Consider the following 139,086-nt stretch of genomic DNA (forward strand, 5'->3'; position numbering starts at 1 on the left):
GATTTAGTAACAGATGATCATATTATGAGTATTATAATTCATTAGGTAGGAAGTGATATTGATAACACAAGACAAAACCTGATACGAAAAAGAGACAAAAATAAAAATTACAACAACTTAAACCTAAAAATAAAAATATAATTTCATATCCTTAAGAAAGTGTAGGAAGTGAAGTGATTATGGAGATGAGAAAAGAAACACCGTATTGAAATTCTTATCTAAAGGCTGGACCAATCTTAAATAACATAAATTCATACTTTATTTTATAATTAAATAAAAAACCTATTTTTAAATTTTAATCCTTAATACATTTGTTTTACAGCAGTTAGGTTTCCTAATTTATCTTTCAAATAATATTTTTTTAAAATTAAAATAGTTAATTTTCTTTGACCTATTAACTAACTGTTTTATCAAATTTATAATTATTTTTTCAACCTGACCATTTTTTTTAACTTAATATCTTTTTAAACTAAAATAATGATAAAAAATTATCTACAAAACTAATAAAAAGTATCCACAATAAAATCATAATTTTTCATATATATGCCATTATAATAATAATGATTTTTTATTATCATAAAAAAATAAAACATGTATTTCCACTGATAACAATAATAAAGAAAATATGTCATTCAATTTATATATTTCGTTAAATTATTTTACTTTTCCAATTTTCGTTCAAACCAACTTATATGTTCAATATTTAAGCTCAAATTAAAGATAAAAAAAATGTAAAAAAGAAATGAAATTTAATATTTTTCTGAAAATATTTTGGACTGATTTCCCGAAAAAATAAAAGAAAAGAAAAATGAAAAAAAGAAAGAAAATGGTATGATCCCAAACTGCAAAAACCGAAAGAAACTGAGGACATAATAGCGATTTCAGATTCTGTAAATCCCCGCCCCCGAGTTGTATCGTTTTCTGTTCGCTTTCCTCTTCAATTTCTAGAGAGAGAAACCAAGAGAGAGAATCGCACTCACCATGGACCAGGCTGTTCGCCTCCGACCCTCCACCACCACCCCTGCGGCGGAGAATCTTCACCTTCCTAAGCTCCCTACCAAAACTAGAGAGGAGGGCGAACTCTCTTCCGACGCCGACGACGATGCCGATGTATTCTTCTTCACCGAACCCTATTTTTCTTCTTTTTTCATTCTCCAATTCTCTGTTTTCGTATGGTACAATCGCTGACTTTGTTCTTCTTCTTTTCCTCTTCTTCTTCTTCAGTCCCGCCATTTGTTCTGTTTGTCTCTCAGTCACACTATTTTATTTATTTATTTATTGTTTTTTTTTTATTATTATGAATTCATCGAAGATGGAAGAGCGTGAAATTTTGATTGCATGTGTTGCTATTGACTTCTTGCTAATTTAAATTTATCATTTCTTTGTTTAGTTTTGTCTAATGTGTAATTTGTGTGCACCAGGATAACGTTGAAAGCTCTAATGTGCAATCCACCCATGCCGTTGGGACTGGTTCTGTCCCATCGGTGCGAAAGAATACACTGGGCGTTCAGGGTGGTGAGATTTGCTAATTTTCTATTAAAGGAAAAATCGAGTGTGCTATCAGCCTTATGTTGTTGGATATCTGAATAGTTCATACACTCTTTTCTACTTAGAGCTTCACTCTTCTCTTCTTGGCGTCATCTTGAACTCCCCGTGGGTATATATGACTTGTACGGGTACTGGTCTGGTTTATGGATATGAAAACATCATCTGGAGTTTTGCAAGATTTGGAAATGGGTGTATCTGATGATATATGTATCTATGATTGCTTATATGATCTTAAGTTTTACAACTTGATTGCTTATATGATCTTAAGTTTTACAACTTGATTGCTTATATGGGCTTTTCAATGTATTTTTCTTGGAAACCTTCTTGGTTTTTTTTGTGCATCAAGGATATTTACTCTTGGTTTACTGTGCATATCATCTTCCAAAAATCATTTACCGGCTCATACAGTATCTAAAGGATAAACTTTTATGGCAATATTTTACAGGCTCCACTAATGTACAGTTGCAAACTACCGGACAACCAACTACGCAGAAGGACTTAAAAAAGAACCAATTACTTCCTAAATCTTCTCCGTGGACTGGTCATGTCAGCACTGATAAAAATCTTGTGATAAGCTTCTCTGATGATGACAGCGGTAGCGACCATGAAACGAAAGGTAATGTATCCAGGTTAGATAACAGTGTAAAGGGGACTAACTCATCCTTGGGAAAATCTAACAAGTTAAAGCAAACAAGTTTACCCAAGGAAGTGCCCAAGAGATCATCCTTAAGTCGCACCTTTGTCTCATCAATGACCAAAATCCCTGGATCTAATTCTAAGGGTGTTGGATCCATGCCACCAGTACAAGGATCAAGAGCTAGAAATTTCAATCTAATGAACAAAAATTTAGTGCGAGGATTGGATCAAGGATTGGTGTCAAATGACAATAAACTTCAGGATTTGCGGCATCAGATTGCAATTCGGGAAAGTGAGCTCAAGCTGAAGGCAGCCCAGCAAAATAAGGAGAGTGTTTCAGTTTTGAATAGGGACCACAGTGCCATGAACCCAAAGAAGTCAGTGTCAATGTCTAGAAAAAGTACTCCTGTTTCCTCCGAACCTGCACAATTTGAGCCAACAGAGCCAGCTAAGAAGCGTGTGAAACTTAGCACATCTAATGGTGTCTCTCAAGCTGTTAATAGTCAGCAACAAATTCCAGCCGTTAAATCTTTGTCGCCAGCAGAAACCTTAGGAAACTATTATCCTCAGGAAAGAAACAAGGTTGATCAGGGCCAAAAAGATATTCCATTACGTAGAGCAGAGCCAAAGTCTGGCATATCTCGAAGGCAACCCGACAATCATGTTGACAATCCATTAGAAAATATGCCTCGTAGATCAAGTGATGGTAAATACTTTTTCTTCATATTAACTTTGGTCTGGAAATTGGCTCATGAACTTTGTTGTACTATTCTGGATTTTAGAAATTGAAGGAGGGTTTTAATCAAGCTACTTGTACTCTACATCAGATTCCTAACCTAAAATTGAACTAATGTTTCCCATTTTGTTTTTATCTTTTCAACAATCCTTTAGCTTTTATGATGCAGTATTTTCATTATCATATGTCCAGATTCTGGCCTCAATTTTTAGCAAAAGAGCTTCCAATTGCATTGCAATTTTTATATCACACATATTTAGTCAAAATATAAAATTGTATTGCCATGTCATGAATTTGTAGAGTGTTACTGTCTAATCGTATTTGTCTATTGACTTAAATGACTTGAGTAAGTATTACAAAGCCAATCACTTGATGGCATCCTAGCCCAAACACTAGACGGTCCAGCATGTTTAAGTTGTTTTCTGTTCATAATCTCTCATGGTCTAACTATACTGTGTAGGTGATGTCAATTATGGTTCCAATCAAACTGAGAAGAGTAGTAGGCTGGTGAACCCTTCTGGTGTTGCTTTGAACCAAAATGCAGTGCCGGCAAATAGCAATTCAAATACCGTGTTAAAAAATTTTGTGAGTTTTAGTTTATTTTATATGACATTTTCCTTTCTACTTTGTGTCTTCACTGAAAACTCCATCATTTGATCTTTGTAATAGTCTGACTTTCTGGTTTTTATTTATGAGTGAAGTATTGACCTTTTGAACTTGTTATTGCTGTGCCTCTTCATTGTTTTTCTTAAAACAGTGTAGGTCCCAGTAGGTCATAAGATCAACCAAGTTAAACGTTAAACAACAAGACAGCAGTGTTTCTAATTTATTTTTGAAATTTTCTATATCGTGATTCTGTTGTCTTTAACAATACCAAATAGTGTATGGTTTGTTTATGCATCAAGTTCCTCCCTGAATAAGTTTCTGGTATTAATAAACATTGAGAAAAAGAGGCCTATGATATGTATGACATTATAGTCTTCTGTGTTTGACTCTCTTTCCTCTCTTCTCTCATGTAGCAAGCATTGAACAATACAGTTCTTTTGAATCATAATGGCAATGTAAATGCCTCAGAGCACAGCAATCTAGATTTACAGTCATTTTTTGGGATGGAAGAATTGATAGACAAGGAACTAGAGGAAGCTCAAGAGTACCGGCACAAATGTGAAATTGAAGAAAGAAACGCTCTCAAAGCTTATCTTAAAGCTCAGAGGTCTTTGCTTGAGGCTAATACACGATGCACCAATCTTTATCATAAAAGGGAATTGTATTCAGCCAAGTTACGATCTTTAATTTTAAGCAGTTCTGGCTTATCCTGGCCTTCAGGGCAGCGCCAACATCCTGATATAGAGTTGGATTACTTACCGAGACTTGGATATGAAATACCCACATCAAGCTGTCAGAGGCTGGCTGACGATAATGATATTAATAATCCCAGTTTTGATTCTAATAACCGAGGAATCAATAATAGGCATTCCAATATAACCAAACACCATGCTACTAGAGCAAATTTAGGGTCCGAACCTTTTGGTGAACCAGATGCCAGTACATCAGAGCCATTGCCTCAAAGGGATAATTATGCAGCGGATGAAGTTTATTCTCCTTCGGATGAATTAGGTACATCAGCTAATGAAAATGAAGAGAGCTCTCCATCTGGACATGTTTCTAATCATCATTGTGATGCTGACTATTTTAGGAAAGAAGACTCTGTATCCAAATTAGTGGACAGAGATACAACATCAAATGCAGTTTTTTCTAGTGATAATCCTCAGGATTCCTTGCTTCTTGAAGCAAAATTAAGATCTGAATTATTTGCACGATTTGGGACAAGAGCTAAGCAGAGAAGCAATTCGTGTAATGATGTAGAGCCTGTTTCTGAACGAGGAGCTGAAAATGAGGTTGGAAATGAGAAAACAAAGGTGCTTCAAAAAGTTGCTGTTCCACACTCTAGGACAGAAGGTAACGATCTTAAAGGTATTTCTTTTACTTCAATTAGTGTGTTCTGGTGTGGTACTTTTCTTATATAGATACGACTGTTAAGTCCAGTGTTAGTGTTACTACTGATCAGGAATCCTTAGCTATCGTAATGTAGCATACGTAAACTGTATAATTCATGTGCTCTTATCTTTCGCCCTCTCACTTGCAGTCACTTTTCTATGTCTTTGCTAAAATATATATGTTTAATTTTTCTAACATGAATATCTTTGGCGCTGAATATTTTGGATTATTATGATTGTATCAACTCTTAATGCCTTAAAAAACAGAAATCGTAGTTTGTATGCTTTTATAGTTGAGGCAAGTCTTACTCTCTTCAAATCAGTCCAACATGAATGCTGTTTTTAATGCATATATTTTAGTATAATTTTTGTCTTTTGTTGGCTATTTTGAGTAAATGTGCTTAGAGTATCTGTTATGTTGGTTTTGAGTACTATTAATTTCCTTTACTGAATCCACGTCATCCTTTTGGTTGTGCATACAAATTGTTCATAAGGTGCCTGCTGTGGGCAAATGTATGCTAACTATCTGGTTGCTCAGTTTTTATGATTCTACTTCGAATTCATGGCCTATGATTGAGTTTCTCCAAATGACTGGCCATTTTTGCTCTACTTTATCATGTTTTTTTATGAACTTGGATGCTTATCTTTTGTATTGAATATTTTGTTCAATAACTTTAGGCATTGAGAGTCATGACAGGAGCGTCTTCATGGATATGAGAGAGAATCAAAGTCAGCCAGACATTGGTGGAAATTCCCATATCATTGGTTCAAGAGTTCAAGGAGATATGCCTTGTGAAGGTCCCCTGACTACAAATACATTAGACATCCAACCTTTAATTTTTAGGAGTGCATTCAGTAAGCTGAGAGGAATGTTTCCATTCAATACAAATCAATTACAGAGTAAAATCATTTTTATTAATGCTAACGATGGTCCAAATGAAAATGCTACTTCCCTCAGTTCTCATGAAAGAAAGTGTAGCAATGTTTTAGCAATATCAATGCCTGTCAATATTGGAAACTTACTCTCAGATGACAGCTCCTATGGCCACAGTGCTGCAGTTGATCCATTTTGGCCACTTTGCATGTATGAGCTGCGTGGAAAATGCAACAATGATGAGTGTCCCTGGCAACACGCTAAGGACTATGGTGTTGAAAACATTCCGCACGCTGATTCTAATAATGCAGGTATAAAAATTAGTCATTGTTTTCAAACCTATTTGTCTTGTCTTCGACCTTGTCTAATTTTGAAAATTGCCATGTGGTATTCTTTTAGTATTCTTTGGGTGCTTTCAAAAACTGAAATTTTGCACATATGACAGAAGTAGGTCAATGAACAACAATTCCATGTAATAAAGTGCATGTTCAATAAAGCTTATTGTATATTGTTTGAACCATCTTGTTTTTGGGTTATAATAGTTCAATTATTAAGGCAATTTAGTCTGGCTCGGACGGGTTAAGTCATTTTTCAATTGGATGTAACATGGATTAGGAAAATTAATTAATTTCATTTTTACTAGAATTATTTGTAGTTTCCTATTATTATTATTTTTTTTTATTTGACATTTCATACACTATTATTTTTATCTTTTTTGATAAGGGTGCAACTGGAAAATGGTAATTGATGTCAGCTTGGTTTTAAAATGACAGACAAACAAAGGCATACTTTTCTTTAAAATATGACTTAAGAAAGAAAAAATGCAATAAATTGAGATAAATGACAAAAAAAAGAAAGACTTTTAAGTCTCTAAAATATCTAAAAAATGCTACTTGTACAACACAAATTACATCAATGAGACGGAAAGGAAATATGAGATGTGATGTGATAGAGATAAAGTCAAAAAGTGTTGTGTATAAACTTTTTTATGAATAACATATTTCAATATCCTATGACTTGCTGACTTACACTCTAATGGCACTGTTTTATAGGCATTTAATATTTTCCTCCAGACATATTTAAGGAACGAATCCTCCTAATTCAAATTTCAGATTAAACAACTGAAATTTGTTATTGACACATGAAAATGGTTTCTTTACTCTTCATCAACGCTGAACCACAATATTGGAAAATCTAGAAATATGTAGCATATTGATTTGACTATTAACTATGAGCAGTTGTGAATATTAATAAATTGAATTTGATTACAAAATCAGAATTATATTATTTTTAGATTGCTTTTCTGAAGACTGATAGACTATTGTCGTAGATTGTCAGGGGAGATTACTATTGCATCAACAGAATTGTAATGGTGTGGCTAAAGTTCCCAAGTTTCACAAAGCTACGATTCTACCTACTTACCTTGTTGGTTTAGATACTCTTAAAGCAGACCAATTTGCATATAAACCTGTTGTGGCACATAGAAATGCTCAATGCTGGCAGAAACATTTCACCCTTACTTTAGCTACTTCAAGTCTGCTTGGAAATGGTGTACCTGTGGATGGTCCGTTACTGCATGGTGGTAATGAACGCATAGAGGTCCATGGTGCATGGAACAAACAATTGTCATCTTTTCATTGGAGAAGTGGATCTGGGGTTTGTTGCTTTTAACTAATTTATTTATTTATTGTTTATTACACTTCTATTGGTTTTCTATTATTATCTCTTTAATTATGTTTCAGTCTAAGACTCCAAGGTTATCACTCAGATGCAGAAGTGAGCAAAATGGGTCAACTGTAATTATGTTTTTTATTTTTTATGAACAAATTTTGGTTTTATAGAATCTTTTGTAGGATTTGATTTGGTTATAAGTGTGATGCTTTATTGAAACACTTAGAAAAATGCATACTTCCCAATAAGTTTTATTGTGCATATTGAGGGGCCTAATTGAAAAATAAGATAAAATTTTAATTTTCTGTATTATTCCAAGAACATTTCCATTTGTTCTAGTAAATTCAAAGTACCTACCCTGTGCATTCTAGGTTACATGGTGAAACTATCCGGTCCTTGCATGTCTCTTTAGTTCTTCTGCCCAGTGTCACTTTCATTCATATATTTTGCTTGTCAGTGCATGTACATCTATCATATGTTGGCTGTTTGTGTAGCTTGATGAACTAACCAAAGAGTTTCTTTCTTGTCATAATTATAGCTCTTGGAACTTTAAATAATTAATTTGAGAACTTGGAGTGAAAAAGTATTTTTGTAAAAGGAAATAGCCCCCTCCAGTTTTATTGAGAGGTCTCTTTTTCACTTATTGGCTATGATGTGTATTTAACGATTTCCCTGATCAACACATTGATTAATCTGGTTTTGATACCTTAATTCAAATTTATGGACTCCTCGTGTTCCTTTATGCATACTAAATTTCCATTTATTTATTGCATACTTAAAACCAAATAAGCAGGCTATGGCTGATAGTGAACAAGCTGTTGAGATGGCTCTTCTTATTCTCAACCAAGAAATTAATAAAGTGCAGGGTGTAAGGAAGGTAACAGTTGTATTTTGGACTGTGTTGATGGTTAATGTTCAATTTTTCCACGTATTTCCATCTCAAAATTTGGATTTTTCAGGCCCTATCTGTACTGTCAAAAGCACTGGAAAATGATCCAACATCTGTGGTTCTCTGGATTGTTTATCTACTCATTTATTATGGAAATTTGAAGCCAAATGATAAGGATGACATGTTCTTGTGTGCGGTATGTTTTTCTTTGCTTCCTAATTTTGTGTAGTCTGTTCCCTGAAGAATATTTCCTTCTTCCGAAAGGAGAATGTGGAATTTTTGAAAACATATTTACCACGGATGGTAAACTCAGCAAATCTACTCATAGACTATATTTATTATTCTGATTCCTGAGGTTGGGATTTGGTTTGTGTGATAAATAATGTCGTCTTTCTGATTTGCTTTCATTCCCACGTAAAAGTAAAAATACAAATCCAACATACATTGTCTCCATCGTTTTACAAAAACATAAGAACTTTAGTTATACACCAGAATATATTGGCCCATCATCTTTAAATATTGTTAGAACCTGTCTATCATTTTTTAAAAAGCTAGTTATTGGCAAGTGCATTCAGGGAATGATGGGTGAATGGTTGAATTCAGAAACATTTTAAGACAGTCTCTTTCGGAAGGTAGGCTATTGTGTGTATTTCTTTTTTTTAGTTTTGGCCTTTTTGTCCATGAAGATAAGAGAGAACTTAATGTAATGCTTGTCTTCATACTTTGTTAGATAAGAATGACCCTTTTGTTATCTTTCTTGGTTTTTCTACTTCAATTCTCTTTTAGCTTTTTGATAGCATGTTAATTCTTCCTTTTGAGAACTGAGTATAGGCTGTGAAAACACTCAACTGTTGTTTCCCAGGTAAAGCTCTGTGAAGAATCTTATGTACTGTGGCTCATGTATATCAATGGTCAGGGAAAGCTTGATGACCGATTGATTGCTTATGACACCGCCCTTTCAGTTCTCTGTCAGCATGCATCTGCCAATCCCAAGGACAAAATACACAAAAGTGCATGCATATTGGACCTGTTTCTGCAGATGATACACTGCCTATACATTTCAGGGAATGTTGAGAAGGCCATTGAAAGAACTTATGGAATATTCCCCACAACAACAAAATCCAATGAGCATCATCATCTGTCACTCTCAGATATACTCAATTGCTTAACAGTTTCTGACAAATGTGTATTCTGGACTTGTTGTGTTTACTTGGTTATTTACAGGAGATTGCCTGATGCTGTAGTTCAGAAGTTTGAATCTGAGAAAGATCTCCTAGATATTGAATGGCCCTTGGTCAATTTATCTGAAGATGACAAGGTGATGGCTATTAAACTTGTAGAAACAGCCGTCGAATCTATTGATTCTTTTGTCTATAACGAATCAGGAAAAAGTGAAGTTAATCTCAGGTCTGCTCAGCTTTTTGCTCTCAATCATCTGAGATGCATGGCTGCCCTTGATAGCAGAGAATGCTTAAGAGATTTGCTTGATAAATACATTAAGCTGTATCCGTCATGCTTAGAATTGGTCCTGGCATCAGCTCGAATACAAAATCAGAATATTCATGTTGATAGTTTCATGGGATTTGAGGAAGCCATTAGCAGATGGCCAAAGGAAGTTCCTGGTATACACTGCATCTGGAATCAGTATATTGAAAATGCTCTCCACAATCAAAGAACTGATCTTGCAAAAGAAATTACAGGTCGATGGTTCCAATCTGTTAAGCAAGTGCAAGATCTCCCTATTGGAGAGATGAAAATTGCTGATGAGGGTAATTCTGGTGGCTCATTCAGCATGGGTTCAAAATTTGTGACAGACAGTTCCAGCACTGATCATAAACAAATAGATACAATGTTTGGATTTCTTAATCTGTCTCTCTATAATTTTTTCCAGAATGATAAAACAGCCGCATGCCTAGCTTTTGACAAGGCAAAGAGTACTGTTAGTTTTGGAGGTTTAGAGCAATGTATGAGAAAATATGTGATGTTTCTGGTTTATGATGAGTTGAGCATGAAGGAGGATGGTCCTGATTGTGTCATTAAGAAGATTTTGGAGTTATATATAGATGCTTCCTCCCAGGCATTGCTAGTTCCCAAGGTGTTGACAAGAAAATTTATTGACAGCATCAAGAAGCCAAGACTACAACATCTTATTAGTAACATAGTAAGTCCAGTTTCATTAGACTGTTCTCTTCTAAATTTGACACTTCAATCATGGTTTGGTTCATCTCTTTTACCCCAAACTATTAGTGACCCCAAACATTTAGTGGATTTTGTTGAAGGGGTTATGGGGGTTGTTCCTCACAACTTCCAATTAGCTATTACTGTGTGCAAACTATTGATTAAGCAATACAATTCTTCCGACTCAAACCCATCCAGTCTTTTGTTTTGGGCATGTTCAACCCTGGTAAATGCAATTTTGGATTCCATGCCAATACCACCAGAATACGTCTGGGTGGAAGCGGCTGAGCTTTTGCACAATGCTATGGGCATTGATGCAGTATTTGACAGTTTTTATAGAAGGGCTCTATCAGTGTATCCATTTTCTATCAAGTTGTGGAAATACTTCCACAAGCTATATATGACCAGTGGAGATGCAAAAGATGCTGTTGATGCGGCAAAAGAAAGGGGTATTGAACTTGGTACTAAAGATTTAGAAACTGATTGAATGTATGGTTTGATAGGATCAACATAATTGCTAATGGGAAACGAAATGCCAATTTTGCTTTATTTATCACACGGTCTCACTCAATATGCAGATATTTTTTTCCATCGTGGAATATTTTCCTCATACTGGAAGTGGTACTGATAACGAAATAATTTCAGGAGTTTGATGTTCGGGAAGGCAACTTCTGAGGTGCAGGCAAGATAGATTGTAAACGAATACTGACTCTTCTCTGCCTTTGCCACCCCCTATTTTTTCCATCCCCTATCCCTCCATTTTTCATGTAATTAACGTTATTAGCATACTTTACTGTTGCACATCTCCTTTCTCCAACCTCCAAACACCCAATCCTCCACTCAAGAATCCACTTTGTATCCACACATGTGATAGCCATTCCACCGCAGGGAAATGTTAGTAACTCACTCTTGGACACTTCTTTTAACATTTTATTATTATTATTAGGTGAAATCTCGTGTTGGTAACACCGAATAACTTGAACTTAATCTCTATTTTGGTATGACCAGGTTTATCCTATAGTGTTGAATAGAGTGTCAGAGTTGAGTTACTATCATTTTTCTCCCACCTTGTCATACTAGACAGTGGTATCATATTTTGGATATTCCAATTTTGCAGAACCTTTTCTGAAAGATTGTAGATTGTTACTTGACAGAATGAATGAAAGAAAATATTACCTAATGTCTTGTGCTTGTTGCCTTTTATTCGTTCTCTTCCTTGAGGTGACAGTTCATTGTATTTTACTTCCTACTCAAGTTACTTTCTCTATGGGAGGGTTTGGAGGAAGGAAATTAGCAAAATTAAGTTAATTATATGATTGAATGGTACCATTAAGCACGTAACTAAAATGAGAATATAATTGTAGCATTCGAGATTGAAAGTTTTTAAAATGAAATTAAAGAAACCAATATGTTGTTAAAATATTAGTTGATTTAGATGTTATTATAAAATATTATTTATTTGTATACAGAAAATAAGTTATCAAATTGTTATTCTTCTATCCATGTCTGTTTATTATATAACCTCGTTAAATTTTCCATTCATCTAATATATAAATTTTGAATATACTCTCTCTTGCTACTCTTAAGCAAAAAACTTTTGTTTTCTAAATCCACTACTAAAGTTCAAATTTAATGTTTATCACTTAATACAAAATGATATTTATTTTTTCTGAGTAAACTAATATAGTATAAATTTGAGTTTTCAATCATTAGTAACTATTATATTGGAACACTTGGAAACAATTATTAGCAAACTGATTAATAAGTTATTTCAAATTAACTAAAATAATTTGCCAAAAAAAGGGCCCAACCGGGATCGAACCGGTGACCTCTTGATCTGCAGTCAAATGCTCTACCACTGAGCTATGGACCCAACTGACAGTATTGTACATTACTACAAATTATATTTATATATACTTTTAATGGTATCTGTGCAGAACAAATTTTTGAGACGACGTTTTGCACCTGGTATTTATTTATTTTTAACAGATAAAAATAAACGAATCTTAATATTACCTGTCATGCGTTAAATAAAAGAAAAAAAGGTCATGTTAGGTATAAGTAAATTTACAGTATTTATGTAATAGTCTTTCTCTTTAATTACACGTTAAATTTGATAAATCTTTTTCCTTTTTTTTTCTTCTATTCATATTTTAAAATGCAGCTTTAATCAGTCCCAATATTAAGAGCATTTCTTTAATCTTAAAATCATACATGTATTCTAAACCTTCTAAAAAAGCAATTAATTATTATATCCAATTTGTTTACTATCAAATACGTAAACCAGTTTAAATGAAGTTGTTCTAATTTAATCCGCATTTTAAGCTATACGCTAAAGAAAGCCACTTTTGTAGTTACAGGTAAATAAAAACTATTAATATTTTTTAAATGTGTTTATAAGAACTATTATTTATTAAATTTATTAATATTTAAGATTGAATCCGATTTCTCCTTTTTGATGTTTAAAATGAGACAGCGAAAGGTTGTTCCCTCTCTCGGTAATTTAGCTATAACCGCGAGAATTCAAATCCCAGAGCTTTTAGCGAGATGAGGCCAGAGAACCTTTTGCTACTGCGCCACCGCAGCGAGAAGTGCACCGTGGGCTGTCCCGTACTGGATCGCTGCCTCAACGGTGGCGTTCCATGCCGCTCCATCACGGAGTTTGTTGGCGAGAGCGGTTCCGGCAAGACGCAGCTCTGCCTCCAACTCGCCCTCTCCGCCCAACTCCCCTCCTCCCACGGCGGCCTCTCCGCCTCCTCCATATTCATCCACACCGAGTTCCACTTCCCCTTCCGCCGCCTCCACCAACTCTCAGGCGCCTTCCGAACGTCGCACCCCGACCTTCCCGACCCCTGCGACCGCGTCTTTGTGCGCGCCGTCCACTCCGCGGACGAGCTCCTACACTTAATTCCAACCATCGAGACATTCCTTGTGTACTCTCGATCTCGGTGGCGGCCGGTGCGAATCGTCGTCATCGATTCCATCGCGGCTCTCTTCCGCTCTGATTTTGAGAACACAGGATCGGACCTCCGGCGCAGGTCGTCGCTGTTCTTCGGAATCTCTGGCGGATTGCGGCGGTTGGCGAAGAGGTTTGGGCTGGCGGTGGTGGTGACGAATCAAGTTGTGGATTTTATTGGAGATGGTGATGTCAGGGTTGGGAATTTGAGTGATGGGCTTTACTCGTCGGGCAGGCGGGTCTGCCCTGCCTTGGGCCTGGCCTGGGCCCATTGTGTCAACTCGAGGGTGTTTTTATCGCGTGATGAGGATGGGCCTGTGAGAAGAAGGAGAATGAGTGTTGTGTTCGCTCCTCATTTGCCGCATTCTTCTTCCCAGTTTCTTATAAAAGGAGAAGGCGTTTTTGGAGTTGAGGATATCCAGCCCGAACCAGACAAAACTGTTTGACTTGTTTTCACCAACCATCCTTCTACACTCTTATATATATATATATATATATATATATATATATATATATATATATATATATATATATATATATATATATATATATATATATATATATATATATATATATTTATTATTTTCACACTGCAAACTCAAACTAACTGTTTTTGTAAGGCTATGTACATTTGTTCAACGTTGTTTTTGTTGTGTACTGTATATATGTATCACAGTTCTGCACTGTGGAGTGTTAATTCAAGTGCTTAATTATCTATTTTGAGTTCTAGTTACATATTCTTTTGCTATGTACCGAAAAAAGCGAGACTATCAGAACGCTAACAACTATTTCTTTTTGTCAAACATGTTATAACAAGTTCTTATGTATTTGCATGTTAAAGCAGTGGTTTGGTTGGGATTTGCCACTATTCAGAAAGGGATGGTCCTTGCTTATGAGCTCCAACCCAACTATATCCGGGAATTTTCCTCAATCCATGGTCGGTCATGTTTGATCTTGTTCTCCTGGCATCGACCCACCTACCACATTGAGCATATATATCTGACAAAACTACATAATGAACCGCGTTTCTTGGTTCAAGTTTAAGGAGGTGATGAAGGGCAACCTCTCCTAACTTCACATTGGAATGCACTTTACATGCTCCCAGGAGGGCACCCCAGACCTGAGCATCGGGTTCTGTTGGCATTCCATTAATTAAACTCAAAACTTCGTCAAATAAACCAGCACGGCCTAAAAGATCAACCATGCAGGCATAGTGTCCCATGTTGGGTTGAAGATTGTGCTTCTCAGTCATGGAATGGAAAATGTTCTTTCCTTCCGGAATTAAACCAGCATGTCTGCAGGCAGATAATACACCAAGGTAGGAAAGTGAATCAACATGGACATGGTTCTCTTGCATAAGTGAAAAAAGTGCGAGTGCAAGTTCACCTTGGCCATTAATTGCATAACCTGAAAGCATTGCATTCCACGAGATCGTGCCTTTATTTTCCATCTCATGAAAGCATTTCTCCGAATAACCGAGTTGTCCACATTTAGCATACATATCAATAAGACTGTTTCCGACCAGGGTACTAGATATGAATCCCATTCGGATTATGCAGGCATGAAAAGCCATGGCCTCTTTTAACATTGACAAATATGATACAGCCGAAAGAACGATCACAAATGTGACTAAATTGGGCCTTACACTTTCTAATTTCATTTGGTTAAAAGTGCAAATTGCTTCATTAGCACCTCCATTGTGCAGGTACCCCGCAATCATCACATTCCAAGGTACTTCATCCTTTACATGCTTGATTAATTGAAACAAGTTTTCGGCTGAGAAAAGGTTCCCGCATTTGGCATACATGTCTATTAGAGAAACTTTTACATGCACGTCAGGTTCAAAACCAGTCTTTATAGTATTTCCATGAAAGCAGGTTCCTAGATGTAGGTCATCCAGAAGGGCACAAGCTGAAACCAAACTCACCATGGTTCCACTATCTGGTTGAACCCCAGTTAACTGTAGTGTATGGAACATTTCGAAGGCAAGACGTGGGTCACCAAATTTGGTAAACCCATTTATCAAGGTATTCCATGCCACAACATCTTTATACTGCATTCTGTTGAATATCGCCATAGCATACAAAAATAATTCACATCTAGTGTACATCGAGAAAAGGGTTGTTGCAACTGAAATATCGGACACCATGTCTGCTTTAATGGTGTAGCAGTGCACAATCTTACCTAACCCTGCATTTGAAATGTCTGCACATGCACAAACAAGAATTTTCAGAATCGTTTTATCTGGTTTCAAACCTTCATGCCACATCTCTTGGAATATAGACAACACTTCTCCAGGAAATCCTGCTTGGACAAGAGCTGATAAAAAGGCAGACCAAGCAACCAAATCTCTTCCTTTAAGACTCAGAAACAACTCTTTAGCTGTTTTCAACTCACCACATTTTGCATACATGCTCACAATAGGAGTAGCAACAACAATATCTGACATTATCCCTTCATGTAAAGCATAATTATGAAGGTCCTTCCCTTTTTCTAGGTCTCTCATCTCTGCAGCCGCTAAAAGGGAATTTACAACCGATACCTTATTCATCTTCACACGTTGTTGTTTCATTTTATCAAGTAATTGAAGCACCTCAAAGAAACAGCCATGATGCACATATCCAGCCATCATCGTTGCCCACGAGACATTATCTTTAACCTTCATCTCGTCAAATATCCGACGAGCCAAATTTACCTCACCACATTTAGAATACATATCTATCAATGAATTAGAAACCACACCAAATACACGTCTCCTAACCACATAACCATTTATAGACTTGCAACAACGAACATCCTCTAGTTTACAAACAGCCGGAGCCAAATTCAAGATGCTCACAGAATCAGGTTCCACACCCTCCATCTGCATCCTCCGAAATATTTCCATTGCTTCACAAGGGTTTGAGCTCTGAGAATACCCTGAAATCATTGCATTCCAGGTAGCAACATCCTTCGTGGGCATTTTATCAAACACCTTTCTTGCACTGTCCAAGTGACCCATTTTAGAGTACATCACAACAAGTCCAGTCCCAATAAAGACATCACACTCTAACTCCCTGCAAGCTATATCTTGGTGAATGGCAACTCCCTCATGGAAGTCCAAAGCACCAGTGCAAGCCTTCAAAACAAAGGTGAATGTGTACTTGTCAGATTCAAGTCCCACACATAACATTCTACGATACAATTTTATTGCTTCCTGGAATAAACGGAGTCTAGTATAGGCTCTGATCAACGAGTTCCACAGAATCAGTGATTTAGGTGTTGATTGAGCCAAGGTGCATTGTTCTGAGACAATTAAACGGGCATGGATTTGGAGCAAAGGGTTCAAGTGTTTGCATGAACGAAGAAGGTGAAAGTAGTAGTGATTATGGTTGCAATATTGTGGAATGTGGAGGGTCATTGGAGAAATTACAAAGGCATCGGAATGAAAATGCTGTGGGTGATGATGGTATCTGTGAATTTGAAGTGAATGTCTCGGTATTATCATTCTCATTCTCAATCTCATTGACATGGTTAATCTTTCTTTTCATTACGTTTTAAAAATGTTGGTTTTGAATTTTGTGAAATGTGATAAATTCTGCTGCATTCCAAATCAAAGTGATGTTATATCAATAAATATGGAGATGGAAGAGAAAGTCTGTAAAAAATAATCCCACTATTCTATAATATCAGTAGATATTTCACGTTTTTAAAATAATAATGTTGTCAACATGCTATAAATAATATTATGTAATAAAAATGAAGTATAAAATTAGACATGGCTTAAAACAAATTTTATATAATCTTTTGACTGCTATTTCTTTGATAATGAATTAGTAATTTTTTAACGTTATTTAGATACTACGCGTATGTTGTAAGAAAAAAACCTTCTACTTGTATTTTTAATATGTCGTGTTTTTTACTTTATAGTACAAATTTCAACTAAATTCTTGTCTAGCATAAATTTAACTCTTGAAACAAACTTCAAACATTATTTATATTCTATTTAACTAAAATTCTTACTCAAATGTTCTAGGAAAAACTGAAAACATAACCTGTTTTAGTTTTTTAATATGATAAAAATATTATGATACTTTTATTATATCATTTAATATTATAAATTATGAAAAAATTTATAAAAAGTATTGTATCTACTCGGTCTAATAAATGTGCTAAACAATGGTTCATTAAATTCATTACTTTGGAATAGTCTAAAATATGTCTATTCTAACAAATATTAACATTGAAGTAAATTTTTATTTTATTGAAATTGTTTAATATCATTTTATCAATTTTATAACATGAACTCTAGAAATGAAATAAAACACTCTCGTATTCTCTAAGAAATACTCATCCTCAATACTCATATTCATTTTTTCTAATTATAAAAATCTAAACTGTCTTACTATAAAAAAAAATCTTTTGAAGATAAATCTTTCCTTATATTTCAGTCATCAAATTACTCAAATAGTGTTGTCACGTGGATCTCGATAAAATCAAATATCAAATCATTATTTAATTTCAAATAAAATTTTACAAATATTTCTAAAATATTAATCACAAAAAAGAAATATTTTATTTTTTATAACAAAATATTACGTAATACCTGAATCTCTTATTCATCCTTACAAACTATATATAACTTTCTTAACTTAAAAAATAAAGGGTTAAATATGTTTTTAGTCCCTAAACTATTGGCTATTTCTGGTTTTCGTCCCTCTTCAAAAGTAAGGTACACTTTAGTCCTCATACTTTTCGAAACTTTGGTTTTAGTCCTCCAAAACTAACACCGTAAAAATAATGCTGACGTGGCTAACGGTAGACTGACAGAGTTCTTTATTTTTCAGCTTTTCTTCCTTTCTCTCTCCCTCGGATTATGTTACGATGACCCTTACTGTTCAACATCATTGCCTCCATCAGCCATTTCAACCTTGCCCCCAAACCCCTTCCCGCCGCTGCTCTTTCCGACGCTTCTTCCTCCGAAACCACTGCCGACGTCTTCTCCAGATCCGTCGCATCTAAGCGAAAGCGCGCAAAAGGTAACACCAACTCCAACTCCAACACCAACACCAAGCGCTGCACTCGGAGCAGAATCGCGCCTCCTCCACCACCACCGCCTACAACGCTCCCGCTGCTGCCCGAGACTCCGGTTCTGAAGAAAACAACCACCAGAGAAAGCCACAAGGACGCGCCGGTGTGGCTGAGCTTCGGGAACCGCGGCGGTGCAGGTGCGTCGGTGGATCCGTTCTGGTTCCCGGCGGCGGGAACGGTGGTGACGGTAGAGAAGACAATGGTTGGAGAATCACCAAGCCTTCTAGAACTACGCTGGGAAAAAGCATCCCAAAATAATCTTCTACCGTTCCTTCTGGCGTCATGATCATTGGCATCAGCATTGTTTCCAGACAAAATGTTGGAAGATATTGTGACCACGTCAACTTGAAGCACACTATCATTTCCTGTTCCTCTTTCCCGATTGGATACAAGAATACCTAAACGTGAAGGTATTGTCTCACGGCATGGTTCTTCTTCTGGTCCTTGAGAAGTTGCTGCTGAGTTGGAACCTTGAGAAACAAAGTTGGAAGAATTTTGGATAGATATGAATTGCATTCTCAACAGAAAAGCTGATAAACTCTGAATAAAAAAAAAAACTGTCTCAGTGTACCGTTAGCCACGTCAGCATTATTTTCACGGTGTTAGTTTTGGAGGACTAAAACCAAAGTTTCGAAAAGTATGAGGACTAAAATGTACCTTATTTTGGAAGAGGGACGAAAACCAGAAATGACCAATAGTTTAGGGACTAAAAACATATTTAACCCAAAAATAAATTACCTCTTCCTTTTCTATTTTACCCTCAAAACTAATCCCGAAAGTGTCCTCTAAAATAATAATACATTTAGCATTTTTATGTATCAAATTTTCTACATTATACAACAAATGCGTAAATTAAAATATTAAAAAGAGAAATTTTTGGTAAATAATTTTAAATCTTCCTAAAACACCTTGTCTATATAACATATTCTTATTTATCAAATAGATTATTACATTAAAATATTCTTATAAACCTTTAATTTTTTTTTTTCTTAAATATGAAATTTCTTGATTCCAAAAACTTTAGAAGGTTGCGAAATAAAAAGCCCAGAGCTAGTTAGGGACAGTGAAATAATTTGTTTTGGACAAGAATATCCCTGGGACATTCTTGCTTTTTATTCTCTCCCCGCATCGTACGCCGCCGACACAGCTTCGAGTTTTGGCAAGTGCTAACATACGCCTCTGACACCAAAGCGACGCTCTCTGCTCCCATGTCAGATCTGAAACCTTTTCTCTTCCATTCTTAATTATCTCTGCTTCTCGTTTTCGTCGTTTCATGATTAGGGTTCACACTCTCAATTAAAATTAATTATTAAATAAAAATAAATATATAAGACATTGTCCACACGTGTTTGTGTGTGATCGCAGAGAGAAGGCGATGGTGAACGTGATGGAGTGGCAGAAGCAGAGTTGGCAACCCAACGGTAACGCCGAAATGATGTACGTCAAAGTCATGACCGACGAACAACTCGAGACTCTCCGCAAGCAGATTGCGGTTTACGCAACAATCTGCGAGCAACTCATCGAGATGCACAAAACCATCTCTTCTCACCAAGATCTCGCAGGTTTCGATTCATTTTTCACCGTTGTTAATTACTTAGTTACTTGTTGTATGTTACAATGTGTGTTAGTTTGCTTTCCCTGACTCTTCAATTAGACTGTTATTAATTCAGCCATAAAGTTTTTCTCGCTCTGTGCTACTTCCAAATTGGACAAGTATAACGTGTGAGCTAATTTAGTGAAGGAATCCAAAAACAATTTTGATTATTAGCACTTGTTTATTGAATCGAAAGAGGAATATATTTTCAAGATGGTAATTAAATTTAATTTCTGTTCAAAGTAAGTGTATATTCTCTCAACCAGTTGGTTTTGGTAGTCATAGTTTGAATAAATTCTAGGATGGGTATTGTAATAGTCAGCAAACTTAACATGCATGATTTTTTTTTTTTTTATATGATTAGAGTGTAAACATCCTTCACATTGATGGTTTTTACTTTATTTAGTCGTAATAATAATGTTGTTTAATTGGTGTTTTCCGTGTCAGGGATTAGGCTGGGAAACATGTACTGCGATCCTTTGTTGGGGTCTAGTGGGCACAAAATAGCTTCGAGGCAGAGATGGACTCCGACTGCTATGCAGCTTCAGATTCTGGAGCGGATATTTGATCAGGGAACTGGGACTCCCAGCAAGGAAAAGATCAAGGAGATCACTGCTGAGCTCAGCCAGCATGGCCAGATTTCTGAGACCAATGTTTATAACTGGTTTCAGAACAGGCGGGCTCGCTCCAAAAGAAAGCAACAGAATGTGGCACCCGGTGTTAATGCGGAATCAGAAGTAGAGACCGAGGTTGATTCCAAAGATAAGAAGACAAAGGCAGACGATTTTTGGTCCCAGCTCAATGTTTCTGCTGGGCCTTCTGATAATTTAGGTTTCCAGAACCATGATGATCTGCAGTACTTGAATGACAATTCAGAGTCCAACAAACCAGATTCTGTTTTCCCGTCTGATGGGAGTTTAAGATCCACTAGAAATTTCAACCATGTGCCTGTTTTCGATGGGCTGCTATCGAACCCCGGTATGTAACTTCTTATCCTTTCTTCACGTACTTGTCTTTATATTAATCAAATAAAGGTAAGATTATTGTTTTTTAACGTTATACGTTGGAAGTGAGTTGATGTGGCACAAAAATTACAGAAAGAGGAAAAACAAAATTGTTCAGTATTATTTAGTATTAGGCCGGATCATTGTGATCCTGGACCTAGTACTTTCCAGGAGGTATGGAAAAAAATATTCTAGGCATTCAAGGGGTCTAGTTCTAGTTTTTTCCCAATCTCCCAAGTCTCCATTCCTCTCATCCCACCATATGTCAGTGCAGATTCTTATCCCCTCACCCATTCGCACCACTATACAGTTAGTCTCTCTCTCCTCAGTTATGATGATTCTAACCTAATCACATAAACTTTGGTTACTTGGGGCCACTGGTTTGAATCGACTCTCCTCTCTTCAAAACTCATCTTGTTGTCCCTTCTACTTGATCAAGACCTCCACAATTCCCCGGGCATTCTGTCACGAGGATTTTATGGATGCACTTGACTTCCCTTAGCCATCTCCATAACAACTTTTCTGCAAGTTGTTTAAGTGATCAAGCTATCTTGCCATTATTTCTCGCCTTCCTATAATAACAAATCAACACGAGAAACCCCTAAGCCCCTTCACACCCACAAGTGAGCCAATCTAACATATTTTTATCTTGTTAGAATCCTGTTGAATTCCCCTGTTAAGAGATGATATGCCCTAAGTATTCCAACTAGTTCTGGATAAAAGAACAATTCTTCCTGTCAATATAGCTTGTTCTATCTCAACTCCTGCACCACCTTTTTTAGATGTTCTTGCAGAAATTGGTATTTCTATAATTGAGAAATTTGTATTGATAATTACTTGTATTATTGACTTTCTTGGATTTGAGATTTTCTATATTTATAGGACGCGGCTTAGATCAAGTTCCTTACATCTCCGATTAAATGACGAGGCATGCATATTTATTTAAATTTGTTCTATACATCAAGTTATTTATTATTGGAAAGAATATTCGCATGTCATCATTTAAGTGTAGTACTTAATCTTACTTCTGTCATTGTCCAAAAGTCCCTTTATATATATAATATGCTTTTAATATTCATGCATCTCCAGAAACCATTTTAGCGAGTCTCATTTTCTTGTGTATTAATTTAACTAGGCTATGGAGTATAGTGATGGAGCTTGCGTATGGTGAAAATTTCCTTCCTTGTTTTACTTAATACGGAATTTTAGAAAGGGTTGCTGTATCTTCATATGCGAGCCTTTCTTTATCAGAGAAATTGACAATCAAGACTGTTATATTAATTTTTGCAGGAAATGGCTATCTTACTGGAAAAATAGAAGCTCCTGAGAATTACGACTTATACCAGCCATCAGACGACTTCGACATGGCAGGCTGACATTCATTGTAATTTCTGAGACTGTGATTAGCTGTAAAGAATTGCTGGTTTGATTTTGAGCTAGTGTGAATGAGAAAAATTGAACCAATTGAAACATGAGAACTTATAGCTTATAGTATATAGATACCACGATCTAAAATGGTAGTGGACATTTTACTTGATAATGGAATATATTTGGGAGTTCGTATTGATAGTCTGAAGTTGGCCTTTTTTATTAACGGTGTACCGCAAGCATCTTTGCGTTTGGTCTTTGGTTGGAAGAGACGTGGTAAGAATATATTATGTGTGGCTGTGGCTTTCTTTTAAATTTGAGCTGAAATAAATACATCGATGTCCTTAAGACAAGAGTGTGCCCATTTATTACAAACATGCTTTTAAAGGAGCAGTTGCCCCTGTTCATTTTCAGCATCATGCTGTTCACAATTGTGGAATTAGAAATTTCAGGAGTAAATAATATTACTTGAGGCTGAAGACAGATGAATCTGGTCTACCATTTTTACTTTCTCCGTGACTGATACGGGAACCAAACACAGTCCCCTGCTGTTTAGGTCAATCTGTAATTTGTCCCCAAATTCCTGAGGTGACACCTGCAGTTAAGAAACAAAATTATCTGAGACAAAGAAGAAAATATAATAAACCTCCTTGTTTAATATATGCTGGCATTCACCTGAGTATGATCTTTAATCGTATTAATGTAAGAGAAGCTCAGCATCTGAAACAAAGTCTACAATCCCATTATATAAAAAGGTAAAATTAGATTAATTTCAAAATAAGTAGTTTACAATCTCAGAATAAAAAGGTAAATTACAGTAATCTCAAAATGAATTACTCTCTCACAATGAAAATTTACAAGATGGTCTTTGTCTCTACTATGATACCAGTGGTCTCAATTAAATTTAAAAATTAGAATATATGTCAAGTATTGGTTGGAACTGAAAATCAAGTGGTAATGTTCCCAGTCACACTGTCAAAATAAAATTTTGGTTGCATATTTATGCCTTTTTCCAGTTTGGTCTTTCAAGTTTACAATGTTCCATTTTAGTTTCTTAAAATGTTTTTTATATTAATATTACCATAGTAATTTTAAGAAGTTAGTGACGTGGCAATTTTAAGACATGTTGAGTTATCTCAAATTAAAACAATAAACACAAAAAATCTAATAGAATGTTTGATTCTGTCTTAAGAGTAATACTTAAAGAAATAAAAATGAAACTTTAAAAATTTAAGATCAAATTGAATGTGTGTACACACACACAAGATATATATATATATATATATATATATATATATATATATATATATATATATATATATATATATATTATTTTATTTTTTTCTGCCAAGAGATAGGAGAATCAATTATGTACCCGGATTTGTGCTTGAAGAAGCTTTATATGATGAGAAGCCTCATGAAGAACTGAGGATGTGTCAGTCTGCAGATATGCAGAAAGGGAGGATCATTGTCTCAAAGGTGGTGTTTATTTACTACTAAGAAATGAAGGGTAATTTTTTTGTTCATAAGGGGTTAGCAGTTATCATACCTTTCCAAAAGGTGAAACCAGCTTTTGTAGAGTTGTAACTTTATCACTAAGCTTTGGATTTCTCCTCATTGCCACAACAAACTGAATGCAAAACAAAAGGATAGAAGGTTGAGGCTTACTGCAACACCTTGTAGTGCCTAATTTAATTAACCAGAGGCAAAAAACTGACAACTATTATCATAGTTTCTAATTCTAAGTTCAACTCATTAATGAAGCATGAATCTTTTTCTTACAATTTGATGAAACTAAGTTTCTTTGCACCCTTTTGAGAATAGCATTACTAAACACAAAAGAATAATAGTTTTGCTAATTTTACTCACTTTTGTTACATCTGAATCTTGCTCTGGTTGATGGCATTTCGGTTCCATTATTGTGATTTTGCTTTTGGGATTGCTTCTCATTTTTTTCCACAAGGACATGTTGTCAGTGTACTCAAACGGACGTTTATTTTCACATACCTGAAAACCCACATTGACTTCATATTAAGAGTTCCAAATACTTTTTCATTACAAACAGCAATCAATTTGAATCAGGGATTTTTAATCAAACTTGGCCCTTACTATGAACTATAATTTCTCAAAAAGAAATCACATGTTGGAAATTTATGTTGTTAAAGTCCATTTTTTCTGAGATGATTCAATTACAAAAGGCCAAACATAGACATACTCTTTCATATTGAGAAGAAGGGTCTTTGTCAAGCAACAATGAATGATGATAAATGTCTTTGATGCTTGGGATGGCATATAGACTACCTGTCAAAGTATTAGTCTTCAATTATTAGAAATCTTCATGGTTTTCACTAAGATACAAAATAATATTTCAACATTGTCATTGGGACTGGGAAAAGTGATGTTATAATAAGCATAGTAGGTAGAGAAAAAGGAGCTCCTAATATCTCTAGTATTGAAAAGGAAATGCACCAAACCTGGTTGATGATTGTAGTCATAAATCAGAGACTGAGACTGGCTAGGCTGTGTATTGACTCCTTCACCCATTTGGCTGTCATCTTTGAATATTCTAGACTCCATGTTGAAGCCATTGCAAAGGAAGTTACTGAAAAGAAACATGTTATTTGTACAATAACATGAAATAAATGATGCCCTAAAAGAAGCCTTTCAAAAGGGTACATCTGAAAAAACTTTTCCATGAACATTTATATTAGAAAAAATAAAAATGTATGCATATGTTCAACTGTAAAAGTTATTTCAAATTAACTTCTTCAAAATTTTATTTTTAATTTACTTATAAGCTAATGTTAATTGATGAAAAGGATGATGATTTCACTTTTCTCTGTTATGAGCCTTTTAGGAAGAAGTTTACAAAAAAAAATATTACATGAGAGCTTTTCAATGAAAAATACAATTCAACTACTAAAAAGTGTATTACATAGAAAGGGTAAGAAGTGAATCAGGATTTGCAATTTTTTTGTATGAAAAATTGTTAGTAGTAAAAGGGGTTTCCAGCACATAAATTTCTAAAACTGCGATTTCTTAATGTTCACATTTTTTTTTTTCAAAACAAATCCCTTTTACTTATATATCTCAGTGATAAAATTAATTCTGATTACTTTTTTATTTCTTAGTTTGATAATAGTCAAGGATTCTTTGGATGCATTTTATACGATAAAATTGTAAGAAACTTCATGAAAATGTGAGCTATTTCCACCAGTTTTGGCTAAAAATTGCAACTTAGATGAACAGGTCTGGTTTACTTAATTTTCTTGTATTATTATCATATTGTTGGTATTTAGTAAAACCATAAATTGATTATATAAAATAATGGTATTCTTAAGCTTTTATATTAATGATCATGTTGATTTGTCTTCAGTAAATTACTATTAAAGTATGGTTCCAAACATTGTAATAATTTACACATTGAAATTCTGGTAAGCTAAGCCTGGTGAAACTCAAATAAAGAACAAATTTGAATTCTACACCTCCTTGGTTCACTTTGATTGGTTTATGTTTCACATCCACAATAAGAACTTCAATAAGAAGCAAACTGCACAAGATATATAGTGTTTGGATTACATGAATTCACTTACGTTAGGTCGTTCATTTGCATGGAGCCCGCTAAAAACTCTAACTGAACTTCATCGTTTCCTGAATTACCAAAAAATATTCAGAAATGTCAATGGAATAAGTTTAGATGTTCAAAACTTTTTCAATTAATAGCATTGTGTTATTATTAATTACCAATACCATTGGAGTGAAGCCTAGAAGAAACTGATGATAGAAGAGCATTTCTCATTTTTGCAAGGTCAGTGGAATAAGAACTGGCCTCTGACATGTTTGGAACCTGCAGATCAATCAAGAAGGAAAGTTTGAAGTTCAATCAAATGACTACTATGTTGAGAAGAGATAATGCTGCCTAGACATGAGAAATAGTTTGTGTCACCAAGTGTTCACTGCATAATGAGTTTAATTGCTGAAAGTGATCTTGCTGATTATGTTACAGATTTGTTTTCTAATCACAAAGGACGATTCAAATTTGAAACAATTTGAAGCCAAGAAAGTTACATATACATGCACTCAAACTTCCTTCCATGCAGATGAAGAGAAAAAGGTCTTTTAATAGGTATATATACCAGCATTTGGAATTCTCATGCAATAAAGTTGGTAGTTATTAATTCACAAAACTGCATAAAGTAGCAAAGTTCATATATGAAACACTCATGTTGACATCTTGTAACAGTTTCCAAGTAAAATATGAAGAATACAATCATCCAACAGCCAAACCCTTATGAAAAATGCTGCAGAAATTGATACATGAAATACAACATAGTACCTCTGATGAAAGTGTCCTGCTTTCCTTCTACTGAAAAGTAGGGCTGGGCATAATTTACTGAACCAAACTACAGTATTATGCTTAAAAAAACTAAACTGATTTGTACTAAAAACTAATTAAGTTATTTGATAGTTTAGGTTAAAAAAACTGAACCTTAATTATTTTAGTACAGTTAACTATAGTTAACTATGTGAACTATGTGCCTTTCTCCATAGAACTCTTTTTTCTATCACCACCGTCACAGATTTTCTATCGCGCTGCCCTCTTCCTCTCCGCCGCCACCCATCCCTCCTCCCATCTCCCTCTATTAGTTCAGGTCCGCTGTCCTCGTCGTCCCTACCGCCACCCATCCCTCCTTCCATCTCCCTCGATTAGTCCTCTGGGGCTTCCTCGTCAGCTCCCTTTTCGTTCCAGCGTCGATGGCTTCTCCAGGTCTTTCACTCTCTCCTGTTATTAACAAATTTATAACTTTTATGCTTATTGATTTCTTTCTTCTTGTGGGAGTAGCGATCTCCCTTTTTCAGATTCAAGGTGGGTGTTCCCTTCAAGCGTTCCTTCCGCTGCTCGACAAGCCTTCAAGCTTGCTAGCACTTTTGATATCTTTTTCTCGTAGGAGTTGACTCATCATTTGCATTGGGTTAGGTTTTCTCAAACTTATGATCTCTACATGTTTGTTGATATGCCCACGAGAGAGTGATCTCGTCTGCTTATGGATTTTTCTGTTTTAGGTTTTATTTATATGTTTGCCTTGGTGATATTGCCCTGATTTAAAATATAGTTTCTCATCATTTGCCTTGTTGTAGGTTACTCTAACATTTTTTAGTAATATTTGCAGTACTATTTGTTCCTCATCAGTTTATATTTGACAGAAACACTAATAATAAGTTTGATGTCTTCTACTGTACTAATTTAACATTAGGCACACAATTATTGTACTACAATGCTACTGTTCACCATTGCATATTGTAATAACTAAACTTGATTAAGAAACATATTTACTTATGTTCACCCTCTGTATAAACAAATAGATGTATAAAATATACAAGATCGAACTGGCTTCTGGGGCCACTTTCAACAAGCCTTTAAAAGTCCAAATCATTCATAAATACTCTTTTTTCAGTCTAACAAGTTAGGCTTATGGCTATTTTGACGAGATCACATAAAAAGAAAGATTAAGCTTCAGGGATTGCCTCTGACAGAAGAAAACGTAATGCTTTTAATAATTACTACTAATGATTACATATATTATCTTTTCCTCTGGCCTTTGTGCTTTCGACTACAGACTATGTTTTGACATTGAGCTAGTGAAACTGTATACAGTTAAAAGGGTAACACTCAATAAGTCTGATTCATTCCTACATAGTTAATAAGGGTGAAAAAAGGAAGATGAGGAAGCTCTTTCATTTGTGTCTTGACTATTTTTCCCATTTTGATTGATTGATGTTTGTATGAACACATTTGGGCGTGAGTGCTTCTTTGTTGGATGCATGCCACTAAATAACCAAGCCATTTCGGAATTAACCTTACCAACTCAACAACGCGATTTCTTTTATCATGACCATATATACTCACAATGTCATTATAATGTTAGCTGTTTTCTCGTTAAGACTTTCACATTACCACCATAGTTGCTAATCAATATTATTTCCACTGAAAAGTTTTAATTATCTTTATTTTTTTTTTCATTGTGATTTTGTGGAGTCACTCAATACTGTGTGTTTGTGTAGTTCATGAGCATGAGGGAGAGTGGGAGGCTTGTCATTGCGGATTTGGCTTTCTAAGATGTCGTTGAAGGTTGTGGATCTTAAGGTGAATTGTTTCTTAAGGTGAGTTTTATTTTGTCATTTTCATTTGCTAATCATCTTTTCAGGGTGATGGATCTTGTGGTTTCTTTTTTAATTATGTATCTGCACTATGCATCACCTTATTCCCTTTTGTTTTTTTATCCCGACCATATCTATTTTCATGGTTTCAATCTTAAATCTATTCAATATCACTGAAATGGTAAAAAGGAAAGAAAATTACTTTTAACTAATGTTTTCTGTTGCGTCAGAACCTGATGATGGTACTGCACATATTCTCACTTGCTTTACCAGTTTAACTGTTCATGGAAATTTTGCTTTAAAAACAAGTTATATGTTGTTGCAGCAAGCTTATCAATGTGGCAGTTCCAGGGACCATTGGTGAACGAGCAATCAATACAAAAAGAATACTCAATCCATGGGAAAGGAATGAAAATCACACACTTTGCCTCAACTCTGCTAAAGCAATTGAATGTACAGTGGTTAACATTGGCACTCAAGACTTCATTGAAGGAAGAGTATGTTTGTATTCCTTTTAGGTTTCACCCTTAAAAGCATAATTATTGTGGCTGTGTACAATGCAGAAACACAAAATTTAAGTTCAGATTTTATTAACAAATGAATTTGAAATAGGATTTTTTTATTTTGGAACTAGTTTCTTCCTTCGGAAAGTTATAAAAATATTGGCGAAATCTTATCAGAATTATTAGATTTTCTTGAATCAAAGAGCTTAGAAATTCTTTTAAGAGACCCTGTAATAGCAAACCGCATTATAGTTAACTGAACTGCACTATAATTAACTGAAAAATGGTTCACTGAACTGCACTACACTATAACTGAAATAAAAAACAATTCAGTTCAGTTACTCTGAACTATTTTCTAGTTCAGTTCAGTTTTCCTGAACTGTTTTATAGTTAAGTATCAATTTTTATAGTACAGTATAGTGCACTTTGCCCACCCCTACTGAAAAGCTGAACTGAAGAGGATGCTTAAAGAATTGAAGCACTTAAGAGGTAATTAGTCTTAAAAAAAATTGGACTTGAAGACGATGATGATGATGAGAGAAGGTAGAAAATTAATGGAACTGAAAGAAATTTGGTTTTTGGAGTGAAGTAAAGGAATGTATTTATTTAGGAAAGCATGGTTTTATTGAATGAAAAGAATAGAGAAGGTCCATGCCAGGTTAAGAATTGGTGAAAGTAAGTGCTATATAGGTTTTTCCATGAATCATTTTAAAGACAAAAAGATAAGAAGGAAACATAAATTTAACTTCTTTTATAAAATTAAAACTAGTTTTTGTATAAACTAAGTTAGGTTATACAACAGTTAAATTTTTTCAAAGTGAATTTATAAAAAAGTTCATCTAAATACCTCAAAACATATATTAATTATAACTTTTGGAGTAAGAATAGGAAAGTAATTAAATGCAAACAGCTTGCTTAATACATTAAAAGTAGGTTTTGACTAATTAAAAAAAATATGAAAACTAAGTTAAAATTAATTTATATCTAAGTTTAAATTAACAAACTAAAAAAGTTGTATAAAAGAAGTTTTATAAATTAATTGACAAATTAAAATTTGATCATGAAATAAATTGTTTGTTTTCTTTATAAATTATTTATACCTTATATATGTGTCTCATTATCAAGTGTTTTATATTTTTTATTGTAGTCATTCGTATTTAATTAAAGGGTACCAAAAAATAATAGGGCACCTTCCACAAAGTATCATTTCACTACAAAAGGTTCCCTTCCGTTTAGCATATCTGTGTGTGTTTACATATGAGACTTCCATTAAAATCTTTATGCGTATGAGTGTTTGAAAATTTGTGGTATGTATAAATCATTTATTAGTGTTTACTTTTTTTATATGCAGACACAGAGACAACCAATACATAGCCTACGTGTTCGACTAAATGCTTCAACAATTTCTGTTGTCACTTATCTCCACTGTTAACGTAGCCTAGGTGTTTGATTAAATGCTTCTGTTCTGTGTGCTCCAATTTAGGCTGGACAGAGAAATCAGGACTAAATCGAGCTTCAATAGGCTGGAAGCTTGAAATGAGAAACTGAATTGGTTAGATCATCATTTGTCTGATTGAAGTGCATCTGTTGATATGAGTTTAGAATTTGCAAAAATACATTGAAAGATGATGGATGCAGTACTATGGCTTGGAATTTCTTTAGCTTATCTCCCCTTACTACAAAATACCGAAAGGTTACAACTTCTGAAATACCCACATGCTTGGTGCTCAAGGGTGTCAAATATATTTGTTCTTCATCAGCTATTTATCTTGAACATTTTATTAACCGTGATCGTAGTGTCAATTCAGACTCTTTTTATGCCTCTCTTATTGATAATTCTACGCACAAGAGACACCTTGATCAGATACATAGCCGGTTACTTGTCTCGGGGCTGCAACATAATGGGTTTCTCATGACAAAACTGGTTAATGGGAGCTCGAATCTTGCGCAAATTTGTTATGCTCGCAAGCTGTTTGATGGATTTTGCTTCCCTGACGTTTTTATGTGGAATGCTATCATTAGGAGTTATTCGAGGAACAATATGTTCAGGGACACCATTGATATGTACAGGTGGATGAGATTGACTGGAGTCCATCCAGATGGATTCACTTTTCCTTATGTACTTAAAGCTTGTACTGAGTTATTGGATTTTGGTTTGAGTTGCCTAATTCATGGACAGATAATCAGATATGGATTTGGGTCGGATGTGTTTGTGCAGAATGGCCTTGTGGCACTGTATGCTAAATGTGGTCGTGTTAGTGTGGCAAAAGTGGTGTTTGATGGGTTATACCATAGAACGATTGTTTCATGGACTTCCATCATTTCTGGATATGCGCAGAACGGGGAATCTATGGAAGCATTGCGAATGTTCAGTCAGATGAGAAATGCTGATGTGAAACCAGATTGGATTGCTCTGGTAAGCATTCTGAGGGCTTATACCGATGTAGATGATTTGGAGCAAGGGAGATCTCTTCATGGTTGTATCATCAAGATAGGTCTTGAAGATGAGCCTGATTTGCTTATCTCGCTTACTGCTTTATATGCTAAATGTGGGATGGTGATGGTTGCAAGATCTTTCTTTGATCAAATGAAGACACCAAATTTGATTATGTGGAACGCAATGATATCTGGCTATGCAAAGAATGGCCATGCTGAGGAAGCGGTGCACCTATTTCGTGACATGATCTCAAGAAATATTAAACCAGACTCTGTCACTGTGAGATCTGCAGTTTTAGCTAGTGCACATCTTGGTTCCCTCAAATTAGCACAATGGATGGATGATTATGTGAGCAACAGTAACTTTGGAAGTTGCATTTTTGTTAATACCGCCCTCATTGATATGTATGCAAAATGTGGAAGTGTAGAATCTGCTCGCATGGTATTTGATCGTAACTCAGATAAGGATGTTGTTATGTGGAGTGCCATGATTATGGGATATGGCTTGCATGGTCAAGGATGGGAAGCCATTAATCTTTACACTACAATGAAGCAAGCGAGTGTATTCCCAAATGATGTTACCTTTGTTGGGCTTCTCAATGCTTGCAATCATTCTGGCCTCGTAAAAGAGGGGTGGAAGCTATTCCATTCCATGAAAGACTTTGAAATTGAGCCTCGCAATGAGCATTATTCTTGTGTTGTTGATCTCTTGGGACGAGCAGGTTATCTGGGTCAGGCTTGTGCATTTATAATGAAAATGCCCATTGAACCTGGCGTAAGTGTATGGGGAGCACTTCTGAGTGCATGCAAGATCCATCGTTGTGTAACATTGGGAGAATATGCTGCAAAGAAGCTATTCTCATTGGATCCATATAATACAGGGCATTATGTACAACTCTCTAATCTATATGCTTCCTCCCGCTTATGGGATCGTGTTGCACATATTCGAGTTCTAATGAGGGAGAGAGGACTGAATAAGGACCTTGGCTATAGTGTAATTGAAATAAATGGGAAGCTGCAGGCATTTCATGTGGGTGACATGTCACACCCAATGGCTAATGAAATATTCAATGAGCTTCAGATATTAGAACGAAGGTTGAAGGAGATGGGGTTTGTTCCACATACAGAATCGGTTTTGCATGATCTGAATTACGAAGAGAAGGAAGAGAATCTTAGTTTTCATAGTGAGAGGATAGCCGTTGCTTATGGGCTTATTAGTACTGCTCCTGGAACTACACTTCGAATAACAAAGAATCTTCGAGCATGTGTGAACTGTCACTCTGCAATAAAGCTTATATCAAAGCTTGTTGAAAGGGAAATAATTGTGAGGGATGCAAATCGGTTTCATCATTTTAAGGATGGTTTGTGTTCATGCCGCGACTATTGGTAAGAAGAATGGCTCAACCTCAAACTAGAATACGAGTTAGCTGGCAGTTCACCATAGAAGTTTTGTTCTTGCTAGTTTTATCACATACCAACTGATTTTGTAATCTTGTGAGTACCTTTTCCTAAATATCATCACAGACAACATTAACATTTTGATAATCAATTGCTGCTTTAGAATGTAGTTGTCTCTGCTCATATATATGTACAAGAGCTGATACTTCCTTACATTTTTGTCGCTGAGACTGAAGGGCACGTTCACTTCAGCATTTTCAAAGGAATACGTTCATTTTCAATTTTCTAGATTAGAACCAAAAGTGAAAACAAATAAAAAAGACAGTTCTATTGTTCCCTTTTCAAAATTTTGGAAACGGGAAAACATGAAAACATGGTGGAATGGAAGACCTGTAATTAGTCCCAACAACCCAACTTCTTGCTCCAGATATGTGCACCTTGGGATTTAACTCCTCTCTAGTGTTCAATCATTTTAGAGGATGAAGTAAATAATTTAAGTCTTTCTGATATTAGTACAAATATATAATAAATCACGAGTGTGTAAAAATATAAACCAATAATCTTTTCAAATATTTACCAATAATCATTTCACCAAAGAATTGAAATATGTATAGTGATGATGCTCTTGCACTCAGTTCAGTCTGTTTCCTGTATTAAAGTGATACCGAGTCTGGTTTTCTGAGGTATTTTGTGCTTCCCTTATTTTCTGTAAAATATTTTAAAAGTAAATGTAACTTGGGGGGTGTAAATTGATTTTTCACAATAATCTGAGTTTGAATCATCAAATCCGAATTCCATAAATGAAATAGGGTACCATTTTGCCAGGTGTAAATGTTCTAAACCTAGTCTGATTTAAACTCATGTACAACATCATAAAACTGAACCTAACTATTCTTTCATTTGCATTTTTAAAGTGCTGTTCAACTAAAAGTTTTCGAAGTCTTAGAATATGATTCTTGTCGTGTATGAATGTGATATCATCTCTTCAACTTGTTACTCCTTCATTGTTGCAAATATCAATGAAGGAATGCTCATCATTCTTTTGATTAATTTGATGCCACAAGACATGGAAACTTGTTTTATGGCATAGTTTTTTCTATGGCACGTTTATTTATGTTTCAAATTACAGAAAAATACTAACAACATATTCTTTTAAACACTTTGTCTGCATAAAAAAAGTTAAAGGAAGATGACAACTTTCAAATAAGCACAAGTACTGTGTTTCTTTGGACCAAAAAACATGTTTATTAGAAAGTATCTAAACATCAATGTAATTGTTGAAACACTTTCGTTGTGTGAAAATATTTTCCAATTTACTTTTCCGAACCTTAAAATTATATTTTGGAATATATAAATAATGAAAAAATATATCCTGAAAGTTACTTTTCATGATGTAATTTTATCATTCTAAAAATTAAACAGCAGAAAAAATACATTTTCAGAAATAATTTTAAAAGGAGTATTTTTGACAAAATGAAAAGCAGACAACGTCTTGTGAGAAAACAACTCCGTGATTGATTCTTATCTTTGTTGCAATTATTGGGCTTTATTGAATTTTAGAAGTGTACTTCAATTCTCTTCATTTATTATTCTCAATGAACAAACAAGATGCAAGAGAAAAACTTATTAAATTACTATTTAATGGGAATTCTAATAACTCATTAACATGTTTTATGTAAAAAAGAAGAAACACTTTCTCTGATCGTTTTTTTTTTCTAGAAAGAAGAACTCTCATCTAAAATTGACTTTTGAAAAATATTGTTTGATTTATATTTTCACATTTTTATATTATGTTTACTTTGTCATGTTTAGATTAATTAGTCTTTTTCATCACATAATCAATCAATCCACATCACTATCCATGACAATTATTATTTTACCATTTGCCAAATTATTTTCCTAATCTAATCTAATTAGTAACAACAAGCTTGGTCACCATTGGCAATTGGAATCAACATTATCAGTTGTTAATGATGGTTGACAAGTTCAATTATTAGCACTGCTAATTATCAAAATATTTTCAAAAATTATTATTATTTCCATCTGTGTGTTTAGCTTGGACACAGGTTCATTAAAAACTTAAATTACAAAATACAAATACAAATATTTTTTTTTTTAAGGTTAACGGAAACTGTGACAGTGTAGAGAGAGAGAGAGGGCCACGCAGCATACGCGGAGAGAAAGAAACAAAGAAAAGAAACCCAAAACTCTCTCAAAACCAAAACCAAAAGCAGAACAACACAACACAACCAAACCCATTTGGATCCTCTCTTCGATCTCGCATACCCTTTTCGTTTTCTCGACAGTTATCTCCACAAAGAGAAAGAGAGTGAGAGAAAGAGAGGATCTTTTTGAGTGAATTTGCGTGTGTTGTTGCTGTTATCGTGTGGTCACCGATGGCAGCACCACCTGCGAGGGCACGTGCCGATTACGATTACCTCATCAAGCTTCTTCTTATTGGCGACAGCGGTTAGTTATATCGTGCCTTCCCTTTCTCTCTCTGTCTCTGTAAAATTAAGAAAACAACAAAATGGGTTTATTTCAGATTTCAGATCTTAGTGTTTTTTTTTCCTTTTTTTTGTGGGGTTTGGGTGTTTTGTTTCTAGAGCCAAAGGGTTGGTGGTGGGTTGTTTTGGAGATGCTTCATTGCTGGTTTTGAATTATGATTGTGGTTTTTACTTGGATTGAAAGCTGTTGTATGGTTAAGCTTCTTGTTTGTTTATTTCGGAATTTGGTTGTTAAATGTGATGTGGGCTTATGTTGTTGAGAGCTTGAAGCATCATTTCTTTTGACACGTGATTGCTATATTTGACAATATCTAAGAAAAAGCGATGGCACTTGATGATATAGGCAGTGAAGTTTTGCAAGTGTGTACGGAGTAAAGTTATAGCTTGATACGCATATAAAACACTTATGAGAACAGTTAAAATGAAGTATGTTTTTCCCTAAGTTAAAAATAACTTAAGGTAAGTTAAAATCAGTTTCTGTAGAAGTTAAATGAGTTTTCAGTGCATTAGTTGATTTTAATTTCTGGAATTTTATTTTTTTGTTTTCTTCTACATGTGCTCGTGGAGGAGTATATCTAACAGGTCCAAAGTTGTCCAATGAGATAGTCCTAAATAATGTTTAAAGACGACACACTTCTGTATTAGTTTGGTTTTATGCCAGGAAACTCAATCGCAGAGGTTATATGCCTGTTGTTGGATTTAATTTAATTATACATAATGAAACAAGAAGGCCTGCATCATTGATCTAGAAAAACTGCCGTTGTTTTAGGGTGGTCTGAGAAACTTTGTGGAAGACTATGGAGAAAGAAGGGGTTCCAATAATATGTTTTATTTATAAATGATATGCTTGATGTGGTAATGGCTAGCATGCAGAATATAGTATGGCTGACGAATGATTTTTATAATAATAGGTTTACAGTTTAAATCTAAAAATTCTTGAAATCTGGTCGGTTGGTAGTTATTTTGGAATGTTAAAATTTTTAATTTTTTTAGTATTTTAAAAAGTGAAAGTGTACGAAAGCAGATTGATCAGTGTGCAAAGTGCAACATCCCACAAGTGAAGGTCCATTCAATATTATAGTCTCTCCAAAATATAAAATATATTTGAACAATGAACTCCAAATATACAAATATGCATATTGAAGTTTGTTTTTATGTATTTATGCATTTGATTGTGTGCATATAGATCTGGTGTCTTGTTTGTCTTTTTTGTATTTCACTCGAACATTTTATCTTCTTTTGATAGCTATCTTGTAACAATTGCAGGTGTGGGGAAAAGTTGTCTGCTTTTGCGTTTTTCTGATGGTTCCTTCACGACCAGCTTTATCACCACCATTGGGTTAGTATCTGCTGGTTTATTCTTATTCTTGTGAAAATGCTGTAGGATCTGCTGGTTACTGTCATGTGTTATCTGAGAGTCTTGTATCAATGTTCCAATCGGCAGTGACAATATTTTAGTCCAAGTAATTAATAAAGCTGCCTACAATATTGTCCTATTTGACTATATTGTCTTCCAATTAATTAATAAGATTTCCTGGAATATTTGTCCCAATTCACTTATAATGAAACGTCTAGACTTCATGCTGCATGTCATACTTATCGAACATCATACTTAGTACACCATTCTCTAATGTCAGGGGTATCAATTTAGTCTGTAGCTTATTATCTGCGAACTCTCTATTTCACGGAAGCTAATATATATTTTTGTTGATGGATAAAACCATGTTATGTACGAATTTGGCAGCATTGATTTTAAGATAAGAACCATTGAACTTGATGGCAAACGCATTAAGTTACAAATCTGGGATACAGCTGGTCAGGAAAGATTTCGAACTATTACCACAGGTATTTGTTTTGACTTTTGCAACCTAGCTAATTGAATATGTTTGAAGCTTAAACACATTTCAATTTCAGTTTATATAAAGGAGGCATAGAAGTTTAGTGGCATTTCGTAACCTATAAAGTTAAAGTCAACGTGAGCTTCCTTTGTGCATAAATAGAACGCAGAGTACTTTAGTTTAATAGGCTGGCTGACTTATTTGCCTAATAAATTTGATCAGAATTTACTGTCATTTGAGTTTGGATGAATGTCCTATTTTAATTTCATCCTTCATATTTTTTTATGAAAGAAAAATTTCATACAATGCTACTTGATTTTGCAGCTTATTACCGTGGAGCCATGGGCATTTTGCTCGTTTATGATGTCACTGATGAGGCATCTTTCAACAGTAATATCCTTCACATTCAAATTCTTCTGATATTTTTGTGTACTTATTTATGGACCAGTATACGAATGAGAATATTTCACATATACTACTTTTAAGCTGCAGCTGACCCTTCAAAATGTGTTTTCTTCTCTCCCCTCTTCCCCCATTCTCTTGTTCACTTGGACCGTCTTTCTCATTGTTTAGGTTGAATTATGAGGACAAATTATTCTTTTTCATGGTTAAGTTTCTTTTTCCATATTTCATTCCTTTCATTTTTAATATATCTTTCTTCTATCTGTTAAGATATTAGGAATTGGATTCGCAACATTGAACAACATGCTTCTGACAATGTAAACAAGATACTTGTGGGCAACAAGGCTGATATGGATGAAAGTAAAAGGGTGTGTACCTCGGAGGCTCCTTTTCTATCTACTTCTAATCTAACAACTTGATTGGCTGGAGCAGATGATATATGATTGGCTCTGCTCAAGCCAAATTTGTTCCCTGCTATAGTGCTATGACATTGAACATTCTCTGTGTTTATCTCTTTAATTTAATGTTGTCTATATTCCATGTATTCCAACAAATGGTCTTTTTTCTCCTCTAGGCCGTGCCTACCTCCAAAGGTCAAGCTCTTGCTGATGAGTATGGTATCAAGTTTTTTGAAACCGTGAGTTGAGCTTGTTTGATAATAACATTTTCACGTAATAAAATATTTGACTTCATTATATTTATATTGGGAGATCTCTTGCAGAGTGCAAAGACAAACATGAATGTGGAAGAGGTTTTCTTTTCAATAGCAAGAGATATTAAGCAAAGGCTTGCTGACACAGATTCTAAGTCCGAGGTATTTTACATTTTTGTCTTTCATTTTAACACAATTTTTATTCTTTTCTGAAAGACAGATTTCCATCATCAAATTCTTGTTTTTCTAAACTCATCTCACCATTGAAATATCTGGGGGAGTTTGAATTCTAACTTTTGAATAAAGTGCATGGAATTGTTGTTTCTTTCTTAATCCTGAATGATGATAGTATCTTGTTTGTGGTTCAGCCTCAGACTATCAAGATTAACCAACCAGAGGCTGCCGGCGGGGGTCTAGCTGCTCAAAAATCTGCTTGCTGTGGTTCATGAAAAAAATTGAATCTTGGGTTAGAGGGTGCAGATTCAATCAACACTTGCCCTTATATGGGTGCTATAGTTATTTTGATGAGTTTAGAAGTGGGAGCATGTATTTGTCCTTGTATTTCCCAACTGCAAAGATTGTGTTTTGAAGTTAGTGTTTTAAAATTTCAGTTACTTAGTTGTTGGATTTGTTGTGATTAGTTCATTTACTCGACTCTCTTTCATTTGTACTCTTAAAGAAATTATCCTTCGATTGGATTGAGATTGATTATTAGAAATAATTCTATCTGTTGCAAATAATGTTCCAAACAGTCATACTTGTCTTAGTGAATGTTTGGATCACTGGTGCAAGGCTTTCAAAAGTATCTTTAGAACAAAAGATACTAAGTAGAAATTAGGAAATTTGAGGTGATTATTATTATTTTTAAATAATTGACAGAAAATAAGTTTGGATAATTCAAATAAACCCACTAGTAATTGTAATTTTTTTTATACTATTATGCACTATATGTGTTTTTAAATTTATTATATGATGCATTACTTTATTTTAAAAAATTTGCAATAAGATCTTTAAATAAACATAAATTTCTCCTTTAATAATTTCAGTGTGGAGAATTCAGCATTGTGTGGTAAATAAAAAACTGTTGGTAAAATGGATTATTTCAAGATTTCCCATTGATTTTAGAGATTTCTTTTTAACAAGAACAATTGGCAAAATAAAAATAAGTGCAAAACAAACATAAAACACTTGTTAGAATGTCAATAGATTATTTCATTGTCAATAGATTTTAAATTTAGATTTGATTACAACAAAATAAAAGAAATAAATATTAAAAATCAAAGCAATATAATAAGAATTAGTAGAGGGAAGCTAGAAAGAATAGCTAAAAAACATAAATCCATAAGAAATAATAAGAGAAATAAAATATGTTAAAATCAATTCAAGATGTAAAAGAGAAAGTAACAAGTGGATTAAGGAAAAAAATGATTACGTGAAGACAGAAGTTGAGTAAATAAATAAAATAAATGATTCAACGTCACTATGAAAATGTTAGTAATAAATTAACCTGAAATTGAATATTAGTAATTCATTAAAATAGTTTGACTTCAAAAAATATTCTTCTGATTAAATACGAATAACGGTTAGGTTACTTGAATTGAAATATTGCTAAAATCAATTAAAATATTTTCAAATGAACTATTTGTAGAATAAAATAAAATGTTATCACAACACCATTTAAACATATGTTTCTCCATGCCAGTGATTTTCTTTTTCCAATTTCAGTTATTTTAGGTATCAACTGGGTTTGAATAAAAATATTTTTTTTTCTGAAAACGAATTTTGTTCATGAATCTAAGGAATTTTAATATATGATCATTTAAAAATAATTTTATATAGTCTTTTTTATATAATGCTTACTTTTAATATTCAAACAAAATTAATTATTTTAGAATTAGTTTTGCAATAAATTTGTCCGAATAAAGTATTTTCAGCTGCAAATAATAATAAATGGTAATAATATAAAATAGAAGAGTGTGATAAGGAGCATGAAAATTAGAAAAGGAGAGAAAAGAAAGGGACAGAAGGCACATTCACTCATACTATATTGAGAATTCGCAGCCAACGTGACAGAAGAAACCTAAATCTATTCAAAGCGTTGAATTTTCCAATCTCCCAACAAAATAGCAAGACACTCTGAATCCTCTCTCACTCGCTTTGCATCAACGCAACTAGGGCTTCTTCTCTTTCAATTTCCTTAATATTTCTCCATTTTCGTCACTCCAATCATTCACAGCACAATTGAACCCTTTCTCGCCCTACACTCGATCCCATGTAAATTCTCATGCAAACCGCATTTTTCTTTCTGGGTATTCTTATTTCCTTCTAATTTTATTTAAAAAAGTAATTTTTGGCTTAACTGTTTTCTGGGTATGTATGGTTGTCACAGATGTGTTGAGGATAGAATCGTATCGGTGATAGTGAAAGGCGTTATCATCAAGCATGGCTTGGTTTAGAGCTGGAACAAGCATAGCAAAACATGCAATTCGGAGAACCCTTTCGAAGGGTGGATCCACATATCTTGTATCAAGGGCAAGGGTCCTTCCATCGTCGTCAACATCATCACATGGCAGAAGCTTCCACAGTACGGTTTTCAAATCAAAGGCACAAGCTGCACCTATTCCACGAGCGGTTCCTCTTTCGAAGTTAACTGATAGTTTCTTAGATGGCACAAGCAGTGTGTATTTGGAAGAGCTTCAAAGGGCTTGGGAGGCTGACCCCAACAGTGTTGATGAGTCCTGGGATAATTTCTTCAGGAACTTTGTGGGGCAAGCCTCAACCTCACCTGGGATTTCTGGTCAGACAATTCAGGAGAGTATGAGATTGTTGTTGCTGGTGAGGGCGTACCAAGTTAATGGCCACATGAAGGCCAAGCTGGATCCCTTGAATCTGGAAACAAGGGAAATTCCTGAGGATTTGGACCCTGCACTCTATGGCTTCACTGAGGCTGATCTTGATAGGGAATTCTTCTTGGGTGTGTGGAGGATGGCTGGTTTCTTGTCCGAGAACCGCCCCGTGCAAACCCTTAGATCCATTTTGACAAGGCTTGAACAAGCATATTGTGGAAGCATTGGATATGAGTATATGCACATTGCAGATCGTCATAAGTGTAATTGGCTTAGGGACAAGATTGAAACCCCCACCCATACACAATTTAACAGGGAGAGGCGCGAGGCTATCTTTGATAGGCTTGCTTGGAGCTCTTTGTTTGAGAACTTCTTAGCCACCAAGTGGACCTCTGCAAAGAGGTTTGGACTTGAGGGTGGAGAGACTCTTATTCCTGGAATGAAGGAAATGTTTGATAGAGCATCTGATCTTGGGGTAGAGAGCATAGTTATTGGTATGGCACATAGGGGGAGGCTGAATGTTTTGGGAAATGTGGTTAGGAAGCCGCTGAGACAGATTTTCTGCGAATTTAGCGGTGGTCTTCAGCCTGAGGGTGAAGTTGGACTCTACACTGGAACTGGTGATGTTAAGTATCACTTGGGGACTTCGTACGATCGGCCTACTCGGGGTGGCAAGAGGATTCATTTGTCTTTGGTGGCAAATCCTAGTCACTTGGAAGCTGTGAATCCAGTTGTTGTTGGGAAAACTCGTGCCAAGCAGTATTACTCAAATGATTTGGATAGAACCAAGAACATGGGTGTGTTGATTCATGGAGATGGAAGTTTTGCTGGACAGGGTGTGGTCTATGAAACTCTGCATTTAAGTGCTCTTCCAAATTACACCACTGGTGGGACTATTCACATTGTGTTTAACAACCAGGTTGCATTTACAACTGATCCAACGTCTGGCAGGTCTTCACAGTATTGCACTGATGTTGCCAAAGCTTTGGATGCTCCCATCTTTCATGTGAATGGTGATGATGTGGAAGCAGTTGTTCATGCCTGTGAACTTGCTGCTGAGTGGCGCCAGACTTTCCACTCTGATGTGGTTGTCGACTTGGTGTGTTATCGTCGATTTGGCCACAATGAGATTGATGAACCATCATTCACTCAGCCTAAGATGTACAAGGTTCGCCCTTTTGTTTTTTTTTTCTTCTTTTTGTGTGCATATTGCTTTTATACTAGCTAATCAATTTGCAACTTTTTGGGGTTTATAGGTAATCCGAAGCCATCCATCAACTCTTGAGATATATGAGAAGAAGCTTTTGGAATCAGGGGAGCTGTCACAAGAAGAAATTGATAAGATACACAAGAAGGTCACATCCATTCTAAATGAAGAATTTTTGGCTAGCAAAGAATACATTCCAAAAAGAAGAGATTGGCTTTCAGCATATTGGCTTGGTTTCAAGTCCCCTGAACAGCTTTCACGTATCCGAAACACTGGGTACAACAAATTTATATTCTTTATGTTCTAATGTTTTTCATTTTTTAACTAAAATGCTGAAGGCTGGTCTATCCCACGCAGTGTGAAACCAGAGATCTTGAAAAATGTTGGGAAAGCAATCACGACCATCCCTGAAAATTTCACACCTCATAAAGCTGTGAAGAGGATTTATGAACAACGAGCTCAAATGATTGAAACTGGGGAAGATATTGACTGGGGATTTGCTGAGGCACTTGCCTATGCCACCTTGCTTATTGAAGGCAACCATGTTCGATTAAGTGGTCAGGATGTTGAAAGAGGAACTTTTAGTCACCGGCATGCTGTGGTTCACGATCAGAAAACAGGGGATAAATATTGTCCCCTTGACCATGTTATAATGAACCAAGATGAAGAGATGTTTACTGTTAGCAATAGGTAATATTTCTTCTATTTACATATAATTAATTGTCTTGCCTCTTTCTGCTTTTTACTTCTGCCTTAGTCATCCATGAGGCTTAAGCTTCTCATTTTTTGATTAATACGTTATAGTTAACTTGGTAATGGTCGGATGTTATGGATGTTTCAAACTTCCAAATCTATTTTTGCGGTGCCTTGTTGATCCGCTTTCTAATTTTGTTTCATTGATTGATCTTAGTCACTGAATTATAGTTGTATAATATGTATTGCTTTCAACCCTCGCCCCATCCTCCCTATATTAGTTTATTTTGATTTGTAGCTTGATTTTTGTGCGCTGTATTGAATTTTTGTTTGAATTGATTAATAAAAAAAGTGATGTAGAAAATGTGGGTCGTATTCCATATATTGTATTTAATAAATTGGAACTTTTTTGTAAACCATCAACAATTTTTTTGGACTGTTTCTTTGCCAATATACTTAGTTTTATAACATCTAATGTTGCTTTGTATTCATGACTTTGTTCTTCAAGTGTTAAACACTTCTTGTGTGCCTTCTGGATGTCAAGATTGAATCTTAAAATATTATAAAAATGGCAGTATAATCCACCTGATACATTGAAACCCTGTTAAGAGTTACAAACAGAGAAAAAAAAATGCTTGTTATTTATATTTAATCCATGATTTATAATTTACAGTTTTTGGTTCTTATCTAAGATTTTTTTTTAAAAAAACTATGCAGCTCTCTTTCTGAGTTTGGTGTTCTTGGATTTGAATTGGGTTACTCAATGGAAAATCCCAATTCATTGATAATTTGGGAGGCTCAGTTTGGTGATTTTGCTAATGGTGCCCATGTGATATTTGACAATTTCTTGGCTTCTGGTGAGGCTAAGTGGCTCCGTCAGACTGGCCTTGTTGTGTTACTTCCTCATGGTTATGATGGCCAGGGTCCAGAGCATTCAAGTGCAAGATTGGAACGCTTTCTTCAGGTTTTTTTTGTGAATCTATAGTCTAATATATTATGTGAATACTTTTTGAGTTTTTGTCCCATCTTCTTGAATGGGAATCTGCTTGCCAACTTTTGCCATTGTTTGCCCTGCACTTGAATGTGTTGGATGTTTTGGTTGATGTAATTGATGACAAACATAGTGGTGGTTCTAGTGCGTACTATTATTTATATGGTGTGCTTTGAGATTGATATGTGAACTTGAAATAAGTTACACTGTGATATAAAAGTTAATGTTGTGTGTGTTTAAGATTCAATTGCAAGGTATGAGACTTAAGTTTTATATTGGAGGTATGGGATTCTAGTTTTTGTTGACAAGTCCTTGGGCTTTCAACTATAATGACTAACTTTTGTGCTGTGGTTCTCCCAAGGTTCTTATCAGTATGCATCTTCTTATTGTGTTATGTTTACCCTATAAATACTCATTGTGCATAGTTACAATGTATGTAAGGGATACTTTGTTTTGAGAAAGAAAATGGAAAGATAGAAAATTGAAAAAAAAATGGATAGATAGGATCTGAGTAAATATGTATATTTTTTATGCTGAGCGAAATATGAAAGAAAGTGAAGAAAAAGTAAAAATCTCTTTGTTTGGTTGCAAAAAAAAAATGAAAAAAGAAAATATAAATTAAAAATAAATAAATAAAGTATGCAGTGAAAATGTTTTATAAAAATAATATTAATAGAAAACAAAAAGTGGATGAGGGTAAGTAGGGAAATAGAAATTTGCAACTCCCTACGTTCTCAGGAACCTCCTATAAACCAAACAGATTGATCAGAAACTCTCCTCATTTCGCCTTTCTATATTAGCCTCATGTACCAAGGACAGGCCAATGGTAATAATATCGTTGAACCCACACTCAAACTGAAACCAGACTTCTGGGCTATAATACAGAAGGGAAAACTAAAAAGGAGATATTTTTTGTGAAATTTAGATTGTTGTATAACCAAGCAATTAACATAAACAATGCTATCTTGGTTTGTCCATTTTGTAACTGCTTTTTAGTCTTGTTGTATGTGCTCCATCTCCCTATTTTATCTGAATGTCATTGAAATAACAAATGTTCACTAATTTCATGGCAGATGGCTGATGACAACCCTCATGTTATCCCTGAGATGGATCCAACTCTTCGGAAACAGATTCAAGAGTGTAATTTGCAGATTGTGAATGTCACAACTCCTGCTAATTTTTTCCATGTTCTAAGGAGGCAGGTTGGTAAAATAAATTTAGTTTTTTTTTGGTAACAGATATTCATATTAGACTCCCAAGATCTATTGCCAAACCAGTAATATCCAAATCATTCTCTAACTCAATAATATGGTTTCGTATGAGTGAATGAATCACACCTAACTTATTGTTAGTTTAGGCATGTACGGAGTACTCTTTAACCATGACTGCTCAGCCTGCTCCTCATCTGTCTCCTATTCTTTTGAACTTCCCTACAGTCATCATAATCTCTTTCATCACCTAAAACCATATACGAATAAGTCTTTCTTGAGCGCCCTTTGGTATCTTCCATTGGTCCCTCCAACCACACCACTGTAGGAAGCTGGGAGGGAGGTGATTGTTGACCTTGACCTTCATGCTCTTAGCCATCTGATCTGTTTCCTGTGTTGAGAGCTCTTGATTTTTCATGATAAGGAGAGCTTTGTTCCCTTATTTAATAACAATGATTTGATTTAAGTGGTCGCTTGTTCACTTAAATTTATGATCCTTATTTCCTCATAATCTGCTGCTTTTTGTTTTTGCAGGTACATAGAGAATTCCGTAAACCTCTCATTGTAATGTCCCCTAAGAACCTGCTTCGTAGTAAGGTTTGTAGATCAAATTTATCTGAGTTTGATGACGTCCAAGGCCACCCAGGTTTTGACAAACAGGGAACAAGATTTAAGCGTCTCATTAAAGACCAAAACTATCATTCAGATGTTGAGGAGGGTATTAGGAGATTAGTTCTTTGCTCTGGAAAGGTATGTGTTAGTTGCCGGAAACCAGTTTTTATTATCAACTTAAATGGTTTCTAAGGTCTTTAATCTGGTGGAGTTTATTAAAACCATATTTAAGTCGTACTTCAATTACATGCCTTTTGAAATTACAGAGTTCAACTATCTCTTGCAGGTTTACTATGAACTTGATGATCACCGAACTAAGGTTGAAGCAAAGGATGTTGCAATATGTAGGGTGGAACAGCTTTGTCCTTTCCCTTACGACCTTGTCCAACGAGAGCTTAAACGATATCCAAGTATGTATTTGTAGAAGTAGAAAAATTTTCTTCAAATTATGACTCTTTTTATTTCTCATATTTAAGTCCTGAATGGGGTATAATTTATATTTTGTCTTTGGTTGCTTGTGCTTTTGTAGGAACTGTATAAATTTCCTAATTCTATTGATGAGTCTTTCACTAAATAGTTTCATCCAGAGATAGATAATTTTAGATTTTTCTGTTAAGTAGAGGCCTAACTATTTTGAAATAGGGGGATATATCTGTTTGTCCACCCTTTTAGAATGATTTAATTTTGTTAGAGTCATGTTGTTCTGTGAATAAATCATATATTCTGTTTTGATTCTTATATAGATGCGGAAGTTGTTTGGTGTCAAGAAGAGCCATTGAACATGGGTGGATACACTTACGTTTTGCCCCGACTTGTATCTTCAATGAAAGCTGTGAATAGAGGAGGTTATGACGATGTGAAATATATTGGTCGTGCTCCATCTGCAGCCACAGCCACCGGTTTCCTCAAGGTTCACCAGAAGGAGCAGACTGAGATTGCTGAGAAAGCCCTTCAACAGGAACCAATTGATTTCCCTTACTGAAAAATGCATCCATCTTTTTTCAAGTGATAATAATGCATTTGATTTACTTTATCCGCATAAGGGTGGAAGGAAGGTGACTTCATACATTTGCTTGAGTTTTGACCTTTTGTTTTTTGGTTCCTCACAAAATGTTAGCTAAGCTAAATTTCAATATTTGCATGCTCAAATATTTTTATTTTATTGCGAAGAGGTACGCAAAGGTGGTTTCCTTGCTGGTTGTACTGAGGCTTTGATATTTATACATTTTGTTATACTGTAATTTGAAAATGGATCTTCAATAATTTTTTGACAATGTAATTTCATTTTCCAGAGGCATGCCTTGGCATTATAGCCTCGGGATCATGATCAACAGTTCTTCAAATAAGTTTTCCCCCTCAATTGTTCTCTTTACACCCCAGATTCAAAATCTACTCTTGATCAAACTGTTGTTTATTTTATTTATCTATAAAGTTGAATAACGTTGGTTACCAATTCAATCATTGGGGATCTTCAACAATTTACTAGAATAATTCAATTGATAATGTGATGATGTCTTCTACATGATAATATATAAATCTTATCTCGTTTTTTATAGACAATAAGTAAAGCTTATTCAACACGTATCGAGAAACAAATATACCATTTGAATATGACCTCGTTAATTTTTTGGAATGACCTGCAATATAAACAATATAGAAGATAGAAAAAAATTCAGCCAATTTTTGGGAATGAATGTTGATTTTGTCATGGCATAAGGTTGGAGCCGTAGTTCATAATGTTTACCTACAGAGGCAGGGGTAGTCGACGACGCTCGCTCGTGAACTTTATTTTAAAACTTTACTTACAGTATAAGGATTTAACAATTATCAAAATAAATATTACTTTGATGCAGCATCAAGTAATAAGGTGTAAATCACTGGCAATCCAAAACGAGGTTGGAGACCATGATTGTATGCTCGAAAGTGTATAAACATTAATTTTGTTACTTAAATCACTTGTTTTTAATTTTAGACTAATAAGTCGATGAATCGCACTCAATACATATTTAAATAAAGCTTTCTTAGTTTATTTTTGTTCAAACTTCTGGGAAATATTAGCACTTAGCATTTTACAGGAAAGACGTTAGATGCATACACCTAAAGCAAAAAATTATAAAGCAATACATAGTTAAAGCTCACAACGCCAGACAGACAACAACTGATGTCAAATTTCCACACGTAACATGAATATACCATTTCCTCTCTCCCATGTAATAACCTCTATTCAACTTCATACATAGTATGGATGGGATGGGTTACCACCCGCAAAATTGACATGACAACCCTACTGGATGAAATCTCTTAAAAGATTCTCTAAGGAACATGGCTTGCAAGCAATTGAACAAAGGTGACAACACATCAGCAGATTGTGATGGAAAGAATGACACCGAACCACGAAAAGACATCTTCATTACCATAAACAAAAACAATCAAGTTCCTACAAGAAGCATCGGCTAAAACTTCCCAATTTTAAACAGTCTTCTAAACTATCAAGCTGCCAATCACTCACTATAAACAGATTACATATCTACCACTGTTCTGAGCTTTCCAGAAGAAAACTGAACTCAAGATGGAATTATCACTTCATCCTTTCCGTAAATACGTTGAAGCTCCCGAGTAGCAGCTTGGTATGATGCTGATAAGGAGGGAAACAGATTAGAAGTAGATAGATTGAGGAATTTGTGTTGTATTTATGTCTAAACATACGGATAATTGAAGCAAAGTCATCATCATCCAGGTGTTATTAACAATAACTAAGCAAACTGAAGAAAACTCCTGTTTTGTTACCTTTCCATCCTCGAAAGTTCTTTTGGTTGATGGTAGAGCCAGTCACATTTTGAATTGCATCAAAAAGCATCTCCTGAGGAGTATTTTTCAGTTCTTGAACAACAGCATAGATGGTTTTTCCATTCTCGAAGTATATGTGATTATTGGGGTGTTTTGTCTTGGCACCAGCATGACGCTCAAACTCATATGCATTAAGAGCCTTCATGATAAAATTTAACATGAGTACAATCACTTCGGTTATGCAGGTTATCAGAATGTAAGTATTTGAAATGCCAACCTTTGACTGCTTGCAGTCATCACATGAACACAAATACCCAGTTCCTTTTATGATTCCTTTAAGACTTTTCTGCCAAGCATATTCTTGAAACTGTTAAGACAAAATATAACGTACAAAAACTCAGAAATAAAGTTAGAAAAAATTAAAACAGACTTTACCTCCCGTGACCATGAAACATATTTCACCTGGACACCATCAAAAATACCGGTTGACAGCAAACTTTTGACATTTGAAGGGAAGTTGTTCGTAGGAGCCTTCTTGGTTGTTGTCTTAGGCTCTTTGTTCTTAACAACAATATCATTTTTAGTATTAAGTTTTGGAATGCTATTTACAAGTGATTCAGTGTTTGTTTCAGTCAGATCATTCTGACCATCCAAACCTTGAGCTGAGTTTTGGTTTCCTATCAACAGATCATAGCCACTAATTATTCCACCAGAGGGATTTGCTTCAGGATCATCATGAAAACCTCCAAAAGATATGGTACTGCTCTGACCCTTATGGTGATTTTGACCCACAGGTAAAGAACTGGAATCTCCTCTGTCATATGATGGAACTGTTGATGCAATATTTGAATCCACCTTACCATATGTTGAGCCCATTGATATTAAATGATCGGTACCCTTGTCATAAGGAGCAACAGTAATGAAATTCTCTCCTGATTTACCATAGGTTGGACCAATTGATATAAAACTCTCATGCCCCTTGGAATATGAGGTGCTCAGAGATATTAGATTTCCATCTTCTTTCTCATATGATTGACCCATTGATATGAAATTTCCATCTCCCTTGTCAAAGGGCTGACCCATTGATAAGATACTATCATCTCCCTTTCCATAATTGTGGCCCATCAGCATAAAACCCCCATCCGCTTTATTGAAGTTGTGAGCCACTGAAAGAAGATTGTCATCAGTCTTGCTATTTATTCTAGTCCCCATACCAATGGTGTTGTCACTTCTATTGTTATAAGTAGGACCCAACGAAATACTGCCATCATTCTTACTGTAGCCAGCACCTACTGAAATTGTACTATCATCTTCCCTGCTATAGGAGTGCCCCATGGATGCAGAAGGCATGCAATTGTCAGAATCTCTAACTTGATTAACTTTAACTTTTCTGATGCCACCAAAATTGAGACATGATGAAGGGTCCGCAATGGAATGAGATATTGACAATCCCACTGAAGGATCATTACCATATTGATGCTCAAATTCCTTCCTTCCCATGTTTATATTTCCACTAACAATAGATGGCACATTCTTATCAACCAAATTCACTGTCCTAGCAAGATCAGATCCAAAAAGACGGTCAGAAAATTGACCTGTGACACAGTGAAATCCTGAATTGGTGTCCCATTGGGAAACATTCACATGTGAAACTCCTGAAATTGGCCTACCACTTACATCTTCAACTGCCTGTTTCTTGTTGCTGAATATTTCAGGTTCACCTGTATCCATAAACCACTGATGACTACGTTTGGGTTCAATTCTGGAAGAATTTTCATATCCCACATTTTCTTCAGCCATGCAGCCAGCATCTCGTGGCATCCAAAAACTTTTATGCTGGTAGGACTGCAGAAGTTCACAGCTTAGTATGTTTATCTTATTTGACAGAAATTGCAATAATGAAAAAAATACGGACCGTTGAAGACATAAAGACAAAGATCATAGCAGAAATTTCTCTTTAACTTTTAATATAGCATCTATAGTATCCATAAAACAAATTCCGCATCAAGATCATTCAAACAGAAAAACATATTGATTATCACAAACATAATACATTTTCACTCTAGGAATTCTCTAAATACAAAAGAGTGAAATTCTCAAACATGCTACAACCTTGAATTTAGAAAGTCTAATATGTAACTAGCCTTAATGCATGATATTTTAGTCAGAAATACATTTCCTAAAAGCCTAAATATCACTGACCTTCCAGCTGAGAAAACTTATTATCACATAAATCCAGAAAAATACATTTCTGTTTGGGACCTTCTGCTAATAGTCATTCATATCTTTTCAACGCAATTTTGGGCATTGCATCTTATGGACATGAGCGGCTACTTTTTCTTTGTTTATTCATTAATGAAATATGTATTAAGAGATAAGATGTAAGATCCACCACAAAATAGGAATGTGTCCAGCTCATTAGAGTAGGAGGTACAAGTGAGAAACAAATTTTGTATAATCCAAGACATTTAGAGAAAGAAAATTTGTTATGGGAAGGCAGCAGAAGCGCATACACATATACTATTTAGTGAAGAGAGTGGGTAATGAAGGCATTTGGTTTTGTATAGCTGGGGATTACAGATGAGGCTTGGGGTCTCTCAGCAAGAAGCAACAGTCCTCGAGAGGACAGACCCTGTGGTTCTCAGTCCCTACGTGATTGCATATATTCATTTTTCTGTGATGATATTGCAATCCCTGAGTTTTTCTTCAATTTAATTTTTATCATCTGGTTGTCTGACCACCAAGATGCCCTAAGGAGTCTCATGTAGAAGCACTGGAAAAAAGGATGGGTGAGATATGCAGCAAGCAGGGACAGGTTCACTCCACAACATGAAAAATATAATCCATACAGAATACTTGCCAGGGAATATCTCTAAGTGAATCCAATGGATGCATCCTATTTGAAGACAAAAAAATAAAAGTTTAATATAGCCACCATTTTTTACTGAATATGCTCCTATGCTATAAGCATATTCAAATGACAAGAACCTGAAAATATACCAATGAAGATATAGAGAATATTGGTATGAAACGCATCTAACAAGTAAACTGATTGATATAAACCAGAGAAGCCAGAAATCAAAACTCATAAACAGACAATTTTACTGATACAATAAACTTCATTCCATATATAACCACAAACATCAAAAGAGTGGTCAGTAATTTATTAACGAAGAGATCTAATCATACAAATCAAACGAAATTTCCATGTCATGTAAATTACTATGTCAATTATCCCAAACATGCTTCAATTGATCAATATTTCCCATAGTTTCTTATGTATAAACTGAATAGGCATCCACAAAATATTTTTCCATTTAATAGTTGAAATGCCCAAGTTACAATCTTTCCCTTTAATTCATTGTCACAAAATTAAGCCAAAAATATTAATTGCTTGCTGGTAACAAGCAATTTTTCTTTCCGAAAAAAAAAAAATATTGAGAGAAAACAGTGAAACAACCACCAGGTGAGATAAGGTCTCCCTCTAAACTGAAAAATAAAAGTCAAAAGCACCAAGTGGCTAAGACATGCAGCAAAGCTGCCAACAACAAGAACAATAAATAACCCCTATGCACCAGCATATTCACTTTCTACTTAGAGCCTCTATATATGTTCTCTAATGAACAAATCACCACAAACAAATTTCGTTCATCATTTCAATAGGTACTATTACAGCTATAGCCTGAAAACGCGTGTTCCTAATCTTACATTTTATGGTATGTTTACTTATATATCTCATTGCTCTGATCATTAACTTTTGGCACATGTTGAAAAGTGGTGTGGTGCATTTTCATATAGCGGCCGAAAGGGCCCACGATTACAAAATAGTGGTTGTACCAGTGCTATAGTGAGACTCTCCAAAAATCCACTTTTGCCTTAAAAACGATGTCGTTTTTATAGGCAAAGCTGAAATTTCTTACCCTTTCTAGAACTTAAAAAGTCCCTAATTGGATGTAGTTTTCTATATCTTTTTCTTCAAACCCTAAACCTGTTGAATTGTTTGTTTCCTTTGCATTTATTGTTATTTACTTGGATGTTCGCCATAAAAGCTATGACCTCTTACGGTTAACTGCAAACTTTTCAGTGTTATCAATGTTAATAAATATTAGAGAAATATTTTAAGTAATTCATATCGTTTGGATTGGTTAGGTTCCTACCAAATTTGTTAAGAGCCCATACCAAAACAACCTGACGTTTGCATTTGTTGAAATCAAGTACCCAGGTCAAATAATAAAAAATAAGAATCCTCATGGAAGGAGGGCAGGATGTGACATAAGAGAGGAGCAAAAGGATTCTGGAGTTGGTATCCATGGCATTCAACAGAGAGAGGTTAGATTTGGTTTTACCCTTTTAATTGTTTAGGACTTTGAGTTAAAAAAAAGCAGGAATTGGATAGCGACTTTAAGTTGGTGGTCAGCAGATGCTCCGACAATAGAGAAGGGAATTAACAACAGATTTATAATAGTGTATCATGTTCGATCAGTTATTTCAGAATTTAAATTCATCAACCCAAGAAGCAAACCAAACCACTTTCTTGCTATTAGTTTGGTTTGGGTTGATTGGGTTCATGGGTTGATTCAGACCCGTGGTCACCCCTTACAATGACACCAAGCATTATAAAACAATAGACAGACAAATTATCAAAATGCAATTCGTAATTCATTTAACAGATTGCACAAAATGTTGACATTTTACATTTATACTGCAATAGAAAACTTAGATCCCGAGTTAATACAGTATCAGACTATTAGAGTGTATGGATACATTCAAAATTCTGGTGGCTCCTCTGGAAATGGGTAAAAAGCACGATTTTTCCGCAGCAACTAAGTTTTGCATTGCTTTCCCCATGAAATTGAAATTGACTTCTCTCGCCTCACCACCAAATAAACTACAATATGAGGCTCAAGTTCTTTATTCTGATTAGCACTCGGTGTCAACAATTGTATGAGTCACTGAAACTCAATTTCACAGAAGTGTTATATAAGATCCCCATTGCTACCCCCTCAACAATTTGAGTAAACAAATAACTAATCAAGTGCATAAAACTCCAGAATGAATACTTCAATTTCAAGTAACCTCACATAATTAAGAAACAAAAAAGACACAGCAAGAGTATTACACAATCCATCATGCAAAATCAGATATCAGACCCAGCATTCACATGCAAACAGTCTATTAGAATCTTTAACCTACCATTTCTCTCCTTGATGTTTCAAGACAAGTATAATCTGACTCAGCAATTCACGGTGTCACCACACAGTGAGTAATGCAAATCACCACGTCCAATACACCGCACCATCAAACCCGGTAAACTCCATCAACTGCATCACAAAAATCAAAAGAAGATCAACTCCATCGTATAAAAAATCTTGGATGTCGATCCAACTAACATATGTAAAATAAAATAAAAATAGCAAAAATAAAAAACCTAGAATGAGAAAATGGAATCGATTGAATTCGCGATCGCAACTGCTTACAGAAGATAAAAGGTTTGGAAAATGGAAACATGACTATCTCCTTAGACTTATTTTCCGGTGGCAGAGACGTTCCTCCTTTGATAGCTACTCTTCGTTTCACTTCAAAACAAAGTGTGTGGGATTTACGAATAATGAGGTTTAGAGTGTGTGAGAGAGAGAGAGGGTGGAACAGAGATATAATACGGGAATATGTAGGGTTGCCGAATTTGTCATGCTATATCCACCCTACACGTGTATAGTCTGTGATGTTTCCATCCTCAGAGAATCTGAACTGTCCTAAGCTTCTCGAAGGCATAAATAATGTACAGAAGGTGCAGAGAAAACTGATCAGGTAGTATCTGGTTGTGCCAACTGGAGCTTGTTCATTGGCTGAATATTTGTGTTAAATTATCGTTGTAGTGACGTGCCATTGTATGATTGGCACGTCCTGAAGGAACACATGCACCCCTGAAGCTTCTTAGTAAAGTAACTAAGGTTGAAGTGTGAGAATACTGTTCAATACTGGTTTTCATAAAAAGTCCAATATTTTGAGTCTCCATGCATTATTGAAAGTTGGATGTTTGATTAAAAAAATAAAAATTATAGAATTCAAATAAACAAATAGGTAAAATTTTATATCAACATTTAATTATAAATTATTAGTATAATTATAAAGTGAGTTGTATATATAATAATTATATATAAAATGTTTTCTCATCCAAAATGAAATTTATATTTTTTTTAAGAAAAAGAAACTTACATCACAAGATTATCTCTTGTATTTCATTTTATAATAAGAGATGTAGTTTCTTTTAAACAACTTTTATTATAAGATTACTATAAGATAAAGTTACTTTATTTTAAAATATTTGCATATTATCTAAAAATAGATAATCTAAGGTGACAAATAGATACACGTGGAAATTATAAATGATTGATATAACATGCTTGTAATCAATGAAAATAATTCAACGTTTATGATTAATAATTGGATGTAATTTAAGTTAGAGTTAATTGATATAAAAATTCAAAGTAGTACATTGATAATTTATTCTAATGTATTGTCTCTTAGTTATTCATATAAATGTTTTAAAAACAATATTTAGAAGAAGTTCCATCTACAACACACTTCTCAAAAAAATAGGTGATTTTTTTATATATTTTACAAATAAAAACACACAGTCTCATAGAAAAGAAAGTAATATCCAATTTTGTAGTTATAACTTTTACAAGAAAATGTCGTGAGTCCATGATAAAAAGGTTAGACATTTGAAAATATACTAATCTGAAAGTCTGTTTTAAAATAAAATATAGTCATTTGTTTTCTTAAATCAGATCCTTATTTATAAATTTTGAGATAGACTTGTGATTACACACAATCTAATATCTAATAAATATGTTTAACCTATAAATTTAATTGTAAATTATACTTGAAATTTTTTAGAGTTCCTGACGATAGTCCGATTTAACATGTTTAATTTTTTATTCACATGTTCGGTGTCTTGTCATGTGAGTATATAGTACAAATTTTAATTTACTTAACAAAAGTATTTATTTATATATATATATATATATATATATATATATTTAAATGAAATATTATATTTGAGAATTGACTAATAGTGTGATAAGTTTTGAAATGAGTTGTTTACAGTAAATGGGTGCAATTAAGGAAGTATCGATGATTAATTAGGATCTTAAATGAGAAGGTGGGTGCTTTACAGAACAATGCAATCCAATTCCTTCAATTATCCAATAAGATGGACTTGGCCCAAACACGGTTTCTACCATAAACAAAAACCCCACAAATCATAATTTGTTAGAAAACTATTGAGTTGAAAATGAAAGATTAGAAAGAAAAAGCCTAGAAATTTGACAGAAAAAGAGGTATAATAGTTGAAGAGGGAAAAGTGAATGAATATAGTTGAGAAGTTGGAAGATCAGTGAAAGAAAATCGATCCAAATCCAAAGAACCTAATGGATTAGGATGCATGAGGCCCATTGACTTATTGGTCCAGATCATAGGTCGGTCAATTTAATTAAACACTGTTAATTACAAATGGGAGACACGCGTAATGCCAACACTTTTTCCTACACGTTACCCTCTTACCAACAATTTCAAGTTGCAACTACTTTTCTTTTATGTCTATAGTTTTATCATATGAATGCTTTGTTTCTTCTCATATACATTCACTATGATAATACAAAAACATTAACCTATAACATTGATAAAATTATATATTGAAGTTTTATATAATATGATTATAAGTCGCTTTATATTTTTACATTGTTAGTCAAATATTTATTTCTTGTCCTTCATCATAGTTTAGAGTAATTACTTTATATTTTCTATTTTTTATGTTTTTATAATTATTTTGTTCACGCAATTTTTCTTTTTTATAATACTTTTCATATTATAAATATAAAGTTTATTATTTACTTATTTATTACAATTACTTTTTTTATTTATTTTTATGGTACGCAATACCCGTCTTGTATTGATTAGAGACATTGTTAATTTATAATTTATAATATTTGAATTGATGTAAATTTCATCTTACTTATTATAAGACATTATTAATATATAGTCTCACATTCGAGACATATATGTATTGAAATAAGAAAGTGTTGAAAGTTTTACACTAAATAAACATAATATTAATCCATAATATATAAGTGTATGTAAATCTCACTTTACAAACTAATTTTATAATATCAAGTTAAATTTAAAGTTCGGTTCTTATAATTGAATTAATGATTTGTCACAATATATCACTCTTTTAACATGTGTTTTATTTACTTTTAATTAATTATATTGATATGTTCTTCATTTTTTCTTATATTTTTGTTGCTTCTCTATGTTCCATTAAGAAGTTATTTAAAAAAACATGCACATCTTTAATAATATTATATAAGAGATATTTGTTTTAACTTAAATGCAAAAATATATAAAGATAAATGTTGTTTTTGATGTCCTAACTCAAGATCTTACATTAAAGATCTCTTGGAATCTATTTGGTGACTAGGTATAATATAATATGATAAAATTATTGTCATATCTTGTTATAATCAATCATGCATCATACAAATGAGATATGATATGATTCTTCTTTCTTATTTATTGTCTATCATATCTTGTTAGTACAATATTGTTATGAAAATGAGTTAAATTATAAACTAACATTATAAGATCATTAATATTTCTTCTATTTTAACATTATCATATATTCATTACAATTACTTTCAACATTATCACTAATACCGTTGTTATTTTTACCATTATGGTTACTATAATAACTTTTGTTGTTGTTACTACTATCCAATTACATCACCTTCATTGTAGAAACCACCAACATATTATATACTTTCATCATTGTTACTATTGTTATCACGTTTTCTATTATGTTATCATCACGTAAACTTTGAATTTACCCTCACCACCATTATTAGTATTCATATTTATATAATCTTATCTCTAATTTTATTGTTATGGTTACTCTTGTAACAATTTTCATTATCATTATCATAATTGATTGTATATAATATTGTGTAATATTCTAACAAACATCAAATATATGTGATTAATATTTATTTTATTTTTATCATAATTATCTTTTTATCATATATATCGTATCATAAGTATTAAATAAACTCTTACAAAGATAAACTTTATTAACATTATTCATGCTTTATTACAATAAGCTCTAATTGATGTGAAAAGAAAAAGCATGTCAATGGCTTCTTTTAAAATAAAGAAAAACATCGGGCGTTATATGAAAAAAAGATTATTACATTCATTGTATCTTTATGCTTACATTTATTAATTAATATACTATTATTAACTTTTTATACTAACAAATTTGTTCGAGTAAATTATAAATAAATAATGTAGTCAAAGTAGTGATGTTGATATTTTCATAAGTTAATTATACATATTACTTGTATTTTGTCAAACAAAAGAAAAAATAAATAAACTTGTACTTGTAACTACCTACTTTAGGAACATTCACATGTTTAATTATTACTGATATGGCAACTAAATTAAAATAACTCAATAGTCAAAGAAAGTATTAAGTTGGAACTTTATTCAATACTCAGAAATTACATGTAAAATTCATTAATTCTCAACAAGCTAACAAACTTTACAATAAAACTTTATTTTTTTCACAACTTCTCCAATGATGTTTCACTTTTTTATGAGTATTAGATATAAAAGAATAGATATTGTATTAGTAATATTAGTGTTTATTAATAATTTAAATTTCCGTTAAAGTTAAATTCTCTTGAAGTATATATTCTGCAATTGCGAGAGTAAATCTCACAACATTAAACAAAGCATATGAAAGGAAAATTGATATAAATTATTAAAAATAAATATCAAAGAATTCAATAATGTTTAATAGTTAATTCATTTCTCCTGATCGAAAATTTCCAATGGAGACATCTCCACCAAGTACAAGAAACTAGAAGAATTGAAAAAAAAACTGAATAAAAATTAGGATAATATATAAATTTAAACTCCGAACACAGCTATTGACACTTTCAACTTTGAAAATTCACTTAAAATAAATTATTAACAGAAGAAAATAATGGTTTTATGATAATATATAAATACTCTGATTACCGTACATATGATTTTATTTAATTTGTTTAATACGAAATTAATATTATATATATGTTCAACGTGGAACACGGTTTCTAGATGTTTGGAATTCAGCGTATTATGGGCACTGTTAGTTCCGACTCTGGTCCTCTGCTGCTTCCTTTTTCATACCTTTCGCAACACTTCGGATTGGAATTTTCCACCACAGTTTGAACACACACAGTTTTAATAACAGTAGTGCCGCCCTCACAATTTCCTTCCGTCCCGTTTGGCTCTCAGCAAATCTGTCACGCTTACGCACCGCACCAAACTCCTTTCACACCAAACAACTCCTAAGTAAGTCACCCTTTCTTACTTCATCACATCCCAATTAATTGCTTTAATTGCTGCACCACTCACACTTGCTTATTTCACAAGTTATCAAAGTCACAACACCACTATTCTTTTTTATATTTTTTTATTGGAAATTCCATATATTTTATATAAAAAAGTGTAAATTTCATTTTACAAATACAATTTATAAATAAGTAGAATTAAAAATATATTATTAATATAATATTAGAATCATAAGTTTAATATTATCAGATTTATTATTTATTAAGTTTATTGTATAATTTATTATCAGACTATTTATTAATATTTTATTTTATGTTTATAATATATAAAATAATACAAACTTCACTTTATAATATAAATTATAAAATTAAATTAAATTTAAAATTCACCTTTTAACTACTATCTTACCAAGTCTCTACATACAAATTTAATCAAACATTTAAGATATACTAAAATAACCATTAAATTTATATAAACATGTTCAAGTATATAAAAAATGGTATTATAAAGAGTTATTTTGAGAACTTAACCAATGAGTCTTTACTCACGCAAAAATATTAATAATATATTTCAAAAAATGTCAACTATTGTTAGAGTAGTGTTCAACACTCTCAAGCTACCAAACCTAGAACAACCCATTATAAATACCAAAACCCTTCTAGTCTCGTAGAGTTCCATTCCAATACCTTTTTCCCTTTTCATACATTCATTCATTCAAAGTTCCAATTTTCAAACCAAGGCACACGGCACCCCTTTCGTTTCCGATGAAGAGAGAAAGAGAGGTTGATAGTCTAACCATGGCGAATTGTCTGATGTTGCTTTCTCGTGGAGGTGAATTCGAGGCGACATACTCAAGCTCTTCCATGAGCAACCGTGTGTTCGAGTGCAAGACATGCAATAGGCAGTTTCCTTCGTTTCAAGCACTTGGTGGGCACAGGGCGAGTCACAAGAAACCTAGGTTGATGCCAGGAGATAACAGCGAAGGCCAATTGCTTCATGATTCACCGCCAAAGCCTAAGACTCACGAGTGCTCGATTTGTGGATTGGAGTTTGCTATAGGCCAAGCTTTGGGAGGTCACATGAGGAGACACAGAGCTGTAAATTTGAACGGAAACCTGCATAATTCCACCACTGTCAGCAGTAGCAGTGGTGGTAGCAGCAGCATGGATTCTTCAACCAAGAACAAAGTTCCCCACAAGAGAGTTTTGGTTTTGGATTTGAATTTGACACCCTTTGAGAATGATTTGGAGATTTTGAAGATAGGAAAACCAACTGCTTTGGTTGATTATTTGTATTAGTTCATCTGTTAATTATACTTAGGGAGCTTTAGTCTGTGTATCATAGATAGATGAATGTTTTGTTTTTTAATCCATGATCTACATATATATTTCTATATATATATACTTGTTTATCATATACTGTATGAAAAATTGTTCATTTATTGCGCATATAATAAGAACCTGATGATATATATTCCGAGACAGAAAAAAAAAACTGCAGTAGAAATTACAGCTTCTGCTAATTTTGTTTGAAGATTTTGAGACATTGACTAATCCAACTGAAGTAATTAATCAATGAATTAATATGATGAAAGATTGTTTTTTTTCTAATTAACTTCCACATGCTACTTCTGGGTAATTCTTAATATAAATATGGTTAATTAGTTTGTGAAAATTAATGTCGACTGTTATGAGTTAACTATTGTTGTATTGTAATTAATAATTATGTTTTTTTTTCTACGTTTCCTCCTTAAAAATAAAACTAACTCTAATTCCTTAGTAAAAAAATTGCAAGCAAAAGCATATATATCTAATAAAGGATGTGATTATCGTTTATTTCTACACTTTCTAAACGTTTGGTATGAAGTTATACTCATTGAATTGAGTTACTTGCAAAATATTCAATCAACTTGTTTAAGGGTATGGTGTGCTTTTGACAAAAAATAAAAGATAACGAACTAATGTGTAGTTGTCTTAATTATAGTCATCAAATACTTAATTAAAAAAAAAACTCTCAATAAGTGGGAAACTAATCCAAATATTGTAACAGTTGAAAAAAAATATTATCTTAATATATAACTAATATTGTTGTAAACAATAGAGATTATATTAAATTAATTTGTTATTGTAGTTGAGCATAAAGTCTAGAGAAATTTGCAAATAGCCAGTGCCGTGCACTACAATGCTGATGGAAATACATTAATCTTTTGCAGCTGCCATCTAGAAGTTTTGTAATTTATTACTTTAATCAATCTGTTTGATTCAGACTACTGATTATTATTTGAATACTTATACAGATGTTGGTAGATAGAGTTGGTTGAGTAAGCGTACAAGAGGAACAAATAAAAGATAGACCAAACACATATATAGTATACCATGTGCTTCATACGTTTTCATTGGTTTTCATAAGTTGTCTAAATAGTTAAGACTTTTTTGTGGATAATATTGACGATGGTGACAACTTTTGACACTACTACAAGCTACACCAGGTAGAGACACCACCAAGTAATATGCAAATAATGCAACTTTATTTTCCACCGCACAAAATTACAACTTGTTAATTTATAACTCACTAAAAAATAAAAATTGAAAGAAAAAATGAAAATTTTTGTAATTTCTGAAAATTCATATTAGAAATTTCATAATAATTAGGTCAATTTATAGTGTATAAATGCAAGATCAGTTCAAGATTTAAGTAAAATTCTTGCTTTACGCCTCCAAGAAAAAGAAAAAGGTTTCCAAAACCTTCTTTTGAGTATTAATGGTCTTGGCTTCAAAAATATTTTTTTAGTAAGAATCCAATAAAAAAAAGTTTTATTATACCAGTACAAAATAAATATATATTAAATCGATTGTGGTTCATATATTAGATCGGTTTCACAACCGATCTAATATACGTTGATGTAATATGTTAGACATGATTGATTGTACAACAAATTTAATATATATTGAAAATAGATCTGCTTTGGACCAACCGATATAATATATTTAACTAAAAAAAATTGAAAGTGACCATGTGAAGGTGCAAAGGAAAGAACGAAGAACCACCAAAGACCATCGACAAACAAACACCATCGAACCACCACCAGTGAACCATCAACAAACCACCATGGAGAACATCGCACCCCAATCGCAAAGCACCGTGGACAATACACTTAGTTGACTAGGGAAATTCGCAAAACACCATGGAGACTAACGATGCACATTCAGTAAAGTAACAACGACTCGATTGTGCTTCATTTGTAGAGGAGATGGGAAAACACCAAATGGCAAGAAGAGATAACTACAAAGAGAGCTTTCTCCACAAACAAAAACCTCAAACATGAGAAAATAAGGAAAAATCACTAACATATTGTATCAGTTGTTGAAGAATGACCTGGAAGAAAAAAATAAACTTGTTGAAGCACAATACAACAATGATAGGACACGACAATAGTAGTAGTCAATGACTTAGAAGAGATGAGAGTTTATTGTTTTTTAACATGAAAGAAAAGAGAAAACAATAAAAACGTGATATGAAAGACGAAATTCAAAGAATAAAAAAAGTTTTCATGTAGTAAAAGAACATGAGATAGGTTGTTTCTTTTATTGATCTAATATGATATCAAATTTTATTTCATAGTAAAATTTGTTGAGTCTCTTATATCACTTATTATTTAGTCATTATCAAATTATTAATAAATATTTAGTCACACCAAATATAGATGCTTAAAGTTAATATTGGATAAATGAATTAGAGTGAAATTTCAAATAACTTATATATATATATATATATATATATATATATATATATATATATATATATATATATATATATATATATGATATTCCGTTTTAAATTATTTTGTAAGATTTAACAACTTTTAATTAATAAGTAGAGTTTTATAAAATGTTTATTTTTTAGTTTGTAATAATAATAAAAAAGTTGTTATAATTAACTGACAGCTTAATAGGGTTTTATGTGGAATTGGTGCAAAACTGTGACGTATAAAGTTTACTTGGTTAATAAGAAAAAGAAGTGTGTTTTGCTTATGGTTGTGGCATGCGTAATTAAGAACAGTAGACTTTGGCGAACACAGTCATTATCTTTATCGACATCACCTCATAATAACTGTCAAATTTTCTCATTTCTATTTTCATCCTTTTGCTCAGTCAAGTCGCATTCCAGACTTTGATTCAGCAATCTAAGTAGCTACAGAACATTCATTTTCATAAACCCTAGCAAATCAAAAAGGCTTTTCTTGGAGGCTTCATTAAAATATTTATATTAAATGAGCATAATGTGTGGGAACTATTATATTAATTCCATAACTACTCAACATTATAGTCAAACACGAATTAAGAAATTGTGAATCATTAATTATCTAACCGTGTCGGCTTCTTAAGATCTAGATCTTCGAATTAAAAAATAAAATCAATTCTAAACTTTTCTACCTTATCAAACACACGTTACTTTCATAAAATAATTGAGGTTAATTATTTTAAATAAAACACCATTCATTCATTGCTTTTCTGTATCTAAATATTTGCCCTGAATTTTCCACCTCCGTTTTCTTAATTAGTTAATGGGCTCAATATGATTTAGTTATTGGCTAACCTAATTTCATATTTTATATTGCATTTTTTTAATTATATTTTATATATTTTGAGGAGGCTTTAAGGTTGTTTCAATTTAATGTAGTGTCTCTTACATAAATACAAGTACATTATATATTAAGATTTCTAATTCTACTATTTTTCTTTTATTTCATAATCTTATACAAAATGCAAAACTTTATGTATTACAATAAAGGAAATCAAATTAATACAAACTGTTACTACCAAGGGTACCGAGGGTGGATAACCGACCGGGAAGATTGGGACACAACCGATCGGGTGTTCCAAACCTGGTATGTCCGATCGGAACTCGTAAGCATAACGCATCCGATCGGGAAGTTATGTAAAATTACGGGTTGGAGACAGCAGTTGAATGCTCATGAATGTGTAGTTAATGAGGTAACGGTCCTTGTCGAGTATTTAAAGTACGCATTGAAAGCCATTGAAAGGTAAATTAATGGGGAATATTCTCTAAAATTGTATAAATAGTAGTCAAAGGAGAAGGTAAACTCTCTGTTCTTTTGATAATTATAGACTTGTGAGAGCCCATTCTGACTTGATCGTCGGAGTGTTTGCTGCAGGTCAACCCATTTGCACTGATACCGAGCGCGGAGGAGGCAAGAAAAGGAAGACCGATCGGAGGAGGATGAGTGTTTCCGGACGGAGGTAGCAGGAGTTTTCCCCGGTCCCATTCAGCAGAAACATTTTGGCGCCCACCGTGGGGCCGAGGGTAGTTGAAGACAACCTATTACGACCGTAAGGATGGAGCAGGACCCGGCAGCGTTTTTACAGGAGATGAGAAGGAGAATGGAGGCAATGCAGGCGGAAATCGAAATGCTGAGAGCCGAGCGTGACGCGGCTGGAGGGGCGCAAGCTAATCGCCAATCCTCCGCGCGCGCTCATTTACCGCCAATTGTAGAGATGCCAGAAACCGAGCCGGACTCAGAGGAGGACACAGATCCCAATCCTGGTAGCTATTATCAGGGGGGGAATAGAGTGAGGTCGGCTCGCATCGAACTGCAAACCGCCCGGCCCCTGCCGGTCTGGCTCGAGCATTGCATCCGTTCACAACAGTGATCATGGAGGAGCATATTCCGAATAGAGCGTTCTACTCCCCTAGGGAAAATGTGTGGTGCAGAGTTTTTTCTTTGTCAATAAAAGGAGAAGCTTTGGCCTGGTTCCACTCGTTAAGACCCCGAACCATTAATAGTTTTGCCACCTTGAGGGATATGTTTGAACGGCAGTTTTCGGCGGGTAGAGCGCGAAATCTGACGTATCTAGAGTTGACTAACATAAAGCAGGAGAAGGGAGAGAGTCTTAGGGATTTCATGGACAGGTTCAATAGAACCGCTCGGCAAGTGAGGGGGGTAGGCAAGAAGTTTAACATCAGTACTTTGGCTACTACGCTGAGACCTTCCCCGTTTGCTGATAACTTGTTCGCGGAACCCCCGTTAAACCTGGACGAGTTGCAAGAAAGGGCCGCTCGGTTCATTTGGATAGAAGAAATGAGGGCGGTCCAAAGACGACAACAAGATCAAGGTACGAGTTCGGGGCAAGAGAAAAAATAAGGCAAGAAACCGTTCGTTCCAAGCGAACGGCCAAAGGGCCAGAAGTTTAGAGATGGCTCGAGGGGGGTAGGTACGAACGGTACACCCCATTGAATGTGCCGAGGGCAAGGGTGCTGGAGGAAGCCCTGAGTGCAGATTTAATAAAGGTAAGACCTTCCCGGTCATCACCTAAAGCAGATGGAACTAAACACTGCACTTATCATCTGAACATAGGACATAACACCGAGGACTGTACGGTGTTGAAGGATAAGGTGGAAGAATTGATCCGGGCGGGTCATCTGAAGAGGTTTGTCAGGGAGGAACGAAAGACGAGAAGTCCACCCAGAAGGACTAGGGTGGAAAGAAGCGACAGGAGAGAGGACAGACGTCCCGACTGTAGGAGGAGTAGAAGTCGCAGTCATGACCGATCACTGCGAGGAACGATAAACACCATCTCGGGTGGATTTGTGGGAGGGTCGTTGGCGTCCGCAAGGAAGAAAAACCTGAAGGAGCTTAAAAGCGTCCACAGGGTAGATGTGAGAAAGCGTTTTATGCCGCCAATCACGTTTACAGATGAGGATTTCCACGCTCCCGATCCGGATGAGGATGACCCGATGGTGATAACGGCAGTTATTGCCCGGTATAGTGTGGGAAAGGTGTTGGTGGATCAGGACAGCTCTGTCAACATTCTGTACTGGAAGACATTCCAACAGATGGACATTTCTGAAGACTTGATCGCCCCTTATAACGAACAGATAGTAGGGTTCTCAGGGGAGAGAGTAGACACCAGAGGATATGTGGATCTCAGAACGTGCCTGGGAACCGAACGGAGCAAGGAGGTGAAAACCAGGTTCTTGCTGGTGGATGCGAGTACCTCTTACAATGTGCTGTTGGGACGACCATGTCTGAACACGTTCGGGGCAATTGTTTCCACACCTCACCTCACGCTTAAGTTTCCATTGGATAATGGGAAAATCTGTACCGTTCGGTCCGATCAGAGGATCGCACGGGAGTGTTATATGGCGGGTTTGAAGGTTCAGCCACCGTCATCAGACCCACCCGGTCGGCATAGGAGAAGACGATCGGAGGTAGCGATGGCAGATCTAGACCCACAGACTAATACGGATGATCGGATAGAGCCGTTGGGGGAGACAGCCCTTCAGCATTGGGTAGAAGGAGGACCAAGTTACTACCATCGAGAGTGAGTTGGAGGAAGATCAGGCCAGAGTAATTGGCACTTTGTTAAAGAAAAACCAAGACTTATTTGCTTGGACTGCAGCTGATATGCTAGGAATCCATCCAAGAGTTGTCACACAAGCTGACATTATTTAAGGAGGCCCGACCGGTAGCCCAAAAGAAGAGAAGATTGGGGAAAGAAAAGCGATCGGCTGTGGCAGTTGAGGTGAAGAAGTTGTTGGAAGCAGATTTCATCCGTGAAATCAAGTACACAACCTGGCTGGCAAACGTTGTGATGGTGAAGAAGATGAGCGGGCAGTGGAGAATGTGTACGGACTTCACGGATCTGAATAAAGCCTGCCCGAAGGACTCTTACCCACTACCTAGTATTGATGCGTTAGTGGACGGGGCGTCAGGTTTCAATGTGCTAAGTTTCCTGGATGCATATTCAGGATATAATCAGATTCCTAAGTTTCCCCCATATAGCGACAAGACAGCATTCATTACCGAGTGGGCTAACTATTGTTATGATGTTATGTCGTTCGGGTTGAAGAATGCAGGAGCCACGTACCAACGGTTGATGGATAGGGTCTTTGCAGACCAGATCGGCAGATGCATGGAGGTGTATGTGGACGACATGGTGGTGAGAAGCCGTTCGGTTGAAGACCATGTGAGAGACTTGGCGGAAGTATTCCACCAGGTTCGAAAGTACAACATGCGCCTTAATCCGGCCAAGTGTACTTTCGGGGTGCCGGCGAGAAAATTTATAGGATTCCTGCTAACAACTAGAGGCATCGAGGTGAACCCCGATAAGTGCCGAACGGTATTGGAAATGAGGAGCCCGCAGAAGCTGAAGGAGGTTCAGAGGCTGGTGGGTAGACTGACTTCACTATATCGCTTTATTCCAAGGTTGGCCAAACGGATAAAGCCGATAGTAAGGATTATGAAGAAGAGTACGGGAGCAGATTGGGACGACCAGTGTGAGTAAGCCTTTGATGAAGTTAAACGAATACTGGTCAGCCCACCGGTCATGGGGCGACCTGAGGCAGGACATGCGTTGCAACTATTCCTGGCGGTTTCGGAGGACACGATCAGCTCGGTGTTGGTACAGGAGCAACCCGAATTCAAACTCGTGTACTTCGTTAGCAGAACGTTGCAACCGGCGGAAACCGGGTACAAGCGAGTTGAGAAGATCGCTTTGGCATTAGTAATGGCAGTGCGGCGATTAAGGCCATACTTCCAGAGTCATCAGGTGGTAGTCCGAACGGACCACCCCATCGCGAAGATCCTGCGCAAACCGGATTTGGCCGGGAGGATAGTAGGATGGTCTATGGAGTTGTCTGAATTTGGACTCCAGTTTGAACCAAGAGGGTTTATCCGAGGGCAACATTTGGCCGACTTTGCGGTCGAGTTACCCTGGGAAGAAGGGCATCCTGAATGGATCCTTTACGTGGATGGCTCCTCTGAAAAGTCTGGTGGGGGAGCAGGGATTGTGTTGGAAGGACCGGACGACTTTATTGTCGAGCAGGCAATTGTCTTTCGGTTCAAGATAAGTAATAACCAGGCCGAGTACGAAGCAGTGCTGGCGAGACTCGAGCTGGCAAAGGACTTGGGGGCTGTCGCGGTCAAATGCCGAACGGATTCCCAATTGGTGGTAGGACAGCTAACGGAGAGCTTCCAGACCAAGGATGATCAGCTGCTTCGATATTTTCACAAGATCAAAGAGTTGGTAAAGCAGTTTCGGACGGTGGAATTCAAACATGTGCCAAGGGAGCAGAACGCGAGGGCGGATATCCTATCCAAACTCGCCAACAGCAAAGGGAAGGATCACTTGTCATCAGTTATAAGGCAGGTCATGATGAACCCGTCGGTGGAGTGTTTGGCCGTTCACGAGGTCTCCGATCGGCCTGACTGGAGGAAATATATAAGGGAAGTCATTCAAAGGCAGGAGAATGACTTGCATGTTCGAGGGGCTGAGGCGAAGAAGGCCGCTCGGTATTTGGTAATAGGGGAAGACCTATATAAACGAGGATTTTCATCACCCTTGTTGAAGTGCATATCCGTGGAGGAAGCTGAATATGTGATGAGGGAGTTGCACGAGGGGGTGTGTGGAATGCATACAGGGCAGCGAGCGTTACGTGCCAAGGTCATACGAGCGGGCTATTTTTGGCCGACGGTGGAGAGAGACTGCAAAGAATTTGTGCAGAAATGCTTGAAGTGTCAAGAGCATGGTAAGAACCTCAATCTTCCACCCGTCGAGTTGCACAGCTTGATGTCACCATGGCCGTTCGTGCAATGGGGAGTAGACATTGTCGGACCCTTTCCTGTGGGCCGAGCGCAAAAGAAATTCCTACTGGTGGCAATTGACTATTTCACTAAGTGGGTGGAGGCAGAACCGCTCGCAACGATCACGACAGCAAGGGTTCAAAAATTTATGTGGACGCTTATATGCAGGTTTGGAATTCCCAAAATCATAGTTACAGACAATGGACGACAATTCATTGACAAGGGCTTGAGCGAATTTTACAAGAAGCTGGGAATTAAGCATGTCACTAGCTCGGTAGAGCATCCTCAAACGAACGGCCAAGTGGAAGCGGTCAACAAAGTCATCGTATCCGAGTTGAAGAAAAGGCTGGGAGAAGCCAAGGGCCTCTAGGTATATGAACTTCAGGAGGTCTTGTGGGGATATCGCTGCACCCCGCATGGTACAACGGGGCAAACCCCATTCAACTTAACATACGGAATGGACGCAATGTTACCAGTCGAAGTAGGCGAGCCTACTGTTCGAAGGGAGGTCCAAAATCTCCAAGATAACAATGAGGAACTTCGTGTGGAGCTCGACACTTTGGACGAGCGGAGAGAAGTAGCTATGATCCGAGCAAAGGCTAAAAAGAGACTGTTGGAAAGGCGCTACAACACCAAGGTCAAACCGCGACAATTTGCTGAAGGAGACCTTGTGTGGAGAAAAACAGCAGAAGCCCGACGAGACCGATAGGCGGGAAAATTAGCTGCAAATTGGGAAGGCCCCTTCAGGGTTGTAGAGAATTTGCAAAATGGAGCATACCGCCTGGCGCACCTGACGGGAAAGGCTATACCAAATACGTGGAACGCGTCTCATTTAAAATTTTATTTCAGCTAAGAACTTTGTACTTGTTATTTCACATTAATAATACATTGTTTATCACACGAAATTTTCGTCATGTGTTAACAGCCGAGCGGGTGACGCAGATTTCTTTTGTGAACTCTCACCTTGGTCTTAGGGCACGCTTCTAGAGAGCTCCTAAGACCTAAATCGAGCGAGTGAGGCAGATTTCTTTCGTGAACTCACCTTGGTATTAGGGCACGCTTCTAGAGAGCTCCTAAGACATAAACCGAGCGGGTGAGGCAGATTTCTTTTGTGAACTCTCACCTTAGTCTTAAGGCACGCTTCTAGAGAGATCCTAAGACCTAAACCGAGCGGGTGAGGCAGATTTCTTTCGTGAACTCTCACATTGGTCTTAGGACACGCTTCTAGAGAGCTCCTAAGACCTAAACCGAGCGAGTGAGGCAGATTTCTTTCGTAAACTCTCACCTTGGTCTTAGGGCACGCTTCTAGAGAGCTCCTAAGACCTAAACCGAGCAGGTGAGGCAAATTTCTTTCGTGAACTCTCACCTTGGTCTTAGGGCACGCTTCTAGAGAGCTCCTAAGACCTAAATCGAGCGGGTGAGACAGATTTCTTTCGTGAACTCACCTTGGTCTTAAGGCACGCTTCTAGAGAGCTCCTAAGACCTAAACCGAGCGAATGAGGCAGATTTTTTTCGTGAACTCTCACCTTGATCTTAAGGCACGCTTCTAGAGAGCTCTTAAGACCTAAACCGCGGGTGAGGCAGATTTCCTTTGTGAACTCTCACCTTGGTCTTAGGGCACGCTTCTAGAGAGCTCCTAAGACCTAAACCGAGCGGGTGAGGCAGATTTCTATCGCGAACTCTCACCTTGGTCTTAGAGCACGCTTCTAGAGAGCTCCTAAGACCTAAACCGAGCGGGTGAGGCAGATTTCTTTGATGAACTCTCACATTGGTCTTAGGGCACGCTTCTAGAGAGCTCCTAAGACCTAAACTGAGCGGGTCAGGCAGATTTTTTTCGTGAACTCACCTTGGTCTTAGGGCACGCTTCTAGAGAGCTCCTAAAACCTAAACCGAGCGGGTGAGGCAGATTTCTTTTGTGAACTCTCACCTTGGTCTTAGGGCACGCTTCTAGAGAGCTCCTAAGACCTAAACTCAGCGGGTCAGGCAGATTTTTTTCGTGAACTCTCACCTTCGTCGTAGGACACGCTTCTAGAGAGCTCCTAAGACCTAAACCGAGCGGGTGAGGCAGAATTCTTTCGTGAACTCTCACCTTGGTCATAGGGCACGCTTCTAGAGAGTTCCTAAGACCTAAACCGAGCGGGTGAGGCAGATTTCTTTCGTGAACTCACCTTGGTCTTAGGGCACGCTTCTACAAAGCTCCTAAGACCTAAACCGAGCGAGTGAGGCAGATTTCTTTCGTGAACTCTCACCTTGGACTTAGGGCACGCTTCTAGAGAGCTCCTAAGACCTAAACCGAGCGGGTGAGGCAGATTTCTTTCGTGAACTCTCACCTTGATCTTAAGGCACGCTTCTACAGAGCTCTTAAGACCTAAACCGCGGGTGAGGCAGATTTCTTTTGTGAACTCTCACCTTGGTCTTAGGGCACGCTTCTAGAGAGCTCCTAAGACCTAAACCGAGCGGGTGAGGCAGATTTCTTTCGCGAACTCTCACCTTGGTCTTAGAGCACGCTTCTAGAGAGATCCTAAGACCTAAACCGAGCGGGTGAGGCAGATTTCTTTGATGAACTCTCACATTGGTCTTAGGGCACGCTTCTACAGAGCTCCTAAGACCTAAACCGAGCGAGTGAGGCAGATTTCTTTCGTGAACTCTCACCTTGGACTTAGGGCACGCTTCTAGAGAGCTCCTAAGACCTAAACCGAGCGGGTGAGGCAGATTTCTTTCGTGAACTCTCACCTTGGACTTAGGGCACGCTTCTAGAGAGCTCCTAAGACCTAAACCGAGCGGGTGAGGCATATTTCTTTTGTGAACTCTCACCTTGGTCTTAGGGCACGCTTCTAGAGAGCTCCTAAGACCTAAACCGAGCGGGTGAGGCAGATTTCTTTCGCGAACTCTCACCTTGGTCTTAGAGCACGCTTCTAGAGAGATCCTAAGACCTAAACCGAGCGGGTGAGGCAGATTTCTTTGATGAACTCTCACATTGGTCTTAGGGCACGCTTCTAGAGAGCTCCTAAGACCTAAACTCAGCGGGTCAGGCAGATTTTTTTCGTGAACTCACCTTGGTCTTAGGGCACGCTTCTAGAGAGCTCCTAAGACCTAAACCGAGCGGGTGAGGCAGATTTTTTTCGTGAAATCTCACCTTGATTTTAAGGCACGCTTCTAGAGAGCTCTTAAGACCTAAACCGCGGGTGAGGCAGATTTCCTTTGTGAACTCTCACCTTGGTCTTAGGGCACGCTTCTAGAGAGCTCCTAAGACCTAAACCGAGCGGGTGAGGCAGATTTCTTTCGCGAACTCTCACCTTGATCTTAGAGCACGCTTCTAGAGAGCTCCTAAGACCTAAACCGAGCGGGTGAGGCAGATTTCTTTGATGAACTCTCACATTGGTCTTAGGGCACGCTTCTAGAGAGCTCCTAAGACCTAAACTGAGCGGGTCAGGCAGATCTTTTTCGTGAACTCACCTTGGTCTTAGGGCACGCTTCTAGAGAGCTCCTAAAACCTAAACCGAGCGGGTGAGGCAGATTTCTTTTGTGAACTCTCACCGTGGTCTTAGGGCACGCTTCTAGAGAGCTCCAAAGACTTAAACCGAGCGGGTGAGGCAGATTTCTTTCGTGAACTCTCACCTTCGTCTTAGGACACGCTTCTAGAGAGCTCCTAAGACCTAAACCGAGCGGGTGAGGCAGATTTCTTTCGTGAACTCTCACCTTGGTCTTAGGGCACGCTTCTAAGAGCTCCTAAGACCTAAACCGAGCGGGTAAGGCAGATTTCTTTCGTGAACTCACCTTGGTCTTAGGGCACGCTTCTACAGAGCTCCTAAGACCTAAACCGAGCGAGTGAGGCAGATTTCTTTCGTGAACTCTCACCTTGGACTTAGGGCACGCTTCTAGAGAGCTCCTAAGACCTAAACCGAGCGGGTGAGGCAGATTTCTTTCGTGAACTCTCACCTTAATCTTAAGGCACGCTTCTACAGAGCTCTTAAGACCAAAACCGCGGGTGAGGCAGATTTCTTTTGTGAACTCTCACCTTGATCTTAGGGCACGCTTCTAGAGAGCTCCTAAGACCTAAACCGAGCAGGTGAGGCAGATTTCTTTCGCGAACTCTCACCTTGGTCTTAGAGCACGCTTCTAGAGAGATCCTAAGACCTAAACCGAGCGGGTGAGGCAGATTTCTTTGATGAACTCTCACATTGGTCTTAGGGCACGCTTCTAGAGAGCTCCTAAGACCTAAACTCAGCGGGTCAGGCAGATTTTTTTCGTGAACTCACCTTAGTCTTAGGGCACGCTTCTAGAGAGCTCCTAAAACCTAAACCGAGCGGGTGGGGAAGATTTCTTTTGTGAACTCTCACCTTGGTCTTAGGGCACGCTTCTAGAGAGCTCCAAAGACTTAAACCGAGCGGGTGAGGCAGATTTCTTTCGTGAACTCTCACCTTCGTCTTAGGACACGCTTCTAGAGAGCTCCTAAGACCTAAACCGAGCGGGTGAGGCAGATTTCTTTCGTGAACTCTCACCTTGGTCTTAGGGCACGCTTCTAGAGAGCTCCTAAGACTTAAACCGAGCGGGTGAGACAGATTTCTTTCGTGAACTCACCTTGGTCTTAGGGCACGCTTCTACAAAGCTCCTAAGACCTAAACCGAGCGAGTGAGGCAGATTTCTTTCGTGAACTCTCACTTTGGACTCAGGGCACGCTTCTAGAGAGCTCCTAAGACCTAAACCGAGCGGGTGAGGTAGATTTCTTTTGTCAACTCACCTTGGTCTTAGGGCACGCTTCTAGAGAGCTCCTAAGACCTAAACCGAGCGGGTGAGGCAGATTTCTTTCGTGAACTCTCTTCTTGGACTTAGGGCACGCTTCTAGAGAGCTCCTAAGACCTAAACCGAGCGGGTGAGGCAAATTTCTTTTGTGAACTCACCTTGGTCTTATGGCACGCTTCTAGAGAGCTCCTAAGACCTAAACCGAGCGGGTGAGGCAGATTTCTTTCGTGAACTCACCTTAGGGCACCCTTCTAGAGAGCTCCTAAGACCTAAACCGAGCGGGTGAGGTAGATTTCTTTTGTGAACTCTCACCTTGGTCTTAGGGCACGCTTCTAGAGAGCTCCTAAGACCTAAACCGAGCGGGGGAGGCAGATTTCTTTCGTGAACTCACCTTGGTCGTAGGGCACGGGTCTTGAGAGCTCCTAAGACCTAAACCGAGCGGGTGATGCAGATTTCTTTCGTGAACTCACCTTGGTCTTAGGGCACGCTTCTAGAGAGCTCCTAAGACCTAAATCGAGCGGACGAGGCAGATTTCCTTTGTGAACTCTCACCTGTCTTTTAGGGCACGCTTTTAGAGAGCTCCTAAGACCTAAACCGAGCGGGTGAGGCAGATTTCTTTCGTGAACTCTCACCTTGGTCTTAGGGCACGCTTCCAGAGAGCTCCTATGACCTAAATCGAGCGGGTGAGGCAAATTTGTTTCGTGAACTCTCACATTGGTCTTAGGGCACGCTTCTAGAGAGCTCCTAAGACCTAAACCGAGCGGGTGAGGCAGAATTCTTTTGGGAACTCTCACCTTGGTCTTAGGGCACACTTCTAGAGAGCTCCTAAGACCTAAACCGAGCCGGTGAGGCAGATTTCTTTCGCGAACTCTCACCTTTGTCTTAGGGCACGCTTCTAGAGACCTCTTAAGACCTAAACCGAGCGGCATTCGTACGAGGTAAATCAAGCGTGAAATGAAAAGCTATGCGCAAGAAGACAAGTAAAACAGGAAAATGCAAGTAAACATGGAGAAGGCAAAAAGGGCAAAAGGAACTTGAAATTTGTCATTAATATCCAGAAGGTGTTACAATACAAGTTCTAAAGTAGTAAAATCCAAAGTCTAAAAAACTTAGGATTGGCCCTCAGCTTCGCCGGTCTCTCCAACCACCCTGACGGCAGTTTCGACATTCGTGCCGACCGGAGGAGAAGATGGGGGAACATGGATGGGAACCAATTTATTGTCCACTACCATCATGCTCACGTCCAGACGGGGGTCATCGGTAGGCACTTGGAAAAGAAGGTGACAATGGGCGAGAGCCTTGTCAAAACCGAGCACATGCTCGTTCACTATTTCATCACCCAGCACCTTGACTTCTGCTTCCAATTTGGTTACCCGATCGAGAAGAGAGTCCCGTTCGGTCGTGAATGTTGTGTTGGCAGCAGTGGCCTTCTGAAGGTCCAGTTGTGCATCAGTTGCATACGGCGCTGGGCAGCACGAGCCTCGGCCAACAGTGTGCTGGCTTTCTTCTTGTCCTCTTCCGCCATCCGTTCGGTTTCTTTATTTATTTATTTTTCATTTTTTTTAAATGCAAAATTATGTTGTTCACCCAAGATTAATGACGTTTTCTCAACACGACACGTGGCTATGACAAGGATGAATGAAATAAACTGTGTATGGATTGAGTAAAGACACATTCAGTGTAATGTGTTTTGTTGTGTTGTGTGTACGGACAAAAAAGAAAAAGATGATGACAAAAGAGAAAGAGATTATATGTAAGCTTTCTTGGAACTTATCGAAGCCTTGATTGTGAGCTCCGCGCTTTTGCCACACTCAAAAGTCAAGATAATGGTCTTTTCAAAGACCTCAACCTTGACATCTTCAAGATAATCTTTTTTATCATCCAACTGAAGTCTTTCAAAGTGATCTATCAATTTTCTCTGCAATCAATCACAAACATATAAACAAATTTCAACGTTAAAAAATCAAAACTTTTTTATAGGTTTCCCATATCACTGAAGGAGCGGCGCTTTCCCCGTAATCGGAATTGGAACTCCGCTGGGATGACAGCCCAGACCCTCTCTCCGCAGCAGTACGAAGCGTCGAAGCGAAAGAGATGCTCATGGCGGAGAGCTCGTCAGAGTTTGAAACGTCGCGGTGGAGGAAAGGGAAAGAGAGGCTGGGCTCCCCGGCGGTGGTGGTTCTTCGTTCAGCAATATATTTAAGAACTCTGTCCAATTGTCGCTTTCTGAGGGCCATCTTTAACTTTCCGGGACTTCTTCTGAAGGTCGTGAATGTTGTGTTGGAAGCAGTGGCCTTCTGAAGGTCCAGTTGTGCATCAGTTGCATACGGCGCTGGGCAGCACGAGCCTCGGCCAACAGTGTGCTGGCTTTCTTCTTGTCCTCTTCCACCATCTGTTCGGTTTCTTTATTTATTTATTTTTCATTTTTTTTATATGCAAAGTTATGTTGTTCACCCAAGATTAATGACGTTTTCTCAACACGACACGTGGGTATGACAAGGATGAATGAAATAAACTGTGTATGGATTGAGTAAAGAGACATTCAGTGTAATGTATTTTTTTGTGTTGTGTGTACGGACAAAAAAGAAAAAGATGATGACAAAAGAGAAAGAGATTATATGTAAGTTTTCTTGGAACTTATCGAAGCCTTGATTGTGAGCTCCACGCTTTTGCCACACTCAGAAGTCAAGATAATGGTCTTTTAAAAAACCTCAACCATGACATCTTCAAGATAATCTTTTTTATCATCCAACTGAAGTCTTTCAAAGTGATCTATCAATTTTCTCTGCAATCAATCACAAACATGTAAACAAATTTCAACGTTAAAAAATCAAAACTTTTTTATAGGTTTCTTGTATCACTGAAGGAGCGTCGCTTTCCCCGCAATCGGAATTGGAACTCCGCCGGGATGACAGCCCGGACCCTTCCTCCGCAGCAGTACGAAGCGTCGAAGCGAAAGAGATGCTCATGGCGGAGAGCTCGTCAGAGTTTGAAACGTCGCGGTTGAGGAAAGGGAAAGAGGGGTTGGGCTCCCCGGCGGTGGTGGTTCTTCGTTTAGCAATATATTTAAGAACTCTGTCCAATTGTCCCTTTCTGAGGGCCATCTTTAACTTTCCGGGACTTCTTCTGAAGGTCGTGAATGTTGTGTTGGAAGCAGTGGCCTTCTGAAGGTCCAGTTGTGCATCAGTTGCATACGGCGCTGGGCAGCACGAGCCTCGGCCAACAGTGTGCTGGCTTTTTTCTTGTCCTCTTCCGCCATCCGTTCGGTTTCTTTCTTTATTTATTTTTCATTTTTTTTATATGCAAAGTTATGTTGTTCACCCAAGATTAATGACGTTTTCTCAACACGACACGTGGCTATGACAAGGATGAATGAAATAAACTGTGTATGGATTGAGTAAAGAGACATTCAGTGTAATGTGTTTTGTTGTGTTGTGTGTACGGACAAAAAAGAAAAAGATGATGACAAAAGAGAAAGAGATTATATGTAAGCTTTCTTTGAACTTATCGAAGCCTTGATTGTGAGCTTCGCGCTTTTGCCACACTCACAAGTCAAGATAATGGTCTTTTCAAAGACCTCAACCATGACATCTTCAAGATAATCTTTTTTATCATCCAACTGAAGTCTTTCAAAGTGATCTATCAATTTTCTCTGCAATCAATCACAAACATATAAACAAATTTCAACGTTAAAAAATCAAAACTTTTTTATAGGTTTCCCGTATCACTGAAGGAGCGGCGCTTTCCCCGCAATCGGAATTGGAACTCCGCCGGGATGACAGCCCGGACCCTCCCTCCGCAGCAGTACGAAGCGTCGAAGCGAAAGAGATGCTCATGGCAGAGAGCTCGTCAGAGTTTGAAACGTCCCGGTGGAGGAAAGGGAAAGAGAGGCTGGGCTCCCCAGCGGTGGTGGTGCTTCGTTCAGCAATATATTTAAGAACTCTGTCCAATTGTCGCTTTCTAAGGGCCATCTTTAACTTTCCGGGACTTCTTCTAAAGGTCGTGAATGTTGTGTTGGAAGCAATGGCCTTCTGAAGGTCCAGTTGTGCATCAGTTGCATACGGCGCTGGGCAGCACGAGCCTCGGCCAACAGTGTGCTGGCTTTCTTCTTGTCCTCTTCCGCCATCCGTTCGGTTTCTTTATTTATTTATTTTTCATTTTTTTTAAATGCAAAATTATGTTGTTCACCCAAGATTAATGACGTTTTCTCAACACGACACGTGGCTATGACAAGGATGAATGAAATAAACTGTGTATGGATTGAGTAAAGACACATTCAGTGTAATGTGTTTTGTTGTGTTGTGTGTACGGACAAAAAAGAAAAAGATGATGACAAAAGAGAAAGAGATTATATGTAAGTTTTCTTGGAACTTATCGAAGCCTTGATTGTGAGCTCCGCGCTTTTGCCACACTCACAAGTCAAGATAATGGTCTTTTAAAAAACCTCAACCTTGACATCTTCAAGATAATCTTTTTTATCATCCAACTGAAGTCTTTCAAAGTGATCTATCAATTTTCTCTGCAATCAATCACAAACATATAAACAAATTTCAACGTTAAAAAATCAAAACTTTTTTATAGGTTTCCCGTATCACTGAAGGAGCGGCGCTTTCCCCGCAATCGGAATTGGAACTCCGCCGGGATGACAGCCCGGACCCTCCCTCCGCAGCAGTACGAAGCGTCGAAGCGAAAGAGATGCTCATGGCAGAGAGCTCGTCAGAGTTTGAAACGTCCCGGTGGAGGAAAGGGAAAGAGAGGCTGGGCTCCCCAGCGGTGGTGGTTCTTCGTTCAGCAATATATTTAAGAACTCTGTCCAATTGTCGCTTTCTGAGGGCCATCTTTAACTTTCCGGGACTTCTTCTGAAGGTCGTGAATGTTGTGTTGGAAGGAGTGGCCTTCTGAAGGTCCAGTTGTGCATCAGTTGCATACGGCGCTGGGCAGCACGAGCCTCGGCCAACAGTGTACTGGCTTTCTTCTTGTCCTTTTCCGCCATCCGTTCGGTTTCTTTATTTATTTATTTTTCATTTTTTTTATATGCAAAGTTATGTTGTTCACCCAAGATTAATGACGTTTTCTCAACACGACACGTGGCTATGACAAGGATGAATGAAATAAACTGTGTATGGATTGAGTAAAGAGACATTCAGTGTAATGTGTTTTGTTGTGTTGTGTGTACGGACAAAAAAGAAAAAGATGATGACAAAAGAGAAAGAGATTATATGTAAGCTTTCTTGGAACTTATCGAAGCCTTGATTGTGAGCTCCGCGCTTTTGCCACACTCACAAGTCAAGATAATGGTCTTTTCAAAGACCTCAACCTTGACATCTTCAAGATAATCTTTTTTATCATCCAACTGAAGTCTTTCAAAGTGATCTATCAATTTTCTCTGCAATCAATCACAAACATATAAACAAATTTCAACGTTAAAAAATCAAAACTTTTTTATAGGTTTCCCGTATCACTGAAGGAGCGGCGCTTTCCCCGCAATCGGAATTGGAACTCCGCCGGGATGACAGCCCGGACCCTCCCTCCGCAGCAGTACGAAGCGTCGAAGCGAAAGAGATGCTCATGGCGGAGAGCTCGTCAGAGTTTGAAACGTCGCGGTGGAGGAAAGGGAAAGAGAGGCTGGGCTCCCCGGCGGTGGTGGTTCTTCCTTCAGCAATATATTTAAGAACTCTGTCCAATTTTCGCTTTCTGAGGGCCATCTTTAACTTTCCGGGACTTCTTCTAAAGGTCGTGAATGTTGTGTTGGAAGCAGTGGCCTACTGAAGGTCCAATTGTGCATCAGTTGCATACGGCGCTGGGCAGCACGAGCCTCGGCCAACAGTGTGCTGGCTTTTTTCTTGTCCTCTTCCGCCATCCGTTCGGTTTCTTTCTTTATTTATTTTTCATTTTTTTTATATGCAAAGTTATGTTGTTCACCCAAGATTAATGACGTTTTCTCAACACGACACGTGGCTATGACAAGGATGAATGAAATAAACTGTGTATGGATTGAGTAAAGAGACATTCAGTGTAATGTGTTTTGTTGTGTTGTGTGTACGGACAAAAAAGAAAAAGATGATGACAAAAGAGAAAGAGATTATATGTAAGCTTTCTTTGAACTTATCGAAGCCTTGATTGTGAGCTCCGCGCTTTTGCCACACTCACAAGTCAAGATAATGGTCTTTTCAAAGACCTCAACCTTGACATCTTCAAGATAATCTTTTTTATCATCCAACTGAAGTCTTTCAAAGTGATCTATCAATTTTCTCTGCAATCAATCACAAACATATAAACAAATTTCAACGTTAAAAAATCAAAACTTTTTTATAGGTTTCCCGTATCACTGAAGGAGCGGCGTTTTCCCCGCAATCGGAATTGGAACTCCGCCGGGATGACAGCCCGGACCCTCCCTCCGCAGCAGTACGAAGCGTCGAAGCGAAAGAGATGCTCATGGAAGAGAGCTCGTCAGAGTTTGAAACGTCCCGGTGGAGGAAAGGAAAAGAGAGGCTGGGCTCCCCAGCGGTGGTGGTTCTTCGTTCAGCAATATATTTAAGAACTCTGTCCAATTGTCGCTTTCTGAGGGCCATCATTAACTTTCCGGGACTTCTTCTGAAGGTCGTGAATGTTGTGTTGGAAGTAGTGGCCTTCTGAAGGTCCAGTTGTGCATCAGTTGCATACGGCGCTGGGCAGCACGAGCCTCGGCCAACAGTGTGCTTGCTTTCTTCTTGTCCTCTTCCGCCATCCGTTCGGTTTCGGCTAACCGAAGAGCAAGGTCCTGGTTGGCCTTAACAGTAGACTCGAGCTTTGCTTGTAGCACTTGAAGCTCGGCGGAAGCAGAGGCTTTCTTATGGGCGGCATAGGCTTGGCATAAGGCCGCCCAGGCCGTTAGCTCCAAAGTCATGTTGGAGGCCTCTTCCTCGGTCATCTCGCGGACCAGAGCCTTTTCCTTAGCAAAGTGGTCGAAGTGGAGATGCTTGGCCACCCAGGAGTTGGGACTCAGAAGACTGGGGGGAGGAGGCCCGTCGGGCAAACTCCTCTTCGCATGCTTGGACTCGGCCGAGGTCTCCCGAGCGACCTTTCGTTTCCCCTTCTTCTTAGGGGGGGACTTGGAAGAAGGAGCTTGCTCGGCTACAGTCTCGACCGAAGGGGGAGGAATGGAAGCCTGTTGCACTGGAAGAGGAGTGACAGGTTTAGCAGCAGCTGAGGGGGCGTGGGACGAGCTCCCGCCCGGTTTTCGTACATCGCCCCCCCTTTGAGCGAACAGGCGGGCGAAGGTGCTGTTCTTGGACGGATCCATCTTCGAGAGATAATCTGCAAAGCGGAAGAAAATTCAGATAAGTTACAAACGGCTGCTCGATGAAAGACGATCAAGGATAGCTTACCGAACACGTTAGATGGAAGATTTTTGTTGCCCAAAAACCCGATCAGAGCACGGCAAGAGGACTTGGGGGGTAGCTGACAAAGCTGGTTTATTAAGTCCAGGTCCTCGGGAGCCATCTGGGGTTTAGGCCATGAAAGGACTTTTCGTGGATCTGGGGTCCAGTAGAAAGGAAACTTGGCCTCTCCGGTCGGGAAGCAAAAGCTCTGGTGGCCGATTTCCGTCGGCACGACTTTAAAGAAGTGGTTTTTAAAGTCTTTATAGGAACTGTTGTAGAGGGTTAACAGATGTTTGTTCCCGACCGTCCGGAAGGAAACCCAAGGCTTGGATGGATGAGGTTGTACGTGGAAGAAGTAAAGGAAGGCGGTAGGGGTCGGGTAGAGAGCTAAACCCGAGCAGATGGCGGAGAACGCTTGCATGAAGGCCCAACTGTTCGGATGCAACTGAGTAGGAGCCAAGTTAAGTGTTCTTAGTACACCCATCTGAAAATCAGAGAAGGGCAGAAGAACCTTTAAATCCTTGAACATTGTCGCGTAGACGTAGAAGAAATCAGAGGGGTAGTTGCCCCGACCGTGGCAGACGCGCTCGGTCCTCTAACAGATGGCTAGTTTGAAATGCCTGGCGTCGTCGGCACTCTTGACCAGGCAGACGTGGGGGATTAGGTTGCGGAAAGCCTGGCGGTCGTAGAAAGAGGAGGGAAGTTGCCTAACTTCGTGAGGCACCCATTCGTAGCCGGGAACCAGTGGCCAAGCTCGGGGCTTTTCGTCCCAAGCGCCGGTTGAATCCACGTGGATGGCAACTTCGTCAGGAGCGTCGCTGTCAACCAGGAGATCGGAGGAGTTCCCTGAAGGTGAGGCCCTAGCGCCGGGACCAGTGAATGCGGCCAGGGATGACGACGGACTGGCGTCGTCATTGTCAGCATACCCCCTACCCTCGTCGCCGGAGAAATCGGAAGACATGATTACCTGAGAAGTGATGAAACAAAGGAGCAGAGGAAGCTTCAGAGGAAGGAGAGGCTGGCGACGGCGAAGAGATGAAAGTGAAAATTAGGGTAAAAGAATGGGTATTTATACCAAGGTTAAAATTAACTCAACGGGTATATCCGAAGCGCCAAACGTCAGGAGATCTGACGGCCCAAGTGACTTAACGTTTCGATTACGAAAAGATCTGACGGATCAGGCTATCTGACGTTTCGGTTTTTTCACATTTCTCGCCTAAAAGTTATAGGCGGGACTTTACAGTTCTCACCAAAGCAAGTGTTAGTGTGTTGAAGACTGTTGCAGCAAAGAAAGATACCGACCGAACGGAGATCACTTCAAAACCCTACGCAAAAGTGTTTTTGCTAGGGCTTGGGGGACGTGTTACTACCAAGGGTACCGAGGGTGGATAACCGACCGGGAAGATTGGGACACAACCGATCGAGTGTCCCAAACCTGGTATGTCCGATCGGAACTCGTAAGCATAACGCATCCGATCGGGAAGTTATGTAAAATTACGGGTTGGAGATAGCAGTTGAATGCTCATGAATGTGTAGTTAATGAGGTAACGGTCCTTGTCGAGTATTTAAAGTACACATTGAAAGCCATTGAAAGGTAAATTAATGGGGAATATTTTCTGAAATTGTATAAATAGTAGTCAAAGGAGAAGGTAAACTCTCTGTTCTTTTGATAATTATAGACTTGTGAGAGCCCATTCTGACTTAATCGTCGGAGTGTTTGCTGCAAGTCAACCCATTTACACTGATACCGAGCGCGGAGGAGGCAAGAAAAGGAAGACCGACCGGAGGAGGAGGAGTGTTTCCGGACGGAGGTAGCAGGAGTTTTCCCCGGTCCCATTCAGCAGAAATACACTTTTTTTTTCATATAGTTTAAATTTAAGTTTAATTGGATTTAATAAGTTTAATGATGGGAAGTCTCACATCCATTAATAATATATTTTAACAAAAGTTATTGTTTGTTGAATCTTCTGTTTCATTTACTCTCTGATCGTTATCTTATTACTTATCAATTTCTAATTTCATACTCAAAATATATATACTTTAACATAAATATATACTTTATTTTATAAATTAATTTTATAAATTTAAATTAAACATAAAATATCTTAATATTAATAAATAATTAGATCAAAGTTTAAGTCAAATATGTATAAAGATAAATGTGTCTCATTCCTTCATTAATCAGCCATAGTTTTTGGCTTGACTTGTGTAGATTATACATACAACATGATGATGTAAAAAAAATGGTTGGAAAATGAAACACGAGTTTAGAGTAAACTATTCTAATTCTTGAAATAGTGGGTGGCTTGCCAAAAACTGTTGGTCCACGTTAGATCTAAGTAGTTTGGTCCAACTTTTGCACTATGTATATTAATAAATCACTTAAAAGAAATTATATTTTGGTCTCAAACTGAACTCTTACTATAAATAACAGCTTTCACACAAGCCACCTCGAATATTAATTCTATGATGTCGTGTGTTGAAAAATATATGCATTTTGTGAGTGAAAATTCGTTTTGCGATGTTGCAGCTGTGTTACACAGTTTATTTCATTCAGTCTTCTTACAGTCACGTGTCAGTGTTGAGAAAACCTCATTAATTTGGGTGAACAACATAATTTTGCATATAAAAAAAATAAAAATAAATAAATAAAAAAAACTTTGCATCCTTATCTTCTTCGAATTTCACACCTGAGGAAGAATTTCTATCTTCGTCAAGAGATTTTTTTTTTTAAATTAAAGAAAGGTTATACATGAATTGTTTCAATAACATATGTTTTTATGTCTTTCAAAAAGTTCAAATTTAAGATTAAGATATCGAAAATTAAAATATGAAGATCTGAGAAAAATAATAATAATATGTTCAGTGGAGAGAGATAAATGTCTTGTAAAAAATAAGAGGATAGTTTTCAAAAAAAATCATTAGAGTAAATAGTTATGATTACAAGAAATAGGTTGAATGTTAAAAGAAACATTTATTTGACTTTTATATATGTTACTTTTACAGGAAAAAATGTATTGTATGAGATATAGTTAAAGTGTCTCAACCTATTTAGATGAAATTATAAATATTATATATATATATATATATAATATTTATCACAATATTTTATATTTATTGTTTTTCTTACATTGTCTTAACAATGAAGTATAATTAAGTTGAGGGATTACATTCACTATATCGTGTTAAGATTTTAAATTTAAGGTGATTTATTGATATAAGTTTATTCACAATTTATTATTTATCGAGAACAAATTTTCTTATGTCTTTTTTTGAAGAACCAACACTAATCTTTAATAAACCTTATTTCAAAAAACTATCTATTCTCTTTGTATAAATAGAAATACACAGGTAAAAAGGTTTTTTCACTTATTCTTTTTATATTGCATGGCCTTTTTTTCATCTTAATTTATTTTTTGCTAAGAAATTTATCTTAATATATAAACTTTTTTATGGATAAATACAATTTTTAAATTTATCTTTATTTCATTCAAATTATGTTAAAGTAAGAAAACGTTTCTTCATATTACAATAGTTTAAATGTATTATTATTATTTAATACGACTTCTTATTTTATTTTATTTTCAACTATAATAAACATAATTAATAAGTTGAAACATTCATTATTCTATCAACGTTTTTTAAGTTTCAAATACATCATTTATTGTGTTCATTTAAAATTTTTCTTGAAAAAGTCAATAAAAGTTACTCATATTGTTTGGTATATGTAGTAAATTATTTAGAAAGAGAAAAAAAAAATCAAATAACAACATATTTTCTTTTATGCTATTGAAAAAGTAAAAATTATTGACTTTTAAGACAAAAATTAACGAACGTTCTTTTTTATTTTTCAATTCAAAATTCATTTGGTAGTCTCCTTCTTCATTTCTTTTCTCCACCGTACCAAACCTACTATTATCATTATTCAATAAATATGAAATTTCTCCCTTCTTTCGTTCTTGAATCTTTATGTTTTTTTATATGTTTATTCCATGTTCAATTTAAAAAATATATACAAAGAGTCAAGGTGGTACTATGCACCAAAAATGTTTTTTTATATGTTTACTCCATGTTCAATTTTTAAAAATAAATATTACAAATTAAAAAATATTATCAACAAATAAAAACACGATAAGTAAACATATTGAATAAATAAAAAATTAGCCGATAAGATAGAAATCTCATGCATAAATAACAGTTTTTATTGAAAAGTTGAATTTTATTTAGTCAAATTTTTTGAATGCTTAATATATGCATGTATGGAGGTGATACATAAATTTGTTCATATCAGTTATTCGAATTCTTTTTCATTTTGAATGAGAATTTTCATATTAATTAAATAAACGTATAAATATAAATAATATATGAAGTTTTGAATTGAGTAAGGATGAATATATATATATATATATATATATATCCTTTGTTTTATAATGATTATTTATTTTTCTTGGGTTATATATTCTCTAAATTGTTTAACTTGTTCTACAAATTTTAATAAGATTTTCAAGATACTTTTTTTTCTTATTATAATTTTATTATACTTTTTTGTGTGTAATTATGTTTAAATAAGTGTTCTTAATTTCATTTTATCAAATAATTTTGAAGTTACATATCTGATTATTTTTGTTCTTTTATAATATTTTTATTTATTATTATTTTTACTTCAGGATAATATTTAACTTTCAATTTTAAGTGTTCAATTACATAAAACTTTAACTTTTAAATTATTTTTTCTCATATCACAATTTTAATTACATAGTTCTTTCTCTATATTATATTCAAATGGACATTCTTAATTTTATCGAATTATATTTGGATCAAATATTTTATTATCTTTAATTCTTTATAATATTCTTATTTATTTTTAATTTATGATAATGTTTGACTATTAATTTTAAGTGTTCAATTATATAAATCTTTAATTTAATTCAAAAATCTATGTATAAATTTTAATTATTATTAATTTAATTTTGTTATTTGTACTATTCCATTTAAGTGATATATTATAAATTTTTAATAGTATAAAAAAGAAATCTTTATTAGAGATTTATATAAGTATAACATTTTTCTTAATACTAAACTTCCTGACTTTTAATATTGAACATTTTGATGATATTATGATTTCTTTGATGTGATTTTTATTTTTTTATAAAAATAATTTAATTAATATTTAAAACAGTAAAAAAATGAATATAGATATAGGAGTATATCTATTCTCGATGAGAATGCAAATAAAACAAAATTCATATTTCCTTAAATTTTAGACTAAAGATGAGAATGGAAATAAAAATAAATTTTTATTACAAAAATGAAAATGAGATAATAAAATTCGTACCATTATTATTACTATACACTTAGAACCAATATCACATGTCATAAGAAATATTACTACGTATTTCCGTTGTGTTTTATATCATTTTTTTCATATATTTATTATTTTTTTATTCTTGTTTGTTTAATTTCAATTGTTTTTCAGAAATAAATTTTTATATATTTTCTTTGTATATCAATTTGAACGCTGTAAATCTAATTCTAATATTTTTAAAGAAATTCGATTCTACACATAAAAATTTGAATTATAAAAATAAAACTGCAAAGTGAAGGTAGGTCAAAGTGGTAAGTGTAAGAAGTCGGTTCAAACCTAACTAAATTAACCAAACCGTTTTGAATGAGACGACAAAGAGGGAGGACTGTACTGTGATCAAAACGACATCAGAATTTGTGACCTTGCAAAATTTAGGGTTTTCTTCATCCACATCTCACTTGTTAAATAAATGTTGTGAAATTAATTTACATTTAAGTTTTATTTTCTTAATCCTTTTAGAATATATTTTAATTAATCTTGACCATTTATTATCGAATTTGTTTCAGCGTGAGAAGATATATTAAAGTTGAAATATCATCTAAACGTGTATAAAATAATAATAATAATAATACAAAAAATTTATTGTATTAAATAAGTTTGATAACATTAAATTAAATTGAAAAGATAAAAATGGTGATTAGCTATAATTACTTTTTAGGGAAGTGATTGTCCTTTATGGCAGTTGAAAGTGATGAAATTTGAAGGTAGCTGAAGTCAATATATAATGTGGGAAGTCAACAACACTCAGCATTCATAATGCACCAATAAGAGGGTATATCACACACCATTAATATTGACTTTTTCTTTCTTTGACTTATTTGTTCCTTTAATACCTGGTTGGTGTACCTTAAAGTCACCTTTTGTCACTTTATTTCATCACTGCTTTTATGCTCATTGTGCTTCTTCCTCATCCTCACATTCAAGTGTCAATCCAAGTATAATGTTTTTTATAATCTTACTATTAACACAAAAACCGTTTATCACGTTAGTGAATTTATATATGATGTGTAACAATATGAGATGGAAAATATGTTGTGATATTTTTATAATTAAATTATAAAATTTATATTTTATTTATAAATGTAAATTTTGATTTTTTATGTTTACTGTTATACAGATGGTTGACAATTCAAATATCTGTTTATCCTTACTGTTTATCTATTATCTTTAGAGGTTACTTACAAAATAATATCAAAATTAGTAAAAATTCGGTAATTCAAACTATTAACACATATTAAATGTTATCACCTGCCTTTTTACTTCGAATTTGTATTTATAGACTTCAGAATAATTTTTGGATTACTAGTGGCCTAAATACAACATAGTGGATAATAATAATATTTTATATTAAATTGATTAGTATTAGACATAATATCTCTATAGACTGATCGCTCGATCTATTGAGCACAGTCGTTTAGTCTCAAGAACAATACATGATTATATTTGTAATATGATTAACTGTTTGGACTGTCTAATTCAATATTGACCGAACAATTATATGGTACATCTTAAAAGTTATATTTAATTATATCGTTAATTATATGTAAGATATAAATTTACAGCCCTATTAATTAATTTTTTTTTCTGTATTAATACATATTCTGAAGACACTAATTCTATTTATTACATACCAAATTTATAATTATTATACTCATTTAACTTTAATAATATGTTGATATATATTTTCTTTATCTAGGTTTCGTGTGTTTTTAATTTTTTTGGCAAATATAGTTAACCTTGTTGTAGATATAACATTAACAATACGCAAAAAAATACATGCAACTATTATGTACGGTAATTTCATCATTTTCATAATAATGGTTTCAAAATTTATATTTATATATAATGAATTTTGATTCGTTAATATCATTAAAAACAACTTCAAAATACTGTGTTACCTTGAAACTTGTTCCTCTTTTCTCTTACACGATTATTTTTTTCATTACCAAACACAAGAACAATTGCCCCCGTGAGTCACAGCATTATGTTGACAACTAAAACTTTTCCATTTAAAAAATAAAATTACGTGTTTTATTCCAATGCATTTTTGTAAAGTTAGATATTGCGAACTAAACTTACAACTAATTCTACATTAGCAAAAACCAAACATAGGAAAAATCCTTAAAGAGAATTAAAATATAACATTAATTTTATCGTTCACAAGTGGATTTTTGACAATTTAATTTACTTATAATTTTATTACTCGCTTTTATTATTGAGTTTGATATCATGGTTTTCTTCATAAATAAATCGCTATTTCATATCAAACAGTTACATTTTTCAAACTATTTATTTATACTCCTAACTTCTATGATATCTTTTATATACATATATATTCTCATGATACATTATTAAGAAAATGAGGTTTGAACAAACCATAATTTTTGGAAGAAAAAAAAAAACAAAATTAATAGAGAATTGGGTTTAACTGATTCTGGGTCGAGCCCACTTATACGGAGTAGTAGCCTCTAAGTTCAACACCGTGGGTCTCAAAATTCTGACAAAATGAAAAGAGTTACTCCCTACACCACTTCAGCTTGCTCGTTGTATCATCACATTTTTTAAAAATTTTAAAATTATTTTTTATATTTTAAAAAATTCTACACTCTTATTTTTTTTTTCAACAGATATCAATAAAAGAAAAAATTCTTCAAATAGATATGTCACATCTGGCACATCCGGACTTTCTGCTTTTCTTTTTAGTTTTTAATTTATTAATTTATTATATTTTAAATTAATATAGATATTATTTAAATTTCTTTTAAATTTGTTACATAATTATATATAAATTAATTTATTTTATTTAATGAAATAATTATATTAATTTAATTATATTATTTTTTAAATAATTATAATCCACGGATATGTGTTTAAGTTTTTTTTTTTAATTTTTAGTTTACTAAAATATTATATTTTAAATTAATTTATAAATTATTTATTTATTTTTGTTTTTATAATATATCACATAAATTAATTTTATTTTATTTAATTAAATAATAATAATTAATTTAATTAATTTGATTTTTATTTTACTTTAAATTAATAATAATTATTTAATTTTATAAATTAAAATTAATTTACGTAATATATTGTAAAAAACAAAAAAATTAAAATAATCTATAAATTAATTTAAAATATAATATTTTAATAAACTAAAATCTTAAAAAAGTAAAGAAAAACTTAACGGATCCGTTAAATGTAGAATATATGTTTATTATAATTAATTAAAAATAATTAAATTAAATTAATAATAATTATTTAATTAAATAAAATAAAATTAATTTACGTAATATTATAAAAAAATTTAAATAATTTATAAATTAATTAAAATATAATATTTTAATAAATTAAAAATAAAAAAACATAAAACTTAATGTGGACGTCGTTGAAAAAAAAGAAGTGAAAATGTAAAATTGTTTAAAATGTGAAAAATAGATTTAAAATTAAAAAAAAATGTGGTCGTACAGGAGCAATTGAGACGGTGCAGGGAGTAACCCTCCAAGATGAAAGAAGAGGGAACTAAACTATTCAAATTGGGTGGTGCCAGTAAGGCTATTACTTTCTGCACCCACAATGATGGAAAAAAAACATAAACATCGTTGTTGGCTGCGGTAGAGAAAGAAGAAAAGAGAGAATGCAGAAAGAATAAAAGAAAAAAAATATTTCGAAAAGTTCTTACTGAAATTCATTTCATATGTTTTGAAATACTTTTTTTCAAAACACATTTCATTTAACGGTTTTTAGAAATATATTTCACAGGTATTATTAAAATCTAGTTTCAGAAAGAAGCAGTCTCCTCGAAAACATAGTTTGAGAAAAAATACAAAAGAAAGAAGACAACATATGAAAGCAAAAAAAAAAACAAAAACTATGAAAGAATTAACATGCATTTTGATGTAATTCCTGATTTTTAATTTCTTATAAAACAGAGAGAGATTAAAAAAAAATCGAAAAGAAAAAATATCTGAGAAAAAATCAGAATCCAAGAGATGAGAATGGTCCAGGAAGTATTATCCAGAGATAGAGGTTGGATTGTTAGTGGAAGGTGTTGACTATGGAGAGAATGCGACTACGTTGACCTTTGTATTTAGATAGAGAACACGGAAGCTAGCGAGTGCAGTGCACCACGATCGCTACGTTGCTCCATTTCCAATCCAAACTGTAGAGTGCAGAGAAATGGCGGATTCGATTGTCGTGTTTCTGATAGATAAATTGACGAGGTTGTTGGTGGAGGAAGCCAAACTTCTCACCGGCGTGCGCGACCAAGTGGCGTCGTTGCAGAGCGAGCTCAAGTTCATGAATCTCTTCCTCAGGAACTCCCAAGGGAAGCGCAAAGAGCATGACATGGTCGCGGAACTCGTCAGCCAGATCAGAGACGTCGCGCACGAGGCCGAAGACGTCATCGACACCTACGTCGCCTGCATCATCAAGCAAAGCCGGAGAAACGTGATCGGGAAAGTCGGTTTCCGCGGTGTGGACCACGCGCTCATGCTTCACCAGGTGGCAGTGAAGGTCGACGGGATCAAGGCCAGAATCAAAGAGATCTTCGACAACAAAGAGAGGTACGGCATCGAGGACGGAAAGAGAGGCAGCGAAGAGGAAGCGGAGCGGATTCGGAGGCAGAGGAGGGAGGTGGAGGAGGAAGAGGTGGTAGGGTTTGCGCTGGACTCCAAGGTTGTGATTGAGAAACTCATGGTGTCGGATTCTCGTCTTAAAGTTGTTTCCGTCGTCGGTATGGGTGGTTTGGGAAAAACCACGCTTGCTCGAAAGGTATATAACTCTAACCGAGTGAAGAACGTGTTTCCTTGTCGGGCGTGGGGTTATGTGTCTAATGATTATCGACCAAGGGAGTTTTTCTTGAGCCTGCTCAAGTGTTTGATGTCCACGTCCAAGTACAGTAATTTGTTCAAGAAAAGAGAAGAGACTAGTGTGAGTGATGAAGAGCTGAAGATGAAGGTGCGAGAATGCTTGAACAGAAGCAAGTACTTGGTGGTGGTGGACGATGTTTGGCAGAAACAGGTGTGGAATGAGGTTAAAGGGGCATTTCCTGATGATCAAAATGGAAGCAGGATATTGATGACTACTCGTTCGGCTGAGGTGGCTTCTCACGCTGGTCCTGTTCCTCCCTACGCTCTTCCTTTCCTCACCAAAGAAGAAAGCTGGGAGCTGCTTTCCAAGAAGGTGTTTAGGGGAGAAGATTGTCCTTCTGATTTAGAATCCCTGGGAAAATTGATCGCTGATAGCTGTGATGGGTTGCCACTTGCTCTTATTGTGATGGCAGGGATTTTGGCTAACAAGAAGTCACCGAGGGATTGGTCTAGAATCAAGGACCATGTGAATTGGCATCTTGGGAGGGACAACACACTCAAGGACATACTCAAACTCAGCTATGACTCCTTGCCCGCGAGGTTAAAGCCTTGCTTTCTGTATTTTGGCATGTACCCTGAAGATTATAGGATCCCCGTGAAGCAGTTAATCCAGTTGTGGATATCCGAAGGATTATTAACACAAGAAACTTCTGGAGGCCAAGACATACCAGAGCCGGAATACATTGCGGAAGAGTACTTGGATGAACTGGTGGATCGAAGCTTGATCCAAGTGGTAAGTAGAACCAATGATGGGGGTGTCAAAACATGTCGGATTCACGATCTTCTTCGTGACCTTTGCATATCTGAGAGCAGGGAAGACAAGTTTTTCGAGGTTTGTGGAGAGATTGATATTCAAAACCTCAATAGTTGTCCCCGTAAGTTGTCTCTCCAGGGTACTCTTTTTCATTTCTCTTCGAGTATCGTATCTGATTACACCATCTCGGCGACGCGTTCCTTGTTATGCTTTGGGCAAGAGGTGTACAAGGTTAAGGCAAATCACTGGAGATGGCTTCTCAAGAGCTTCAGGTTGGCTCGCGTGTTGGATTTAGGACGAATGAATGTTAACTCAATACCCACTGATTTGGAGAAGCTCATTCATTTAAGGTACTTGAGAATACACTCTCATAATCTTGAAACTATTCCACCTTCTATATGCAGATTGTGGAATCTAGAAACCTTGGATTTAAGAGGTTCGCCTATAAAATCCTTTTCTGGTGAATTATGGCAACTTAAACAACTAAGGCATCTTCTGTTGTTTGGACCCGTTGGGCTCCCAGAAATGCCCTCAGAAAGTAAAACTATGCCCAATCTTCAAACCCTCTCAACCGTGGCTCTTGATCCTCGCACAGCATCGTTGTTGGATAGTCGTAGATTCCCAGGGATGACAAAATTGGGTATACATTACGAAAGACGTGACAAGTGCAATGCTAAAATACAGTTACAGAGTCTCCATCGCCTGAGCCATCTCCGGAAGCTGAAAGTGATAGGCACTACTGAGATTCCTCAAAATGCAAATGTGTTTCCGTCGAACATCACCAAGATATCCCTCACAAAGTTTGGTTTCTTCAACTCCACTGTCATGCATACGCTAGGAAAGGTTCCCAACCTTCAAGTTCTGAAATTGTCATCGCAGACGAATGATACTAGATTTGACCTGCATTGTGCCACGGGAGGGTTCCTTCAGCTTCAAGTGTTTGAGATGATTGCAATCAAGGTCAAAATGTGGAGAGTAGACAGAGGTTCAATGCCACGTGTTCGTCGTTTGGTCGTCAGAAGCTGCAAATCCTTGACTCAGCTTCCAAAAGAAGTGTGGTCTTTGAATACCTTGCGGGAAGTGCAGGTCTTGTGGCCCTGTACAGAATTAGCAAAAGGACTCCAAAATTTGGTGATGAACAATGCTTGTAAGCTCGTCGTCTATCCTCTCTCAGCAAATGATGAATTAGATTTTCTCTAAATCAGTGGCTAATTAGTTGAAATACGCTTCATTTTTTTCCTTGGTTCATAGAAAAGTTTATTATTGTTATATTGTCACATTGGTCCAAACTATACCACTGCAGAATCGGAAGTAAATGAATATAAGATAAGTTAAGCAGTTTCTAGCTTTCTTATCTGAAGGCCCACTTATTCACAGGTGAGACCTTTTCCCTCATTGTCTTTGTCATATTTAAAGCTTGATTCCTTGATTGTATCTTCCCTGAACAAGCAAGGATATCTAATTTCAATCTGATTGATGCTGATTTCTTGGACATTCGAAAGGACTAGTGGCTGATTCCTAAATTCTAATTAACTAAGAATACAAATTGTTGTGTTAAATTGGACTTGGTTTAAGCAAAGAAACATGGCCATCTTCAACAGTGTGCCACCTAAAATTCTTCCTCAGTTTGGTTCAAAATGTATTTAAACCTTGCAGTCATTTTGGCGTTGGTTTTGACAGAATAGGATCATGCTTTAATTTTCCACTCTTATTATATTAATTGAGAATAACCTGTCTAATAATATCAATAAGTATGGTTTGCATATTCAAAATCGAGCTTGAAAAAAGTATGCATGCATGCACCTGTAGCTTTATTATTCTCCCAAATGAGATTATGTTAGATTTTATTTGAAGTAACTCCATATATTACATGAAATCTAATAGCAATTACAATACCCTGAATTGGAATTATATTCAATGCTTATAAGCTAAATAAATAATATTTATCGAAAGACAAATTCAATGTTTGTTGACCATGTGCAGAAGGTGAAGACTTAGTCTAAGCTTGTTGTCTATCCCTATAATCAATGAAGAATTAGATTCTCCACCTTTTCCATTATTTCTCTGGACCAAGTGGTCGGCGAGAATAATGGAGAGTTTTTCTATTATGATTGTAAAAACAATGCTAATTAGTGTCCCCAATACTCTAACACGCCTTATCATACTTTTAATAAAATAATTTTGTTTAATGATTACGCTTATAGTTAATAAATAAAATCATAATTTCTATTCAAGTCATGCAATTTTCCTTGTATCTTTGAGGATGTCAATCCGTGGTAGCACATCGTAGTTTGTTTGAAAATTTGTCTTTCCATAATTCTTCAATCAACCACCTTTGAATGTGAAGTATAACGAAATCATTGTTTGGAGGGATTGAAGCCAAAATTACCTTCTTTTTATTTTCTTTTTTTCCTTTTGGAATCTCATTTTAAAGATTTTAAACATTTAAGAATATTCAGTTTGATGTCATATCAAATTAAACTTAGATATTTGGTTCATATCTAAAACTAATTTGAATAATTTGTTTTCTTTAACTATAAAATGCAGATCAAATCTTACAATATAAACTTTATATACTTTTAATAAAGTTTAGGATAAGATCATTAATATCATATACGTTTGAATTAAATTTTAGTTAAAATTAAGTTAGTATGATTTCAAAATAGAAAGTATATATTTTATGTCAGATTTCATCATAAATTGGTTTTATAAATACAAATCACTTTAATATAAACTGAGGGTGTGATTTTCTGTGTGAGTTTTCCTTTTTTCTTCCTTTTATCTATCTTGTTCTTAACCATTCAATTACAATTGTTCATAGCATAATATTTCAATGACTGCATTAGTGATCTCATAATAATTGACTTTGTTTTCCATAGTACAGGTACAACAATATTTATAGAATACACGGTTTTATGTCTGCGGTTCAAACAAGAGTGTCAGAATTAATCAATTCTAATCAAAACCTACAAAACAGTTGAAAAAGTTAAATTGAATTTGATCAAAGTGTATTTGAGAATGACATCATTGAAATACGATTTTATCAGTTAGTTTTTTTCTTCAAAACTAAATTACCTTAGTCTGCAAATACCCTGCTTCAAGGCTACAGATAAAGCCAATAGGAGAGAAAAAAAAAAACACATTCATAGTACCTTGATACATGCTTAATTAGTACATGACTTTTTCTCAATCTTGCTTTCTTTGGTATTTGCAACAAATCTTTATTTGTTGTGATTGATGTAAAAATCACTGCACAGAGATTGCATCCAAGAAATTCCCATCCGAAGACTTTATCTTTGGAGGGTTTCCCTTGATCAGACGAATTAAACCTTTAGCCAATGAGATTTCATCTTTTGGACAAGGAAAACCTATAAACTTTATCAGTTTAAGATGTTGCAGTTCAGTGCATTTAGTCTCTTTCATTATGCATGAATTGGTCCCTTCAGCAGAATAACTTTCAGGATCAATCTGCATATCAGTAAGTGAAAAATGAATTATGTCAGAAAGATTAACAACTAAAGCTGAACACAGGTTCAATTAATCCCCTATGAGGACACATACAGTCACAACAAGTTGCTCCAAGGAAGGACATAGCTTCAAGAAGGAGAATAAGGCTTCCATGCTGAATTCCTTCTTGTTATAGTTGTCAATCCACCATAACTCTCTTAATTTATAGAATTTGAAGCTCCCAGATAGAGGACAAATCGATGGCCATATCAATTCCTGCAAAAAGATAATCTTGCTGGAGTTACATTGCTCAATGCAGAAAACTTAAAAGATGAGACATCTTGGTTTTGCTTCTTATCATTACTGATCAATTACTGTTAAGAAATGAACTTTAAGTTTAATTCAATCTTACAAAACTGACTTATAAATTAAGGTTTGCATTCATTTATCTATTATAAACTCGTCTTATCACGAGCAAACGTGAGATTTCCAACCATGTAAACAAAGTATCTCTTAAAGTATTAAAAGCTCTTTCAAGGAACTGACATTTTTAGCCAGTGTTCTTCCACACAGACGAATGTAAGAATCAAACAGTTGACAATATGTTTAAAGAGCATGATTATCTGTTAATTATACCAGACCATTTTGATATCATAAGCATATTCTAAGTGATGAAAATGTGCATAGAAGTGTTAGGTTCAATCCTTGTTACAATTTCTCAATGAACATACAAGAACTACCAAAAGAATTCAATCAAACAAACATGACATACCTCAAAAGTCCATTTACACAGAGTAAGAACTTCAGAGTTCTTTATGGTTAATAGGGTTGCATCAAAATCCCTGGTGGTGAAACCAGTGCAGCTCGGTCCTAGTCTGCAATCAAGCATGGCATGACTGAGGTTGAAATGAAATTCTGGCCTAATCAAAGGAAGAGGCCCACGGTACCGAAAAGACTTGAGTTTAGAAGTTTTGAGATTGAGAGACTTCAGCTCCAAGCAATCCAAGATGGTTAAACTGTGAAGCTCTGAGATGGAGTCAACACTCAAAGATTCCAACCCTCTGCAGTGAATGAGGACCAAGTTCTGAAGGTGCTCCAAATTTGAAACAATGGAAGAAGCAACCTCACTGGTGAAAGAAGTCACTGATTTGAGATAGAGGGTTTTGACTGAGAAAGTGGAAGGAAAAGACTCGTATGGCTTGAAGAACAAGCCATACCCCATTTGAAGCTCTTCCTTCCAAGGGGTGAAATCAAGCATAAGCTTACTGTTATTTGCAACAGTTGCCAAAACCACACTCTCTTGAGCAAAGTGAAATTGAAGCTTTCTGGGATGCTTCAATGGATCAAGCTCCTGAAAACTTGTCACAAACCCTGCAACAACACCTATGATATCCTCTTCACTACCATGTCTTACAACAGCTTCATTCCACAGGTCTCTCCATCTGGTAGAAAGGAGACTGGTTTCTAGTGCTGATTCGTTTGGCAGAAAAGAAACTATGCGACCCAGAATTTCATCTGGTAGATTACTCAACAGATCCTTTCCCATGTAATCTCTTCTTTCAATTTCATCACAGTCTCATCTATAATCTATATACATGTACAAAATTAACTGCACCTCACCTTTTCTGCTGTCGCCATAACTACATTTGCTACCATAATTTAGAATAGTAAGGAGACACAATAAAGGAAAGATGAGGCCATTAAATGCTGCTTGAAAATGTACTCTTGTTTCATTAAGACGACACATACTCATGTATATAGTCAAAATGTAGTTTTCAGGAATCTAATATCCAAAATAGGCTTTTCATATAATATTTTAATAAGCAGATGAAAACTTTTGAACAGTTGTGACTCCATGGTACCCAAAAATGAAAAGATTTCTCTCCAATCAAATGAGTAGCTTCTAAAATGGAAAAATTTCAACTTGCTTGAGATCTTTCAAAGGTTCAAGCTTTCTTATAGCTTGCTCATTTGAAAAGGGGAAAAGCTTGTAGCTATGGACAATGGACCTATTACATTGTTTATTATTATTTTTCTTACCATTGAGATTTTGAACGGAGAAAAGCTGACTAGGACCGTTTCTATCACATGGACTTGGTAAAAAAAATACAAATTTTAAGGTAAAGTCAAGATAATAACAATATTGCTGATAGAAGCAACATAGGATTTCGTGCTATTCTTGAAATTGGTTTTCTAGAAACGCATTACATCTTCATTGTTCAATGTCTCCATTCTTGTCACTAATATTAAATGTGTCGGCACGTGAAAAAAATAAAATAACATATATTTACATTTATTTAACCATTTTATAACAATAAAATAATTATAAATAATTAACTTTTGGAATTTTTCTTAAAAAGAAATAGTATAAAAAATGAATATAAAAAATATGTTGAGTTTTATAAAGATATAAGTACAAAAAATATTAAATGTGTGATTGTGAGGCATAACATAGGTGTCGACGTAAACAAAATAAATTGTTGTAAATTATTTAGGTATTGAGAAGACAATGGTCGTGGGGATCAAATCTCTCTTCACACGACACTTCTTTTTAATAAAAACTGACAAAACTTGGAAAATTTGAGTAGCAAAACTCTTTGTCATAAAAATAATGGTTTATTTGGACTTTAATTTTCTATCCTATAAATTTGATTTTATTATTTAGTGATTTTTTAAATAGTTTTTAAGTACATTCTTTCATGTTTCTTAAATCTGTGAAATTAAATAGATCAAAAGAAATTAATAAAGACTAAACAAAGTGAAACATGCATCTGATAGAAATTTACTTAACCTATATATATATATATATATATATATATATATATATATATATATATATATATATATATATATATATATATATATATATATATATATATATATATATATATATATATATATATATATATATATATATATATATATATATATATATATATATATATATATATATATATATATGAAGAAAGTTGTTCAAAGTTTTTTTTTTGCTTAAAGCATAAATGAAAATCGCATATGTTCATTTATAATAATAGTTTAAAAATCTTGTTATAAATTCTTAAAATAAAACATTATATAAAAAAATTCAATGCAAAAGAAAAAAATACTTACAAATATTTGCATATAGTGTTGTAAATTGTAATAAGGAGTATTTTTATATATTTATCATGACATTTTGCATACACTCATAATTTATTTACTATAAGTACGAGTTTATCGTATGTCTCGTTATATTTATTTTTACTACATTCAAAATAGGTATACTCTAGCCTTGCTAATATTTTTGGTTATATTTAATTCAATTTCATTAAATAACTCAAAAGTGATACATTAATTTATATAGAAAAAAATTATAAATACTAAATCTTTAAGTTTTATATGAAAAGTGGTACATATATAGAAAATTTATATAGAGTATCACCTATAAGAATTTCAACGATAATATACTTACAAAATAATATAAATTTTATACCATAATTTCAAAAGTATGATAACTCAATTAAATACAAATTTTCAATAGTTCTGAAATTTATTTGTTTCATATTATTACTCATTAATTGTTACTATTTTATATTTCTTTTAATTCATACCATTCCCAACTTTTCATATTTTGTTATCACTATATTGCTCTTAATTGTCAATATTCCTCTCTTGTTTTATTCTTTATTTTTTTTTATCACATCCCTTGCTTTTTTCTATAAAAGGAAACTCAATTCTATTTTTTTTTTTACTTTTATGCTTTCCCATATTTACTTGATCTTTCATTTTTATTTATTTTTTCTCATAAAACATATAATAAAAAAGTATCATATTAATGAGTGAATTCATAGTTTAACATTAAAATTCATTACATTACATGACCCTATTAAAGGAGGGAATAATAATAGTAGAGAAAAGCTAAAAAGGATTGCAACTCATTAGTCTAACATAAAAGATTACATCTAGAAATTCCTTGTTCATCTCTACAAAACCAGAGAAAGAGAAATCTTAATTCCTACAACATAAAAATGGAGTACTAAGAATCCTTATCAATTCTTAACAATCTCAAAAGGATCTTAAACCTTCAGCAATTTTATTCACTCTTGAATATAAGAGCACAAGCACACCTCAACATTTATCAGAAAGCAAAATCTAGAAGTCATTGCTTGAAAGAGGTTCATGACCATCATCACCAATGAAGATGTTATCATAGATAATTGCAGCAATAGCTGCACCAATGAATGGTCCAGCCCAATAGACCCAGTGATGAGTCCATTGCCAGGTAACCACAGCAGGGCCAAAGGACACAGCTGGGTTCATTGATGCACCATCAAAAGCACCACCAACTAAGATATTGGCACCCACAATCAAACCAATTGCAATAGGGGCAACAATTCCCACATTCCCTTTCTTTGGATCCATTGCTGTTGCATAAACTGTGTATACCAAACCAAAAGTCATCACAACTTCAAAAATCAATGCATTCCACACAGACACACCAGGGGATAGAGAAAAGCCTGATGTTTCCTGCAATGTACATGTTACAAGGAAGAGTTTCAATTTCAACCATGAAATCAGTGCAAAAGGTTACTATCAATTGCTAGTGGCAGTGTTAAAGCTGAAGGAAGATTAAAGGATTAAAGGGTTACTACCATTCCACCAGTTGCAGATTTCAGAAGAATGCATGCAACAACTGAACCAAGTAACTGTGCAATCCAATACAGAATACTTCTCAGCAGGGTTATGTTTCCTCCTATAAAGGCACCAAATGTGACTGCAGGGTTCACATGACCACCAGAATGAACTGCCCCAACAGAAACAGCCACAAAAAGTCCAAATGCATGAGACAGTGATGCAAGTATTAGACCAGTAGGTGTTGCAGGTCCATTGTCGGTAAGCTTGCCTGCCAAAATAGCCAATTAATAGCTACACGCAAAATCCTCACATTGTTGAGCCTAAACAACACTAAAATAGAGGACATGACAATTGAAACTGGTGTTCAAAATTTCAACTCTGGTTTAAAAGTTTGCAGATATTATGCAGCTAGAATTATTCAGAATGGAAGTGTAGAACTACTACATGTATGTATGTGTGATTGTGAGTGAGTCCTACCATTTTGTCTTTTACTTGATGTAAGCACCTTGATAGGGAGAAATTATTACATGATCATCAATCTTTATGCGATTAATGATTTAATTTAACTTTATTATTCTTTCTTATGAATGTTTTTTAAAAAACAAGTCTTATGTCATTTAGAGATTGATTGAAACCAAACCACAAACACATAATATTCTAGACCATATAAGAATTTCCCCTTAAGAGAAAGTCTCAGATCCAATATCTGACAAACTTTACACTAAAGTCCTAAAAACTTCAAATTTACAGTAAATTATTCTGAAATGCAATGTAAGTTCAAATGGGAGTAGGATAAGTTTTTGGAATGAAAAAAAGAGTGTGAAGAGTGCTAACTGTAAGCCATGCCAGATCCTTCTCCAACAAAAACAAAAATGATCATGGAGAAAAATTCTGCAAATGCTGCTCTAATTGCATCAGGTTGGGCAGCCTCTGCAGGGGACCCAATTGCAATTCTATACATTGCCATTGTTATTGGGTAGCTCAGGAATCAGAACAGAACCTCAAGAAACAGAACAAAACTAAACGTGTTTCTGGCTTTTCATTTCTATACAATTTGCTTATGAATGAGGACTAACTGTCAGAGTGATATTCGCACTCTCAACATCAAAATTAACGGCCAAGGAAACGGTCAGTGACAAATCTCAGGATTCTTGCAAGAGCTTCTGCTTCATAACGTTTGTAACATCAGCTAAAACAGCGGCTAGCCAAATAGGATGTTATTGGTTTGTCTAAGAATATACTTGCTATCCTTTACTTTGACTCTTTGTAAATTCAAAAATAATACTTCAATATACATAATTTTTTTACATACATTATTTTTTTATTCTCTTCTTTTAGTTTCTTCTTTTTTGAAAAATTATAAAAATTAACTCTTTTATAATTTTTTATTTTTATTATGTGTGCCAAATAAATAAATGTAAATATGTGTCATTCTATCATTATTTCTATAAATTTTTACATTCTCTCATTTATTTTCTTACACTTTATTTCTTATTTTTTTTACTGATATTAAATTTCATTATTTTAAATGACATATTGCTCTTAAAAAGTGAATGTCAAGTGATTATATTGAGTGTAAAAAAAGACATTTCTCATCACCTTTAGTTAGATACACAATGTAGTAAGATGGAGTTTAATTATCAAGCAATTAGTCACATGTTAATATATTGGAAAATATTATTTTGACACCCAATAAAAATTTACACATACTTTATATTCATTAGTTTGTCCTTCAATTTCTCTCTCTCTCTCTCTCTCTCTCTCTCTCTCTCTCTCTCTCTCTCTCTCTCTCTCTCTCTCTCTCTCTCTCTCTCTCTCTCTCTCTCTCTCTCTCTCTCTCTCTCTCTCTCTCTCTCTCTCTCTCTCTCTCTCTCTCTCTCTCTCTCTCTCTCTCTCTCTCTCTCTCTCTCTCTCTCTCTCTCTCTCTCTCTCTCTCTCTCTCTCTCTCTCTCTCTCTCTCTCGTTACAAATATAAAAGTTAATTTTGTTAATGATCAAAACATTTGTACAAGTGATATGAATGTAGTGTAAAAAAACATTTTTCATATATATTGTCATTCACTGTATATGTGAAGAAGATGATTTATTGTTTCTGTGAAGTTTACCATCTTCCCTTACGGATTAAGAAAATGTTGTACTTTTACACAATTATGTTTGGAGACCAAGTTTGATTTTCCCTTAAAACAACACCTTATTTACCCAAAATTATATTAAATACCTACAGAAAGGACAGCAAAACAGAACTTCAACATTTTCTTGTGTTTTTATAATAATTTCTATGATAATTATACTTGATTTTATGAAAAGGAAATAAATATTTTAAGGCTCCTTAAAATAAGTAGGAAAAAATATTTTTATTTTGGAAGACATGATCATTGATTATTTATAATTTTCAATCCATTAATTGCTCTCGGTATTATTTTTATCTTCTCCTTCAAAAGTAAACGTTATTTTAAAAAATTACTTGAATAAACTTCTAAATGTATTACGACAAAGGAAAATAAACGAAAATTTTAATAACTTTCTTTGATAGATTAAAATCATCTAATACATATCAACTTACAAGTATGAAAGACCTTGTATTAAAACTACACTACATATACTGATTTTAATAACCTCAAAAGAACGTGATTTATTTTACCTTTTACTTTTCTGATCACCTGATTTTAGTGGTTATTAGTTTGAAATGAAAATAAATAGACTTTGAAACCAAAGTACATTTCTAGATATTAAACACCCAAGTGAGAAAAGGGGACAAAAATACATTTTAGCATAAACAGATGTTATTCATGTATACTTGATGGTGAGGCATTGAAGATTGATTCTACTTAAAGTACAGAATATAGAAATCAAACAACAACAATCTGTTAACCAAAAACACCAGCCTCAAGAATGTAGTAAAGAATATTAACATGGAAAAACACTCGGGATTCAAGCAGCAAAAGGAATGCCTTCCAAACTATTGCTATATATTATATATACAGATGTTACAGCTCTTCGATCTGAATTTTCTACAATTATCACAATTCGAAAAAGAAAAAGAAAATTACAGTTATGAATAAGTTCATCATCCAAGCTCGACCTAGGGAGAGTGAAAAGGAAGAGCAGTAAAAGAGTCGCCTCACCTCAGAAGAATTAGTGTTGATTCCACTCTCTCTCTTGAGAAACAAATCAATACCAGGGATGGAAAACACCCAGTCTAAGCTGCTTGCTTTCAAAAGAATTCAACCCAAAGCTCACAAACCAACCAAACTCCAAAATCCTATATTTAACTTCCTACATATCTATTTGTCCTACAGTATTCACTTCCTATGCCTATTGATGCCATGTGCAAATCCACGCCCCGTCAATCGCATTCCTACCCACAATTTCCACCTGACGTTCTTGGGAAAACCCTTCAGGTGCAGAAATCACCAATGGTTCAACTCAAGAAGAAAGTGAAACTATGCTCGTGAACAAACATTAGCCGCAATTACTCACATCACATGCTCCCATTCTAAACAAGTCGATGCTGACGCAAGGTCTTACCAAAATGAGGTTGCATCAAGCGGACATACAAACCGTTCTTTGCAACCAATGAATCATGACTGCCTTCCTCCACTATCCGTCCGCCATTAAGCACTACAATATTGTCTACATGCCTCATCATTGCTGCCCTGTGTGCTATTAAAATGGTAGTCTTGTTTCCCATTATTAGTGTGTCTAGAGCCTCTTGCACCACTCGGCTTGACTCAGATTCTATTGATGAACTGGCTTCATCCAACAATAAGATAGGGGCATTTTTCAGCACTACCCTAGCAATTGCAATTCTCTGTTTCTGTCCTGGGGTTAAGTCAACGCCTCTCATCATCCCTACATGAGTGTCATAACCATGAGGCAAGCTGCTAATGAAATGATGGGCATTTGCTATTCTTGCAGCCTCTTTCATCTCTGCTTCAGTGGCATTATGCCTTGCGTATAAAATGTTTTCCCTTATGGTTGTTGAAAAGATAATAGGTTCCTGCTGAACAAGACCAAGGTGGCTCCTCAACCATCTCAAGTTATAGAGCTTTAAATCCCTACCATCCAGGAAAACTTGACCTGCAACTGGATCATAAAATCTCTCAAGCAAAGATATTATAGTGCTCTTTCCTGATCCTGAAACTCCCACAATAGCAACTGTTTGGCCCCCATTGACTTTGAGGCTAAAATTGCTCAATACCAACACTTCAGGACGAGATGGGTAGCAAAAATCAACACTTTTTAACTCAATGCTTCCATATACGTTGGGTGGCTTCAATGCTGAGCCATCATCAGGATCAATTTTAGGAACACGGTCTATAATTTCAAACACTGATATGAGGGATTTTCGTCGTTTTAGTATGTAAGGAGCCAATCCAAAAGGCTCCACAAGTGCAAATGTTGCAAATGAGAAAACCATGTACTCTTTGAGTGCAGTCGGTGGATCCATGTAACCTCGCTTTATACATATGGCAGTGTACCAAAGTAGCAGGGCATTACAAGCAAAAAGTAGAAATTGTGAAAAACCAAATGCAAAACCAATTGCCATCCCATGTAGAAAGCTCTGCTTAAATATTTTCTTCAATTGCAGCCTATAGAGCTCCATTACCTTGTTACCAGCACAGAAAGCAACCACGGTGTAAATGTTCCTAACTGCATCTTCGAGGACCAAAGATGCCTTTCTGTGCATTTCCTGGATACCTCTTGAAAATCCAGCAAGCCAAAATTTCTGCAATATTAAAAACCGACTGCATTTAATGAGTTTCGTGCAAAGATTAAGTAAATTGACAGGACTCCTGTTATTCTTAGAAAGTCATTCATCAGTTCATACAATTAAAAGATTGAGAAAGCAAATTTACGTTGTATTTCACAGATCTCATTGGTCTAGAACAGGTTCATCAACTTAATAACGCCCATTTTCAAAATAGTTATATTTCAGCTGGTGCAAACCTGGGCAATAGCAGAAACACAGAGAACTGGAAGGGTTGCAAAAGCCACTAGTGCTAATCGCCAGTGCAGCAAAGCCCCAATAAGAAGACCAACAATAACTGCAGCACTGTCCTGTATAAATATGGAAAGCCTGTTGCTAAAAGCAGCTCGCACAAAAGTAGCATCATTGGCCAATCGCATGGACAAATTGTCAGTACTGTTCTCCTCACCATCAAACCATCCCACTTCATTGCGTAGCATGGCTGCAGTATCATAGAAACAGGTTAAGTAATGTTAAAAGTTACACATTTTTTAAAAGAAATACACTGCCAGAAAAGTAGTTATGAACCTGAGAACATCATTCTCCTAACTCTTTCTGTCATTTTCTCACCCATAATACCGAAGTAGAAATGCTGTAAAAAGTTGGCAACTACCGTCACAATACCCATGCAAGCAATGATCAAGCACCACTTGTCTACTTCCCGTTCCAGGTGATGGGTGTCATCAATTCTATAGTAAGCTGTCACCACAAGACCAATAACATAAGCAAGAAGGGGGTTGAAAGAGCCAAAGATTGCAGCACCTATGCTTCCTAACACAGCATAAAGCCACTCAGTAAAACTAAGCTCAGCCAGCTTCCGCAGTGATGGAGGCTTTTGGTGTCGCACACCCTTTGTTTCTCTCAATTTAACTGAAACATCATCAGAATGACTATGTGGTCTACTAAAAGTCTGTGAATGGGAGCGTTCGCTTTTAGGATCAGATGTTAAAAGAGGTGAAACTGGAGATTCAGGATCAGATTCATTTGACTTTTGTCTCTGCAGAGTCTGAACATCAATCTTTGGTAGCTGGGGAAGTCTCATTTCAAAACTGTCCTGCCTTCTTATTGATGGCTCCTTATCAGCTGCATCCAATAGCTGTCCATTTTCCACCATGTGCTCAGGTGATGGGCTCCAGGCTTTTGGTGATTCGTGCAAGTTAAAGGCGCCATCTGAAGGTCGAGATACATTAGACATTCTTTGAAGAGAGGGTGACTTCGTCATTTTAGGGGATGATGGTTCTTTTAAGCTATGACTTGAAGAATCGTTTTCAATTTGGAAGCCCGCAGTTTCCTTGTAGTTTCGAACAGGCATCCTGGTGATAAAGAGTAAATCCATGAAAATACCAATATGGAAATGTTTTATTATTCCAATAAAAAATGTTTAATGCTGTAGTCAATGGTAATTTGAATGCACTAAAATATTATTAGTTCATCATTCTAAGAAATAATTCTCTAAACAAACTATTGATCGACTTCCATCATCCCCATACTTTAAGAGATCCGTGTTATCTTATGAGTAGACACAAACAATAATGCATGGTGAAGGAATAAGTGTGATTTGCTTAAGAGACCTCTTGGGAAGTTTGGTTGCCTCTTCACATCGAAGAAGCTCGGCATATAAGCCATCCAGGGTTAATAATTCATCATGAGTACCCATTTCAACAAGCTGACCTTCCTCCATAACAGCTATGTAGTCAGCATTCCTTATGAGACTAAGCCTGCGAGCAATTATTATTGTAGAGCGTCCCAACATAAGCAAATTCAGAGCCCCCTGAACAGACCTCTCAGCCTCAAAATCAAGTCCACCAGTAACCTCGTCAAGCAGAAGAATTGATGGATTTAGAAGCACAGCTCTTGCAATAGAAAGTTTTATTTTTTGCTCTTCGGTCAGAGCCAGACCTGCCCTGCCAACCTGAAAGCCAGAAGCGTCAGTTTTGGGAATTAAAACCTGACTGCCACTTCAAGGAAACAGTTAAAAACACCATCCTAAAGAAAACATGATTATGCGACCCAATCTTTACCTGTGTGTCATAACAGTTATCTAATGAGCTGATAAACGTATGTGCTTGAGCTATTTTAGCCGCCTCTTCAATTTGATCCATGGAAGCATCCCTACCATAAGCAATATTGTCTCTTATACTCAAACTGAGTAAAGCAGGCTCCTGGGTGACCAATCCTATTTGGCTCCTCAACCATTCCAGTTTCAAATTCTTGATGTTTTCACCATCTAAAAGAACTTCTCCTGAATCACAGATCGGCAAAACAGTACAAATCTGTAAACAACCAAAACAGCATTTTGAATGAAATAATAAAATCATACTGTATCGTTGGAGAAATTTTACCTAATGTAGGATCATAAAAACGCTCCATGAGTGGAATAATACTACTTTTTCCAGAGCCATTTCTGCCAACAAGTGCTACGGCTTTCTTAGCAGGCACAGTGAAGTAAAATCCACTCAAGATAGGGATTTCAGGACGGGACAGATAGCTGAAATAAACATTCCGAAATTCAATATTTCCTTGCACTGAATCCGGGGCAGTGCCATCATGATTAACAGATGAGGGTGATCGACTTATCATCTCAAACAATCTATAAGCAGCTATTCGTCCCTGATCAAATGAGTAGAAATTTGTAGCCGCTTGATTCAATCCCCTGAGTAAAATTAACAAATTTTAAGTAAAATAATTAACATATAATGAAATTATATGTGTTGGGTGGGATTGATACTTACAGGCCACTTAGAATTACAGCAAAAAGAGCTGTTATAATTTCACCACCATGCGCTTTTCCATGAATAATCAAGAATCTTCCAACCCAAAGTTGTAACGCACAAGAACATATTGCTAGACCATATGTAAATCCAAGACCAAGACCTTGAACAAGACTAATTAATATACCATATCTAAGAGTAGCTTGCAATGATGTTGCATATGAATACTTAGCCAAAGTTTCATTTGTAAATGCATACAATGTCCTTATATAGGAAACTGCCTGCAACACAAGAAATTATTTATATTGAGAATTGGTGGCACTAAAACACTTCATCATTCTTAATGTACCACTTCATATTCAAATATTAAGAAAAATAAAGATAAAACTAAAGCATTTCTGATGTTATTAACAAAACAAAGCAATCATTCATTTTTACAACTTGAAAACTGTTTCACATGGAATATGACATGTAATATGTAAATAGCTTTAAGTATGTATAATCTGAGACTCTTAGACAGCATATTCATAATCCTAAGGAGAAAATGGCTAGCAGAAATTTTGAAGCATTTTATTCAATGATCCCATTCCATGCATCTCCACATCAATTTCTCTTCCATTAGATGGGGTAAAAATGATCTAGTCTCCATCGCAGTCAGAAATGATAGAGCAGTCATTTCAGTATCATAAGATATTAAAGGTGCCTCTTTGGTATTCTGCTCACAGGTATTTCATCAAAGTTTGCAATTTCAAAAAAGCAAAGGCTGGACAATAGTCCAAATTTAGCTAAAAAATATGAAGACCGAATATGATATACAATTAAAGAAGGGGCCAACAGAAACAAATGAATATGCAATACCATCAAAAGAAGTGAAAGCCCTAAGGTTGAACCATTCCACATGTCAGCTTTAAATTTCGGAAACTATAAAGTACAGGTGTTATTTTAAATAGATAAGGTGGTCTCATTGGAAATTTGACAAAGAATACTATACGAATCTTAAAACCATCTATATGCCTATCTCATGCATACCCGTGGGAAAAGAAAAGATGAAAGTACTTAGGTCAACGTAATAAAATTAAAATTCCAACAATAAACAACCTGTTCAGCAATGCCAGCTGCTTCAGCATATGCATCTTGGATGTTCTCTGCTAGCCTATGGAGGAATATGTTTGATATTCCTCCAGCAGCAACAATAAATGGACCCGTTCCTAACGTTAACAAAGCAATCTGCCAACAATTTGTAAGGCCAATGACAAGACCACTGAAGAATGTGGCCATATTATGAATATAATTTCCAACCTGTGTCATCAAAAGCATGTAAATATATTATACAAGACATATGTCCAGAGATAATTGCAGAGAAGTTAATTTTTTACAAAGGAAGTAATTCATACACACGATTAGAACAAGACATACTTTTTCACTAAGAGCAGACTGGATAAGCAACACATCACTCAATACTTGACTCACAATGTCTCCATTGTTCCCATAAGTATCAAAAAAACTCATATCTTGATTAAGCAGTACTTGAACATAATTTGACCTGATGACAGCAGTCTGTCGTTCTCCCGTCAAGATCCAACACGAAACCTCTGTTTAACAGGAGGGGAGAGCATTAGAATAGCACAAGACTTAAAATGCAACATCTCATAAAACACATTTCCCATGATGAAATTCATTAAACATTTAACTTTACCAATCCAACCAGCAACAAAAACTCCCACAGCAATATAAACAATGGTTAAAGCAAGCTGCAAAGAAAAAAAAGCTAAGTTAGCAGAAGTCCATTGACTCACAAACTGAATGCCTTGTGGAAAACCGAATATAATTGCTCCCCTAAAAGTTTCCTCTTTTCAAAATTTCAAATAACAAAATTATTAAAAAGTTGAGATAAACAACGATAGCAGTAGAACATGAAGTACAACTTTAGCATGCACATTATGAAGAGGAAAAGTATGTTCCCCTGACTTTCTCCCATCTCTTCTATCTTAAAGGTCCACCAAATAGTTGAAAAACCAAATCAATTGCATGGAAAAAGCCTTACACTCTCTCCTCCAAGAGCTTAAAAGCCCAAAGACAAATAGAATATATTTTGAAGCTTTACTTACAACATAAGAATACCAGATTACCAGGAGGCATATATATCTAGCTTTTAAGGCTACTTGTCCACAAGAACCTGGTAAATGTTGCTAGTGCATGAAGCACCCAATAGCACCACCACAACTCATTATTGTCTGAAGACCAACAGGGCAGAAGGAATATGGGCTTTTACAAGGAATGTATAAGGTGCTAAAATATAATGTATCTGAATCAGAAAATAAAAAAGGTAACTACAACGACTTTTGTTCAGTATATTAGCCTCTTCCTAATGTTTCCTACCTATTTTCACTTTATATTCTTGACTAGGAGAAACAAAATTATAACCGTACTTTGCAAAAAGAAAAAAAAAAGATTCGGGCAAAGGACAAATTACATGTAAAGTGCAGAAGATTATAACCACCCTATCTGGGAATGAAACTTCAAGCATTTTCAGCCCAATGGGATGCTGTAATTTTCATTTCATGATTTTGGCTTGAATTGGCTTGTGTCATTTAGCTGAAATATGGTATTGTTATGATATTTTTTTTGACATAGTACAAGGGGCCTTGAAGGATACTTTATTCCTTTACCTATGGAGGATGAGTTATAGTACAAGGGGTCTATATAAAAAGTTATAACATTTATGCTTTCTCAATAAAATGATGAGCTTCATAAATTACGACAGAAAATTCCATCCAAGAGTGCCCTCATGTAATGCAATCAAACCCTAGTTGTGATGTGTGATGCTTAGGCTTCTCCAGTACATGATCCTGCTTTCTTTAATTTTATACTCTACCAGATTTATTTTGCTCGGCAGACAACAACACAAAAACAATCCCATGAAGATCCTAAATTATTGACTGCCTGAATTTTCCCCAAAAGATATCAAATACAAAGCCCTCTTACCATAGGTACTTTCCAGAGCAATCAGACAGAAAATTAACTTAAGTTAATATGTCTTCCTATTTTCTGAGAATTGTCTTTCAACATATCCTCTATGAAACTTCAAAGTTTTCTGTTAGGACATGGAGGGTTGAGAGGCGAAAGGTGAGGAAGAGTACTTAACTGTTAAACAGTTAAGTGGGGCAGGAAAAAGGTCTCTATAAAAGGACCTCTTTTATTGTTTTCCGTTATGGAGTTGGTACTCTTGAGTTGAAGACCAGTTTAGACCTGGTGAAGGAGGTTAAGCTCCTGGTTTCCCAATTGTATTCTTGATTCTTTGATGTGAATACAAGTTGTTTCTTTTACAATTGCTTGTTGTTAGAGTACTGAAGTGTGAGAGTAAGGGAGATAGTTAGGATTCTTACCAAGGTTCCTAACAAAGTGGTCCGACCTGCCGGATCCAAATTGGAGAGAGAACGCGATGGAAGGGAAGTTACATGCTCTGGAAAACATAATTGAAGGAAAAATGAACGTAGTTGAAGGACGAATGGAACACCTGGAGATGACAGTAGACAGGTTGAAGGCGGAGTCAACGGCAAACCGGCAAGACTCGATCGCGATGCGTAAAGACATCCAAGAACTGTTACGATTGATGGGTGTGCGAAACAAGCCAAACGGGGAGAGCTCTGACGGGAGCCATGGTTCAGTCAATGATAATGGGGGTGCCCGACGCAACGAAGCCAAAGGAGAAAGAGAAGGGGAATGATCAGAGAACCAACCCAATTGGAGGCGACGGGTGGAGTTACCCGCGTTTGAAGGAACCGATCCTTTGAATTGGATTAATAGGGCTGAAAAATTCTTTGAGATACAAAAGGTGGCGGAGGCAGAGAAGATCGAACTGGCTCACATCAGTATGGAGGGAAGCGCCGGTTATTGGTTTAAATTTTGGTAGGAAAAGGCAAACGACCGATCATGGGAGGGGCTCAAGGAAGCGTTGTTGATCAGATTCGAGAGTCGCTACCGGGGCGGCATTTTTGAGAGGATGGCGGCGATCAAGCAAACAACCACTGTGGAGGAATATGTGAAAGAATTTGAAGCTCTGGCCGGACAGACAAAGGCGTTTTCGGACGACCAGTTGTTGGGATACTTCCTGGCGGGCTTACGGGAGGAATTGCGATGCCAGGTGAGACCCCACAACCCACGAAACTTGATGACGGCGATGAAACTGGCGCGGGACGTTGAAGAGGCTCTACACGGGCTAGGTCTGATGGGTTGGACGACATCCAAGAACCCCCCATCATGGGGACGAACGACAGGAGGAGGAGCGATGGTGGTAAGAACCGATCCGCCGAGGAGCAATTCGATGAGAACGACCCCGACCGAGAGCGTCGGGTCCGTCAGACGTGACAGTGCTACGGGAGGCGGCCTGGTGAGAGGCGGAATGCACGGAGGAAGTGATAACCGAGGAAGGAGTTTAAGAAACCTGCCTTACCCTGAGTTTCTGAAACGCAGAGAAGAAGGAAGGTGTTTCCAATGTGGGGGGCCATTTAGCCCAGGGCACCAGTGCCCGGAGAAGAGTTTACGGGTGGTGTTATTGGCCGAAGACGAAGAAGAGGATGTTGAAGGGGAAGAGGTAGAGTTGGAGCCACCCTGCATGGAGTTATCGGCGTTCTCGGCTGGCGGGTTGACGCAACCTAAAACATTGAAGTTGCAGGGGAAGGTGGGAGGAAAAGTCGTGCTAATATTGGTGGACAGCAGCGCGAGCCACAACTTAATTAGTAAGAAATTGGTGGAGGAACTGAAGCTCGGAATGGAAGACACTTTTCCATATCAAGTAAGCTTAGGGGACGGTCATAAGAAGAAGACCCGAGGGTGTTGTCCGAGGGTGGTGGTCGACATGGGGGGAGTTGAGATTGAGGAAAAGTTCTATTTGTTCGAGTTGGGAGGAGTAGACATGATCCTCGGAGTTGAGTGGTTGGCCAAATTGGGGGAGATCACGCTGGATTAGGGGAAATCCACCATGTCGTTCCGACAAGCAGGGAAGAAGATTGTCATAAAAGGGGATCCGACGTTGGAGAGAAGGGTGGTTGAACCAGAAAAATTGTTGAAAATGAGTGAGGCCGAGACATGGGCTCTGGTTTGGAGCTTGGAAGGTAGACTAGCGGGACGAGAGGATAGAGGGGAAGAGGGGCTGACGGTGGAACAGAAGGAGGAAATGGGGAGAGTATTGAGGCAGTATGAGGAGGTATTTAAGGAACCCCGCGGACTGCCTCCTGACAGGGAAGAGAGACATCAGATCATTTTAAAGGATGGGGCCGACCCTGTCAACGGGCGCCCATACCGCTTACCCACATGTCATGAAAGAGGAGATCGAACGCCAGGTGGCAGAAATGTTGCATGCAGGGATTATTCGACCAAGTATAAGTCCCTACTCCAGCCCGGTGATTCTCGTAAAGAAGAAAGACGGAAGCTGGCGATTTTGCATAGATTACCGAGCGCTCAACCGAGCAACCGTCCCCAACAAGTTTCCCATACCGGTGATCGAAGAGCTGTTGGACGAGCTTAGGGGAGCGAGGTATTTCTCAAAGGTGGACCTCAAAGCCAGCTACCACCAGGTCCGGATGGGAGAGGCGGATATCCAGAAGACGGCGTTCCGGACCCACTTGGGGCATTATGTGTTCCTGGTAATGCCGTTCGGCCTCACCAACGCGCCCGCCACTTTCCAGAGCGCTATGAACGAGCTATTACGACCGTATTTGCGGAAGTTCGTTCTCGTCTTCTTCAACGACATCCTCGTGTACAGCGCAACATGGGCGGAGCATCTGCAGCTTGTGAACATGGTGCTGGATCGCTTACAAAAACAACAGTGGGTGGCCAACAGGAAGAAGAGTGAATTCGGGAGAACATCGATCGAGTATTTGGGGCACGTTATAACAAGGAGAGGGGTCGAAATGGATGAAGGAAAAGTAGAGGCAATCGTTGCCTGGGAAGAACCGCGAATGTTGAAAGCTCTAAGAGGTTTTTTGGGCTTAACGGGGTACTACCGGCGATTTGTACGAGATTAAGGCAAGATAGCGAGGCCGCTAACGGAGATGCTGAAGAAGGGAAATTTCATATGCATAGAGGTGGCCAGGGAGGCGATGGGAAGACTAAAGGAAGCGGTGACAACAGCACCGGTGCTAGCGTTACCGGACTTTAGGCAACCTTTCCACGTAGAATGCGATGCCTCAGGGGTGGGAATCGGAGCGGTGCTGACGCAGAAAAAGAGACCCATAGCATACTTTAGCAAAGTGTTATCGGAGGGGACGCTGGGGAAGTCGATTTACGAGAAGGAGCTCATGGCGGTGGTGATGGCGATCCAACACTGGCGGCCATATTTGCTGGGCCAGAGGTTCGCCGTGCACACGGACCAAAAGAGCTTGAAGTTTTTGTTGGAACAAAGGATAACCACTCAAGCTCAACAACATTGGATTGCTAAACTCCTTGGCTACGATTTCGAGATTGTGTACCGAACGGGAGCCACCAATAAAGTAGCGGACGCTTTGTCACGAAAGGGAAGGGAGGAAGGAACCGAGAAATACAGTCCAGGGATGGAAAAGGAACTGAATGGAATGGTGAGGCCGTACTGGAAGGATTTCCAAGAAGTGGTAAAGGAGGTAGAAGAAGATGAAGAGTTGAAGAAGGTTGTGGCAGACATTACTCGGGATCCAGATAAGCACTCCTCATTCACGATAGAAAATGGGCGACTCCATTACAAGGGAAGGTTGGTCATCTCGGCCAAGTCGGACTGGGTCCCGAAATTGCTGGTGGAGTATCATACAACTCCAACAGGGGGTCATTCAGGAGTATACTGCACTTACAGGAGGATAGCGCAGTCCCTATACTGGATCAGGATGAAGAAGGCGGTAACAGAGTTTGTCGCCCAGTGCTTAGTTTGCCAGCAGCACAAGTACTTAACCGCTTCACCACAAGGACTTTTACAACCGCTGCCAATTCCCCAGCCGATTTGGGAAGACATCAACATGGATTTCATAGTGAGGTTGCCGAAGTCCAAAGGGTGTGACGCCATCTTGGTATTCGTGGATCGTTTAAGCAAATATGCACACTTCATCCCTCTTAGACATCCGTATACAGCAAGAACGGTAGCTGAAGTTTTTGTGAGGGAAGTAGTGAAATTACACGGAGTGCCTAAGTCCATAGTAAGTGACCGAGATCCCTTATTTCTCAGTTCATTTTGGAGGGAGTTGTTCAAGTTGCAAGGGACCCATCTTCAGATGAGCACGTCTTACCATCCGGAAACCGATGGCCAGACAGAAGTGATGAATCGGGTTTTAGAAGGATATTTGAGGTGCTTTTGTTCTGAACATCCAAAAAGCTGGAACCTGATTCTTCCGTGGGCAGAATACTGGTACAACACCAGTTACCAGGGGGCGGCCAAAAGCACACTGTTTGAAGTGGTTTATGGGAGGACACCACCAGCTTTAACCAGGTTCGTGCCGGGGGAAACACTGGTGGAACCGGTAGCCCAGGAACTTCAGACGCGTGATGAGGCGCTGCAACAGCTTCGATTCCACTTGACACGAGCTCAGGACCTGATGATCAAGCAGGCTAATCGAAAAAGGAGGCAAGTGACTATAAGGGTGGATGATTGGGTATATTTGAAAATTAGGCCGCAAGACAAACTTCGATGTCGGTAAGACTACATCCAAAATTATCAGCCAGGTATTACGGGCCCTTCAAAGTGATTCAGAAAATAGGAGAGGTAGCATTTAGACTGCTCCTACCTGAGAATGCGAGAATCCATCCGGTCTTCCACGTGTCCCAGCTGAAGTTGGCCATTGGGATCAATCGAGTGGAGAAGGAGTTACCAGCAGACTTACAAATGAGTGGACCGTCATGCTGGCCAACCAAGGTGCTAGATAAACGGGTTCAGCAGCAAGGAGGAGACCAACGAGAGCAAGTGCTGATTGAATGGCAAGACGGAGGGGTGGAAAGTGCAACTTGGGAGGATCGAATGGTGATGCAAGAACAGTTTCCAGAGTTCAACCTTGGGGACAAGGTTGCTTCTCAAGGGGGGAGTAATGTTAGGACATGGAGGTTTATGAGAGGCGAAAGGTGAGGAAGAGTACTTAACTGTTAAACAGTTAAGTGAGGCGGGAAAAAGGTCTCTATAAAAGGACCTCTTTTATTGTTTTCCGTTATGGAGTTGGTACTCTTGAGTTGAAGACCAGTTTAGACCTGGTGAAGGAGGTTAAGCTCCTGGTTTCCCAATTGTATTCTTGATTCTTTGATGTGAATACAAGTCGTTTCTTTTACAATTGCTTGCTGTTAGAGTACTGAAGTGTGAGAGTAAGGGAGATAGTTAGGATTCTTACCAAGATTCCTAACATTTTCCGAAACTTCAATACACCACAGAAGAAATTTCACGCTTGTAAAAATGTTTTAAGCTTGCAATGCACTCCAAGCAATTAGTTTTAGCACGGGACAGAGAAGAGAGCCACTTCCAAAAGCTCAGTCTGATACATGATTTAAATACTAGCTCCATGACTCAAGTAACCGTGAGAGACTCACTCTTGTATCAACCATTGAGTTGAACCAACTACAAGTTGCTAAAGTAATGAAATTATTTATGACAAACTGTTATGGACAGGTCTGAAGTTGATTTCATTTGATACTACAAACTGATACAACAAAATAACTAGCGTACTCTACAATCTACCTTTATCATTTTATTGGACAAGAAAAGGTCTACACAACATTGCACCAATGCAAGAGAAGCAATTATGAAACCGAAAGTGCAATGGTCAGCCCGCGAAAGTAATCAGTTTTCAAAACCAGACAAGGTCACATGCAAAATCATCACAACTAAACATTTTTCTTGGAACTCTTCATAGTCCAATCAATTAGCAGCAGGGGCCAATTGATTTAGAGAACGTGATTAGAGAAACTTTCCAATTTTCTACCCGCGGAAGTTACCACCTATTGACCAATTTAGTTCTAGACATCAAACCCAAGATAACAAGATTACACGAACAACCAAATAAAAGACACATTTTGATATAGCTTAAACCCTAACAATAACTTCGCAAGTCACCAGCTAGCCTAGTGAACCAAATCAAACTATCAGAAAAGAAAACTAAGGCTTACATACCCGATCATCACCAACCCATCCAAGTCTAATTGTAACAAAGCTAGTCAGTAAATTCGATAAATAAAGCTTTCAACTACATCTCGACAGCAAAACATTGCCTGAGCGTTAAACAAAGGGGCCAAAACCATAAAAGGAGAAGGGTAGGGTTTGCGCACGAAAATCACAATCTAACCTCGGTGAACCTGTTAAACTGCTCGTGTGACGTGCCGAGCTCAGGATCCATCCGCAGCACGTGGATGATCTTCGCGAAATAGTGCAAGTAAACGACGAGCGCGGTGCCATGAGCCGCGGCGGCTAGGGAGCCGACGGTCATGAGGAACCAATCGAAGCGATCGGCACATGCGAAGAGCTGCGAAAACGGAACCGCCCCGGGCGGCGGTTCGATCTCCTCCGGCTCCTCCATTTCCTCCTCCAACTCCACCTGCTGTGAGGCAGAGGTCTCGGCGCCGGGGTCCAGGTACGGCGACGGAGACTCCGGCGGCTCCGAGACCTCCGAAACCGGCGTGAGCGGTTGCACGTGCGGCGGGGACCATCCGAACAATCCTCTTGATATCATCATCTCTTTTCGCACGCTCTCTCCGAAACGAAAACTCTGAATTCAGCAGATCCACTCAAACTTAAAAGCCCTGGGTTATATCCGCGTTCCGTTATTTTCCTCTTCCGGCGAACGACGTCGTCCTGGCCTTCGCCGGCACCGCCGTCGCCGTCTCTTTTTACGGCCCCTCAGGTCGGAAACGCAGTTCTAAGAGGAGAAACAAACGTCACCCGAAGCAGCACGCGAAATTCGTGACCCCTCTCCCGTTTTCTTCTTCTTCTTCTTCGAGTTTAAGAGAGTTATTTCAGTTTGGATAGGTTTAACGGTCAAACGCCGGCGTCGATGTGCCTTACCGTATTTTCCTATTTTATGACGATTTATTTACATATGCTTAATTATTTATTTATTTGTTTATGGGTTTATGCTTTTTAGGGACAGAAATACAGTGAGTGTGCGCTGTGACGACAAAGGCATGCATGCAAACCTGGAACAACAGTGAAGGGTGTTTTCGTAAACTCACACTCAATTATGATTTTGTTTTCGTGAAATTACGTTACCATCCTCTAGTGAGAGTTGTTAAAATTGACACGTGTCAGTGTCAAATGGAGGAGCGCGGACATATTTAATTTATATGTTTTAACTTTAAATTCATGATTAACGTCTTTTTTAAGTGATTTTAAACAGTTAAGTTGACAGTTTATTATTAATTAACTAGGTTTAAAAATCTTGATATATTAAATGTTCTTTAATCCATTTTAAAATATCAGTATTTATCAATGTATTTTAAAGGTCCACATAAACAACGTATAAAAACTCAACAAAAAATTTAAATTCGTGAAAAAGAAAAAATGAAAAGAAAGAAGAAAAAATAGTGAATCTTTTTTATCTTAGATAATATATTTGGAGATAGATTTATTAAAAATATATAATCATAGATTAAGAGATGATTTAAAATATTAAAATACTAAATTAATGTGAGATTTAGAGATATACTTGTTTTTAATATTATATAGTTATTAGATTTATGATTCATTTTATAAATGTAATAGTTGTAAATGAGTAATTAACCATATTAATATAACTTACAACCTTGAAATAAATAGTATTGCTATTATATTGAAAAGATTATGATTAAAAAAACGTCTACATTCTTATAAAAACAACAAAAATATATATATTTATGACATATTTAAAGAAATGTTTGTAGAAGATATCTTGTATGCAATTTTTAATTTTTAATTTGAAAATGAGTTTTATGGAAAAGTTAAGATTGGAAGAGTGGTGAATTGGGTTGAAGGGCCCTCTTCACTTTTTCTTACTAATTATTAGTGCAATTCATGGACGAGCCACTCACAAATAATTAGTTTTACATTTCACACTTCCACTAATTTTTTTTATTATTAAAAAAAAAAACTTATAATTAGTGCCTTCATGTCATATTCATCATTTCCCACAACAAAAGCAAGCCACTATGGAAATATAGGTCCATATAAATTCATAAACCATGTAAAAATACAAGGTTATATCAATAAACTCATTTTAATTAGTTTTTTATTAGATTGTTGATGTTTCTAAGTAGAAAAGTATTTTTAGTTTGTTCTTATATTGTAAGATTTGTTTAAGATTCAAAATTTATTTTTTATGAAAATATTATAATGGAATTTGTCTTATGGTGATGCTCAAAGATAATTCAAAAGAAAAAGTGTAGATAATTTGACCATGCATACCATTATTGGGTCAATTGTTACATTTTAAATTAAAAGTTAGATACAACAATTTGACTATACGTATATTGGAATCATAAATTCCTAAATAAAAAAAAAGAAGCTTCCAAATTTCATAGAAGAAGGTAAACCACTCACTAAATATACGTTAAACAATCATTTTGTTGTCTTTATTTTTTTTTAATTTATAATCTTAATTTTCTTGTTTTAAAGTAAATATTCAGTGTCTCAATTTTAAAAAAATCATTGACTTTAGATTAATTGTCCAAATTAGGAGATTGACTTGATTTTTTTTTTCGAGTAATATATATATATATATATATATAAAAGTTGTGATATTTTACAAATTAGAAAAATAAGAACTAGAAAATTTATGTAAATATTCATCAACTAAAATCATAAACCTAATTATTTTTTCGGCTTTAAAATTTAGACAACACAAAGAAGTACCTTCCTGTAATTAAAAAAATAATGAACCTTAATAAAAATATATTAAAATTTATATGCAAAAAGTAAAGATCACAACGGACCAGATTAAACACGAATAGTGTAACCCGTTACTTGATTTACAAAAGAATCAATTGTTATTTGCATGGATATTTATTTAAAAAATATCTTAAATATTTCAAAACTTTGGATTATCTGTAAATATTTTAAAAAAATATATTTTTTTAAATTTTTAAATAAAATTTGAATAAAATAAAAACAAATATAAAATAAATTAAATATAAATATAAATTTATTTTTAATTAAATTTAATATAATAAAATTTAAATTAATTTTAATTTTAATTAAATTTAACTTGATAAAATATAAATTATTTTTTATTTTATCTTTTAAGAATAACGAATCCCATAATATATTATCCATTTATTAAAATACCTATCACCCACACTCACAACCGATGAATAATAAATATTCGTAAATATCAATTATCTATTATAACATATTTTATTTGGCATGTACTTGTAGAATTTTTTATTTTTTTATCTCTATGCACAATCTTTTATTATTCTTTTAATCCACCATAAAGTGGAAAATGATTTTTTTACAAAAAATTAATCGTAATATAACTCAATTTTAAAAGTATCACAATATATGGAAGATGTGACTAAGGGCAAATAGTAAGGAGGGAGAAGATTTTATGGATAAGTGAAAGTCCGAAAAAGGGAGTTTTCCACCACATAGAACACAACAACAAACACAAGTCACTTGTTCTTGTTTCATTTTCTCTGCAGTTTCTCACACAACAACAATGACGTCCCTGCAGAATTCCCCAACAATTCATCGAACCCTTCTTCACAACTCTTTTCCGCAGGTAATACAAAATCACACACACACGCTCTCATGCTTTGACTTGCTAAATTTAATTCCTTTCAATCTTCCCAAATGTGGGTCTGTTACAGAAGCTTCCCACTTCTCGTTCTCCTCGAAGAGATGCCGTTTCCTTCACTGTCAAAGCTGCCCATGAGCCCTCTGCTTCTTTAGCTTCGCAAGGTTCGTTCTTTTTTCTTTTGGGTCTGCTCAAGTTGAATTCACAGCTCTCATTGTTTGTAGTGTCTCATTGAGGCTTCTTAGAAGAACTTGGGCGCTGTATGTATGTATGTATGCTTGTTTGGCTTTTTAGGATTTCTTGCTTGTCTTTGATGCTTCAAAATCTTAAGGAAGAATAGGTATTTTCCAATTGCTCATTGAACGTAGTGTTGGTAATTTGCTTCTCATGGAGATGCACAGTGCAATGTTAATCTTGTTGTCTAAGATATTAACCCTTACTTGTAGTACAATGTAAACCGTATATGAATTTGATACTTAGAGAAAGAGAAATTGTGGGTTTAATCTTTCATTAACAAAGATACTAATAACTAACATTTATCGATAAATTAAATTGAGATGGTTGTTGAAGTGTTCGTTCTCCACTTAATAGCTAGCTTTTTTCAGGGTGAGATTTCACTAGTGTTTGGGTGTTTCTTAACTAGAAAGAACTACCTACGAAAGCTCCTGACTGAGGAGAAAGATTTTAAGCACATGGTTCTCTTTCCTTGAAAACTTGTTTAGGCTATTAACCATAGCAAAACATGTTTGAGAATGAAGAGTGAAAATAGTAAGCAGTTATGTAGTTGGGCTTTCATGTGGGGCACAAAATGTCCTAATATGAATTACATGTTTTTTGCAGTGAAAACTGACAGTTTTTGATTTGCAATCACTCCACCTGTTGTAAACAACTTAGAGGATTATATGACGAGCAATTATAGATCCTCCTACAACATCCTCTTACATTATATGGTAGTACATATTGGATTTTTCATGTTCATTTTCATGTTTACAAGACAATAAATGCACTTGTTGTTTTTTCCATTTAATAGATTATTTAAAAGGTATTGTGAAGATTTGAAGGAGGATATAACAACACTCTTATCTGACACTGAACTGCTATCATTAACTGGGACTGTATCAATTTTTTGGTTTTTTTTTTAATCCATTGTCTTACCTTGGCAGATAGACAAAGAAGGCGCCAAGTGATTGCCATTGGAACAACTGCCCCATTACTTTTTCTGATCAACCAACACTCAAACGCTTGTAAGATTGCATTTTAAGCAGTTAAGTTTTCCATGTTACTGAATTGTGCCTGATCAGGAAGATACAAATGCTGTTTATGACGCTTGTGACTTTCCTATATATTGAGGCCTGACACCCTGAGGATATGCTCTTGATATGGCTCAGTTGCTGCAGAAAACAAGAAAGGATTTTTGTCTGTTTTGGACAAGAAAGATGGCTATTCATTTCTCTACCCTTTTGGGTGGCAGGTGAGCATTGTTGGAATACTGTCTGCACTCTGCATCAGTGTGACTTTACATCTATATCAAGTTTATTTATTGATACAAAGCTAAAATGGAAGCTAAGGTTAGCTACTTCATCTCTTTTTTACCATGGGGAGTGAGCAGGAAGTAGTAATTGAAGGTCAAGATAAGGTGTTCAAAGATGTCATTGAACCACTGGAGAATGTCAGTGTAAATGTGATACCAACTGGCAAACAGGATATTACAGAATTTGGGTCTCCTCAAGAGGTCGCTGAAACTCTGATAAAAAAGGTTTTGGCCCCTTCAAACCAGAAAACCAAGATAATAGAAGCAAAAGAGGTTTGATGTCTTACATCTCTTTTCCTTGTTTGTAATCATTATCTTTTTATGTTTAATTAGACTCTGTGCATTTAATCTGTTGATTTTGTTCTTTTATTCATATGTGTAATGCTTCAGCAAGATGTTGAAGGAAAAAAGTACTATCAGTTTGAGTTCATCGCTAAGGCTCCAAACTATACTCGTCATGCTCTCAGCACTGTCTCCATTGGCAATGGTATGCTTTGACCCTTTTGAATACCCCTTTTGAAAATTTTAACTAGGTTAAATATGTTATTGATCTCTTAACTTTAAGTGAAAATTAGAATTAGTCCCTTTTCAAAATTTTGAACCAATTTAGTCTCTTATCTTTGTAAATATGTAGATTTAGTCTTTTTAACCAAATTTTGTTAAGTTTATTTGATGTCTCAAATGCGTTTCTCAGTTAACATTAAAGCGGAAATGTGTCAAATACTGAAAACAATTCAAATGTTATCATGAAACGCATTTGAAATGTCAAATAAACCTAGCAAAATTTAGTTAAAAAGACTAAACCTACACATTTTTAAAATTGAAGGACTAAATTGGACTAAAGTTTTGAAAAGGAACTAATTAAAATTAAGATATCAAAAACATATTTAACTTATTTTAACAAGCTTGTAAATTGTCCTTTTTTTTTTTTCTTTTGAACTTAGAAACCGAATTAAATCTTGGGTAAAAATTGCCGTGTCCTTTAAATATTCAAAATTAGAAAATGTATGCAATTTTGTATCTAAGACGAGTTTTTTTCAGTGTTAAAAAACAAAACATTTGAGTTTTAGATTAGTAAAATACCACAAAACTTAGTTTCGAATTTAAGAACATCATCCATGTTTTTACTTATGTTTTAAGTGTGAATTATAGGTAAGTTTTACACCTTGACAACGGGAGCAAACGAGAGAAGATGGGAAAAGATGAAAGAGAGGCTGCAGACTGTCATAGAGTCATTCAAAATTTTCGATGTTTGAAAAATGATCACTATTGTTACCACATTATTAGAGATATTAAACTCTTGAGCGAGAATGTTTATTTGAGCTTTATAGTCCCAAGTTTAATCAATGTTTGCTTTTATGATAACTTTCTCCAAATACATGTACAATAAACCAGTAATTCTAATGGATACAGCGAAATTTCTAGCAACGATACATTCAAGTACTCTATAGCATTTTTCTGAGTTTAGGAGAATTTACGTTTTTTTTAAAACGTTGACCGTTTGATCAACTGTAAAGGAAAGGATCTCCAGCATACTGATCTATGAATGAACGTTTTCATAATATTTAAAAGTTACGATTCCAAAAGTACATTGCTTAACATATTATTTTTAACCCTTTGATGATACTTTAACTTTTTCATGTTTAATAAAAAGCTTAGAATAAAAACAAACTACTCTGTTTATCCATTCAATGTAGAATAATTAAGGTTTATGCAAAATTATTTGAAAAGTAAACTTGAATTTTTCATTACCGCTATCTTATCTAAGTTTCTACCTTTTCCTTGTCTTAAACCCGTTTATATTAACTAACATAAACGCACAGAAGTTATAAGTTATTTAAATTTTACAAAATAATATCTAAAAGAGCAAAATTGAAAAAGTAAAAAATATATATAATTATAGTAAAAATAAATTTTAGCTATTAAAAAAAATATTGTAGATAATATTTTTAAAAAGTAGTTAATAACATAATAAAAAAATAAATAATTTTTTTATAATAAATAGTTATTAAAATGATAAAACTGAAAAATATATGACTTGACCAATGAAAAGACTCTAAATAGATATCATATTTGTGGAATATGATACACTCTCAAAAAAGCCTTGGTGGTGTGAAATGGTAGACACGCGAGAGTCAAAATCTTATGCTAAAATGTGTGGAGGTTTGAGTCCTCCTCAAGTAATAACATTGAGTATCTTTTATTGAATTGGAATAAGTTCGACGATGAATCACGAAATTCTGATGATCTTTTATATCTGATGACCTGCACCATATCTTCCCAAAGGAGTATATGCTTCAATAGAATCACATAAGGATAAATTGATACAATAAAAACCTCCGATAAAATATCCACTTGTAGCCCAACAAGTGGATAAAGTATATTAAATAGTTTGTTTTAGGAATTAGCAACTTATCCATTAAATGATTTTAACACTAAACATTCCCAAAATGGATAATGTACTTTTGGGTCGGGTGAATTCAAAATATAGACGTCTATTGACATTTCAGCCTTTCTTCTTCTTTCAGGGCTTATCCAAAAAAAAATCAATGCTTTTGTTTTAACTGCCTGGTGGATCTCTTTGATTTAAAACAAAATAATTCTAAATAGACTCGGTCAACTAGAATGTGTATTATCAATATAGGGGATCTTTCAAGTGACAAGATATAACGACCTTGAGACGAAGAGAAAGAAAGGTTTACCTTTTTTTTTTAATTATTTAGTTAAATCAATGATTTGTTATTGGACCAACTAGCAACAACTATCTCATTTGGGAAAAGCCATCTTTTTCTCAACAATAATGTCTTTATCATTTGATCCAATAGCGCTTCGTTAGATTGGAGTAAATTTGATAGATATTGATAACTCTCAGATAGAGTATTAGAAGGGAAAAATCTTTTAGATGATGAACTATTTATTCTAAGTCATCTCTAGTAATGAATCAATAATTCAAAATGATTTTCTTGCATATTCTTAATAAACCAGTGTTTATATATAAATGTCATGAGCAAAATGGGGGGCTTATGTATTGTACACGACCTAATGCTTCCCAACCACAAGTCGACCTGTTTTTATGTGGTCCTAACCTGGCCCCACATACCTTAAAAGCATATTATTTTTTAATTTAGCACATTATGATGAATTAGACAACTGACTCATAAAGTAAATGGGTCATTGCCCACCCAAGCCCATATATAGGTGAGAGCCCATAAACCCATAAGTATCTTATAAATAATACATGAGATAAATAATTCATGTTCATATTTACAACATTAACTACTATCTGATGCACCATAATAACTTGAGCGTTAGAGTATCTTTTGCAGACACATCATTCATGGAAGACAAACACCAAAAAAAAAAGTGGAAGGAGACTCACTTAAGGTAGAAAAGATTAAGGAAGTTTATGAAAACCATCTTAATATGATTCATTCGACTCCGAAAAACAGGTTTGTCATTAATTTCAAGTATAAAATTATTATTTTATATAAAATATTATATAATTAGAACGAAATTCATAGTCCTGATTATTAGACTTCCTTTATTTAGTTTGAGTATATGTGTTCAAGAGGAAATGAAAGAAAATCATAAAGTGATTTTTTTTTTCAATTGAAACTCCTATTCCGCAACTTTGATTGCGAATATATTTTAATTTTAATAAACAAATAATCAGATAACCATGGGTGAATTTGTATTCGTACACATAGAGAAAAAAAATAGGAAAATTGTAATAAACATATTGTATATGTGTTCTTAACCTATATCAAAAGGAACGTACCTCTTAATAAAAAAAATCTCACGTTAAAAATTATTAGTGATGAAAAAAAATCGTCATCATAACTCTAGAATATGACAATATATCTCATTAGAGTATCATAAAATCTAATAAATTTTAAATTCAATCTGCACGGACTAAATATTTTCTTAAGATACATTGAAACTACTATACAATAAGCATTAATTTTAAATTTTTTCCAACTTCACTACATCAAAGAATGCCGAACAAAAAACCTTGATGTGGAGGTGGAGAACGTCTTAGATAAAAGTATAAAAGAAAGAAAATAGTCATAAATTTGTAAATTTACATTATAGAATAAATTATAAATAATTTTTTTGAAGGTTTAACCTTGTTAGCTCTTACTTAAGTGCTCTTGCTTTTGTTCATTACTATCATCAACTTTTGGCCTGGCATTCATAAGAACCTGTGAATCATGATTAATACACACACTTCAATCTATATCATTAATTGACAAACACTAGTACATGAAAATTAAAATGCAATACTTAGGATTCACATAAAACTTATAAAAAAATTTGTAATGAAATGTTTTATTCTTAGGTCTATCGAGGAAGAAGTTTACTAGAGAGATACATATACCAATGAGATCTGAGTCCAAACATATAAAAGATTGACATCATTTTTTACTCAAAATCTTAAGATAATGTATCAATGGGTCTTTCACCTTTATATAATATTCTACTTTCTCGTTTGTATTCAATGTGAGACTTAATCTTACTTAAATTTCTAACATTTATATTTAGAAACAAATGGAAAAGAGTAAAACTAATACTTCAAAAAATGTTACCTTTCTAAGCATGGTGTTCTCATTTATCAAAGTAGAGATACGTTCTTCTAAGATAGCATTTTTATCTTGCAACTCTTTGGCTCTTGCTTCCAAATCATTCACATAAACCTTCTTTCTTTCTCGAGCTTGTTGAGCAGAAACTCTATTTCTCAACAACCTATTTGAAAACATATAATATCAAAGGTAATATAGATTGTGATGAATTTATAATTAATATTTTTTGTTTAAATTAGCTTTTAGAAAAAAAAATCTTCATTTTTTTATTTAAATTATCTTTTTTACAAAAAATTTAGTTTTAGAGATGTCTTTTCTGTAAATATATTTAGTTATTAAGTAAATTTAAAAAAATAAAAAATAAAATATTATAAATATTTAATATTATGGAAAAAAACAAAGTTTCGTTCAAATTGATTACTTTTTTTCTTTTAAAAATAATTAAGAAAATACATGAATTAATTCTTCTCAGTCACAATTACTTAATACACAATCCATCATCACTTAACATGTAAGAAAGACCATAGCAAAAGTATAACTTTTTAAGATCAAAATAAGACAAAAAATATTGAAAATTGAAAACAAAAATAACACACACACACACAAAAAAGTGTATCATACTAAGTAATTAATATATTACTTAATGAACAAGTTGTCACATACTAATGTCACTCAATAGTAAAAGTTAAAATAAAAATAAAAAATTTATTAATCACCAAAATTAAAAAAAAAATCATTAAAGCATCATATACCAAATACATAATTTCTGTTAGGAATAAAAAGTTATTTAACCGAAGGCTATATTTTAATAGAAAAACTTTCAAAAACTCTACTAATTTGTACCAAAACAAATTCTAAACCATACGAAAATCTAAAAGGTGTTGTTTTAATATTTTTTTACTTTGATTTTTTAAAAACGGTGTTAATTAATAGCATTAAACGACTACTATCTTATTATATTTACACAATAATTTTTGTTCCTTGTATTTTCTTTTTTCTATAGGTAACATACAATCTTTTGAATGGCTTATTCTTCAACTATAATAAAAATAGTTTCTTCCATTTATCACCCATTACAAGAAAACCCATCATAATTGATTCCCACAATTTCAATACTAATTAGTAGAAGAAGATTAAACCTTTTAAAGTCATTAGAAAACATTTTATATTCTTCTTTCTGTTATACATTTGAATAAGGGCATTCCTAAACACCCTTTAGAAAAAGAAAATCAACTTCTATGTAAAGGAAAAAAAAAATGCATAAGACATTTGCAATTAACTACTTAAAATTTTTTTTTTAATCATATATAATATTATAGAAAATTATTATTTTTCAAATTAAAAGTGTTTCTAAATTGAGTTATAACCACTACGAGTATAAAGTAAAATTTGTGAGCATGAGTGACTTTAAATTTTTGTAAATAAATTAATAATAAAGATATAATAATGGACGTCATGATATTATGATAGTAAGTAAATTTATATATATGATTAAATTTTACCAAACTGATATATAAAATAAGATTTTTAATTAATTTATATTATTTATATATCATAATTTGGTTATATAAGTATTAAAGTTGAATGTTAAATAGAAATAATTTATATCATTTGATATATAATATAAAAGTAAAATAATCATAAATAAATTAATAAATTTTTGTATTTCTTTTTTTAAAAAATTAAAAAATAAAAAGTATTAAAATGGATATAAAAAATTTATGTGTGTTATAATATATTTTTTTCTTTATTCTAATAATCTACTGTAATATGTGTATGTATACCTCTTGAGACGTCTATGTTCCTTATCTGCAGGGTTTCTTCCCCTGCGACGCTTTCCAGGGAAACCAGTTTGAAACTGAGGTTCTGTCACGTTAGATTGTTTAAGGTTACTGTTTGGATGAGAATGAACATTAATGGGTGTGGTCTCGACATCTGGAACTGTGAACATATCTTCATCACTGTCTTCTGGATCAGTCAATACTCCAAAAATTAGGTCACCATGTTCTATTTATGTGCATCAAAATTTCAAAATTTCTTTCCTTTATCACGCAAAATTCTAATAATTCAAACATTCTTTCTTTATATTAATCTTTTGTAAGAAAAACAAAGTAAATATAAGAAAAAACGAAATAAAAAAAAGGAAACAAAGAGGTAGTGTTTTTATAATGTAATTTGGAAGAAAGATAAAATTTAAGATTAAATGTTTTTCTTTATATCAAATTATCATAAAATTATCTTTTATTTTTAAACTAATTTAAAAACTATTTCATCTCTAAATTTTATAAAGTCATATAAAAATTTATTCCGAAATTTCCTGTCATATGAAAACACTTTACATTATTTGTTAAAAATAATGTTTTATACATCTTTCATAAAGTATAAAAAAAGTATTATTTAATTCAAAGACCAAAACTATAATATTTTAAAATAATTTAGAAGAAAAAAATATTTAACCTTAAAATTTATATGCATTCCTTCAAGAATTTTAATTTTCATTGTGTATAACTTGAGATTCATCTCACAAACAAATACCTACAAAAAGTATCATACAAAAAACAGAAATTTTTTAATTATTTGCTTTCCAATAATGATATCAATAACCTCCTCCGGTAATCAAACACTAGTTTACACATACCTCAATTTATACACCAACAAAGTTTAATTTTATAAATAATTTGTTTTCTCTCTTACAGTAGTTTTGTAGAAATATGTGTAAATGAGAAAAAGAATATATGTTTTGTATGAGAAAGAAAGAAGAATGTTAAACCTACCAATTTTGCTAGTCTTGTTGTGTAGATTCAAAGGAGAGAAAGTGTGAAGCCTATTCCATGAAGAAGATGATGAAGGTGGTGCTGCTGCTGATGATGATGCTGTTCCTTCTTTGAGCTGAGAAAGGGCTTTCTCTTCACTGCTTGGTCTTGGAAGAGCCATCTTTTTCTCTCTTTGCTATGAAGGCTGTAGCTATTTTTTCTTCTCAAAGGGAAAAAGTGTTTGTGTGTAGTCCTAGTTAGTGTGAAAGATGGGACCATGTGTTTTAAGTGTTGGATGGAACCATCTCATCCTAAACCATTGACGATGAAACATACAAGGGATGGGACCAGAAAGTTTGGTTCACAAAGGAACACGTTAATGTATACAGAACCAAACCTTTTGTAACAACGTTCTCATGCCAAGTCCAAAAAACGACAAACACTGTTTTTGTTTATTAGATATATATTATTGTTTTGTTTTATTTATGTGACTTTGGTTTTTCTTCATGTCAGAATTTGAATACTTTTGGGAGGCTATAAATTTTCTTTGACAAATTGACTCCCAAAGCCCTTACCTTTTAATACCCTTTTTATGTTTTCATCTAGGCTTATTATTAAACCCACGTGTAAAAAGGGCCTGATATTATCACACTGTAACATTTTTTTAAAATTTTTTCATATTTCTATTATGTTTGATAAAAATACAATTTTTTTTTTCATATTTTGAATTATTTATAACATATAATTACAAAGAACAAATCCAAGAATTAATGTTTGCGCACAAATAATTTTTAAACCAGTTTTTTTAATTTTCAAACTAGCTAAGATAAGTGATACTTGATATCAAAATTTGTGAAATTCTGAAGCCATGGTTTCTTAAATTTATGAATTAGAAACCACTTCAAATGTACTCATAATGGTACTATGATCGTTTGATTGTAGTTAAAACATTTTGAAGTTTAACCGTTTTTTTTAAATTCATGATAACTCAACACCGAGACCAATTTGTATTCCTATATTCATGGGCATCAAATTTGTATCATATATATCCATTGGTGCAGTAATACAATGTTCAATATATAAAAGATCCATACGAGGTTCCTATAAATGACTACTTAAAAAGACAAATAGAACCTCTATCCTACTTATTTACTCTAGCTGCATCAAACCATCATGCAAATAAATGTCAAACAGATGACCACAAACAGTCGATCTTAGCCTCATTATTCAAGCTTCTTGTTCAGCTCTGCTATCCAACCTGTGTACACAATCCACACACCCTTGTACATAAAATCCATACACAATCATAAATGGATAAAATAAAGAACGCTTTTATTACAATCACTAAATACGCGGAACGAAAGCCTGTTTCTACCGACAGGGTTGATTTGGTGATATTAGAATATGCATCCACACCGGCGTACAATAACAAAATACAACTAAAAAATATATCCGTATCAACAGGAAATTATCACTCTAGGAGGCTCGGTACCTATTAGGTAACAGATGCATGATGAAAATATCAAGAATTACATTGATATTTCAAGAAATGTTTAACTGATAAATTATAAAAAAAACCACAAAAATGTTGAGAACAATGAAAGAAAATAGCTACAGACGGCTTTCCTTTCGTTACTTCCAAGGTTTAAAGGGAAGGGAAACCGAGACTCAGCTTTTGCCATGTTGAAATCCAAATGAAGCTCAAATAATTAACAAAACAAGATATAGTGCAAATATGGACCGACACCTTTCTAAGAGATGTTACAATACAACATGGACACTCACTCTAGGTATTATGTCAGACAAGTAACATTCTGTACCGAATTTCCAAGTAGGTAAAAAAATCTCATTGTTTTCTTCTAATATTTGTTTAGCCAAACAAACAAGTTTATTCAAGCACAATAATAGGAACTTGCAATAATTAAACTTGTTTGAATACGAATACATAAACAGCAGGAATAAGTAAAATATGATTTTGTTCAAGGGAACAAAGGTCAGTGAGACTCAAATTGTGATGTGGAATCCAGATGTAGCTCAAATAATAACAAAGTATGTTACTGGGCAACGATGGACACCTTCGAATGAGATGTTATCCAACAAGATAGAAAACCCATATTTGTTGGATTCACCCTCAGTATATTATGTGCCAGACATGTAACAGTCTCTACCAAATTTCCAAAAAAGGCAGACACCTGACTAGGTCTGGTATTCTAAGTACAAAAATGGAATAAATTGTTTTCATCTAATAGTTATTAGGCAATAAATAAATAAATAAATAAACTAAAAATGGTATTCAAAAGCCATAACAGAAGCTTGCAATAATTAAACTTGTTTAAATATGAAGACAAATATAGATTATAACAGCAGGAATAACGTTTTTCTTGAAAGAAACAAAAATTAGTGAGGGGCAGAAATTGTGATGTAGAATCCAGATGTAGCTCAAATAATAACAAAGTATATTACTGGGCAACGATGAATACCTTCCAAAGAGATGTTATCCAACAAAATAGAAAACTCATATTTGTTCGATAAACCCTCTGTATATTATGTGCCAGACATACAACAGTCTCTACCAAATTCCAAAAAACGGAAGACACCTGACTATGTCTGATATTCAAAGTTAAAGATGTCACAAACTATATTCCTTTGTTAACTGTCTAGCAACAAAGGAAAAAAAAACTAACACGGGTATTCAGGCATTGTTAGTGGAACTTCAAATAACTAAACTTGTCTGTGAAAATGCATACAACAATGAAATTTAACAACGCAAATAATATAAGAAAGATTTTATTGAAGATAACAGAGAGTGAGAGGCAGAAATTGTGATGTGTAATCCAGATGTAGCTCAAATAATAATAAAGTATATTACTGGGCAACGATGGACACCTTACAAAGAGATGTTATCTAACAACATAGAAAACCCATATTTGTTGGACTCACTCTCGTTATATTATGTCCCAGACATGAACAGTCTCTACCAAATTCTAAAAAACGGCAGACACCTGACTATGTCTGGTATTCAACTATATTGCTCTGTTAATTGTTTAGCAACAAAGGAAAAAAAAACTAACACCGGTATTCAGGCACCATTAGTGGAACTTCAATAATTAAATTTGCTTAACTACATAAAAAACAGTGAATCCAACAAATTTTATGTATGAAATGATTGTGTAAAAGGAAGAAAAGTGAGGCAGAAAATGTGATGTAGAATCCAGATGTAGCTCAAATAATAACAAGTGTATTACTGGGCAACGATGGACACCTTCCAAAGAGGTGTTATCCAACAACATAGAAAACCCATATTTGTTGGACACACCCTCGGTACTTTATGTCGCAGACATGTAACAGTCTCTACCAAATAATGGCAGACACCTGACTATGTCTGCATTAAAAATAAAGAAGTCTCCTCAATATAAGAGCCTGACCTAGAATATGCCCAAGGGCTGCTTCCAAATTGAAATCCAGGAACAAGTCTGCAGTGCCTAACCATTAGATTAGCCTATATTTCTATATTCAACTACATGAGTAAAACCATGATAGATTCATCAACAAAATTTACAATTACCAACCACCAACTTACATGACAATAGATAACAGGTAATAATCAACATGCTAGTATCCGGATAGAAATTAATATCTGTGGTATGGAATAAACAAAAGGAGAGTGATCAGACCTTGGAAACATTGGAGTCAGAAATCCCCCCAGCTCTGCTTTTCAAGCTAAACTTAAACTTCCATACAATGATTGTTAGAAAGTGGTGGTAGATGAAAATAATGATTCATGGGAAAACTTATATAATTGTTTGGAGTTTAAATTAATGAAAATGAAGAGTCATGAGTGAAAACTTGCCCGTCTAGAATTACAAAATTTGGTATATAGAGGATATTTTTGTTAAACAATATTTTGACGAGTTCAAGAAATTTCATGAAAAGGTTTCACTAGTGGTGATTCAAATTCTGTGCCAAAAGGTACCAAATATTTAACTTTAAATCCTCTAAGAACAGATAAACAAACTCTGACATTGTACAAAACTTAACGCAGAAAATCAGCAGAATAAATTAATATAAATTAATCCAGATGTGGACCACAAAGATATAGAATTTCAAGGGGACAATTGCTTTCGTATGAGATATATAATAACATATTACAATGGTAATAATGATAAACCAAGAAAGCAGGCAATCGATCAGAGAATAATTATACCAGCATAAACCCTAATTCATATAAATGTACTCAACTCAAAATTGAATTAACAGCCGTTAATACATATGGAGAACAAAAAGTCCTCAAATAGGGACATATAGAAGAACTATCTTAAAAAAAAGTATTACAACTTAGATTATACCAATCTTGTTGGCTACATCCAAGGCATCATAATCTGCAGTCAACCTAACATAGGCCTTCTTAGTTCCGTCTGGCCTGCAAGCAAAAGGGTATTTGTTAAAGAATAAAAAAGAAACCACACTGCTAAATACAAAATTCTACCTACGCTATAGTAATGATGATGCATTTGAAGTACAAGAGCAAATAGTAATCACTGTAGACTAAGCAACTGGTCCACTTTCACTACATAAGGTTGTTTTTAATAACTCAAATTTGCATGTAGCAGATCAGAGACATTGTCAATTTGTATTCCAATTACCTGATTAATGTGTTTACTTTCTTGGCCTGAATGTCGTACATCTTCTTCACAGCATCTTTAATCTTCTTTTTGTCAGCACGGAGATCAACAATAAAAACCAGTGTATTGTTATCCTCGATTTTCTTCATTGCAGATTCGGTAGTTAAAGGAAATTTAAGTATCTGATAATGGTCCAACTTGTTTCTGGGCGGAGCACTAATGCGAGGATACTTAGGGTTCCTGTCCTTTTTCAAGGTCTTTGGCCGGTGAAATGTAACTGATGTCCTGATCTTTTTGGTTTTCTTAAAGACTTGGCCACCAGACTTGACGGCCTTAGCCGTCTTCAAGGCCTGAGTTTTGGGATCAGCCTTTTTAGCATTGACCACTGCTCAAGGAAAAAAAAGTCAATTAGATCATTACCACAAAACCAGTATTGAAGAAATGGACAATAAAAAAACAATACAAGACTCACCCTTAGTAGGAGCCATATCAATCACTCACCAACAATTCTCACAACCTCCTGCAAACACACATAATTACACTAAATTGCATTAGCAGATTGAAACATATAAACCCTAAACACATTCATAAAAATAAATAAAAAATACTCAAAACACAAGATCCGGAGAGGGAAGACTTAGTAGAAACACTTGAATCTAATTCAATAATAGATTCAAAACCTTGAAAATCGGAGGGTTGCAGAAGCAGAAACCAAAATTAGGGTTTAGGGTTGAACAGCTGAAGTTAAAGGAATACTAGGGATGGTTTATATAGAACTCAAACTTAGAGGAAACACCTTTTTCAAGCCCAATATCCGAAGCCCATATAACTTGTGCATAAGGTTTTCAAGATGGGCCCAATATCCTAAGCCCATATAACTTGTGCATAAGGTTTTCAAGAAGGGTCCGTAAGAGAAACAAAACATAAATTGGCACGGTATAATTTATTTAGTTATGTTTTAATAAAAAATAATTATATCTAAAATATGAGTAACTATCTTTTTTTTTAATTTACAGGGAGTTTCAAGTTGCATTTTCGTTTTTTTACTATAATTTAGTTTACTTTTTAATTGTTGCCTTTGAAAATTTTATATTTTAATTTTAAAATATTATTAGAAATAGAACAGGTAAATAATTACATAAAAAACTATTGTGAAATAAAAAATAATGCGGTTACCATAATTTTATTATATCTTTTTTACTTCAAAATATCATTAATTCATATGTCATGATTTGTTAGCATAAATATTTGTATAATGCAAATCAGTATATGATTTAGTGATAATATATAACATATTTACGCTGTAAAGGAATTTAAATTATATTAAATGTCATATTTATGTTTAATTTAGTCTATTTATTTTATAAAAGATAAAAATTAGTAAAAAGAATTGGCGATTATAAGATATATTTGTCAAAAGGTAATGTCGTACCATAAATATCGAATTAAAATAAATATCGAACTAATTCATGTGATTGTCTAATTGAAAAAACAATTACTTGAGTTGTTCAACTGTTTTTTTAATGTTTAATTATATTTTATTTTATTTTTAATTTGGTTCTTTCATCTGAATGACATACAGAAAAAATAACATTGGAAAACGTATAGGGAGCATTGTCTGTATTCGTTATTATATAGTTTTATTCTTTGCAAAATTGCTTGGTATTTCTATATCTCTAAATATTTTAAATAGAATATAATTACCCTGTTTATATAAAACAAATAAATTATGTTGCTTAATTAAATTACATATTTAAAAAACTAATTTCATTCACTGAAAATATATTTATTATTTGAATTAACATTTTTTTTATTTTACACATTCAACTAATTAAAGTAAGCAGTAAAAGAGACCAACAAAAATTTCAAAGATATTTAAAACAAGAGATTTTTTTCGGCAAGGAATAAAATCGAACATAAACTTATTTGATTTAAAAGTTCAAAACATTTCTTTAATAACATTTATGTGAAAATGTGGGTTAGGAAAGAAAACAAATTTTAATGCTAACTTGCTTACATTATGATAAAATATGTTCATTACATTCCACATTCATTATTTTTGTTTTAATACGATGGTTTTCTAATTAAAATGGTCATTGAATTCACATTTCATTCATATTCAAAGAACATACATAGCACAAACATTCATTGAATTCAGTTTGTTAAACATGTTTGATCATTGAAAGTGACAAGCATAACATTTTCACCATAGTGATGAATCATACAAGAATGTTGGTAAATATATTTTATTGAGAACATCTATATCACTCAGCTATGGTTTGAATTTAGAAATTCTTAATGGCGTATTTGTTCACATATAAGCAAATAAACTACAGCCTAACATTTTCCGCATTGAGAGAAAGAGAGCTGCTAAGAAGGAATTGTTCTTGTATAAATAACATGAGAGAAATTGAAAGAAATTTGAGTATGTTTAACATAAATTTCTAGGTTGAGGGTGTTAAAAAGCACTGTACAATCAGCCGAGCTACAATTCACTTGGCATGGGGGCAACCTCCTGCAAGTAACATCTACCAAAACTCAGTTTATATCACAGATTATGTATTATTGCTATAAGATCAGAATTAGGAAAAAGAAACAAAGAAAAGAATATGGATTACCTCACTGGATCTCTTTTCACAGGGAAGATCAATTAGAGCCTGAAAACTTGCCATACGTAGAGATAGCTGCAGATGCTGAAAATGTTATAGAAGCTACTTGAACCAAGGATTCTCCTAGTCTCATTTGAGCTACAATGACCTGAGCAAAGCAAGGAACTCTGAAGGTTCCTCATTCTCCTTAACAATCTATTCACAGAACAGAACATCATGAGAATGCAAAATTATTGGGACAATCCACCATAATGCAAAAAAAATATATATATACAGAAGATATATGACAAATCAACAAATACTATCAACGCAAGATTGGGGTGATTTATTGACCATAAATTTGGCATCATGGGAAACAAAAACGTAATGGTTTGAAGTTCAAAGTCAAATGCTTCACGAAAAAACTGAGCGATAAAATGCTAACAGGAGAAGGGTGGGAAATAAAGGATAAAACATATAACACTAAGGGAAACAGGTAATTGGAGGAGATGGATTTCAAGGAAAATCACTATCGCAAGAAACGAAATAGGATACCATTGTATCTGCTGATCCTAGCAAGAGTAAGTTTTCCAATAAAAAAGGAAGAAACCACTTATATAAGGTTTGTAAATAATAAGCACATCACAACAGCTGGCCCCACAAAAAATCATATAATGAGCTTGTCACATTCAATGATCTGGAGTTTACTTAAACTCCCATTTATCTGAGTTCCAAAGGAAGAAGAAAATCCAACCATCAGCTCCACCCAGCAACGCTGCAATTAAAACAGTATTTTCTTTCTTCCAAATTGATTATTCTTCTTGCTAAAGAGCTAAAAATATAGATGATGTACATGTTGTTTTCAGCATATCATTAAGAATGTTTCCAACCAAAAAATAATAACGAGACTAAAGAGACCAAATAAGCAAACACAATCTGTGGCTACTATGTTTTAGTCTAGAATAGAAACAAAAGAAAGAAAAAACTAAATAAAAGAATGTTTGTATTGCACAATTTGAACAAAATGTCAGTGGAATACATACCTTGATGGCTGTACTCTTCGGCAAACTAAACCGATCAAGGAGATCACATCCAATTTGATTCCAGTCAACAGCTCCTAAACAATCTAACTGTATATCAACATCCAAGTGAACCTGTGAAGCGTCACAATTGAAAGACTTCCCTACCCAAATATATAGCATGTTCCCTGCGTGTAAGTGCATACTGGGAGAGAATATGACAAAAGCAGCTTTAGAATCCAAATGATCTGTACCAAATGTCTCAACCTTTTCTAAACTGGGCCAGTGATATACCGAAGTCTGTGCGACATTAAACTGCGCCAAGCCACTCTCATTGGCTCCCTTCAATGCTGCAGACTGACCAAGCACTGCGTCTTCTACTGAGGAACTATCTATCAAAGGCTCAACAGAGTTTCGAACAAGTGATGATTCCTTGAGGTGCGTGCGGTCAACAATGCTTGGAGATAGTGCTAGCTCACACTTTTGAAATGAATTCAGCACTCCCTCCTTGGCATGCTTGTTAGACTCACAAAAATAATCTTTACTGTCTGATTGTTGCAAATAGCTAACATTGCCATTAACAATAATGTCATATTCTTGACTGTTATGAAAGGTAGGTGGCTCATCCATTACTTGTTTCTTATCATTCTTCAGTGGCAACTTCAAAGATTTTGACAGACTACCTCTGCGTTCAGCAAGGGAAGTTGATGGTTTCTTCAATGGTAAAGAGGCTGACTGAGACCAGGGATGTGATAACTTGACACCAAGGATATCTGTACTGTTAGAAACTGCTTTAGAAGTAGAATTTGAAGAGATTGACAAATTAGAAAAACTAGACAAAGAAGAAGATACGGGGATAGGAGTAAAAACCACAGAGGAAGAATCTGGGGATACTTCAGACAAAAACTTAGAATGAGTGCTAGAATCAGAAGAAATGGAATCTGGAGAAACATAAGACGGTGAAGAGGATGATGATATAGACGATGACGATGATGAAAGGGATGAGGATGGAGACAAGTTTGCTGATGTATGAATACACAACATGGAATCTGAATAAACCCTGGGAAAGGATAACCTAGGGGTGGAAACAAACTCCTTCATATTAGCAGAGGCAACTTTACGCCTTAAAGCACTCCAACTACTCTCTCTTGCAGGCAGATGGGTTTCATGTTCATTCTCCGATGACGCAAAGGGAGGCACAAATCCTCCTGTGATTGCTTTTTTGAAAACTTCATAATCAACATCATATGCTTCCACTCTCCTCTCACCAGGAGAAACTTTACTAGTTAAGTTTCCATCTTCTACTCTATTGCCAGATTTGTCCATCAAAGGCAGAAAATTCGAAAAAGCATCCCAGAAGTAAGCCGGTTCCTCGCCTTCCTTAATCATCACAATTGGCCCTTGCACCTTCTCATACCGAACAATCTGGCCAACAGCCCCTCTGGCGTCCCTCTCCATGATGGCCTCACAGTTCTTACCAATCCAAACATATATTGCCGAAGGAATGTGCACAATAAACGCGCCTCTGGAGTCCAATGCAGCTGACGAAGGATCCATCAACATTTTGGGAACAAGATGTAAAGGATCATACGGGGAGTGTGGAGCAATCCTGTAAATCCTCAGCAAAGAGCTAGGACTAAGAGGGAACGCGTGGACCCTTTTCTGACACTGCAACAACTGGCAAGCGAACCCCATATTCGGATCAGCAATCCCTCTTGCAGCCTTCACAAACTGAAAAGCATCATCAAAACTTTGTCCCTCCCTCCACATAAGGTAAGCAATCACCAGAGATGTAGACCGAGACACCCCTTGACAACAGTGCACAAACACCCTCCCACCTTGTTCCCTAACATCCTCAAAGTAGTCAAACACATCATACAAGATACTAGTAATGTCCTCGGAGGGACTATCCTGCAG

General features: G+C 35.4%; 19 protein-coding genes and 1 non-coding gene across 48 annotated transcripts in view; 10 read left to right on the top strand and 10 right to left on the bottom strand.

Moving 5' to 3' along the window:
- Positions 1–863: 863 nt before the first annotated feature.
- LOC108338017 (uncharacterized) lies at positions 864–11,709 on the top strand. Of its 5 annotated transcripts, none has more exons than XM_052873293.1 (10): positions 864–1,110; positions 1,422–1,515; positions 1,994–2,890; positions 3,381–3,505; positions 3,940–4,894; positions 5,596–6,102; positions 7,122–7,447; positions 8,253–8,339; positions 8,422–8,547; positions 9,214–11,709. In XM_052873293.1, the coding sequence occupies exons 1-10, from the start codon at positions 982–984 to the stop codon at positions 11,014–11,016; spliced, it is 5,049 nt and encodes a 1,682-aa protein (XP_052729253.1). In that variant the 5' UTR covers positions 864–981; the 3' UTR covers positions 11,017–11,709. The 5 variants fall into 5 exon arrangements, with proteins under 5 accessions (XP_052729253.1, XP_017430132.1, XP_052729254.1 ...); XM_017574643.2 differs by having other exon boundaries at positions 865–1,110; positions 8,256–8,339; XM_052873294.1 differs by having other exon boundaries at positions 865–1,110; positions 3,940–4,879.
- A 621-nt stretch (positions 11,710–12,330) lies between these two features.
- On the bottom strand, positions 12,331–12,402 carry TRNAC-GCA (transfer RNA cysteine (anticodon GCA)). The gene has a single exon. It is a non-coding gene; the product is annotated as a tRNA-Cys (tRNA).
- Positions 12,403–12,889: 487 nt separating this feature from the next.
- LOC108337791 (DNA repair protein XRCC3 homolog) lies at positions 12,890–13,981 on the top strand. Its single transcript, XM_017574385.2, has one exon. It carries the CDS (start codon positions 13,077–13,079, stop codon positions 13,929–13,931), a length of 855 nt encoding a protein of 284 aa, XP_017429874.1. The 5' UTR covers positions 12,890–13,076; the 3' UTR covers positions 13,932–13,981.
- A 190-nt stretch (positions 13,982–14,171) lies between these two features.
- On the bottom strand, positions 14,172–17,051 carry LOC108338438 (pentatricopeptide repeat-containing protein At2g39620). Of its 2 annotated transcripts, XM_017575321.2 has the most exons (2): positions 14,872–17,051; positions 14,672–14,780 (listed from the first exon to the last, which is right to left on the bottom strand). In XM_017575321.2, the coding sequence occupies exons 1-2, from the start codon at positions 16,994–16,996 to the stop codon at positions 14,767–14,769; spliced, it is 2,139 nt and encodes a 712-aa protein (XP_017430810.1). In that variant the 5' UTR covers positions 16,997–17,051; the 3' UTR covers positions 14,672–14,766. The 2 variants fall into 2 exon arrangements, with proteins under 2 accessions (XP_017430809.1, XP_017430810.1); XM_017575320.2 differs by having other exon boundaries at positions 14,172–17,051.
- A 2,556-nt stretch (positions 17,052–19,607) lies between these two features.
- LOC108338439 (WUSCHEL-related homeobox 8) lies at positions 19,608–22,722 on the top strand. Its single transcript, XM_017575322.2, has 4 exons — positions 19,608–19,765; positions 19,921–20,117; positions 20,597–21,127; positions 22,444–22,722. The coding sequence occupies exons 2-4, from the start codon at positions 19,931–19,933 to the stop codon at positions 22,527–22,529; spliced, it is 804 nt and encodes a 267-aa protein (XP_017430811.1). The 5' UTR covers positions 19,608–19,765; positions 19,921–19,930; the 3' UTR covers positions 22,530–22,722.
- Positions 22,723–22,802: 80 nt separating this feature from the next.
- On the bottom strand, positions 22,803–26,992 carry LOC108336663 (transcription factor bHLH110). Of its 3 annotated transcripts, none has more exons than XM_052873297.1 (10): positions 26,858–26,992; positions 26,272–26,368; positions 26,115–26,172; positions 24,996–25,123; positions 24,737–24,822; positions 24,391–24,528; positions 24,071–24,151; positions 23,897–23,962; positions 23,197–23,253; positions 22,803–23,116 (listed from the first exon to the last, which is right to left on the bottom strand). In XM_052873297.1, exons 2-10 carry the CDS (start codon positions 26,357–26,359, stop codon positions 22,970–22,972), a joined length of 849 nt encoding a protein of 282 aa, XP_052729257.1. In that variant the 5' UTR covers positions 26,360–26,368; positions 26,858–26,992; the 3' UTR covers positions 22,803–22,969. The 3 variants fall into 3 exon arrangements, with proteins under 3 accessions (XP_052729257.1, XP_052729256.1, XP_017428621.2); XM_052873296.1 differs by having other exon boundaries at positions 26,266–26,368; XM_017573132.2 differs by lacking the exon at positions 26,858–26,992 and having other exon boundaries at positions 26,272–26,595.
- Positions 26,993–27,147: 155 nt separating this feature from the next.
- Positions 27,148–33,182, top strand: LOC108338502 (pentatricopeptide repeat-containing protein At3g12770). The gene is made up of 5 exons (XM_017575414.2): positions 27,148–27,289; positions 27,365–27,494; positions 28,585–28,683; positions 29,006–29,177; positions 30,535–33,182. Exon 5 carries the CDS (start codon positions 30,826–30,828, stop codon positions 33,007–33,009), a length of 2,184 nt encoding a protein of 727 aa, XP_017430903.1. The 5' UTR covers positions 27,148–27,289; positions 27,365–27,494; positions 28,585–28,683; positions 29,006–29,177; positions 30,535–30,825; the 3' UTR covers positions 33,010–33,182.
- Positions 33,183–35,139: 1,957 nt separating this feature from the next.
- Positions 35,140–39,118, top strand: LOC108338403 (ras-related protein RABE1c). The gene is made up of 8 exons (XM_017575255.2): positions 35,140–35,486; positions 36,791–36,863; positions 37,269–37,369; positions 37,687–37,752; positions 38,035–38,132; positions 38,339–38,401; positions 38,486–38,578; positions 38,785–39,118. The coding sequence occupies exons 1-8, from the start codon at positions 35,414–35,416 to the stop codon at positions 38,863–38,865; spliced, it is 648 nt and encodes a 215-aa protein (XP_017430744.1). The 5' UTR covers positions 35,140–35,413; the 3' UTR covers positions 38,866–39,118.
- Positions 39,119–40,416: 1,298 nt separating this feature from the next.
- LOC108338056 (uncharacterized) lies at positions 40,417–47,345 on the top strand. The gene is made up of 9 exons (XM_017574720.2): positions 40,417–40,690; positions 40,806–42,430; positions 42,519–42,745; positions 42,827–43,159; positions 43,880–44,126; positions 45,227–45,355; positions 45,896–46,111; positions 46,260–46,383; positions 46,717–47,345. The coding sequence occupies exons 2-9, from the start codon at positions 40,859–40,861 to the stop codon at positions 46,953–46,955; spliced, it is 3,087 nt and encodes a 1,028-aa protein (XP_017430209.1). The 5' UTR covers positions 40,417–40,690; positions 40,806–40,858; the 3' UTR covers positions 46,956–47,345.
- Positions 47,346–48,123: 778 nt separating this feature from the next.
- Positions 48,124–54,399, bottom strand: LOC108338396 (uncharacterized). 4 transcript variants are annotated; one of them, XM_017575243.2, is made up of 7 exons: positions 54,238–54,399; positions 53,954–54,081; positions 51,621–51,656; positions 49,196–50,605; positions 49,038–49,106; positions 48,761–48,959; positions 48,124–48,608 (listed from the first exon to the last, which is right to left on the bottom strand). In XM_017575243.2, the coding sequence occupies exons 4-7, from the start codon at positions 50,579–50,581 to the stop codon at positions 48,538–48,540; spliced, it is 1,725 nt and encodes a 574-aa protein (XP_017430732.1). In that variant the 5' UTR covers positions 50,582–50,605; positions 51,621–51,656; positions 53,954–54,081; positions 54,238–54,399; the 3' UTR covers positions 48,124–48,537. The 4 variants fall into 4 exon arrangements, with proteins under 4 accessions (XP_017430732.1, XP_017430729.1, XP_017430731.1 ...); XM_017575240.2 differs by lacking the exon at positions 51,621–51,656; XM_017575242.2 differs by lacking the exon at positions 51,621–51,656 and having other exon boundaries at positions 54,189–54,399.
- A 5,431-nt stretch (positions 54,400–59,830) lies between these two features.
- Positions 59,831–60,523, top strand: LOC108337736 (zinc finger protein ZAT11). The gene has a single exon (XM_017574319.2). It carries the CDS (start codon positions 59,920–59,922, stop codon positions 60,451–60,453), a length of 534 nt encoding a protein of 177 aa, XP_017429808.1. The 5' UTR covers positions 59,831–59,919; the 3' UTR covers positions 60,454–60,523.
- A 6,980-nt stretch (positions 60,524–67,503) lies between these two features.
- Positions 67,504–69,129, top strand: LOC108336662 (uncharacterized). The gene has a single exon (XM_017573131.2). It carries the CDS (start codon positions 67,504–67,506, stop codon positions 69,127–69,129), a length of 1,626 nt encoding a protein of 541 aa, XP_017428620.2.
- A 20,959-nt stretch (positions 69,130–90,088) lies between these two features.
- Positions 90,089–96,240, top strand: LOC108338728 (disease resistance protein RPP13). 2 transcript variants are annotated; one of them, XM_052873299.1, is made up of 2 exons: positions 90,089–92,997; positions 96,124–96,240. In XM_052873299.1, exons 1-2 carry the CDS (start codon positions 90,405–90,407, stop codon positions 96,147–96,149), a joined length of 2,619 nt encoding a protein of 872 aa, XP_052729259.1. In that variant the 5' UTR covers positions 90,089–90,404; the 3' UTR covers positions 96,150–96,240. The 2 variants fall into 2 exon arrangements, with proteins under 2 accessions (XP_052729259.1, XP_052729260.1); XM_052873300.1 differs by lacking the exon at positions 96,124–96,240 and adding an exon at positions 93,154–93,245 and having other exon boundaries at positions 90,090–92,997.
- On the bottom strand, positions 94,828–97,222 carry LOC108337534 (F-box protein At2g39490). The gene is made up of 3 exons (XM_017574087.2): positions 96,070–97,222; positions 95,412–95,573; positions 94,828–95,318 (listed from the first exon to the last, which is right to left on the bottom strand). Exons 1-3 carry the CDS (start codon positions 96,841–96,843, stop codon positions 95,097–95,099), a joined length of 1,158 nt encoding a protein of 385 aa, XP_017429576.1. The 5' UTR covers positions 96,844–97,222; the 3' UTR covers positions 94,828–95,096.
- Positions 97,223–99,204: 1,982 nt separating this feature from the next.
- Positions 99,205–101,148, bottom strand: LOC108337482 (aquaporin TIP1-3). The gene is made up of 3 exons (XM_017574015.2): positions 100,746–101,148; positions 99,929–100,179; positions 99,205–99,803 (listed from the first exon to the last, which is right to left on the bottom strand). Exons 1-3 carry the CDS (start codon positions 100,876–100,878, stop codon positions 99,429–99,431), a joined length of 759 nt encoding a protein of 252 aa, XP_017429504.1. The 5' UTR covers positions 100,879–101,148; the 3' UTR covers positions 99,205–99,428.
- A 1,693-nt stretch (positions 101,149–102,841) lies between these two features.
- LOC108336661 (ABC transporter B family member 20) lies at positions 102,842–117,460 on the bottom strand. Of its 2 annotated transcripts, none has more exons than XM_052873301.1 (11): positions 116,657–117,460; positions 109,069–109,123; positions 108,789–108,964; positions 108,471–108,671; positions 107,394–107,653; positions 107,004–107,314; positions 106,683–106,903; positions 106,233–106,573; positions 105,190–105,974; positions 104,862–105,103; positions 102,842–104,640 (listed from the first exon to the last, which is right to left on the bottom strand). In XM_052873301.1, exons 1-11 carry the CDS (start codon positions 117,041–117,043, stop codon positions 103,408–103,410), a joined length of 4,212 nt encoding a protein of 1,403 aa, XP_052729261.1. In that variant the 5' UTR covers positions 117,044–117,460; the 3' UTR covers positions 102,842–103,407. The 2 variants fall into 2 exon arrangements, with proteins under 2 accessions (XP_052729261.1, XP_052729262.1); XM_052873302.1 differs by having other exon boundaries at positions 108,916–108,964; positions 116,657–116,672.
- Positions 117,461–119,901: 2,441 nt separating this feature from the next.
- On the top strand, positions 119,902–123,040 carry LOC108337370 (psbP-like protein 1, chloroplastic). Its single transcript, XM_017573888.2, has 7 exons — positions 119,902–120,061; positions 120,150–120,240; positions 121,240–121,320; positions 121,465–121,547; positions 121,686–121,880; positions 121,998–122,094; positions 122,760–123,040. The coding sequence occupies exons 1-7, from the start codon at positions 119,999–120,001 to the stop codon at positions 122,861–122,863; spliced, it is 714 nt and encodes a 237-aa protein (XP_017429377.1). The 5' UTR covers positions 119,902–119,998; the 3' UTR covers positions 122,864–123,040.
- A 2,433-nt stretch (positions 123,041–125,473) lies between these two features.
- LOC108328761 (transcription factor HY5-like) lies at positions 125,474–129,243 on the bottom strand. Of its 2 annotated transcripts, none has more exons than XM_052873304.1 (4): positions 128,962–129,243; positions 127,972–128,152; positions 126,194–126,350; positions 125,474–125,809 (listed from the first exon to the last, which is right to left on the bottom strand). In XM_052873304.1, exons 1-4 carry the CDS (start codon positions 129,119–129,121, stop codon positions 125,738–125,740), a joined length of 570 nt encoding a protein of 189 aa, XP_052729264.1. In that variant the 5' UTR covers positions 129,122–129,243; the 3' UTR covers positions 125,474–125,737. The 2 variants fall into 2 exon arrangements, with proteins under 2 accessions (XP_052729264.1, XP_052729263.1); XM_052873303.1 differs by having other exon boundaries at positions 125,476–125,809; positions 127,972–128,155; positions 128,962–129,239.
- A 721-nt stretch (positions 129,244–129,964) lies between these two features.
- LOC108329532 (60S ribosomal protein L23a) lies at positions 129,965–134,339 on the bottom strand. Of its 14 annotated transcripts, XR_008247079.1 has the most exons (8): positions 134,243–134,339; positions 134,035–134,082; positions 133,584–133,947; positions 133,287–133,360; positions 132,521–132,577; positions 132,366–132,422; positions 131,421–131,547; positions 129,965–130,198 (listed from the first exon to the last, which is right to left on the bottom strand). XR_008247079.1 is itself a non-coding variant. In XM_052873308.1 (7 exons), exons 2-7 carry the CDS (start codon positions 134,048–134,050, stop codon positions 130,164–130,166), a joined length of 594 nt encoding a protein of 197 aa, XP_052729268.1. In that variant the 5' UTR covers positions 134,051–134,082; positions 134,243–134,339; the 3' UTR covers positions 129,965–130,163. The 14 variants fall into 14 exon arrangements, 12 of the variants coding, with proteins under 12 accessions (XP_052729268.1, XP_052729266.1, XP_052729272.1 ...); XM_052873308.1 differs by lacking the exon at positions 131,421–131,547 and having other exon boundaries at positions 132,366–132,413; XM_052873306.1 differs by lacking the exon at positions 131,421–131,547.
- Positions 134,340–135,792: 1,453 nt separating this feature from the next.
- LOC108329178 (protein-tyrosine-phosphatase MKP1) overlaps positions 135,793–139,086 on the bottom strand; it is a 4,462-nt gene continuing 1,168 nt past the window's right edge. Inside the window, exons 1-3 of one of the 3 annotated variants that reach the window (XM_017563261.2) lie at positions 137,194–139,086; positions 136,181–136,366; positions 135,793–136,077 (exon numbers count right to left, since the gene is read on the bottom strand). The exon at positions 137,194–139,086 is cut by the window's right edge and continues 1,168 nt beyond it. In XM_017563261.2, coding sequence (XP_017418750.1) covers positions 136,310–136,366; positions 137,194–139,086 — 1,950 coding nt within the window. In that variant the 3' untranslated portion in view covers positions 135,793–136,077; positions 136,181–136,309. Of the gene's footprint in view, positions 136,091–136,180; positions 136,367–137,193 lie in introns of those variants that run through there. The other 2 variants (XM_017563262.2, XM_017563263.2) reach the window with 2 other exon arrangements.

This window comes from Vigna angularis, chromosome 2 (genome assembly GCF_016808095.1).
Source record: "Vigna angularis cultivar LongXiaoDou No.4 chromosome 2, ASM1680809v1, whole genome shotgun sequence".
Taxonomy (NCBI): domain Eukaryota; kingdom Viridiplantae; phylum Streptophyta; class Magnoliopsida; order Fabales; family Fabaceae; genus Vigna; species Vigna angularis.

Coding starts and splice junctions, on each gene's coding strand:
- LOC108338403 (XM_017575255.2), top strand. CDS start 35,414: ATGGCAGCACCACCTGCGAGGGCACGTGCCGATTACGATTACCTCATC. Junction 36,864..37,268: donor AGCTTTATCACCACCATTGG/GTTAGTATCTGC, acceptor CGAATTTGGCAG/CATTGATTTTAAGATAAGAA. Junction 37,753..38,034: donor TGATGAGGCATCTTTCAACA/GTAATATCCTTC, acceptor CTATCTGTTAAG/ATATTAGGAATTGGATTCGC.
- LOC108338396 (XM_017575240.2), bottom strand. Junction 49,107..49,195: donor ATGTTTCATGGTCACGGGAG/GTAAAGTCTGTT, acceptor TATGCTTGGCAG/AAAAGTCTTAAAGGAATCAT. Junction 48,960..49,037: donor ATGACTGCAAGCAGTCAAAG/GTTGGCATTTCA, acceptor TTTATCATGAAG/GCTCTTAATGCATATGAGTT.
- LOC108338439 (XM_017575322.2), top strand. CDS start 19,931: ATGGTGAACGTGATGGAGTGGCAGAAGCAGAGTTGGCAACCCAACGGT. Junction 20,118..20,596: donor TTCTCACCAAGATCTCGCAG/GTTTCGATTCAT, acceptor TTTCCGTGTCAG/GGATTAGGCTGGGAAACATG. Junction 21,128..22,443: donor TGGGCTGCTATCGAACCCCG/GTATGTAACTTC, acceptor TAATTTTTGCAG/GAAATGGCTATCTTACTGGA.
- LOC108329532 (XM_052873305.1), bottom strand. Junction 133,361..133,583: donor AAAGTAAACACATTAATCAG/GTAATTGGAATA, acceptor TTTTGCTTGCAG/GCCAGACGGAACTAAGAAGG. Junction 132,578..133,286: donor GGATGTAGCCAACAAGATTG/GTATAATCTAAG, acceptor TCCATACCACAG/ATATTAATTTCTATCCGGAT.
- LOC108338438 (XM_017575320.2), bottom strand. CDS start 16,996: ATGTCAATGAGATTGAGAATGAGAATGATAATACCGAGACATTCACTT.
- LOC108338728 (XM_052873299.1), top strand. CDS start 90,405: ATGGCGGATTCGATTGTCGTGTTTCTGATAGATAAATTGACGAGGTTG. Junction 92,998..96,123: donor TTTGGTGATGAACAATGCTT/GTAAGCTCGTCG, acceptor TATGGTTAATAG/GGTTGCATCAAAATCCCTGG.
- LOC108337791 (XM_017574385.2), top strand. CDS start 13,077: ATGAGGCCAGAGAACCTTTTGCTACTGCGCCACCGCAGCGAGAAGTGC.
- LOC108337736 (XM_017574319.2), top strand. CDS start 59,920: ATGAAGAGAGAAAGAGAGGTTGATAGTCTAACCATGGCGAATTGTCTG.
- LOC108338017 (XM_052873293.1), top strand. CDS start 982: ATGGACCAGGCTGTTCGCCTCCGACCCTCCACCACCACCCCTGCGGCG. Junction 1,111..1,421: donor ACGCCGACGACGATGCCGAT/GTATTCTTCTTC, acceptor TGTGTGCACCAG/GATAACGTTGAAAGCTCTAA. Junction 6,103..7,121: donor CGCTGATTCTAATAATGCAG/GTATAAAAATTA, acceptor CTATTGTCGTAG/ATTGTCAGGGGAGATTACTA.
- LOC108328761 (XM_052873303.1), bottom strand. CDS start 129,121: ATGGCTCTTCCAAGACCAAGCAGTGAAGAGAAAGCCCTTTCTCAGCTC. Junction 126,351..127,971: donor GAACATAGACGTCTCAAGAG/GTATACATACAC, acceptor GTTTTCAAATAG/GTTGTTGAGAAATAGAGTTT. Junction 125,810..126,193: donor AGAACACCATGCTTAGAAAG/GTAACATTTTTT, acceptor CATGATTCACAG/GTTCTTATGAATGCCAGGCC.
- LOC108336663 (XM_052873296.1), bottom strand. CDS start 26,359: ATGTCAGAGGCCAGTTCTTATTCCACTGACCTTGCAAAAATGAGAAAT. Junction 24,529..24,736: donor CTTCTTCTCAATATGAAAGA/GTATGTCTATGT, acceptor GTGGGTTTTCAG/GTATGTGAAAATAAACGTCC. Junction 23,963..24,070: donor TGGTTTCACCTTTTGGAAAG/GTATGATAACTG, acceptor GCATATCTGCAG/ACTGACACATCCTCAGTTCT.
- LOC108336662 (XM_017573131.2), top strand. CDS start 67,504: ATGGGGCGACCTGAGGCAGGACATGCGTTGCAACTATTCCTGGCGGTT.
- LOC108337370 (XM_017573888.2), top strand. CDS start 119,999: ATGACGTCCCTGCAGAATTCCCCAACAATTCATCGAACCCTTCTTCAC. Junction 121,321..121,464: donor CAACCAACACTCAAACGCTT/GTAAGATTGCAT, acceptor GATATGGCTCAG/TTGCTGCAGAAAACAAGAAA. Junction 121,548..121,685: donor TCTACCCTTTTGGGTGGCAG/GTGAGCATTGTT, acceptor GGGAGTGAGCAG/GAAGTAGTAATTGAAGGTCA.
- LOC108338502 (XM_017575414.2), top strand. CDS start 30,826: ATGGCTTGGAATTTCTTTAGCTTATCTCCCCTTACTACAAAATACCGA.
- LOC108336661 (XM_052873301.1), bottom strand. CDS start 117,043: ATGATGATATCAAGAGGATTGTTCGGATGGTCCCCGCCGCACGTGCAA. Junction 107,315..107,393: donor GCTGTAATTCTAAGTGGCCT/GTAAGTATCAAT, acceptor AATTTTACTCAG/GGGATTGAATCAAGCGGCTA. Junction 104,641..104,861: donor GTGTTTCTGCTATTGCCCAG/GTTTGCACCAGC, acceptor TTAATATTGCAG/AAATTTTGGCTTGCTGGATT.
- LOC108337482 (XM_017574015.2), bottom strand. CDS start 100,878: ATGGCAATGTATAGAATTGCAATTGGGTCCCCTGCAGAGGCTGCCCAA. Junction 100,180..100,745: donor AGGATCTGGCATGGCTTACA/GTTAGCACTCTT, acceptor CTATTTTGGCAG/GCAAGCTTACCGACAATGGA. Junction 99,804..99,928: donor AATCTGCAACTGGTGGAATG/GTAGTAACCCTT, acceptor TGTACATTGCAG/GAAACATCAGGCTTTTCTCT.
- LOC108338056 (XM_017574720.2), top strand. CDS start 40,859: ATGGCTTGGTTTAGAGCTGGAACAAGCATAGCAAAACATGCAATTCGG. Junction 42,431..42,518: donor CTCAGCCTAAGATGTACAAG/GTTCGCCCTTTT, acceptor TGGGGTTTATAG/GTAATCCGAAGCCATCCATC. Junction 44,127..45,226: donor GATTGGAACGCTTTCTTCAG/GTTTTTTTTGTG, acceptor ATTTCATGGCAG/ATGGCTGATGACAACCCTCA.
- LOC108337534 (XM_017574087.2), bottom strand. CDS start 96,843: ATGGGAAAGGATCTGTTGAGTAATCTACCAGATGAAATTCTGGGTCGC. Junction 95,574..96,069: donor TGTGTAAATGGACTTTTGAG/GTATGTCATGTT, acceptor ATCTTTTTGCAG/GAATTGATATGGCCATCGAT. Junction 95,319..95,411: donor TGGAGCAACTTGTTGTGACT/GTATGTGTCCTC, acceptor ACTGATATGCAG/ATTGATCCTGAAAGTTATTC.